The 127,558-nt window shown below is 35.1% G+C and overlaps 1 protein-coding gene across 1 annotated transcript; it reads right to left on the bottom strand.

Moving 5' to 3' along the window:
- Nucleotides 1-8,411: 8,411 nt before the first annotated feature.
- LOC149793090 (MYCBP-associated protein-like) lies at nucleotides 8,412-120,800 on the bottom strand. The gene is made up of 20 exons (XM_089968948.1): nucleotides 120,665-120,800; nucleotides 117,134-117,255; nucleotides 115,584-115,678; nucleotides 96,782-96,846; nucleotides 95,385-95,491; nucleotides 88,045-88,195; nucleotides 83,645-83,752; nucleotides 79,089-79,143; nucleotides 74,861-74,943; nucleotides 73,613-73,710; nucleotides 69,929-70,080; nucleotides 69,464-69,689; nucleotides 58,856-58,928; nucleotides 57,563-57,750; nucleotides 49,757-49,921; nucleotides 45,686-45,820; nucleotides 42,369-42,637; nucleotides 38,896-39,044; nucleotides 18,411-18,700; nucleotides 8,412-8,614 (listed from the first exon to the last, which is right to left on the bottom strand). Exons 1-20 carry the CDS (start codon nucleotides 120,789-120,791, stop codon nucleotides 8,507-8,509), a joined length of 2,766 nt encoding a protein of 921 aa, XP_089825074.1. The 5' UTR covers nucleotides 120,792-120,800; the 3' UTR covers nucleotides 8,412-8,506.
- Nucleotides 120,801-127,558: the final 6,758 nt, after the last annotated feature.

The raw sequence follows: 127,558 nt of genomic DNA, 5'->3' as shown, positions 1-127,558 counted from the left end.
CTAGAATAACAAGAGCTTACACATGTGAAAACAGTCCTCAAGTTGTCACCTGTCGGTAGTGTATAACATGCAGACATACTTGCTAGGATGTGCCAATCATAAAATTTGTGTACTTTTGAGAACAATGATGCACGAGAACTCCAGCAAATTAGTTTTAAAGTCGTGCAAATAAAACATTTATCTACACCGTATTCAATTTTTATGTAACTGTTGACACTGTTAAGTGCTCGTTGTGAAATATTTCATGCCGCTAGTAAAGGCATTCTAGCACATGTCATGTCATCTGCCTCCAGGTATTAAGCTGTTTACACTTCTTTTTTTTAGTTTGACATGAAGGATGGTTATTTGATTGGAATGTTGGTCCCTGGGAAAAGCATTGTCGTAGTTGAACCTTGCATCAAGGAAGTTTTACAAATATGTGTTTAAAATTGGGCTACCTAGAACACCAGAATGGCAGATTCCCAACATGGTTCATCTTTAGATGATAATTTTGTTAGTAGATAATTGCTGATGGTAATAAAGATGACAATGATTTTAAAGTTATGAGCTAAATCAGATTATTGGAGCTGGAATGTTTTGGAAGATACCAGTGAGTTATTGGACCTGGGAAAGTGTTAAGGAAGATACCAGTGAGTTCTGAACCTGACAATGATGAACACAAATCTGATGTACATGTACATGCTGGATGAACAAAAACATGTCAACCCTTCTTTCAGTAATATTTCTAAATGTACAAAAGGCCTAATCTGAAGCCTAATTAAATAAAATACAGAAGCTAAAAGCAGAGAAGAGAACAGTTTCCATTCTTTTCTCAAACAATTTAGTCCTGCAGCATCTTGTGCTACGAAATTATATAGCTGTATAAGGTTTAAGAGATACTGAATAAATAAGAACATAAAATAATATAAAAAAGTATGTATTTTATCAATCATGGAAAGGACATATGAGCATCAGTGGACTTGAATCTTTAATATAGCATTATAGAACAGATAGAAATAACAGCAAAGCACCAATATCAGAAAGTAAGCTTTTGCAGAGAATATATGTTAGTGAAAATCTTATTTTGGAGCAGAACCATCCAAAAGACTATACCAATGAGCTGTGGAGAATTGTATGTAACAACCATGATGAACAGTTTGCCCAAGTTAGATATATATATGCCCCTTCAGATAGCAGAATGTGAAAGGGGGACCTCTGCACAGAACAGTATTCATACAGATAAGGCACAGATTAAGCTCAAACAATCTACCAATTAATACTTTTACAACTAGAGGTGCTATCTTTAAAAGATTTTGATTTCAACAGACCACAGAGTGGAGCAGGAAGAAAGATGGATAATGAAGTACTTGGTAAATACTGAAGGAGGTCTGTTAATTCCTGGGAGCATCTCTAAACGTGTATGATGAAGTATCTGCCAGTCATGTCATCTGCACATCACCTGTGGTGTGCTGTACACATGCACATTTTGTCAGGCTTATCCATACATGTAGTGGATGTGCTGAAAACTGTAAAATGACCATTTTCTAATATGTAAGACACTGGAATCAAAATGCCAATAAATATCCTATGTATTCATTCATTATAATTTCCAGAATTGTTTAAGCACTCTAAATGACACAAATCCCATGCCCACTTTGTAAGTGGTGTAAAAACATGTTTCCTTAATTTGTTGAAGGAAAAAAAAAAGAAAGAAGACCTATAATTGATTCTAGGACCAAAGGTCTGTACTACTATTTAATGAAAATGTGTTACATGAATAAAAAAAATAGTGTTTTTCCCTCAAATAGGTCGTTGTATGAGGTACTTTAAACAGTATGAATAGGAAGTAAAAAATTTGCACCTGGAAGATAATTGGCTTAACGGCAACAATTGGTATATGGTTGTTGTTGTTGTGGGGTTTAACGCCATTTTTCAGCATATAACACTGGACAACAAATTTTTACAAAAGTCATGTTACTGAAATAAAATTAGTCAATTCTTATCAATTTTTATGTGCTGAACACGAATATGACAGTCAAATTGCAAAATTGGCTCTAGTTTTTTTGTAATCTGCAAGAAATTAATGTTTACATAACGAAATGCATTCCAATAGTAAAAGGTCAACTGTAATAGCCTACCTATAAAAAATCAAGTCATTGACTACATCTTAGATTTCTTCGCCTGTCTCTTGTACAGCTGTTCGGGAGCATCTCTGAGGAGTGTCCAGCAGTAGTCAGCCAGCATTGTAGTGGACCATTTTCCCTGGTATCTTTGTTCCATTGTTGCGATATCTTGATGAAAACGTTCGCCGTGTTCATCACTAACAATACCACAGTTGCTAGGAAAGAAATCCAAATGGGAATGAAGGAAGTGAATCTTTAGAGACATATTGCAGCCAAGTTTCTTATACTTCATCAACATGTCTTCTACTAGTTCCTTATAGTTTTCTGCCCTAACATTTCCGAGGAAGTTTGTAGAAACTAGGCGAAAAGCATTCCATGCTTGTTTCGCGTCACCTTCCAGCAAGTTGTTGAACCGGTCATCTTTGAAAAGCTCTCGAATCTGAGGACCCACAAAAACTCCCTCTTTAATCTTTGCTTCGCTGAGTCGAGGGAATTTTTCATGCAGGTATCGGAATGCTGGCAAAGTCCGGTCAATGGCTTTCACGAAGTTCTTCATCAAACCTAGTTTGATGTGAAGGGGTGGTAGCAAGATTTTCTGAGCCTCAACCAGAGCTGGGTGTTGGATATTCTTCTCTCCAATGGCTACATTCTGCCTGTGAGTCCATTCCTTCCTCATGTAGTGCATTTCCCTTGCTCGGCTATCCCACTCGCATAAGAAACACATGTATTTTGTATATCCTTGCTGCAGTCCCATTAAAAGGGCAACTACCTTCAAATCACCACAGAGGTGCCAGCTGTACTTGTTATACTCAATGGAATTCAGTAGCTGCCTTAAGTTATCGTATGTCTCTTTCATGTGGACAGCATACGCTACTGGAATAGATGGAAGAATGTTTCCATTGTGCAAAAGCACAGCCTTGAGACTCAGTTTCGAAGAGTCCACAAATAGTCTCCATTCTTGTGGGTCATGAGTGATTTTTAAAGCATTCATGAGGCCCTCAATATCGGAACAGAATATCAGATTACTTTCCTTTCTGAAGAAAGGCTCCAATTGCTGGTGGCGCTTTCGATATGCAGTAATTGTGACATCTTCTAGAAGATTCCATTGTTGGAGTCTTGATCCTAGCAATTCTGCCTTGTTCTTTGATAAGTCCAAATCACGAATCAGGTCATTTAGTTCTTCCTGTGTTATTCTGTGTGGGGTTGATGATGCACCACAGTGAAAATCTGGATCACTGCATGCTGATGGACCAGGAGAAGAACAGGTCGACTCACCTTTGTCTTCGTCAGATGAATCAAGAGAATATTCTGCTGGAGGTTCTGGAATAGGAAGTCCCTCACCATGTGGAACTGGTCTCAATGCAGACGGAATGTTTGGGTAGACTATTCTCGACTTCTTTCGCTTCGTTATTCCGCCGGAAAGAGGAGGAACCAAGCAGAAGTAACAGTCATTTAGGTGGTTGCTTGGCTCTCTCCACACCATTGGGACTGCAAACGGCATTGATGACCTTTTGCAATTCAACCACTGTGAAAGCTGTGTTGTACATGTAGCACAGCATATATGCGGAGCCCAAGGCTTGTCTTGGTCACCAACCTTGCATCCGAAGTAAAGATGATATGCCTTCTTCACTTGAGAATTGATACTTTTCTTCTGGTTGGCAAATGTCACTTCCCCACAAATATAGCAAAAATTGTCCGCGGTATTAACACACTTTCGAGGCATTACTGTTCTTTATTGTACGTAAATGGATAAAATAATAAGTTTTATGTAACAGTAGCTTGAACTGTCTCGCACAACGTCTAAAATATTTTAAATGCTGAACCTATCTGATTGGGCTTTATATAGTACACTGCTTACGTCAGCTTCAGCAGCCGCCTGGCATTAGTATAATAGGCCTACACATGTATAGTACACTGCTGACGTCAACTTACTTCAGCAGCCGCATGGCATTAGTATTGCATTGCATCAGAAAATGATGCAATCAACCGTGGATGATGTGAGCATGATGGTATTATGCAATGTTACATCATTATTCCGGATGTTGCTGCAGTCCTACTGGAGAAATTTACACAGTGAAACATAGAAAATGAGGTATATGAATATCTTCAAAACGAGAGCCAATACAAATTTTTCACGGTTATATTCGTGTTCGGCACACCAAAATACTACAGATTAGGGCCTTTTCAAGTCAGTAATGATTTCACTGTTGACCAGTGTAATAGGCTATACATGGCGGCCAGTATTAATGGTGAAGGAAGAACCCAGGAAAACCCCGGAAAGAACCACTGACCCATGAGAAGCTACTGGCAAGCTTTCTCACATACCCACATTGGCCAAATCTGAGAATCGAACCCACGCAGACAGAGGTGAGATGGCAGTGATCCGTAACGGAGAGCGCTTTAGGCCACTCAGCAACTCGGGGGCCTTTATTGGTATATGGTAAGAATAAGTGAGATCAGTCCCTAACACCATGTGTTTTGTTAAACTATATCGTGTTGAGGTGGTGGTGGTGGTGGCATATCTGACCGTTGGAATAAAAAGTGTCTATAAGGTGGGGATCTTGATAATTTCAAAGCTATGACCAAGGAAGAGTTCCCTGCCAGAGGACACAGCTTGGGATCTCTAAAGTATGTACAATTTTTGTTTCGTATCCTTTAAACCAATAAGCGGTTGAAGGCTAGGGGATCTAGTTTTAAGTAATGGTCTGTGGACAATATTCCTCTGCAATTGAAGAAAACCCAATGGGATGTATTTCTAAAACAGTTACATTCATGTCTGGAACTGACAATGACACGCATCACTTTTCATGTTTAACACTATGATACTTAAGAAATCAAGATTTTTAACAAGAGACCAAAGTTGGAATGAGATCTGGAGAAGTTGGCAAAGAAGTATGTGTCATTTGGATGCTCTCCTTATAAACTCATTTGGATGCTTTCTGTATAAACTCGGATGCTGTTCTACTAGTCATCTGTAACGTCTAAAATTTACTATGGCTCGAATGTGTACAGCCTGTAAATCATATCTTTTGGTTCCAATACACCATCATGGTCTTGGGCATGTCTGGGTGCATTTAGAACTTCCTCTTACGAAAACCCCAAAATCACCACCTTGATTGTCAACACCCCACCTCCCAATTATGTTTGATCTTTGACAATTGAATAAGTCCAACAAAATGTCCTGTTTCAGTGTAAGTTATTGAAATTGGGACCTCGTATCACAGCCATATATCTCTTTATATGGTTTGAAAGATGGAGAGAATGTTGGAGCTGGCATTGCAACACCACATGGAATCATGTCAAGCCGGTTACCAGATATACAGCAACTTTTACTGCAAGAATCTGCCATACTAAAACTACACTGAAACTGATCAAAGGGCACATCATCTTTTCAGACTCTTTTTGCAAAGTTTTAATCTGACAACACATTAATGTCTTTGCCGATAACAAGCTGCTAAAATTATTCTGTACTGTTGACTGCCTAGTCACATTGGTATTAAATGTAATGAATGGGCAGATCAAGCATCCAAAGCTACCCTGCATTCACCTATTTCTGAATGGAAGATTCCATATACTAATGTATTAATCAGCATGTTGGTCATATATTGCAAAGTGTGTGAAATGAAGTCTCAACAACTTGACATTCAGACCTACAATTGGAGTGGGTCGTCCTTCATATAGAACAAGTCGTACATGTGAGGTGGTATTTTGCCATCATAAATTGGTCACTCGTACCTAACTCATTCATACCTACTGAAGGGTGAACTTCAACCATAGTGCATACCATGTCAGTGTGCTCTGACAGCTGAAAACATTCTTGTCTAACGAATAAGCTGTGAGACAAGCATTCATATGCAAACTGCATGGAGAAACTATTATGTATTACCCAAGAAAATTTTAAATTTTTTAAGGGACTGCAGTTCATATTTACCTTATAAATTTGCAAATAAGCTGAAAAATTTAGGAAAAAAATAAAGGCATGGAAGAAGGTGGGGTGGTGGGTCGGCTTATCCGTGGGCCAATGTCTAAACTTGACAGTTTTATTGAACTAAAAATTGCCAGCCTCATGATACTGTACATGTGGCAACTATTTCCCCCTCTTTGTATATCTGACCATATTCCCTTATTGTCAACTCGTAAAGCATAAGCATTTAGTATTGTTTATTATAAAACATGTATTCTGAATTAGCTTTTTGAGGACACATTTGCTGCCTGGTATGTATTTTCATTCCTTCTTTTAATCATTTTTGTTGTGTTTGGATTTACACCTTTTCTCAGCATAAGATTAGTTATGTGGCCTGGTGGAGGAAGAGCCTTGGAAAACCCTAGTAAGAACTACCAGCCAATGAGAAGCTACTGGCAGCTTTCTCACATACCTACACTGGCTGAGTCTGAGACTCAAACCCATGCAGACAGTGGTGGGATGGCAGTAATCGGAAAAGGTAAGCACTTTAGACCACTAGCCTACCCATGGCTCCCAAGATGTTATTTTCAAGGATTTTTCAAGTTTTAGTAATTGGTAGCTGTATTTGATAGCAAATCAACATTATTTGGATAAAAGGGAAAGACCTCTATGGAAATAGGCTTTCTGTAAATTGGTTCAGTTGTTTTTGTGAAATTTTTACAAGGTTGTTTTGATGTTTAGTCATGGTAGCCATATTGGATGGCAGACTGGCATAATTTTATACAAAATAAATGACATTCATGCTAGGTTGCATTATGACATGTTTGGCTGAACTTGGTCCAGTGCTGTTTGAGAAGTTGAAATAGCTAATGTTGATGGATTCATTAGGATGACACTTGCTCAATACGGGGCCATACCTTACAGCCAAACAAGCTAAGAAACCACCCACCCCATAAAAGCTCATAATGGGGTCATATGAAAATTTCTGAACCAGTGTACACATTCATCAATCATCTCAAATCTCTGTTTCAGATCTATAATACTACTAACAGACCGATATAGGCACAGGATGACATAATCCCTGCCTACCTAGGATGAAGAGACAGACATGCACTGCATGACATAATCCCTGCCTATCTAGGATGAAGAGACAGACATATGCACTGGGTGACATAATCCCTGCCTATCTAGGATGAATAGACAGACATATGCACTGCATGACATAATCCCTGCCTATCTAGGATGAATAGACAGACACATGCATAATCTCTGCCTATCTAGGATGAATAGACAGACATATGCACTGGGTGACATAATCCCTGCCTATCTAGGATGAATAGACAGACATATGCACTGGGTGACATAATCCCTGCCTTCTAGGATGAAGAGACAGACGTGCACTGGATGACATAATCCCTGCCTATCTAGGATGAAGAGACAGACATGCACTGCATGACATAATCCCTGCCTATCTAGGATGAAGAGACAGACATATGCACTGCTTGACATAATCCCTGCCTATTTGGATGAACAGATGCATCGTCACAGGATGACATAATCCCTGCCTATTTTGTTTTCAAAAAGTGCTACCACTTCTATCATGCTGGTCATGGAGACCACATTGTTATAGCTAGATGCATGCTCACAAAAGACTTCTAATCAAATGAAAATCTGTATAGACAAGATATCAAAGATATGCTACCAGATCAAAACATCACTGTTTACACCATTGAATGTTTATGTAATTGATATATAAAAAGACCAGATTTGTTATTTTACAAGATGAAGTTTGAACTTTAGTAATCAAGTACCAGAAAATATGATGTTGTTGTTCTGGGTTTAAGATGAGTTTTCAGTGCAAAATTGGCTATATATGGCAGCCAGTATATCTCTGGTGGACGAAGAATCTGGGAAAATCCAAGTAAGAACCACTGATCTGTGTGAAGCAACTGGCAAACTTTCTCACATACCCACACTGGCTGAGCTGGAGACTCAACCCACATGGAATGAGGTAAGATGGCAGTGATCAGGTAGACCGCTCAGCCACATGCCTCCCCCACCCCTGAAAATGTTAACTTCATGTATTAATGCTAGTGTATTATATACCTGGATAACTATAAGCACTCACACAACAGTAAATTAAACTGAGGATTACTGTGTATGTATGGATACTGTGTGTTTATGTGCATGTATGTCAGTATGTGTAAATGTATATATGACGCTATGGGTATACATGTATGTATATATGTCACTATGGGTATACATGTATGTATAAATATCGCTATGGGTATACATGTATGTATATATGTCAGTATATATACAAGTGTTTATTAGTTTTGTGATATAAATCATGTAAAATTGAGATCTAAAACTTATTTTAAAATTGAAACTTCAAAACAGCCAAATTTTCCAGTAAATTTTTAATCCAGATACAAAACAAAACATCCATGAAAAGTGCCTAATCTATCTGATATTCAATTCTTTCACTGCTTTTAAGTGTTTATTCTCGATTCCTGAAGGTTGCAAATATATCAACTTCTTGTCCTTTATATGAATCTTCGAGCAGGTCCACAAGTTTCATCACTGTAGACTTCAATATTTTATAGACCTGAAAATAAAACACATAGCATGATTTAATTTTGATTAATTTTCTGATTAATTATATATCTGCCAACTTTTGACATGTGACAAAAGGGCCATTTAAAAAGGCTGGTATCTAGCTCTGATAATTTAAACACGTGTTAGCAGACATGTACATATACAAATAACTTTGTAAGCTGATGTTATATGTTGCATCAACTGTATGACATGTATGGTAAGGACACTTGCTTATAATGAACAAACACTTTGTAAGATTAATAATGAGGCTGGTCATTAAAGATAAACATGTGGTCCTTCCGATGTTTCTTCTTCAATCTTAGAATATCACTACTACATTGCAAATCCAGCCCTCTCAGGTTACAAGGTTTAACTATGAAAACCCAACAAATATCTGCCCAAACAGGTGGCAGGCAGAATGATCTACCCTTCATACAGGCAATGTCCATGCCAAATAGCATGCACTCTCCTGAGATATCACAAACCATGTTAAAATAGGCATGTTTTTGTACTTACCTGCATGGGTCTCAAGTGCATTGTCCCAAATTGGGACATTGGTAACATTTAATAGCTTTAGTTTGTTGTGTAGATAATTTTTGTTCTTCAGAAAACTTGGTTGCAGCAGTTATTGTAGTCAACACTGCACGAGTATTGTTGTATCATTTCCGCTTTGTTCAGATACAGGTAATTGTTGGTAAAGTTCATAGCATCCAGTTCAGTTATTAAAGCCTGTATAGCAATTTATTATATGCCCATTTCCCCCCCCCCCCCGTTAACTTTACATTGTCAGAATCGTTCAGTATTACCCGATACTGAACTTGCGTGACAATACACATATAGCATTCATGTGCATAAAGGAACTACTTTCTATTGTAAACAAGCAATGGACGCAGATGCCAGCAATTTTGATTTGTACACAAATCACTTACACTCACGTAAGAGGTTCTTTACCTTGTGTTTGTTTAAATTTGTTTCTGAATAAACTAAAACAGATATTTCGTGGACTGCCACATACCAGCTGCTTTGGCACAATCTGCGTTGATAACAATGTTACGGATTTAGGCTAGCTACATGATACATGATACGCAAGATACTAGGTCCTTACAAATAACATACAAGTGACAAGTCATATACTCTCTTTTTTAGCTGGCGATAAGAATGGCAAAATAAAATATACTTAGTTTTACATCCTAAATTTCCTCAAAATGTATTTTCTTAATTCTGCAAATCCGAATTACATGAGCCATGTCATAGGTTTTCAATCTGGATTACACATTTTGAAATTGTGCTGTAATTTCGATGAAAAGTGCAATTACATCCTCCTTACTGCACTCAAAATGAAATAAGCATTAAATTCCATAACGTCTTTTTGATAACTGCAATTGAAAGACTTATATTTTTCCCACATTATGATTTCAAACATTCAATGACAGAAACAGAAACACATTTGCAGATGTAAACACACTTCTCCCGCGCCGTTTCAATCCGATGTATTTGATGTATAATTTGCACAGATGAATCCAATCCAAAATCACAAACTTTCGTCGAATCGAAACAAAATACCAAAATCGATTCATTCCAGATCAAATGGAAAAGTTGCAATGTGCATTCATTCACAATATGACTGCAAATTTCAATTTTAACTAGACACGCCATTTTCTTTTGAAAGTTATGTCGAGCGTGCAACTAAGTTAAAATTGATCTGGCAAGAGTTATGTGCGCAGTAATAATGCTGATTTGTGTGATGGTGAATATGTGCTTGTGTATTTAGTTTGGAATGCGGCCTACATTCATTTACGTTGTTTATTGTAGTGTAATTTGTTTATATAATTAATTCTTAGGTAGAAGAAAAAAATGAGCATATAATAAAAAGGTTACTCGTTTTGTCAGAAGGATATACTGCACTCCCAAGGTCATGCAGTATTCCATCCCAAAACTCTTTCATAGTTTCCCATACAAATGCAGTAACCTATAAATCTTGTGCCACAAAAGACTTCCTGCATCATATGCCCAGTTCAGTGCCCTAGTACCCATGTGGATTCAATTCATTCAAAGGCCTATGCCACTCAAAGGGAGGACTTAATGATCATCTTGAATTTATCATATCCTAATCAGGATGTACTGCAAATATGGTTTAGCTGACACCTTAGACAGTCTCTCAGACTGTACAAGAGGTGTCAGCATCACCATATTCTTCAAGAAAAGAAAAAGTACATTCAAAAGCTTCATTGTCTATGCTGGACCTAACAATGACAGGAGAAATCTCTGCAATGAGCGAAGAAGTCTTTCACTTGTTACCATCAGAGTTTTGTCCATCTCCTCCTATTCCATCAACAGCTTGGTCCAGAGTTCCAGCAATGGCTGATATGCTAACCAAGAAAGATGAACTGGCTTTTAAAACTGCTACCATAGTCTGGTTGAGTGGTTGACCTATTGGGTTGCTTACAAAGATGATTGCAGCTCCCTAGTGTCAACAGACTTTTTGCAGTGATGCTTACCATTAAATTTTAGTAGATTAGATAAAACTTCATTAGTTTATCAAGCAGACACCCCAGCAGTAGACAGAGACATTGCAGGCATCAGAACCCTCAGTTCAGATGGATTGGAAATCCTTTAATGACACAACAGTTAGTCTGGCTCCATGTTGAGCTTAGCCTGAATGTTGGCCTTCCAAACACAATTTATCCTCTCCCATCACGACTCCCACTGGACATGCTTGGGAGTCGGTCTTTCAAATAGTGCCAGTACTAAACAGAGCTGCACAGCTCACACTGGCAAATACCTTAACAGCAGTAACAAATCTACAACTACCAGAAAGAGATGAAGTGCTCTCCACCTTTTTAACAGACCACCACAAAACCAAGCTAAGACTGCATCACTGAAAGAGTAATGCCTCACTTTTGGCCCTCTACATACATGACACCCAACCATGACATTCTTCAAGAACACTCGGGGAGCTATATTCCTTGTCACAGTCCTCCTCAGCTTTTGATTCCTTATCAACAAGAAAAAAATCTGATCCCACACAACCTCACCATTATTTTCACTTGAGTGTGGAATTCAAAACACATCTCTCCCTTATGAAAATCAGTACAAAAATAGTTTAAATTCTTACACAGAATAGTCTCTCAGCCCACAAATTCCCCTCCCTACTGAGTTTACTCAAAGCAGAAGTGGACCTCTATTTCCATACCAATTTACAAGATAGTGTATCATGTCCCAGTAGGTTGAGACTTTGCTTCTTGGAGCAAATAATACCAGTCTCCATGCATGTAGGGTCCCATCTCAGAAAACCAGATGCAAGCAAGCAGACTGAGATGATTATCTCCTTCCAGCATTCAGGAGGCCAGTGGATTATGACTGACTCAGGATCGGGTACAGTATCCAAAGTTGAAAGTTTGTACCACTGTGAGCACAGCAGACTGAGACAATCATCTTCCATGAAGCCAGTGGAGTATGACTGACTTGGGATTATCTATAGTATATCAATATCATAGAGCATTTCATTGTTGGCAGGAGCAGCTACATTGGAAAGAGCATTCTCATTCTGTCCAGTTATCTCAGAATTCAAGGGGGGGGGGGGAAACCAAATCCCCAGACCTCTGCATTCTTGTCTGATTTTCTAAGATGGTTTCATGAAAAAATATAAATATAAGTTCATCATATTTCAGGCAGACCAAACATGTTGGCAGACTCACTGTCCTGAAAGAATCAACTAATACAAACAGACTAGTTACTCTGTCCCTCAGTTTTCAGTCACATAAATACCCACTGTGATCAAGCACTGGTAGATCTTTTTGCAACAAGGTGGAATGCAAAACTCCCAAACTTTGCCTTGCCAGTCCCAGATCAGAAAATCCAGGCAGTATTTCCAAAAGGTTTTGATACATACACTTATCCTCAAACATCTCTGAATCCAAAGGTGCTACAAAAACCATGAGAATCAGAGTGTCACTTCATCTTGACTATTTCCTCGAGTAGTAAATATACTAAATAAATGACTTAATAAATCTGACAGTGGAAATCACAAGGAAAAAAATATATATCTCATCTTCTGCTCAAGCAACCAAGATGCCAAGCATATCATCTGAATCCAGAGTTACTGTTGAACCTGCTTACATCATATTAAGCAAGTCCTCAAGAACTAACAATTCTCAAAAGTCACGGAGAGAATTGCTTAAAGTGAGAAGGTCCTCCAGTTTGAAAGCGTATCTCACAATGGTATGCGCAGAACAAATTTCTCCACTTGGGGCACAGGTACCATAAATAGTCTAAATTTCCTCCCTTGGTTCTTCAAAGAGAAACAACTCCAATACCATTCCACAAGTAATGACTTGTGTCATCACGGAAGAGAGGATACAGGACAAAACAAAGACCACTCTGATCTTCTGGCAGATTTTTATTTCATAGGTCCAAAAGTGTTGGCTCTGAATCTGGCTGAATCACTGTTTGAACCACTCCTGAGAGCTTCACTGGATCACCTCTTGAATAGGACCTGTTTTCAATTTGTAATAATTCCAGTTTTTATCAATGAAACAGATTTTCCGCAATACGACTGGCTGTAAACGGCTACATGATACTGATCTGGATTTTTTTTACACACTGATAAATTCTGAGACTACTTTTGGTTTTTGTACTGTTTGCAATATAAATTAACATTGCAGGCACGTCATTGTGAAACGATTGTTTCATCTTTTAAATTTTTTATTCAGCAAAAAAATATAAATTATACCCTTTGTATACTTTTTCAAACATAATTGATTGAAATGCATTGTTTACAATTTGGCATTCATCTGCTACATAGCAAAATGGCCGATTACGGTGAATTTTCACTGCAATTTTCTGCTGAGTTTTTTTTAAAACAAATTCCTTCGGACTTTATTTACTTTGTGAGTGATTAGGTAACATTTACACATCGATAAATACCCAACCATGATCATTGAATCCTATAATAGCTACAGCTGACATAATCTGTGATATAAATGTTTTATCAGTTAACCAAAACCATCTACAAGCCTTACAGTATGGAATGAGTCATTGTGACTATGTGTGTGTGTGTGCACATGCATGTATGATTTGGATATTTAATGTAGCTTTAACAATTTGAGTCATATTGCTATAATGTCTGCAGTGTGGTAGATTATAGTAATGTCTAGCAGTGTTGCAGATTACTGTGATGTCTAGCACTGAAGCATCATGCTGAAGATATGTGACATCATGTCCCACCCAGTCATATTATCTGTTTGAACCTGTGACCTCCGACATCTGAGGTGCATGATCTAACCACTTAGGACACCAGAGCAGTCGATGGCTCAGTATTACTCATTGTCTAGAACAGGCTCCTGCTCATGGAATATCAATCTTCTGTAGTGAAACCTCTTTCTAGTCTGGAGCCTTTAACTTGGTCTACATGAGAACTTTGAAGTGTTACTTTTAAAGAGCCAAGCTGGTGGATATTTGAATTAGATTAGTTATTCATTCTGCATATGGAGAATTAACCAAAGATCAAACTTGTTACGTCTTTTGGCTCATTAAGTTAGGGCAGTTACAATAAATATTGCATTTCAGGAGCCACGCCATTCCATGACCATGTTATATCCAAATTTGTGTTATAGTGGGATCACACACACACACACACACACACACACACACACACACATATATATATATATTTATACATGTATGTATATATATATATATATACATGTATGTATATATATATGTGTGTATATACATATACATACATGTATGTACGTATATATATATATATATATATATATATATATATATATATATATATATATATATATATATATATATATATATACACACACACACACACACATATATACACATACATACATACACACACAATACTGCATCTTCCAATGAACCTATAGATACCTGTAAACAGTAAAATGTTAGGTAAAATGAAAATAAATGATGTATTCATTCCCTCAATTCCTTCAACAATTTTGGCTCAAACATCAACCATACACATTTATTTTCCACATGAGTTATTTGTATCTTTCTTTCTTCTTTGTATCTGATAAAAAAATGTCACCCAATAACAATCTTAAGCTTTTTGTTCAGTACATAGAGGATATTTGCTTTTCCTACATTATACATTTCATCATGTGGAACCAAAAACATGATATTTTAATAAGTTGTATGATATATTTATTACTTGATCATATAATACATGTGACTAAAGAAAGCGGTAGGATATGTTCGACAAAATCTGTCACAATAAATTACAGTTTTGTTAATTTGTAAACTATTTGACCCTATCTGACAATAAAAGCCCAATTTAGCAATTCATCACAATGGGCTTGTTATTGTTGTCAAGAAAGTAAGAAGAAATAACTTCATGGAGATGTGAATGATGTCTAATACAATTTCTTTATCAAAGATTAATTTCACTGTATGAAATGTAAGACAATTTCTATTTATTTGCTATAGCTCACAAAATAGTCATTTCTGTTGCTGCAGGTCCAACTTTTGTAGGCACACAAAATCAAGTGTCACATGACGTGTTAGGAAATCTTACATTTTCACAGGTGAAAATATAAAAATGAAAAAAGAATGAAAATGACTTTGCGAATAAGTCTGTATTTTACATTTAGATATATAATACATTTGCTTTTTGAGAGTGAGAAAATGTAATCTATGTATCAGTACTCTTCTCCTTCTTGTACAGACATAAGAAAATCTTGTTTACATTTGTTTCCATAAGATTTTGATTCTCTACATGTTCATCAATATAATTTGGAATGCAGAATTCTGCAAAATCTGAAAATAGTTGGCATCAATGTGAACAGCTTTTGAGAAGATGTTATTTAAGTTTTCCTTTTTTTAGAAATGGTGACCATATTTGCTGGCTGATCAGCACCATGAAATTGGATATGTCAAGATGCTTTCTGTCATACTTGGTAATTTTGTTTTGTGGTTTTTTAATAGTTATTTAAATGTTTTTGTTTATTTTAATGCCTGTCATACCTGCTGGTGGATTGGCGTCATATGGTACCAGTCTATATGGCCTTTATGCTAAGATGCTTTTTCTTAAATTTAAGCAGATTTTGCAATGTTCTTTTTTTTGGACTTTTTTCTTATTTATAGTAGTGGTAGATTAGCAGTATTTGAAAAACCTTGAAAGGACTTAATACCAATGCAACTGGGGCAGTACCACAAGTACCATGCATTATGGTAGTACCACAAGTACCATGCAACTGGGTTACAAAGTACCACAAGTACCATGCAACTGGGCAGGACCACAAGTACTATGCAACTGGGTAGTACCACAAGTACCATGCAAATGGGGCAGTACCACAAGTGCCATGAAACTGGGCAGTACCACAAGTACCATGCAACTGGGTAATACCACAAGCTCACTACAACAAAGTGAGTTAAACATGAGTGATAAATAGCAGATAAACCGATCTTAATTTCCATTAATGTTCATTAAATAGTTTCTGTTTACCATATATACTCACTTATAAGATACACATTTAAGGAAGGTGATGACTGATTGGATGTGGAGGTGTTCCGCCCAACTGCTAGGGTGTTCTAGTCACCTTCTGTCCCTGACCGGTTTTATTACTATTGTACTTCATAAGAGGGACTAATTTGGGTTGATTCATATATTCAAATGATCCTTTCTCTTTCTTTTTACCTCTTTGTCGCCAGTGTCTCTAGTGATGCCAGTGGAGCTGGTATTGCTACTGGTAAGGTCATGTGACCGTTGTTGTCACGATTTATTGTTGTAGCATCCAGGTTCTGAAATAAACCATTAACATGTAGCCGGGTTTTGGATACATACAGAAATTTGCAATATGTTGGTGTGAACTCCAAACAATTGTTGTGGTCAGGAGGTTTTCATTAACAACCCATTTTGAAGAACTGTTTTCTAGAAAAATCTGACTCAATAATCTTGCATGAGCTGATTGGGTTTGTTCATTTGGTGGTATAATCCAATCAAATGTTTGGCTCCATAGATACTCAGTAACAAACTCATCTTGCGAAATATCTTTAAAAACTCCTGTGGTATAAAAGCTCCAGTTAGTATTGGTAAGCGATGTTCATCGGTTATTCCAGTTCTTCCAGATGTTTCCTCTTTTATTTTAGTAGAGTTCGTAGACATAGGGCACTGCAGTTTTTCCTCTAGTGGTTAAAACGATCTTCTTTTCTTTTGAAGATTTTTCTCCAAACACTGCAAGGTCCTCTAATACCAATGTGTGTAATCTTGATATGTCACACTAAAGATTGGAGATGTTTCAATTTTGCTTCATAGTTAAATATTGGTAATATATTTTGCTATGTAACGGTTGTGTAGCAGAGAGATTGCATCATAGATTATGATGTATTCCAAAGCTGGGGAGCAGTAGAACATATGAATCAAACGGAATTATTCCCTCTGACGAGTTACAATAGTAACGACACCGGTCAGGGACTGGGGGTGACTAGAACACCCTAGCAGACCGGATGGAATGCCTCCACATCCAATCAGTCATCATCTTCCTTAAGTTTATATTCATTCAAAAGTGAAGGCGACCCTCTGCAGGAATATAATGTAACAGATCCCAAAATCAATGAGAGCCCAATGAGTCTATATAAGAGTGGATCAGTACTCTTACTCAGCTCTTCTAGTCTATATGAGAGTGGATCAGTACTCTTACCCAGCTCTTCTAGTCTATATGAGAGTGGATCAGTACTCTTACCCAGCTCTTCTAGTCTATATGAGAGTGGATCAGTACTCTTACCCAGCTCTTCTAGTTTATATGAGTGGATCAGTACTCTTACCCAGCTCTTCTAGTCTATACGAGTGGATCAGTACTCTTACCCAGCTCTTCTAGTCAATATGAGAGTGGATCAGTACTCTTACCCAGCTCTTCTAGTCTATATACGAGTGGATCAGTACTCTTACACAGCTTTTCTGCACATATAGTTGTCAGTAGAAATAAGATCCAAACAAAAAACGAAAACTGGAAGAACCAGTTACAAAATACTCAGCGTCTGCTACTACCATCCTATCAATTCCACTTAATAAAGAAACAAAAAAACAATTCTTTATAACTTTGTGAAATTAAAAAAGATAGATGACTACCTCCAAGAGTGTGGAAAAACATTTGCAAACAAAGTATCAAATTGCGAGACCAATTATTACAGTTTTTGCAAGAAAGTGAATAATTCTAAAATCTTTAGAAACACATTTACGCACCTCAAATATAAATCAAAATTAAGAAGGCACTGTACCACATGTAATGTCATCTATTTACTCCCCTGCACTAAGTTAAAAAATATGTGGGCAAGACTAAAAGGGAATTCCAAGTGAGAATAAAAGAACCTCCGAGGGATTCCCCGGTGTCGAAGCATTTTAATCCATCTCACCACAACATAGGTTGTGTTACATATCAGATAACAGAAATCATTAAATCTGATCCAGCTCTCTCCAGTAGCACTTTTTTATATATAGGAAAGATAGAGAACTTTTCTGGATATACCAGTTACAAACTCTACAGCTGTAAGGGATCAATATCTCTGTTTAAATGGGAATTCAGTCATTTTCAACTCACTTATAAGATAGTCTAATTGCCAAATGTATCGACCCATAATGCACTGCCAGATCTGGATCTTTACAGTTTGACTTGACTTAAAAGTGTGTATATACAGTGATAAATACATTTGTAGGATGAGGATTCCATATAACCTTCAAAGTATTGCCATGACGTAAATCACCTTCCCACAATATATGCAAAAAGATATTACAAATTTGGGTGAAATGAAATATTGGTATCAAACCATCTTACCATCATTTCTATCTTCTCATGGAACAGTTTGAATTCAGGAGTACCACGCATGAGGGCATGTATGCTTTTCTTGGCCTGACTCACTTGCACCACAGGTATCACAATTTGAGAGGAAAGCTCTGCTTTTTTCCTTTTTGGATCTTTTTTGGTGGAGGTGTGTTGCTCAGGCTGCTGTGTGTTTTTTACAAGAGTATCAACCTTCTGTCCCTTGTTGGCAGGCTTTGCTGGTAATGATGCCACTGGTGCAGATCTGGCATTCCTCTTTTGTGCAAATGGTCTGGGAGAAATAGCTGTAACAAAGTGTAGTTATAGAAATGTGTCCAAATACACCAATGCCATCACCTGTCGCAGTGTCAAAAACTAAGACTTGTCAATGAAATATGATACACATGTTTTTGTGACAATCTAGCTATATATATATATATATATTTATATATATAGCTAGATTGTCACAAAAACATTTTAAGTCACTCAAACATGAACAAATATAAAAGTTTAATGGCCAAGAATTTCAAGAACTGTTTTAATATTCATACATGCTTATGACATGAAATGTATAGTGCCCAACGACCATTGCTACAAAACCTGTGGAGTAATGTGTGATAGAGAGAGAGAGAGAGAGAGAGAGAGAGAGAGTGTGTGTGTGTGTGTGTGTGATTTGAATTTTTAACTTAGCCTAAAAAATTTCTGTTTTATTGCTATGATATATGCAGTGTGACAATTTATAGTGATGTCTAGCATTGGGGCATCATGCCGCAGACATGTAGCATCATGTCCCACTCAGTCACATTTTCCTGACACAAGACCGACCAATCGGTTAGGGACCAATCCTAACACTAACCTCTTAATGCTAGCACACGTTTTAAGGTGTGTAAAAGAATGACAAAATGTTTGTACAGCATTTGATTCTCTTACTCAGTCAAATACATAATTCAGTACAAATGCAGAGCATTTTAAATCCTGATAAGACATTTTAAAAAATTTGTATCTGATGAGTCTTGCCTGAAATTGTGTTTAGAAATAAGTTGCTCAGGCTTGTAAGGTGGCGCTATACAGTTTCGCATTTTGCATAGGGTTAGGAATTTAAAGAAAAAGAATGTCCCCGGCTTTCTTCACTGGTTATACTGGCTATTCAAAAAAGACCTTGTATATCTTAGGTATAATGCAAAGAACCTTTAATTCCCTTTATTTTGGTGTATGATTGATGGGTGTACTATGGGTTATAGAGTATACAGCTTGGCCTTACTTCAAATGTGCACCTTTCAAAAAAGTGCTAGCTCTACTTGGTCATTTTCACTTCCTGAACTTCAGAGGTCAATTGTATAAAAAAGAGCCGATAACTTTTTTTACATTTTATATATTTGGTAATTCATTCATTGCACTTTCAGAAGCTGGTATTGTCTAGTCTGGCAAAATTCATTTTCCCTATTTTAATAGCTGCTATGTATAGTGTACTTTAGACTAATTCAGACTGATTTTTTAACACAAGGGAGCAGTCATTTTAGTTAGCAGTGTGCTTAAATCATGTAAAATTTCCAAAAGTACAATATCCAAAAGAAATATCATCCACATTACATTAATGTAGCATAGAGGTATGCAAACGTTCTCTCCAATGTGCATGTTTTAAATGCGAACTACTTCACCTTACATACGTCACTCTCTCAAAAGTACATATTATCTGGTGAGCGCCACCTAATCCAAACCAGAAGCTGCACTACCAACATGGCATACATAATGTCTGTACTTAGTCACAGGTACTCGATGCAAGCTTGATGTTGAGGGGGAAAAAAAAAACAATAATCTAAAGGAAAAAATCATACAGAATGACAAAAATACCTTAGATTACCCCCATGACCCATTCTGACATTGGACCCTCTCTATCATAATATATATTATGATAGAGAGGGTGCTATTATATCAAAAGGGGAAAAAACCAATAATCTAAAGGAAAAAATCATACACTCAGTGACAAAAATACCTTAGATTACCCCAATGACCCGTTCTGACATAGGACCCTCTCTATCATGATATATATTATGATAGAGAGGGTGCTATATCAAAAGGGGAAAAAAACAATAAAGGAAAAAATCATACAGAGTGGCAAAAATACCTTAGATTACCCCCATGACCCGTTCTGACATAGGACCCTGTGTACTTAGTGACATTATTCTTAAGGCTCGAAAATATGTTACACTGCAAAGGTATGTCAACTTCTGGACCAAAATAGGAACACCATATCACAAAATTTCATAAATTTTCAATCACAACATATACAATTTTAATAGGTCTGATCACCAGCTTAAGTGGTATAAACTTCTGGACAGCTCCTTTGGGTATTGTTGATGGCAACGTATGGACACAAATAAACCCCTTTGGCATCTTGACTTTTAATTTACTACTATGTTTTCAGATACAAGAACACGCGAAACTGAAACAGTGAATAGTAACACAGTTCCATTCTTTGACTGCCCTGGATTATGTTTTTTGTGTGGAGTAAATCAAAAGAAAAATGAATCCATAATGTACAATTGTGGATGATTTATCCCAGATTACTTTACATAGGAAAAATGGTTGTAGGACAGAAAGACAGACAAAAAGTCAAAATGTCACAGACAAAAAGTAACAGGACAAAAAGTCACAATTTGAATTTTCCCTATTATGAGTTACATATAGAACAAAAATTAAAAGGACATAATGCCACACTTTGAATTTTGTAATGTTCTAGGTTTTTACATGAATGACACAACTAAGCTGCACCTTCCTCACTGAGATACTAACATAACAAAATATCAGTCGCATGATTTTTAACAAATATTTTCAAAATATTTTATAGCAGTTTGTAACAAAATAAGAGTATATACACAGTACTAACATCACTGTAAAACCAAGTGCTGCACTGATGTTATGAAATTTTTAAATCATCTGGATTCCAATCATATATCATAATACATGAAAACTGCTGATATCACAGTTTCTTGCATGAGGCATGAAGATGTGGATGGACTTAAATGGAAGGTGGCCAATTATACAAACCATTTGCAACTTACAATTCATGCATGTACACTATTTTGAAGAAGAAAAAAATCAACATGCATATATTGTTGTTTTCTGAATGAAATGGTGTGTTATGAGAGTCAATAAATAACAGAATTTAATAACTTATTTTCTTGTTGTTATTTTTTAGTGCATTAATTTGACTTTTATTGACACTTTTAACGAAGTTGTCATAGAAATATTGTCAACAAGAATCCTTCATAATAGGATGTCATCCACTTTGGAATGATTTCTTAGGCAACAACCTATGTTTTATGTTTATTTGAGGCCATGGGATGTAAAGCCATTTAGCACAAAAAAGTTTCATTTCATTAACATACTTTTTAAAAAATTAATCAAAGATTGAATCCAAAATGTTACCTGTATATACTTATCAAAGCTATCTTTCCTGTCTAAAAATAGGCCTCAAATAAAACTCAATGATATCAATGTTTAATGCTTGCTTTATACGTTGCCCTTAAGGCTTCAGTTACGAATTAATTACTGTTTTCTGAGAAGCCATCAGTTTCGTGATCATTAATAGTAAAAATTAAAAATAATAGAATGTTATGATTTTAATACATTTTGTGTGCGTATGTGATTTGGATGTTTAATGTAGCTTTAACAATTTTTCAGTCATATTGCTACGATGTCTGCAGTGTGGCAGTTTATAGTGATGTCTAGCACTGGGGCATCATGCTGCAGACATGTAGCATGATGTCCCACCCAGTAACATTATCCTGACACCAGGCCGACCAGTCCTAACACTAACCTCTTAATGCTGAGTGCCTAGGCAGGTAGCTGTTAGTACTATTTTTATAAGTCTTTGGTATGACTCGGCTTGGATCAAACCCGCAATCTCCCGCATCAGAGGCGGATGCTCTAACCACTAGACCACCAGAGTGGTCTACATTTTTTGGTAACTAAATTTTGAAAACTCAAAGTTTGGCTTACCTTATATACTCGCGTATAAACCCATTTGCATATAAGCTGACCCCCTCCAAATTGAATAGGTATAAACACTAAAGGGTGCATGATCCACATAAATTCTGCACAATCAAGATTGTGCTAATATTATTGTGAGTTAATCACAGTTGGCCTAATATATGACAGCTGTATATAAAATACCACAAAAGAAAGCAAGGAGACTTTCCACCACAAATTATTAAAATAAAAAAAAACTGTTGGGTTTCATTCTTGCAAAAGAAGTCCAAAACTGTATGGAATTTAAGCTCAACCAAATTATATCAAATATGGAATGCTCTCAAATACTGTGCAGCTGGAAAAACATCTGGCAAAATGATCTATGGCCTACAATTGATAGTATTCTGTCAGCAAAAACATATGGTGTTGACAGAAAATCTACAGTGCATGACTGATACCATTTGGTCAATAAATATATCCAGTATAAAAAAGCCATCGTCAGCCTAAAATTGATAGTATTCAGTCTTAGATTTGATAATCTGGAAGAAAAAATCTAATCGCTGGATACAACAATATAAAAAATGGAATTGAATCTTTTCGCCATTATATAAGCTCCTAATGGTTGCAATGCTTTTAGAGATAGCTGGACACTTGACCATAAAAATCATACAGCATATTATGCATTAACAATGGTCAACATATGGTTGACAAAAGACTTGCTAGGCGTAGTCCAGGATGAAATCTAGGAAAACTGGATTTGGGATAAACTAATTACTGTTTTTGAACCCTATATGGACTTGACAAGCAAAGCTTCCATGTGAATGCACATGTAAAATATTCCATTGAAAACAGTAATCAAGAACTAGAAGGGGGGTTCATGGGTTGGGAGACGTGATAGGTAAGTGTGGTCTCAGACACCTGATACGATAGTACTCTTACAGAAAAAGTTTCATGTCAGTATACAGATTCAGGATAATTATCTTGGTCAAGTACATTTTCACCTATGTCAGAAAGTTACAAAAGAAATGCGATATAATCCCATTAATTAGGCCCTGCTGAACCTATATTTTCTTCCTGTTGATCACTTTTTTGCAAATCATTTTTGGTTAACTTCCAGATATTGAATAACCTGAACTTCTAAAAAGAACACTTGATTTTGCCTCAATATAGGAGAGAATATATATATATATAAAAGGATCGAGTTTCTCTCAAAGCAAACCAAATGGTTTCTGATTTGGTGTTTTTTTTTAATAAAAAAATTCAATCGAGTTTCTCTCAAAGCAAACCAAATGGTTTCTGATTTGGTGTTTTTTTAATAAAAAAATTAAATCATGATATATCAAGGCTTACTTTACCAGTGACATTTTTTTTAATACAGAAAGTCAAATTTCAATATGCCATATTAGCACATATCAAATACTGAATGCTAAAAGCAAAAATGCTAATCCAAAGCAGGATGTTTTTCAGGTCTATGACACTTTTAAAATCAAACGTTTCCAGGTCTTTTTCAGGGTTTTTTTCTGGGTGAAATTGATTTCATTTAAGAATTACTTATGACCATTACTAAATGGAATAAAATAAAGTATTTTGGTTTAGAAAATGTGCATTTTTAAAATCAGATGCTGTTTCTCCTGTAACATCTGAATCAGACATATGACAATGTACTTACTGGCATCACTAAAAATAAGTATAACTACTGAAATTCAAATAAATTTGTATATAATATTTTTTAATTTACATAATTAAAATCTTTATTTACTCTGCTAAGATGCCAATGTGGGTATGAAGAAGGTCCAAAGGCAGTTGTTGTTTAAAATTTGGACAAAAAGCCCTTAAAAGTGATAATCTTGCGATAAAAAATGGAATGATTTGTATGGGTTCTTTTAAATTTCCACTTATTAGTTTGGTTGGCACAAAAACATCTGCTTTCAGTGTAAATTGATTATGGACAGTATCTGTAATACAGTTATTGAAAATTGACCCAGTAATGATTAGATTTCTAAATATAGGAATGCATCTGCTCTATTAACTGGGGACCACCTGGCAGCCAAAGAATTCATATTCTAAAATAGACCAATCAAATGGTAATAAATCTTGCTGGCCAAAACTTATACCTCTTTCCATTCAGCATGGCATTGCTATAAAGTGCATTTCATCATAATTAAAATCTAAGCTGGGCTCCAATATTTGGGAAAAATTACTTCTCTCTTTCCAGAATAGGTTGAAGTTGATGAAAATAGAGTTTATATGTCTTTGAAAGTACTGTTTTTCCATATCTGCATGTCAGATGAATAAAAAGCTAATGAAATACTATTAGACGTTTCTATAAATAAACCACTTTCTTACAGTGCTTCACTACACTTATTGTATAACATAAAATGTTAACCTCAAAAATAGTCCATAGTCAAAACAATGCCATACCAGAAGGCAAATGTTTATACATCTATATCATGAAATATTGGATACAATAAATATTTTTTTGTAGTGGATCGAGTCCAAATTCGCTTCAGAGTTTTAAAAGTGAATTTTCAGTAGCAATTCCATAAAATGTAATTCAGTGAAATTTGTCATCATCAAATTAACACCAAAAGACTTCTTTTATATTTCCACCTTCCTCTTTGAAGGGAAAATTTACAAAAAGGTGATGTATTACTATATCTTTTAATGCATTGTACTTAAACACAAGAGAGTGGGGTTTTGAAATCAATACAGGGCATTGTGAACATAGTTTTGGGGCCTGTTTAGGTGCAACGAGAGACTCTTAAAATGACTATTTTGCCTGAATCACCCCTTAGCATGGACTCTGTAAGAATTCAGATTCTCCAACATACGTGCATTGCTGAACAGTTGACAAGTGATATTGTAGCTCTTCCAATTTCATATCAAGAAATGTTACGTTCTTTAATTATAACTACTGTTTTCAACTGGCCGTTTTGATAGCTGTTGATACCTATTGACAATGATTGACACGTGCATTTTGTAAACCAAATTACTTTACTATATATTCTGCAAGCCCTGTGCTCTAGTGTGAAATGCTAAATTACTTTTTAACTATTTTACTTCTAATGAAGTTAATAATGCTTTTTATGACATTCTGTTTCATGCATTTTCCATGGTCAGTGGAATATATTCTAGTTTTGTTGACATGTGTCTGCTTTGTAAATATGCTAAAAGATTCCCATCCTTTACAATGGAACAGAACTTTGATTTTAATGTGAAACAGTGCCATAAGATTATATGATGCCTTTATTCCAGTCACTTGCACCTGTAAGTATCAAGCAAAATTATTTTAAGGCAACCTAAATTTATATCATGTTAAGTAAATAAACAGATACATTTGCTTCATATTAAATACTTATTATAAAAAAAGCATTTTTTCTGCTAAGAACACAAACAACATCATTTAACTTTTGCTACCACTGTTTTTTAAGAAGGCAGCTTCTCTACAAAATAAGAACAAAATTATATAACTAATTTTGGTTCACTCTATACACAAACCCTTATTATTTTCTTAATCTTCTATAGAGATATCTGAGAACAAATTGCAACAATAATTACAAATGATGAGGGATAGGAGATTAGAAACCATAAGACTGTCAGAACTTCCCCAAAATATTAAAAAAAGTCACCAAAATACTTGCTTCATTAAAGAAAAACAAATCCCTATTTTAGGGATGGGGTTCCCAAAGTCGAATCATCCCTAAAATATTAGCAAGGTCTGAGGTTACTAGGGATGAAAATACTTAACACCGTGTTCCCAGAGCCAATTACCAAGCAATAAGCAAAGATTTATTGTAATACGTTTTTGTTAACTATATATATATATATATATATATATATATATATATATATATATATAAAAAGGTGAATTGAGGAACAACCAATATTTCCTAGTAAAATATGTTTCTGTGAGAATACTTACCCATCCAAAATACCTTAGGAGAACTACTACTACCTCGCAAATCCAGCCCTCCCAGATACTACTGCAATTACCATGTAGTTTGGGAAACCATAAATTAACTTTTTAAGTAATTTCTTTGTGCACTGTATGTTCTGGGACACATCTTTTTTTCAAGTCATAAGTTGTGGGACACCTTTTAAATCATTCCAAACTTACGTGTTGGAAAATACACTCCAACTGAAATTTTATTTAAACAAAATATAAAACTGTACTTGAGATAAAACTCTTCTTTCAGTGCATGACTATTCTGAAGCTTTTTAATGCTGTGAGCAACATATCTGATAAAGCAGAAACTGCAAGGACTGTCAGATTTTCTTTTTTTAAATCTGCACCAATCATGCTAATTCTCACACTTTTAACCCACATCTAATGGACAGTCTGTCCAGGAATGAGATCAAAGTACACTGGAATTTCATCAATGTTAAAGATATCAGCGAAATCATCTTCTCTTCTGGCCTTCATGAATTCATCAAATGATTTTATTGTCTCCAAATCTTCTAGGTGACACCGGGTCATCAATGTCTGTGCATGAAGCACTACATTGTGTCAGTAGTAGTAATAACTGGGGTTTCTCAGCCAAAACCCTATTTTGTATTAGACAGCATGATTTTTACTCCACCAGACACCCCCATGTTAGTCTAAACAAAATATGAAAACAACTTTGTTGAGGCAACAGTGTCAATTTCATTATTAATTACCCAACTCGAGGGACCTGTCATTGAATCATCATTGTCGTCAGACAAAATAGGGTTGTCTGAGAAACACCCACTTATCACTACAACTGCAGTTTTTATTATAATTTTTTTACCCAAAACTTTACTATACCTAACATTGACACAAAATTTACTGTAATAACGAATCTACAAAATCCACCTTGCTAAAGTCAACATCAGACATTTTGTATCCTAACACAAATGTTTTGATCCTATCAGAGCAGGTCACACATCTTACTGCTAAATGAATGCGCTATTAATAACTCGCTGGAATTTACAGGTGATTGTAAAAAAAATCAATAACTGTACATTTCACAACACACACTCTAAAACAATCAGTACCTGTTGCACTAAATATGACAGATGCTTTTATAATGGTGGTAACCTGCGATGCATTTAAAAAAGACGAAATATACTTAAATGGGCAATTGAAAACTTGTATATATAAAAAATAATCGAGGTGCAACTTGCCTAGCTCCAAACCTCAAAAGGGGCATTCATTTTAAAGCACCAGGGGTTCACTTAGGGGGGTGTGCTTGATTACAAATTTACAAAACTAAAATTTAGCCTAGACAGCCCCCTGAATCTCTAAAATTTCGTTCCATACCTAGCAATTCACCGGGGGGTGGGGGGTGTTCATACACATTGTAAAAATAAAAATATTAATAAAACATTTACCCAAGATTTAAGAGATATCCAATGTCATTCAACCTGGCTGCAGGTACTTCCTTTTGCTATTTGTTTTACAGTATGATGGCTTTGTATAAATTTAAATCATTCACAATGGATTTTTATTATATTTTTTTTACACAGCCACTTGTCAAGATATTTTTTAAGTCTCAGCTTTTACCAGAAAGTAAGACTCATCGCCATGACAGAACAAGTACAAATTATTCTTACTGGTGATAAGGGAACCAGGTTCTAGCAGCTTGATAAAATTTCCATGTGAGACTATTGATTGATCGACATAAAACTTGTTAAGTTCGTCATCAACTGTGATGTTTGTGTATTTATTTTGAGATATTGGATTGTAAAGATTATCAACAGATTCAGAAAATGAGTCTGTAACCCAAGCAAGCTTACTAAAATAATCTGAATCCTCCTTGCAAACAGGAGACAATTTTATCTTATTTCTGCTGTGCTGTACTTTTCATTGTCAAGCATAATCGTCATGATCAGAAAAGAATTCTTTTCATCTTTAATGTGGTATCTTCCACTGTAATATTTTCCATATTTCATATTTCACACAAAATTTACTGAGTATCGTTTTCATGTTTCACAGTTCTGCTCAGTGTTATATCAACAAGCCAATCATCTTTGATAATGCAGTTCCTGTACTAGATCTAGCATATTAAACTTCTCACCATGCAGATAAGCTTGAAGCTGATTAAGAATTTTATTATAAGTCGCTATTGCTAGTTTACAAGACGTATTTTTATTCTCATATTCTTTTCATTTATTGCTGATAGAGCTACACCTACCCCTGACACTGGAAGGAGTAATGGAATTCCTAATCCTCCTGATGACGCGATTCCAGTTGTTGTTAGTAACATTGAAATGTAATTCAGCACGCTTACTATTTTATTGTAATATTTTTCGTAGCTTGTCTGACACAATCAAATTTTTTTGGGTAATATTTATAGTACTTGATGAACTCATCCCTGTCGTTGTCCAACAGACCTGATGAGATATGATTTAAGTCGATTATTTCTTTTCTCGTCATTATGAAACTGTTTCATTAATTATTTCAAATGATGTAGTAAAAGTATTTTCAGCAGAAGCCTTATCGATCAGAGCACTAAATTTGTTATTGACAGGTTTGGCAAGAAACTCTCTGTACTTACACACTTCATGTGAGATATCATTATATCTGTTAAGACTTTTCAATCTGAAAATGAAAATAGGGCATCAAAATTTGATGGTATTTCTGTGATATCAATAAATATTGTTTCATCAATATAACTAACAACATAACATGACTGTCCCAGCTTAAAATTTTTAATGTGAATTGCATACGCTGTTGCAAAACTCGAAAGACCACGAATATCAGCTTGCTCTATATTTATGTCATTGACGGGCAGGTTTAGGTATTTAGCAATCACCTCTTTGATATTTCTGTATTTTGCTTATGCCATTAATTTTCCAGCTTCTTTTTATAGTTTTCCAACGCAATTTTTTAGAGCTATTATATATTTTCATAATCTTCACCAGTACTAGGCTTTACAGTCAAAATATCATCAACGTCCTGACAAAATTCGACATCATCATATAACTCAATCCTGGTCTCAGTATCTGATACTGCATTAGTGCAAAATTAATGTGATATACGTTATACTTTTCTTTATCGCTGGTGAGAGTCTATTAGAAATAGATGTGATGTTGTTAGCAGGTTAGTATCAACACTATTATCTACTATTTCCAGCAGCGCCCATGCCTAGCACATGAAATACTCAACATTTAGCAAATGTATCTTTGAGCTTACAGAATTTTTAAAGGCTTGTGTTTCCTTGTTTCAGCTAGCTTGTCATGAATCTTTTTCAGTCGCTCTTGCTCTGGTTTCTTATCACCATGAAATTTAGTTTCTACAATGTTAGATCTGTCGATTGTCAAAACATTATCTTTATTTAGCTCAATCAGTGTATTTATAAAAAAAAACTTTTCAACCTTTAATTGCCACTCCTTGCGCTCACTTACAGGACAGCATTTGTTAATTATATCAAAGTCTCTGATCGTGTATCTCAGTTAAGGGCCTCTTGTTCCTGAAACTCTAGCAAAAGTTGTCACTATTCTCATTTAAACCTGATGAACTTAAAGTTAATTTTTCAGTTGAGCAATTATATTTACCTCTCTTGCTTCCTCCACACTTTCTGGGTCTAGTGAATCAAAAAACATCAGCTATTTTGATTTCCATTTTAGGGTTTAGTATAAAATGATAAACTTTTTTTGCGACTCTGATAAGGACCCTCAGCTCCGAAAACATGAATCCAGAAATACAGGTGCAGGATAAAGTGTAGTGAAGCACTAACATAAACATTCAATACTGCTTGCAGATTAGTAAATCTAAAATTATCATTCAATCTTTCTGATTGCCAGTAATAAATTCTTCAGACATTAGCATTTATTTGACTTCGTAGTTGATATTTCCATATTGCTACAGCCTATGGACACTGTATTTTGATCCAAAATTTTTCCGCTTGTGATCCACTCTAACCTGTCAGACAGAGGGCTGTTAAACGCAAACACATAACTTGGATTATTCTCTGAATAATAACTTGATGCATATGCAACAAAACCCCAACAATTATTAACAGCATCAGCAAGATGTAGAATATGACCGACACTATTTTTAACTTCTTTTATCATGCCACTAGCTGCAGCAATTGAGTCTACATACTGTTTATTTGCAAGATCAAATGCAGAAACAGGCACATACATGGAAGTTATCAGCTATATTGATGGCACCTGTAATTGTGCCTCTGGATTTTTTAAGATAATTAGCATCCGCAGCAGAAATACTTGCTGATGCTAAATTTATTTCAGAGTCAACATAAATATTATTTGTAAGATCTGATGCAGCAAATTGCTTTATAAGACGATGTAATTTTCCTAGCGCCCATATCCAATGTATCTGTTATCATATCACCGGAGTTTATCACAAAGTTATCTTTGACAAACTTGACATTTGTTACAGAATCATTAATGGTCAACTTTGTAATTCATTGAGTTGAGTATTAAATATTAATTTCCCACCCATATCTATATTTCCAGCTATTGTCCCACCAGTTATTGTTATTATCAACTGCGCTAAGCTGTGCAAAACTTAACGCTTGTGAGTTATTTACGTTAGTAGGGGGGTATTCAGTTTGCAGATTTACTATTTTTCATCCCTCAAGTTGATATTTCCAGTTATCATCTTTCCACCTGTCAGTGATAAGTTACTATTGCTGACCATGCTAAGTTGGGCAAAGCTTATGGCTTGTGAGTTATCTGCATTGATTGGTGGATATGTTATCTAAAGGTCTAGGACTCACTGAACCGACACACTTAAGTTACCTGCAAATGTATCTCCAGATTTTTTAAATGTATTTTGTTAAGTCTGCGCCAGCCACGGTGGTTGCAGTTGCTGTTTTATCTTCTGTTAAGCTGTCAATTATTGTACCAAATTTTGTGCATTTTGTGTAATAGCTCATTCTTATTCTTACTGCGTGATAAAATTTTGTGATACCTGGTATAGAATCAGCATAATCAACTCTGACAGAGCAATTAATAAAACACCAGCATAACCATGACCTACCGGACTACCATTATCTGGATGTAGGACAAACTGGATCAGGTAAAACTAATCTTCTTATGAATCTGTTACTTAACAACCTCTTCAACTATGATCTAATTTATATCTGTATGATCAATCCACAGCATGATAAATATGAGCTGATTAGCAAATAGAATGAAAAATTAAAAAAATGGACTTGGCGCTGGTGATATTTTTATCATAAAACAGCCTGAAGATTTCATTCCTGTTGCTGAGCTAGACTCTGACGAGCATAAAATTGTTGTGTTTGATGAAATTCCGCTAAGCAATGACAAGATGGATAAGACAAAATTTTATTTTTCACTATCTCGCGACAGAAAATGTAAAGCAGTCTATCTGGCACAAGGATTTTATAAAGTGGATCGATTTATTAGGTGAAATACAGGTTGTTTCATACTATTCACGGGACTTGACAATGTTGAAGTACAAAATATAGCCCAAGAACAGTGCAGAGGGTGTATTAAAAGATAGATTTGCTGAGCTTTATCATAACGCTACTGGCAATGGCAGACAACTTTTTCTTGTTTGATAAAATAGCACGAGAGATCAAAATCGTATGTTCAGATATGGAATAGAAATTTTTTTTCAAAATGGTAAACATCTAAAAATTAGTCTAACGGCCACAATCTGAAATTAGTCTAACAAAAATAAATAGAACAAAATATGGACGCAAAATGAATAGAAGTTCTAAAGAAATTTGTTGCAACAAGGGCCGCGTTCAAGAAAAAAATTGCAGAAGAAACTGCTAGACTATTTAGACCAGTAACTGAAACTGTACTTGGCAAACAGCCAGATATTTCTGTGGTATCACTTGAAGATATTGAAAAGCAGAAAGAAAAAGGACTACTTGGTCAAGTTAAAGATGGACAGAAGAAAGTTGCACAACAATTTGTTGAGCAAATAGGTAAACAAGCCGAAACCAAGAAAAAAATGATCCAGAAAATTGACAAGCAGAGAATATCAGATGAAGCTGACAATTTGTTGTTGTTGTTGTAGGGTTTAACGCCACTTTTCAGCACAAGATAGGCCATACATGGCGGCCAGTATTAATGGTGGAGGAAGAACCCGGAAAAACCCGAAATGAACCACCGACCCACGAGAAGCTACTGGCAAGCTTTCTCACATAACCACATTAGCCGAATCCGAGACTCGAACCGACGCGGACAGAGGTGAGATGGCAGTGATCCGTAACGGAGAGCGCTTTAGACCACTCGGCCACTCAGGGCCCCTGAAGCTGACAAAGGAACCTAAAGAAATATGTAAATTGCTGCTTGACAAACAGCGAAGTTGCAAACATTTTAGATGGCAGGTGATTCATATTAAAAGACAATCTTATGTCCTGTTCGTTTTGATGTGGCAGATTTAGTGATACCATCAGCGACATATTTTATTGATTTTGGACAAATATTAAAATATTTTGATGCTGCATAGATTGATAAAAAGGATATTGCTTCACTTGTAACAGTTAGTTGTTATAACAGATATAGCAGTTTTAAAGTTGCTACCATCAAATGCTTTACCTCACCTAGTCCAAGTTCTCATAAACAGTTATCAGTTAAAATGCCATTGATGTGGTCGATAACTAGGCCACTAGAAATAAAAACATGAAACACTTCGTAGATAAATCTGTGATATTTGTAACAAACTTGATTATTATTAGTTCCACAGATCATCAAGTTCAAGTAACCAACATTATTCATACTTCCAAACACTTTTCTTTCAATATATCTTATCATACCTCTGTCATTGGCCTCATACAGATCATAAACAGGATGTAATTGAAACTTGTCCTGCAATGATAAGTTGGCAATGTTATTGTCTGTTACACCCCCATTTACCTGATAGACTCACATCCCTTTTGGAATATCATCACAAAACAGCATATAAATCAAGTCCTTGATAAACATCTCTGTATATTTAGCATCATTCTCCGATTTCACTTTTATCCTATAACCAGCCAGAGTCCTAATCCCAAACAAAGCTTTAGTTTTAAGATTAATCACCACTCCAAGCATATTTCCAGCATAGCATTTGTAATTCTGATGAATATCTCCTGGTTTAAGTCCATAATTCTGTTAATCTAGTAATAGTAGCAGTACATTTTCATATCGTACTATAAGCGAAATATAAAACTGTAGATATAGCAATGCTGAAACTTGCCGATATCGCGAAGAAAAGTTTATTCCCGACAAAAGGATATCAACTTAAAAAACTGCAACTGCATTTGCTGGGTTCAGTAACAGCTGGAGATTTGATAATAAACGTTTGCTAGTAAATTTCTTTCACACAATTTTTTATCATCTGCTTCTGCCAACAATTAATCTGAGCATGCCATGCACAATGGTCTAAAGATTATAGATCAGTTTCAAGCTCAGCTTTCTAAGCTAAATATATCTCTGGGAACCCAGCAACAAGCCAAGGATAGGCTCATCGATTAGACACCTACATCTAAGCAGCTTGCTGCTCAGCAACGAAAGGAATTATCTAATCCTTATAACACATCAAAATCTTGTCATATTTTAACTGGAACAGATTAAATGTCATTGTTAGATAATATATTTGAGAAGATATGGAAGAAAATCGATGAATACACAGCATCAGGATCGGGCTGGAGATTTAATGAAATAACAGAAATACTATTTTACACTATGAAATATAATCCATGGTGAGGTAGCCCGTATGTCGAGCTGTCGACTAAAATAAAAAACTCAAAATGTTGTATTAATGTCAGAAACAGTGACAATAGCAAATGTTTTTGATGGGTTGTATTACCAGCAGTATTTACAACACATCATCCTTATTGGGTATCAAATTATATTAGTCATGTTAACAATCTAAACTTTAGAGGGATGGTCTTTCCTGTTTCTGAATATTAAATTACAAAATTTGATAAGCAAAACTCCTGTTATCAGGAGGTATTAATGTATTTGGTGTTGATGATGAACAAAATATATATCCCAGACATATCAGCAATCGAGCATCACAAATGACAGTAAATTTATTGTTTTATAAAATCATTATGCATGGATAAAAAATATTAACAGGCTATTCGGAGGGCAATATAACAAGCATAAGGAAAAGAAATATTCAAATGCTTGCATGGCTGTAAGTCGCAACAGGTACCTGATCGACATCTCAAGTATTGCTCTAATGTACAGCGGATATCTATGCCTGGCGAAAATGAAAAAATATTACAATTTACAAATTACAGACATAAGAGGCATAGTTAGAATCTATTTTACTTTCAGTGCTAGGAACAGAAAATAACCCTGATAAATCTTTGACAAGAAAAATGCAAGTGCATATTCCTTGTGGAGTAGCGTATAAAGTTGTCTGTGCTGCTGATAAAAGTTATCAAAATCAATAAAGATTTATCATGGGGCAAATCCTGTTTGGCTTCTGAAGAACCTTATTGATGAAGTTGATTTTATTCTGATGTTACTCATTAAGAAGAAGAGAAAAAAAACCGCAAAAATGCAAACAGTAAAACAAGAAAACTGAATATAATACAGTAGAAATATGTCATATTTGTGAATGTAAGCTTGGATCAAACTGTATAAAAGATCACTGTCATATAACTGGAAAGTAATGTGGTCCAGCACATGAGAAATGTAATTAAAAATAAATTGCACCGGATTTCATTGCTGTTGTCTTTCACAATTTCAGAGCACATGATTCTCATGTCATCGTTGAAGCATTCGGTAGTAAGGATATAATAAACTGCCTAAAAAGTTACAACAATGATAAAATAAAGTACATCCCAAAAAACACAGAAAAGTTCATGTCTATAACACTTGGCAAGATAAGATTTATTGATAGTCTGCAGTTTTTGGCTGCATTGCTAGACAAGCTAGTAAATGGCTGAAGTAAGTTTAATAATTTGACTGAACATTTCAGTGATAAATCAAGTTCATTGACATGAAAAGATATCTTTCCCTATGAATATCTTGATGAGTGGAGCAGATCTGATGAAACGTGTCTACCTGACAAAGATAAGTTTTATTCTCAGTTAAATCTTGAGTGTCAGTGATGATAATTATGCTTATGCTAAATCAATATGGGACACGTTTGGCTGTGAAAACTTGAGAGATTATCATGACTTATATCTTATCATAGATGTACTGTTGCTCGCAGATATATTTGAAAATTTCAGAGATGTCAGCACTGATAACCATGGACTCTACCCAACTTAGTATTATTCGGCACCCGGATTAAGCTGGGGCGCATTACTGAAACATAGCAAAATAAAACTAGAACTGTCAACTTTATAAAACGTAAGATCCAAAGCAGAATAGGCGTCATAACAAAGAATATGCTAAGGCTAATAATTAATATCTACCTGACTATAATAACATGGCACCATCAAGTTTTATAATCATCACTATAACAATAACCTGTATGGCTATGCCATGTCAGAATCTCTGCAATATGGTGGTTTCAGATGGCTTAGTGAAAAACAGTTTTTCAAAGAAACTAATAAAATAGTAACAGCGGGATGCGAGAATCCTGATGTTAATTATTTTGTTGAAGTTGATCTTGACTATCCTGTTATGATAAGATAAATGATTATCCATTTTGTCCAGAAACAATGCTGATCGATTACAGTTTATTATCTAATGAGCAGAGAAATTATTCACAGGGTAAATCTGTTGTCAAAAAAATGAGTTCCTAATCTCCTTCACAGAGATATGTTTTTGCATTACAAAAATCTTAAGCAAACAGTTGATCATGGACTTGTTCTAAGAAAAGTTCATAGTATGCTGAAATTTAATCACCATCAATGAAGGGCTATGTAGACAAAAAAATGCAGCACGGCAAGCAGCTGCCAAAACAGAATTTTAAAAAAGCCTTTTCAAGCTAATGAACAACAGCATCTTTGACAAGACTATGGAAAATATCAGTATGAAAATATTTAATGAAAATTTAGTAGCCATTCAGTGAATAAAGGCAAACTTGAAGTTAAACAAGCCAGTTTATGTCAGTACTTGAGACATCAAAGATGCTGATGTACCAATTTCATTATGATTTTGTTAAGGTTAAGTGGCCTGATGCAGAGCTGTTATTTACAGATACTGACTCGCTTATGTACAAGATAAAATCTAATGATATATATGAAAAGTTTTATGATAATCGAGAATTATTTGATCTCAGATTATCGAAAAAACAGTGGCTTTCACTGTGATGATTATAAAAAAGTAATAGGAAAATTTAAGGATGAGACAAATTTGTTTCCTTCTGTAGAGTTCATCAGACTGCGTAGTAAAATGTACTGTCTAAAATTAGCTGACAATAAAGTTAAAATACGAGCCAAAGGTGTCAAAAGAAATGTAGTAAGGTGATAGATTCGATAATTATAAAGCTGCGCATGATGGATTTTCTTGTTGAGATGACGGTAATAAGATCAAATTGTCATAAAATTGAAACTGATGTTATCATAAAATCTGGTCTGTGCAATTTTGATGATGGGATCAATACATTTACGTGAGGATATAAATGTCTAATGTTAACTTTAGCAAGGTGGATTTTTTAGATTGGTTATAACAGTAAATTTTGTGTTAATGTTAGGTATAGTAAAATTTTGTGTGACAAAAATATAATAAAAACTGCAGTTGTAGTGATAAGTGGGTGTTTCTCAGACAACCCTATTTTGTCTGATAATGATGATTATTTAATGACAGATCCCTCGAGTCAGGTCATCAATAATGAAATCGATGCTGTTGCCTCAACAAAGTTGTTTTCGTATTTGTTTAGACTAACACTGTGGGGTCTGGTAGGGTAAGAATCATGCTATCGTCCTAACACAAAATAGGGTTTTGGCTGAGAAACCCCACTTATCACTACTACTGTGTAACTTTAAAAACTGTTCCACTGTTTCAATTTATTTTCAAAATTCTCATTAATATTGGTGACAAGGAACCAAAGTTTGCTTCCCAATGTAGGCGAACTTTGTATATTCAAAACAACAAAAAAGACAATCAGCACACTTCAAAGGATCCAAAGTCAGTTTCCAAGGTTGGCTTACTTTGTAATAAAATAACCTTTGTATTGATATCCTTCTTTATGAAAAAATTGGCTTAAAAGTATCCAATGTTGGCTTCCAAGGTCAGCTGTCATTAAGTTCAAACTATGAATTTACTGCTTGCTGCCAGTTGTGTTTACTCACCACGCGGGCTTCTATTTGATTGGCATCTTTTGTCATAATTGATAAAAACGAGCATTGATGTTTGTGGGTAAATAGAATACACAGCAATAACTTGCTTTAGCAATACTTTTTGCAAATCATGCTATTGAAAAGACTGTCATTTGCACTGAATTTTCAAATAATGATTTTTATTTGCAAGATACTATCAAATAGTTGACCTGGATATAATTCAGTATTGGTTATTGTGCACCTAACACCATGGCAGATATCTGCGAGAAATCGTTTGATTATTTCCTTCTCATTTATGATTTTGTTGGATCCAGTTTTCAGTTGGATAACATATTCAAACCTTTGAGAACAACCAAACATTATTTGTTGTACATGTTCACGTCAATGAACAATGGTCGTGTGGTATCTGACATAAGCGATACATATTATGCTACATATACAGAGTTTGTAGATATATTTTATTCTTTAATACTCGTGATCAAAAATAAGAGGAATAAACGACAACAATACAAGGTTAGTTTCTTTCATCTTATTATCTATTAAGCCATTTTACTGCACCATGCAGTGGAGGGGGTGCAAATTCAACACAAATTTATGTCCTAGATAATAAAAAAATCTGCGTGATTTCTGGGACAAGATTTTCATATATTTTTACTTGTCCCATAATATACAGTAAATACGGTACTTTTTAGCTAAAGGGAGCTAACAGTTGTCTGCTGACCTATGTGGCTGTCAGGCAGATTGATCTCCCCTTACATATAAGACTTGGCAGCAAAGCTTAAGAATACATCAGTTACTACTGGAGCGGAAAGGCATGCTCTCTATGGATGTAACTGCGGGAAGGCCGGGAAGGTGTATGTGTATTATGATTGAGTACATATTCTCAAAGAAACATATTTTACAAGGAAAAATTGTTTTCTTCTTTAAATATGTTACCCAATCATAGGTAAGAGGTGGAGGTAAGTACAACCCCTTACCCTGGAGATACCATCTCCGATCCCCAAAGCTCTGGTAACCTAAGGTATGCGAGACAGCTTCTAGGTAATCTGGCTGGAGGGGACTCAATTTGTAGGGGCATGGCTTCCAATATGGAAAAAAATTTCTCCCTGCAAATCCAGCAGAAGCTGTGAAGCCACATCTTAGGAAGATGTTGATCAACCTGGATGGGTGACCTGGATAAATCTTGCAAATGAAATTGGTACTCTTTATTTTGAAAATGTACATTTGCCCACAACTAAATTCTTGTCACCAGGCACTTGTCTGGCAGAAAAATGGACTTGTCCCTCGAATTGGGCTATTGAATTAGTACAGCCTTGTGTTTTTCTGTATCTGTTTCAATAGGGTTTACCACTGCAACTCTCCCTCTCCCTCTCTCTCTCTGATATACTTACAATTTCTGGTAGTAAGAGTATTGGTTTCCTCAAGTTTTTGTTCTGGATGCACATCCCACACATCCCATATCAATGTCTGATTGAAGGTCTTAGCAATGTAAAGTACTTGTGTTGTCATCCTATCCAATGCCATTCTTATTAGCCCTTGCCTGGAGCAAGAATAAAAAGGGTTAATCAGAATAAGTCAAGGAAGACAACCTATGGTTTGTTGTTGGCAATACTGACTCATTGGGGTAGTATTCCATAATTTTTGGCAGCTCAGTGAGTGCATGTAAAATATTTAACTTCAAGTTAAAAATTAGCAAATTACAGAACTATTTTTCCATGTGTAATCTAATACTGCACACTGTGCCAGTCAATCAGGGTCCATTCTATTTGCTATTGGTTGTGCATTAAATACAAATAAATAAGGTAACAAAGTGGAACTAGTTTTTTAGTCTGATTGCTTGTTTAATGCTAAAATATTTAACTTTTATAAAAAATTATATTGCCTTAAAACAGATAAGGGTCCAAGCATACCAAAATCACTTCAACTGTAAAGCTTGGTATGTGATATTTTACACTACTCTTTGTTGAATATTTATATCCAAACAGATTCAAGCCCACTGATTATGGGAACAAGTATAAAGTCACTAAAAGCACATATAATAACAGCTGAGTAAGTATTTAAAAATTCATCAAATCTGCACAGGTTGAAGAAAGTCTGACTCCTCTCATACACAGAAAGGGTACATTGTCATTTATTATTTCAGTAGGACACAATAACTAAGAATACATCAGACATCTACACCAGAAAGCCTGCACAGAGTTTGTAGTAATTAGTGATGAATATACAGGTCCCCCAGGCTGTGTTATAACAGGGCTCATCATTATAAATGGTGAGTATACAGGTCCCCATGGCTTTGTTTAATAAACACTGAGCTTACAGGACTCCAGGGCATTGTTATAACAGAGCTCATCATAATAAACACTGAGCTTACAGGACTCCAGGGCTTTGTTATAACAGAGCTCATCATGATAAACATTGAGCTTACAGGACTCCAGAGCATTGTTATACCAGAGCTCATCATAATAAACATTGAGCTTACAGGACTCCAGGGCATTGTTATGATAGGGCTCATCATGATAAACATTGAGCTTACAGGACTCCAGGGAATTGTTATAACAGGGCTCATCATGATAAACATTGAGCTTACATGACTCCAGAGCACTGTTATAATAGGGCTCATCATGTTAATAGTAAACATGCTTGGCATTAATAACTTTTCAATGTAATCAATTAAAATGCAATTTTAATTACCTACTATTGGCAGAGTAATTAATTAAATTCAATAATCAATTACCTTTTGATTAATTTAGATCAACTGTATTCTCTTAATTGCATGTATTATTTTGTTTCATATTTTGAAATGATACTTACTCTGCAGGTTAAGTTGCTTTGACATAAACTTATAGTGAAGTAATTTGATTTCTATACAAAATACCCAAGCCCTTCAAACATATCTATGTGATTGTTTATCATTAAACTTAGAAAATTAGAAATCAAATCCTAAATTCAGTGTAAGTTGGCATGAAAATGTAATCATGTAACAATAAAAATTAGAGGGTATTATTTTACTATTATTAATTAAATTGTATAACTCAATAACAACCCCACACATGTAGCCCTTCTACTGGTATTCCCAAAATGCCTGATTACCAAATACTACTAATTATTTAAAATGTAAAATTAGCAATCCATTACAATCATTTATCATTCCGTCATGGTGAGAAGGTAACGATGTGGAACTTTTTCCTAAAGAACTTGCAGAAAATCATTTTCACTTTAATGCCTCTGCTTATGCAGGATGAGAGGGATTTATATTTCTTAGTAGGCCTGTGCTAACACTAAACAGGTCAGTTATCAACGGACACAGAGTAAATTTATTTGTAGGCCTGTGCTAGCGCTAAACAGGTCAGTTATCAATGGACACGGTAAATTTGTTTGTAGGCCTGTGCTAGCGCTAAACAGGTCAGTTATCAATGGACACAGGGTAAATTTGTTTGTAGGCCTGTGCTAGCGCTAAACAGGTCAGTTATCAATGGACACAGGGTAAATTTATTTGTAGGCCTGTGCTAGCGCTAAACAGATCAGTTATCAACCGACACAGAGTAAATTTATTTGAAGCCCTGTGCTAGCACTAAACAAATCAGTTATCAAAAACCACAGGGTAAATTTATTTGTAGGCCTGTGCTAGCACTAAAGAGGTCAGTTATCAATGGACATGGTAAATTTATCTGTAGGCATGTTCTAGCACTAAAAAGATCAGTTATTAATGGACACAGGGTAAATTAATTTATAGGCCTATTTTAGCACTAAACAGATCAGTTATCAGTGGGCATGGTAAATTTATTTGTAGGCCTCTTTTAGCACTAAACAGATCAGTTATCAATGGACACAGAGTAAATTTGTTTGTAGGCCTGTACTAGCACTAAACAGATCAGTTATCAATGGGTACAGTAAATGTATTTGTAGGCCTGTGCTAGCACTAAACAGATCAGTTATCAACAGACACATGGTAAATTTATTTGGAGGCCTGTTTTAGCAATAAACAGATCAGTATCCTCTTACACAGGGTAAATTTATTTGTAGTCAGTGCAAGCACTAAACAGATCAGTATCAATTGTCAGGGAAAATTTATTTGTAGTCAGTGCAAACACTAAACAGATCAGTATCAATTGACAGGGTAAATTTATTTGTAGTCAGTGCAAGCACTAAACAGATCAGTATCAACTGACATGGAGTGATTCTTTCTTGCAGAAGCATCCTTATTTTATCTTCGTTATTTACAGTGGTGTCAGGAATGCATGACTTCATGCTGCATGCACAAGGGAATGAATCACGTACAGACTGAAACACATTTGTCCTAGCCAGGTTTGAGATCAAGTTTTGAACACTGATGTGCAAAAGTACCTGCCTATTTCATCCCAGTTCTGTTCTAACTTGTTTTGGGGAAATTGTCACACAGTGGGACTTAGTGGGAAAGGAAATTTGATAGTAAATTCTGTTTCTATGAGAATACTGAATTACATCAAGAAATCAACCCTTGCTAGGAAGATGACACATTTCCAGATTACCATCTCTTGCTATACTGCTAAGTGACTACCCATATACTGGATGTTATCCAGCTTTACGTTTAAGCAAAACATCAATAAGGAATACAGCATCTCCCTTAATTGGAAGGTGGGTGGATTGAAACTTACAAATATATACAGATATGTTTCACCATGCATTATAACTCTTTGCATTTTTATGATCACCTCATAATTCATGAACTTGCTGAATAATTTCAATCTTCTGCTTGTGCAAATAAAGATTTCAAAATAGGATATAAATATTAAATAAAATAAACATCCATTTTAGATCATTTAATTAAACAATTCCATACCTGACAGACACAACAACAAAGAACTCAAATATTAGGCAATATTACCCAAAACAGTATTTCTGCCTCTTCTGAAAGTCAGTCATCGCTATAGGAGAAAAAGACAATTCCTTAACAAGGTTTGCAAGTCTTTCCAATAACTCTTCCTTCATGCTAAAGGTAGATTCTCCATCAGTTGCAGTAGAACTGGTTTGGCTTTCACATGATTTGGAGACTTTACTCCAAGTTACTGTTCGAGGCATGTTGCTAGAAATTGTGTCAGAACTAACAACCGGTCCATCAATCCATGTGAGATCATCAGGAAGTTCTGACATAACCTGAAACAGTAGAACATTATACAGTTGCCCAAATTTATTGAGGTAAACATGAAGTCCTATGAATCAGTTAATCTCCTATTAAGTAACACAAAATGAAGGTCAGTAGGTTTAGTGGTTCATTTTACTATTTCAAAAAAGTTAGCATTCATCGATCAAAAATTTAAAATGGTTTTATTTTATTTAAAATAATATTAGTTACATGATTTAGAGCAGAAAATTTATAATTATATCAAAATACTAACAATGAAAATATTTTCTGAAAAGAAATGCTTTGAAATCACATTAAAATCAATGACATCAAGAAAATGCAATATTATTAATTATCACAAATCACATGCCATCATGTCAGCTAATGACAACCTACACCTTACAGGAGTATGTGAATTAATATTAATCACATGACGTGTAAGCCAATTAATAAACATGTCTCACAGGAATATGATGAATTAACATCAATTACATGACATGTCAATTACATGACAGGGTTATATGTCACAGGAATATAATGAATGAAAACTAATCACAAGACATGTCAGCAAATGAAAATCTCTCACAGGAATATGAAGAATTATGACTAATCAGATGAATATTGTCAACCAGTAAACTATGCCTTAAAGGCATCATGAAAAAGGTATATCATTGTTAATTGCAATGTATCTTTAATGTTTATTTACATTTTAATCATTGAGTATAATTTCAAACAGAATATCAATATACCTGGCGCATGGAAAGTTTTCTTTTCCATTGCAGCAACTGCTGTATTTTTTACTTTTGTCTGCTATCAATTGATGTGACATAAGAAAAGCTCATGATCAACGTACAGTGTTACAGTCACTTTCCAAAGGAGATATTTTCTACCCAACCAAAATATAAAGATATTTTTCAACCAATATATCAATACTAACGTTTCCTATCTATAGAAATTTGACAGGTTATTTAGTTATCCTCATTTCCAACAAACACTGATTAATCTTTCATGGATTCCATGTTGGCTGTAAATTATTTAATTTATTTTCATTGGTATTAGTGCTCTCATTCTTTAAAATATAATTAAATTTTTATTTAATTTCATGGATTAGGAAATGGGTCCTAATGCTTCTGCAGAATTTTTATTTTATTTTGGGTCTTAAAATCTATGACTTAGGTTTGAAAAACAAAAATTTATAATTATTTAAACAGCGAAGTGTTACTTTGAAATAAATACAACAAGAACAGGCTAACCTAAGGACATAAAGAAAATGAGTTTGGTAATTATATAATTTGGATGGCTTAAACTCAAAAACCAAGTCTCATTTTCAAACAGGCTCAGTTTTTAAGCTTAAATGATCCCAATTTTGCTCATTAATATACCAAGATATATATGCAGCAAATGGTCACGTAACCCTGGAGACAACTGTTACGAACAAATATCATGGAGGTGTTCTGTTGGTGAGTACAGTCAAGATTTTAATGCATTTTGCTGGTTTACAGGACTGCATGCTGTGCAATTTTGCCTCTACAATTTAATACTTCAGATGACCATGTCATTTTGATCCACTTGATTGATGAGACAATGATTTTGCTGACCATTCGAGTATTTAATGCTGTGCCAGCCAAACTGCAGTTTTTGGTGCAATCTTGTCAGTTATAGACAATAGAATCATGAGATTAGAAAATTACATACCAGCATATCAACCATATTCCCATTTTTCTTTTTCACTTTCTTGCTTTTCACCAAAATGTGTGTGATTTTAACAAATGGGGACAGGGTGATCCAAACATTCTCAAAACATACTCCATAATGTAGTACATTTCCCCTATGTCAGATTTTATTATACAACTGAAAAAAAATTGGAAAACTGAGAGTCCAGGAATAGAAACTGGAGGTCCTAGAAGCAGGGATTTTCTTTACATTTCTTGAAAACGCTTACTAAGTACAGCCAATGCTAAGAGGAATTACCTCTGAAATCAGATGAGATAGAATAAATACAATTCATACCAAAGTGGGTTAATGAAACATAAACACCACACCACAGTGATATGAATACAAAACAAAGCCTGATGAACATTTGTACAAATGGAATAGACAGGTTGCATTATATCCCCCTTAATTTTATGGTGGAACACAAAAATGTTAATGCTTTATAATCACTACTGAAAAGCAACATTAAATTAAAAATTTTAACATTTAATCATAACATGCCTCTAAAGAATAATTTACATTAAGTTTTTTAAAAAAACACTTTGCTCTCTTAAGCTTTCAGCAGAAGATTCCACCTTCTTTAGGAACAAAGTTTCATTTTACTACATGATGACTAACTGTTCCTACATCTTTTTAATTCATATTAAACTGTTATTGTTTGTGATAATGCCATGACGACATCATACTCTTTGTGACAATGTCATGATGACATCACACTGTGACAATGTCATGATGACATCACACTGTGACAATGTCATGATGACATCACACTGTGACAATGTCATGATGACATCATACTCTGTGACAATGTCATGGTGACATCATACTCTTTGTGACAATGTCATAATGATATCATACTCTTTGTGACAATGTCACCATGACATCATACTCTTTTTGACAATATGATGATGACATCATGCTCTTTGTGACAATGCCAGAATGACATCCTCTTTGTGACAATGTAATGATGACATCATACTCTTTGTGACAATGCCAGAATGACATCCTCTTTGTGACAATGTAATGATGACATCATACTCTTTGTGACAATGCCACAATGAGATACTCTTTGTGACAATGTCATGATGACATCATACTCTTTGTGATGATGTAATGATGACATCATACTCTTTGTGACAATGCCACAATGAGATACTCTTTGTGACAGTGCCATGATGACATCATACTCTTTGTGATGATGTAATGATGACATCATACTCTTTGTGACTATGCCATGATGACATCATACTCTTTGTGACAATGTCATAATGACATCATACTCTTTGTGACAATGCCATGATGACATCTTCCTGTTGCATCATCCATGACTTACAAAATTTAAATTGAAAAGTTTTTACAAGCTTTACCTTTCTCAGAAAGGCAAGAGATAGACAATACTGTGGTTGGGTCAACAGATCTTTGGTTTGGGTGTCTTGAACATACTGTGCTGTTTCCTTGCTCAAAGTCAGTAACTGCTGAACCTCAGTAAACTTGTAATGATACTGAGAAGGAAAAAAATCAAAAAATACATCCAAAATTTACAATACAAATAAAATCTCTGGTGATTTATAATTTCAATGTTCTTTAGGGTTTAATCTGAAAAAAAGTATTACATTAATTATAATTAGAGTAGTTTCTCACTATCAATTATCTCTGTATTACATGGTTCCTTATTTAACAGTTCATGATATAACATGGTCATAGGTATAACACAATCCCTGATATAGTATGGCCTTTGGTATAACACAATCCTTAATATAACATGGTTCCTGATATAACATGATCCTTGGTATAACATAATCCCTGTTTTAACACACAATCCCCGATATAACATTTGTCAAGTACAGATCTCATTATACTGGATGAATTATATTTTTCCTTATAATGCCTCTCCGATATACTTGTATGGCAATTCCTGATATAACATGTGTCTAGTATGGATCCCATTATACTGGATGAATTATATTTTTCCTTATAATGCCTCTCCGATATACTTGTATGGCAATTCCTGATATAACATGTGTCTAGTATGGATCCCATTATACTGGATGAATTATATTTTTCCTTATAATGCCTCTCCGATATACTTGTATGGCAATTCCTGATATAACATGTGTCTAGTATGGATCCCATTATACTCAGTGAATTATATTTTTCCTTATAATGCAATAATACATCCTCCTGTATACTTGTATGGCTCCCCATAACATCATTATTCTGAGGGAAAAGTGTATTTATTAGCTTATTCTAAATAATATTCAAAATATACAAACCAAACATTAAATTTATTTCCAATATAATTAAAACACATCAGACAGGCTTACTGACAAAAGTATCTCTTTAAGCTTCATTAGATAAAATGATTCAAAAATGATTATTTATGTAAGGGTATGTGAGTGATTCAAAGACCATGAGAGTTTTTTCATGCCCTCACTGTGTATAAGTAATTTTCCTGAAATTGTTCATGATATACGATAGTTTGGTAATGACCACAGGGACAGTCTTATTAATCATTAAGATCAGCCTAGACAGACGTCACCAGTGTTGACAAAGTGAAGAAAGAGTAGGGATTCTCAAGTACATAGCTGTGTACCCAAAACAAAACAAATCATATGGATAAACTTATGGTTTGCTGCTACCACCTGTTAAGAGCTATAAAGGGATTGAAACAGTTTTCTAAAATTGTTTAAAATGATTATATATTTCAAACAGCAGATTCATGTGTGTCTATGAAGTCTATCAAACTGTCAGATTGCATTCACAAAAACTGAACGATCCCGATCGTGTGTGTGTGTGTGATATATATGGACCTGTGGGTTCTAAAGCTTTAATATGATTAATATGATGGGTTTGGAGGGTAGTTTTTCTCCTGTCATAAAATTAAACATATATTGCTGAAAGAGTGAATTTGAACATTACAAAGTGATTAGAAATGTAGAGATCATGATCTACCCTGAAATCTGTATGAAATCGTTCATGTTATGTGTCAAGTGTGATCGCTGGTCATGTGTAAGCAACTGTACTGTCATCAAGTTCAACATAGCACATCACTAAATACTCATAAAATCTTCTAGAATCTTATTTGAGATGAATTTGCCACACCCATAAATATGTTTATCACACATAAATTCCTGTCTAAATCAGCAATGAAATAGTACTAAGCACTTCATCAGCTGATACTTCGAAAATACATCTGCAGCCAAGATGGCTGATGCTAGATCACATGATCAGTTCCATACACTAAATTTGTCAAGTTTCACATTTTTATATTATTTTCACTCATTCAGTGCCTTCTCTTATACAAGTATGAGTATGCTCTGAAAACTTAATTTTTGTATTCTTCAATTTAATGTGACTCAACATTTTTTTCACGTTCATTAGTACACCACTCCCTCAATAACTCACGCCCGGATAACTCATGGACCCGCTTATAACACGGTGTCCGGTGTGGTTCCCAATTTTGTTCCAAACAAAATATCATTTAAATATCTTTAAAATATGCTGAACAAAAAATTATGATAAGAACTGGTAAATTAAACCTTGATACATCGCTCATTTTATCATCAAAAATGGTGATTAATGCCCGTAAAGATAAAAACCATATTGTGAAATTTGCAATTTCTAAATAAGATACCATATATTATGCAAGTGTTTTTATAATAAATAGTTGTCAATACACTGTAAAGACAGTCTGGTGAAATAATGATCAATGAAAGCTTTGGGTAAATGCTAACACTAAACAGGTGGCAACAGAGGAAGAAATAAACACCAGTTAAATGTTTTGCTATGTGAAAGTCACATTTTAATCCTTTAATTCTGTTTCAGTGTAAACATTATAATCTCAACATATTCTGTTCTATGAAAACATGAAAAGAATCAATCAACCGTCACATCGAAACCTGTGAGTACTTCTGGGGAAGTGTTTGTTGCATTAAAAAATCAACTAAAAGAGACCTGTGTTGTTTTATCACTTTGAATATGTTTTTTGTATCAAATCAAGCATGCGAGGTACAAAGAAAAAATTAAAAGTCATGCAAATCTGAGCATAAGTTTTTGTGATCACTACCATTATCAAAATTCATTTTATTTGACCATTCGGAAATGGATTCACATTTTTATGTACTTAGTATATTAAAGTATATATTACCAATCAGTAATGTGTCTTAATCATTTGTAAATGTGACCATGGAGATTAAAGGAATCAAGCAAAAGGCATACTCACAGACTGAAAAGCTGTGCATCATAGATGGGGTTTATAATGGTGAAGCGATAGCCAAAGTTTGCAATGAACTAAAACTTGCCGAGTTGACACTTTGAGGTTGGCTTAATGATGAGCAGAAACTTTGGGATTACTTATATGATGTTGATTCAGATAATGGGATCAAAAGAAAATGTGCACAGACTGCACAAGATACCAAATTAGATGATGCTGTGTATACATGGTTCACACAGCATCGTAAACTAGGTGTTCCCATCTCTGGAACAATTCTCAAGGCCCAAGCAGAGAAAATGGCAAAAATTATGGACAATGAATCTCATTTTAGGGCAAGCCAAGGATGGCTTTGGAGATTCCAGTGAGTCGACAAACGCAAGTCATTCTCTGCACCTTGCGCAGTGATTAGTATGGTAGTTTTCACATGTTTCTTTCAGTATTCACATAATCTGAAGTAAAAGTTATATGCATGCTGAAAGCATGTGTTGATTGTTAATTATTATTACTGTAGTTGTTCAAACGAATAGGCATACAAGCGTTAATTATTGGAAATTTAAAATGGATAAATGTACACGGAAACACATATGATAAAATTATGAAACTTGTACAGACACTGTTCACAGGCCCTGGAATGTAATGTTAATACTCTGTTCATACTATATATTAGGCATTGAATTCAAACACAATGATCTGGGACAAAATTATTGAATACTGTAAATCTGGGTGCAATTTTTCAATGGAATTACATGCATTATGGATGAATGCATGCCATAATGGCATGATAGTAAATGGTGTTGATACCCTATTCATCATATACATTAGACATGAATACACTTATATGTGCCAATGAGTTGTTCTCTGAAAAAAGGAAAATACTGTAAAACCCCGCATTAACGCAACCCTGCTATTAACGCGAATCAATTTTTTGGACCCCAATTATCTTGTTATAGCGGGGTTCCACTGTAACCCTTATTTGTCCTAAGGCCCCAACAACAAAAGGAAAATGCAGTCTCTCAATTTATCATAGGGTCACAACTACAAAACATTAAGGGAAATGTATCTCAATTTGTCATACGGTCACAACTACAAAACATTAAGGGAAATGCAGTATCTCAATTTGTCATACGGTCACAACCACAAAACATTAAGGGAAATGCAACATCTCAATTTGTCATACTGTTGGACAATACAAGTGAGATATAAAAAAATTTGCATGAAAAGTTACCTGTGGATTAGCTTCTGAAAATATTTCTTCCTCATTCAACGGGTCGTTCAAAGGACTTAGAAGAACTTGTTTTTCTTTTATCTCCAAACACCCCAAAATTCCTTTCAACCATATCTGGATAATATCTTTAGTGATCATCTGAGCTTCTCTGTGATGAAGCAAGTCCTGACAATAAAATATTGTAATTTTAAATTACTGATAAGAAAAACAAGGAAATATATGCGTGTTGCCAGAGCAAAATACTTACAAACACTAAGGCAGTGTAGCATTGTGGTTTAACACTTGGAATTAAAATCAACTGTAATAAATATTGAGGCAGTGTAGCAATGTAGTTTAGTAGTTTGCATTAAAGTATATGATAAACACTGAGACAGTGTAGGATTGTGGTTTAGCACTGTGCATTAAAGTCTAACTTATAAATTGAGGCAGTGTAGCATTGTGGGTTAGCACTGCATTTAAGTCTAACTAATAAACAGAGGCAGTACACAATTGTGGGTTAGCACTGTGCATTCAAGTCTAACTAATAAACAGAGGCAGTGTAGCATTGTGGGTTAGCACTGTGCATTCAAGTCTAACTAATAAACAGAGGCAGTACACAATTGTGGGTTAGCACTGTGTATTCAAGTCTATGATAAACAATGAGGCAGTGTAGGATTGTGTGTTAGCACAGTGCATTCAAGTCTAACTAATAAACAGAGGCAGTACACAATTGTGGGTTAGCACTGTGCATTCAAGTCTAACTAATAAACAGGCAGTACAGGATTGTGGGTTAGCACTGTGCATTCAAGCCTAACTAATGAACAGAGGCAGTAGACAATTGTGGGTTAGCACTGTGCATTCAAGTCTATGATAAACACTGAGGCAGTGTAGGATTGTGGGTTAGCACTGTGCATTCAAGTCTAACTAATAAACAGAGGCAGTATAGGATTGTGGGTTTAGCACTGTGCATTCAAGTCTAACTAATAAACAGAGGCAGTACAGGATTGTGGTTTAGCACTGTGCATTCAAGTCTATGATAAACACTGAGGCAGTGAATGATAGTGGGTTAGCACTGTGCATTCAAGTCTAACTAATAAACAGAGGCAGTACAGGACTGTGGTTTAGCACTGTGCATTAAAGTCTATGATAAACACTGAGGCAGTGTAGGATTGTGGTTTACCAATGTGCATTAAAGTCTAACTGTAATAAACACTCAAGTAGTGCAGGATTGTGATTTAGCACTGCAAGTTCAAGTCTAACTAATAAACACTGAGGCAGTGTAGGATTGTCATTTAGCACTGCAAGTTCAAGTCCAACTGTAACAAACAGCATTGTGATTTTATGCTGCAAGTTCCATTCTGTCATAAACACTGAGGCAGTGTAGCATTGTGGTTTAGCAGTGAGTTCACATCTAACTGTAATAAACACTGAGGCAGTGTTGTATTGTGGTTTAGCAATGTGAGTTCCAATCCAAGTGTAATAAACACTGTGGCAGTGTAGCATTGTAGTTTAACACTGCGAATTCTACCTATAATAATTGCAATGTGCTCATAAGAATTCTCTTCAGGTAATTATGGTCGCTAATTGAAAGTTTGATATTTTGTCTTAATCTTAACAAGATAGCTCTTTCAACTGATGATTTAAAACTGAATTATTTTAAAGCTTTTAAAAATGCAAGTATAATTAATCAGAGTTTGATAAAAATGTTTCTCCAAAGGTAAGAAAATCTTAAAATCTGAATTTCAAACAATAATTTTTTTTAAATATAGAAGATTTGAACATAAAGTTTCCACTGTCATCTAAAAACACACACAATGAAATTTGGGATTACAAAGTTATGTATATGTTCTAGTGACCAAAGACAGGGATTTTGGAGTAAACACTTTTGCTTTCACACTCTACCAAGTCAAGAATATCAAGAAATTTTAATTTTTTTGTAAACACCAGAAAATAAATTTTAAATTCTTGCAATTTCAAAGCCAAGCAATATTAAACAATCCTAAGTATGGTCCAATAATTTCTATATAGGTCTAAAACGTAATAAATTCTAAAGAAAGTTATGTTCAATAATATCCGAGATATAAAAATGTATTTTTTATTTAAAATTTCTTAAATTTTTTAAACTTGAATTAAAATAAAGTTTTTGTAAAGTGATTAATATTCTCTTTTGGGGCCCCGAGTGGCCGAGTGGTCTAAAGCGCTCTCCGTTACGGATCACTGCAATCTCATCTCTGTCTGCGTGGGTTCGAGTCTCAGATTCGGCTAAAGTGGGTATGTGAGAAAGCTTGCCAGTAGCTTCTCGTGGGTCGGTGGTTCCTTCCGGGGGTTTCCCGGGTTCTTCCTCCACCATTAATACTGGCCGCCATGTATAACCTATCGTGTGCTAAAAAATGGTGTTAAACCTTACAACAACAACATTCACTTTCCATGCTGAGACATTTTATGAAAGCAGGACTAATCCACCACTAGACAAAATCAGAGTGATAACCCTTAAGGTAATTGTTTCCATATTTTCTTTAGAGTTTTGATACAGAACATTTGATGGAAAACATGTAAGTTTTAAATAAATCCAGTGATGTTAAAAGCTTTCTTTTAATTACACATTGGGGTTGGCATGTATGCAGTAGTTACATGGAACCCAAGTCAACCTATTGGGCTTTGAAAAGATAACAAAACTTTAATTGTCTGGACCAAACAAGAAATCTTTCTTGACTTGGGTTCCATGTAACTACTGCATACATGCCAACCCCTGGCGAGGAAAAAGTGTAATCAAAGTGGACAAAAATAGTAATCCAAGCAGAAAAAGAGTAATCCACATATAACATGATAAAAATTCAATGAGCATATGTACAAAATGATTTATTTATCCTTCTGGACTTTTAACATCAATTACTTCTTCAAGTTTTCATACATAACACTTTGAACTTTAAAAAGCAATATACTCTCAAACTGCATTTCAAAACACTTTGTACCAGCTGAGACTATAAATAGTTTGCACACCAGCAGAGCACTAAGTACTGGGTTATTACAGAGCCTGGATCTAAATTCAGTTTTACTTTTGTTAACAATGCTGAACAATCTCTAACAGTCAACATTAGAATGGTAAAGAACCAATATTCCTTTCATAACCTGAAAAAGGAGAGGAAATTTATATCTTCCAGTTAATGGGTCTTTTAGATGGCAAATAAGATGAAAAATCAACTCTGTCTACATGAAGTATATTGTCAGGTAGAGTGCCAACTTGATACTTCAGGAGTTCTCCTTCTAATTTATCAGCAGCCTTTCCTGCAGCATCAACATCATATGACAGAGACAACCTGATATGAACAATGATGGAGACATTTTTCAAAATATAGTATGCAAGTCCTTTATGAATTCCAGTCATCACTGATGCAGCATCACCTGAAAACCCAATGCAGTTCTGTCAACTTATAGTTATTCAAAGCATTATCAAGCAAATAAAAAATTGTTTTCTCAAGTGGAATATACTGTCAATTCTGGTAATGAAAGAAGAGCACTCTGACTTTGCCCTTTTCATTGTCAAAGTCTCTTACACAGACTGGGTACAACTTTTTGTCATCATAATCACTACTCCTGTCTGTTGCAATACAAACGGCCCAATTTTCATGGCTTTTGCAGTTTTAAGTGGCATGTATCTTCTGCTAAACACCTAACAATATTAGATGATTTTGTCCTTGCACATGCATATTTTCTGCAACTTTGGAATCAGGAAACATTCGTTTGAACAAAGGCCTAATGTAGTCTTCTACCGCTAGGTGTAGTCCGTGTTCTTTCAAGAACTCGGTACATAATGCCTCTGCATTTATAAAATTTGTTTCCACAATTTAGTTTTGCTGTAAAAAAAGAAGTTACCTAAGTACTGGAGTTAGTAAAATGAGCTAATTCAAGGTTTCTTTGTTTTACCACCATGATCAATATTAAAATCCTTTCCACACAGCCTGCAAGGGGCGTGAAGCTGCCCTAAAATGGAACGCTGTATTATGTAATTCATGTATTCATCTCTCAATTGATTTTTCACATTTTCTAATCCATCTGTGAAATTATTTGAAAAACATTTTTGCTCTAACACATGCACTGACTAGAATAAATCTGACTTGATTTTTAGTGCTAAATACCTACAGACTGGTCCTTTACCAGATATCAATTTGAACAAAGAATCTGCGAGCAAAGATTACAAGTTAGGAAACCAGTCTGTTCTCTCCTAACTAAGCCATACAGCTGCTATAAATAGAAACCAAGGTCAAAAGGTTGAAAGTAGAACCAGCCTGTTTCTTGGAAATGCTATAAATAGAATAGAACATAACACTGTTAGGAAAGTGCATGCAAGTCTATGGACAAGCGTACTCTCATGTTGCATGTACATAGAAGCCATCTCTTCTAGAATAAAGTCTATGGGATTAATGTGATGTTAATAAAAATGAGAAAAAAAATTACTGATTAATTTTTGGAGGGGGATATACCAAAAACATGTAATCCGAATACCTTTATGCATAAGGCGTAATTTAGTGAAAAAAAAGCATAATAATTACACCAAAAGCTTAACGGTTGGCATGTATGCAACTGATACATACACATAATCTAGTGACACTCAGCAAGAAGTAAAGATGGCCAATATGCAGTTGGATGGAGTCTTTAGAACAAATTATTTTACCATTTATCTGTGTAATGCGTGCAATCTGTACATTATTACCTTTAATTAGGGGAATAAACAAGATGATAGTTTTTTGTTACACCTGTGGTTCTTTGTCCATTGAAATTATACTCTTCCAGGTAGTAAAATTCTCATATGCTTCTAATTACAGGTACCTTGGATTATAGGTAAAACCAATGGATTTCTTGTAAATACTTGGATTACAGGTAAATGCTTGGAATACAGGTTCCCTGGTTTTCAAGGGTGCATAAGCTTTTTTAAATTCTGTTTGACTGTTACTATAGCAACAGTGCATACATCAACATTTACATTTGGCCTAAGTCAGGAAAAATGTAATATATATATATATGTATATATATATATGTATGTATGTATGTATGTATGTATGTATATATATACATATATATATATATATATATATATATATATATATATATATATATATATATATATATATATGAATGAGGAAAGCCATACACAGAACATTAAGCTAATATTCTTTATATTCTTTTCCAGTTTTGTTATTGTGTACACAATAAAGTTTGCATGTAAAATCTGAATGGCATGGGATGCTATACAGCTAGTGTATGAGCATTTCAGTATCAAAACCTCATGAGACTTAACATGTTCCCTTGTCATTTCTGAAATTCACACCTGAGTCCAAGTTGAGAAGAAGAGGGGACCAACCATCTGTTTTCCTGTCTGACCTCAAAATAACTTCTAAGTAAGCTTTCTTACCATCACTAATAGAGCAACAGGAGGTCTGGTTTTGTTTGATCCATAAAGTACCTCTGTAAATCCTAAGAATTTTGAACACAGATTTGGGGAAAGGAGGTAGTAAACCTTGTTTACTGTCTTGTCAAAAGAACCACCCTTCCTCCTTATCCATCACTGATCTGTTGAATGGATAAGATGGTCATATCAGAGGAGGTGAAAGTCCTAACATGACAGGCTGTTATGAGAATTCATCTATGTCAACAAAACTGATCTTCAGTTATCCTGTTTTTGCTTGTAGGGCAAGACAATTTGATCTCATCTCCCTCTTTGGAGGAGGTTTTGTGATTGAAGATTTGTCATCCTGGATTGACCATTTCCTCTCTAGGTAGATGAGTAGTGGTCCCCTTTCCTTCTCTCAATAATAAAGCCTATGGAGCAATGACAGAGCCATCCATAGTGTGATGGTAGGCAAAATAAATAAGGCTGACTCACCACCAGGCAGTAGGAGTTCCTGAGCCATAGTAAAGTTGAAAGGAAACATGAAAAGAAGAGAAATGACATAAGCCTTTCCCTTATACGTACATGAAAACTTGGATCTCAATTGTCATTGGAACTGAGGGGAAACAAAGAAAGGCACAGTATATAACTGTGTCCAGGTCTGTGCCCCAATCCCAACAACCATACCAAGTGATCAGCACCCAAATGACCAGTACCTTGTGTCTGATGCTCAATGCCTGGTGACGACCACTTGGTGACTTTCACTTGAGACACTAGCCAGTGACTGGTGTTCAGTACTCAGTGCCTGGTGAATAGTAACAAAACTTCAATGACTGTCACTTGACTCATTACCTGGTGACCAGTGTCTGGTTACAGACCTTTGTGACTGTCTCCTGACACACAACCCAGTGTCAGGAGTGCAGTGTCCAGTGATTGTCACCTGACACACTACCTGGTAAATGGTACCTGGTGCCATGTGACATAGGCACCAAAAATGATCAGTCATTTAATGCAGATCTTACTGGGGTGTCTCTATCTGGTGAACTCAACACCAATGAACAAGATATTCCTTATATATATACAAACAGGTCTACTTTAGTTGGGAGACAGCTAAAAACTTCTTTCCATGTGTCACTGATTGATCTCACAATGAAGAAATGGTCAATTTCCATACCATGGAGAAAAGTTAGAACCTTATGGATCTATGTGACTTTCCTCATTTTGGAAGTGCTGTAGACATTTTCCTGGTAAAGGAGAGTCTTTCAGTGACAGAGGTAGAAACAGATTAATTCATCCTGACCCAATAGGTACAGCAACTTTCTACTAAGTATTGTTGTTGTTGTTGTTGTTGTGGGGGTTTAACGCCATTTTTCAGCACACGATAGGCCATATATGGCGGCCAGTATTAATGGTGGAGGAAGAAACCGGGAAAACCCCGGAAAGAACCACCGACCCACGAGAAGCTACTGGCATGCTTTCTCACATATCTACATTGGCTGAATCTGAGACTTGAACCGGCGCAGACAGAGGTGAGATGGCAGTGATCCGTAACGGCGAACGCTTTAGACCACTCGGCCACTCGGGGCCCCCTACTAAGTATTGTACTTCATTAGATCACAGGCAACAAACAGGACAACTGCATGCACACACACACACACACACAGAGAGCAAGTGGGGGGGGGGTCCAAGCAGTCTTTTTAAATGTGAATGTATCAATACTTTGAGGCATGCTGAATGCTGAAGGAGATACAACAAACAAACATAATGAACCAGAACATGAACTGAGTGATCAATAATTACCCTAACACCAATAATTACCCCTACACCAGTTACCAATAGATAAATAAACACAAAATTTCTAGTGAGGTACTCAAAACCTTCAGATTCAATGAAAAGAGACACAGATATATGAAAATTAGGCAAGGACTGGGGAGAAAATGACAAATACAAAACAAAAATGGATATTACTGACAGCAAAAATGCAAAAAGAGAATTTAGATGATGAAAAGATTGAGTGCAAGAACTGTATGAAGTCCACATAAAAGGATGATATTGGATCATGGTGTCTTTTATTCTAGACCTCCAATTACTAATTGGAGGAGGGAATAATCTCCTTAAACAAGGGACTAGTGCTTGGAAAAGATAAATCAATGCAATTATAGCAGGTAGTGTATTACCAATATTAAAAATGTTTTTAAAAGGAATGGGTATGTAAAGGGTTTAATGACACATAAGCACTATACTGGCTATATTGTGCTATTTGAAGGGAATATCTGGTCAAATGTATATGAAATGCTCATTCAGTTATTTTACCCCAATTTAAAATGTTTACAAAGTATGATCACAGTCTGTCCACTATTAGAATTTTTCTAATCTAAACATTATAGATGGCTCTCATACAGAATGAGCACTTGTTTAAAATTTTCCATAAATTACAGTACCTTGATTTCTTCAATAGATGAAGCATCCTCAGGCCTTGACATGATGGCGGCTTTCAAGGTGACCTGTGGGGTTCTGCCACCACAAAGTATGGGTTGTGTGAGGACACGCCATGTTTGTGAAAAATATCCTGGCTTCTTGGACTTGAAGATTACCCTAATCTTAACTGACTCACCTGGCAGCAACACACCTACATAGAAATAACAAGAATGCTATGTAGAAATCCCAGCTGCATGGTAACCTTAGCTGACACACCAGGCAGTAACACAACTAAAAGCATGTTATGTAGAAATCCCAGCTACATGATAAATCAGTTTTGTCAACATTGCTAGTGAAATCTAAGCATCTTTACATATAAAACAGAAGAGATCAAAAAGAGAATACTGATTTCCTTGAGTTTTGGGTAATATTTAAACTTACACATTTTATTCATACACAACACGAAACAGCAGGGAAAATTGCCAAGCTAAAGTTAACAATGCCTAATTATGCCTAGTGATTAGCACAGCATTTTCTGTATCAGTTATTTTCTTTTGAAAAAGTTTTACCACTTTACAAGTAACTTTTATTTCATAGTGAACCATGCAGCTTTATAGAGAAGCTCAGAATCCCTTCGGTTTTTCAACTGCATTTAAGAAATGCTATTTTCAGCTTTCGGTGCTCTAGTAAATTTTCTTTGTGAATCCTGTGGATTATTTTATGATGCAATCAGTACCGATAATGATTTAATATATATTATAAGACATAAAGCCCAATGCAAACAGAGAACAGACATTATGTAAAGATTTGACATGCATTTCAAGACTTTCTGGAATCTCAGAGGTTTGATGATTTGAAAAAAGAGTCTGTGGAGGGTACTGACATTCTACTGGTTGAAAGCAATTTCCAAGATTTCAAGATAAAAGCCTTTCTTCATTTTAATGTATGTACCACCACAAATGTATACTAACAGGCAGATGGATGACAGACAACAGACATATGGACGACAGACAACAGAAAACCCTAAAACTCTTCTGGTCTATGATCAGTAGAGCTAAACATGGAAGTTTCAGGAATTAAGAATGAAGGGGAAAAAAGATGATATTCATAAGGTTTAATTGAGATTTCAAAAATAATAAAGAGTTTTTATGTCTTTCTGCTGGGCATTAAAAGATACGATAAGGGTTGAATTGTAAAAAGAAAACATTTTCCTCCCCAATACATAGATTTAATGTGTTCAACCTGGAATTACCTCTAGTCTGGAAAATGAAATTATATTTACAAACTCAAGTATCAATTTTTAAATGCATCCTCACCTTCATTCCCAAAGAAGTAAAATGGAGTTGATTTGTGAGGATCTGGTAAATATGACTTTCTGGTAGGACATTTCTAGTGGCAGAAGCAGGAAGAAAAGGCAGAAAGAGAGAGTGAAAGACTGAATGAACAAGAAAACCAAGGAAATATAAATAAATATATAAACTTACGAAGAGCAATGCAAAACTCATTTCTCACTAGCCTGTCAGGCTTTCGACTCTAAATGAGTCTTTTTCAAAGGCAAACACAAAACAGATACAAAACAAACAATAAACTATAAACACAAAAAAGCACTGAAATTACAAAAGTTTACTATTTCTACTGGAATCAAAGCTTCATAATGTTTTATTGTTGTTGTTGTAGGGTTTAACGCATTTTTCAGCACACAATAGGCTAGACATGGCAGCCAGTATTAATGGTGGAGGAAGAAACCCTGAAAAACCCCGGAAAGAACTACCAACCCACGAGAAGCTACTGGCAAGCTTTCTCACATACCCACATTGGCTAAATCCGAGATTCGAACCCATGCAGACAGAGGTGAGATGGCAGTGATCCGTAACGGAGAGTGCTTTAGACCACTCGGCCACTCGGGGCCCCTATAATTTTTATGTTTCAACTAACTGACTTCAGCTTGACTGATGATGCAATGTATCTATTTATATCGACCTAAAAATGGATCAGCCATATCACCATCTGTTTTTTATGTAAATTCTTGTAAACATAAATTATATCCCATATATTTCATTGTTTTATTAGTAATTATAAACGAGTGACTAATGAGCAAAATGAAAAAAATATTTAAATGTAATTGTGCTGATTTTAAAATGATGATGATTTTATTTGTGCATGGTTGTCTTTTTCTAGTCTTCTTAATTTAGTCCACTTGGTTTCAATGTTCTAAGTGGGAATATCCAGTAAGATTCTTTTTCATTCCCAGTTTCAGATCTCTAGTTGGGGTTGTGAGCAACTGCAATCAGTGTTACATCCCTGAAAGAGTGGCCAAGGGGAGAAAAGTGTTCTGCAACTGGACTTCTGTCCAACTTCTTTATCATCCAGTCCCTGAGTGGCTGAGTGGTCTAAAGTGCTCAACATTACGGATCACTGCCATCTTACCTCTGTCTGCGTGGGTTCGAGTCTTGGGTTCGGCCAATGTGGGCATGTGAGAAAACTTGCCAGTAGCTTCTCATGGGTTGGTAGTTCTTCCCAGGTTCTTCCTCCACCATTTATACTGGCTGCCATGTATAGCTTATCTTGTGCTGAAAAATGGTGTTAAACCCTACAACAACAACAACAAAATCAACTATCATCCAGTCAATTCTGTGAAGACTGATCCTTTTGTTTAGCTTTTCAGTTTCTCCAACATTCTGAAGGCCAAAGATCTTACATGTGGTGAGATAAATTACATTCTGTTTTGAATGTTCTGTTCAGACCATGTAAATTTAGTTTTCTTGCTCATTGCTGTGCTTGAGAATTTGCTGGTCTCTATCATATGTTGATAGGTTTTGCACGTTTATCACCACAGGGACCAGACTTGCTAGGGTGGTCTTGGCTTGTGACTGGCGATAGCCTCTCTCTGACTAGGATATCTTGCAGGGTTTTTTGGTTTGCAGTAGGCTATACCTGGTTTGTTTGCGAGGATAAACTTTATTGTGTCACAAGATTCCATAATGTGCCAGTGTTTCTGGAAGATTTTACCTACTTTGGGGTTATCTGGATGGTAGGTCAGGATAAATGGTATACAATCAACCTTTTCTTTCTCTCTATATTTGAGTAGGTCATAGCGGTTTGTTTGTGGAGCCATTTTTGTTGTCTGTGCTGACAGGTCTTCATCGGTTCATCAAATGTTCAGATAACTCTCCAGATCGATTTTGGAATGCTTCATCGTTGGAGCAGATTTTGTGTATCCCCAGTGCCTGGTTATATGGGATGTTCCAAATGCAATGTTTAGGATGCAACTGGGTGGGAGAAGATATTGGTGTTTATCAGTTGGTTTTAAATATATGTTATATGGAAATTGTTTTCTACCAGTCTGGTTGTTTAGCTGAGGATAACTTGGTTTGAGTTGGAGAATTTTGTCGTGATTTTTATCTAAGGATGGAAGTTGTTTGCTTTTGCTATGAAATCATTCAGATTTTCTCTTCCATGTTGCCACTTCATTTCTTTATCATCGATTTAGCATACCCACAGGTATGATGTAAGTTCAACTGATGCTAAAAGTTGATCCTCCAGTCTTCCATAAAAATATGGAACAGCCTTTTCTTTTTACTGGCAAGACTACTTTCACTTACTGAATTTGTGACCTGGCAATTTCCAAACCAGCCATTCAATGAATTAATCAATCAGTCACTCTCTTTTGAATTGACACATGAATGCATACACACATACATTTTCCTAAGTCTTTTTATTGCTAATGTTATGCAATTTACCCAAAATGGATTGGCCTAGGGCTATATCAGATGAAGGTGTATAATTCGTCATTTCACCTTGACTGATGGGCATCAGGTTTTTCCATTTTGAATCTTTCTTATCTGCAGTTTGTAAACATTTTGTATTTGTAAAGGGTGCTTGTCATCAGCCTTTATAAATGCAAATATTGGTAATAAAAACTGAGGATTTCAAACTATTGAACATACTACATGTACTGAATAAAATAAAATATGGCATCATTCTGTTTTCCACATTTTTTTATACCAATGATACTTTGTGAATTTCTGATAAAGTCCATTATTCCTTTCTACATTCTATACATGATGCTAAGTGTTTTTCCATTAATAATTTTGTATACTATGGCTATTACTTTGTATATCATCTCTATTATTTTGTATATCATCTCTATTATTTTATACATCATGGCTGTTATTTTGTATATCATCTCTATTATTTTATACATCATGGCTGTTATTTTGTATATCATCTCTATTATTTTATACATCATGGATATTACATTGTATATCATCTCTATTATTTTATACATCATGGATATTACATTGTATATCATCTCTATTATTTTATACATCATGGCTGTTATTTTGTATATCATCTCTATTATTTTATACATCATGGATATTACATTGTATATCATCTCTATTATTTTATACATCATGGATATTACATTGTATATCATCTCTATTATTTTGTATATCATCTCTATTATTTTATACATCATGGCTGTTATTTTGTATATCATCTCTATTATTTTATACATCATGGCTGTTATTTTGTATATCATCTCTATTATTTTATACATCATGGATATTACATTGTATATCATCTCTATTATTTTATACATCATGGATATTACATTGTATATCATCTCTATTATTTTGTATATCATCTCTCTATTATTTTATACATCATGGCTGTTATTTTGTATATCATCTCTATTATTTTATACATCATGGATATTACATTGTATATCATCTCTATTATTTTGTATATCATCTCTATTATTTTATACATCATGGCTGTTATTTTGTATATCATCTCTATTATTTTATACATCATGGCTGTTATTTTGTATATCATCTCTATTATTTTATACATCATGGATATTACATTGTATATCATCTCTATTATTTTATACATCATGACTATTACTTTGTATTCATCTCTATTACTTTGTATTCATCTCTATTAATTTGTATATCATCTCTATTATTTTATACATCATGGATATTACATTGTATATCATCTCTATTATTTTATACATCATGGCTGTTATTTTGTATATCATCTCTATTATTTTATACATCATGACTATTACTTTGTATTCATCTCTATTACTTTGTATTCATCTCTATTAATTTGTATATCATCTCTATTATTTTATACATCATGGATATTACATTGTATATCATCTCTATTATTTTATACATCATGGATATTACATTGTATATCATCTCTATTATTTTATACATCATGACTATTACATTGTATATCATCTCTATTATTTTATACATCATGGCTGTTATTTTGTATATCATCTCTATTATTTTATACATCATGGATATTACATTGTATATCATCTCTATTATTTTATACATCATGGATATTACATTGTATATCATCTCTATTATTTTATACATCATGGCTGTTATTTTGTATATCATCTCTATTATTTTATACATCATGGATATTACATTGTATATCATCTCTATTATTTTATACATCATGACTATTACTTTGTATTCATCTCTATTAATTTGTATATCATCTCTATTATTTTATACATCATGGCTATTATTTTGAATACTATGTCTATTACTTTGTATATGATCTGTATTATTTTGAACATCATGGCCATTATTTTGTATATAATGGCTATTATTTTGTATACTATGGCTATTACTTTGCATACCATCTCTATTATTTTATATACATGGCCATTATTTTGCATAGCATGCTATTTAAAGAAAAGTGTGAACAGTAAAGTCGAATAATATTGAAAAACAATGAATAACCTTTAAGTTTTAAATTACATGTAGCCTATCACATTCAATCATACATGTGAACAAATAGTTTATTCTGCATTTATACTTATATATCCATGGACTTAACTAATAAGAACAATTCCACATCACTTACATATAGTTTCACTTTATAACAAAACAAAGAAAGAGGATCTCACAATGTGCACATTTCTTCAGCAAATGACTGAAACGATTTGGTAAGTTACATACATTCATCTGAAAGGAGAACAAATGTACAATTCTGAATATCATGTTAAGAAACACTCAATCTGTATGCTCAAACCACAACAGCAGGGGAATACAATGTTACCCTTGTCCCATCATCCAACCTTCAAACCATGGCCATGTTTGGTTTTTTGGTTTTGGGGCATCTGCGCTCCATTAACATTTCTAGTTTTAATAAATCTTATTAAAAGCAAATTTGTCAGAAATTATGCTTCTTCGAGAATACTTACCCAATCACACATTATGTTAGGAATATTAGCCTGCTACCTCGTGAATCTTATTTTTCTATATAGACAAAGGATAATAACTCTTGCCCATTACCTCCCTTTGCCACAAACAGGTATTGCTAGTTTTTAGCTGAGTGATATACTAATGAGAATGATCGCATGGTGGGGTGGTTGGGAGGGTTTTTAAGGAATGTGATTGGGTAAATATTCTTGGATAAACATAATTTAACGAAAAACTTGCTTTCTCTTCAAATACATTTGCAAATAACATTATGTTATGGAAAATAGGTAATAGGAGGAGGGAATGTTGAGCATCCAGTCTCTACCTTGGGTATCCTACTAGGGAAGGATGGCTGGATTCCACAAGAGAACAATAACCCATTCACTAATTACATAAGCAACACATCCTAGGGTAACTTGATCATGACCCTTACATATGGTTAAAAAGTTAAATATTTTAATCTTCTTACCTACAAAATGTCACTGGCAAATCCAGAGAAGATGATAGGCTGTGTTGATTGTTTTAATTGGGTCTGATGGCCGTCCTTGCTGCTGCCATCAGACCTACCAGATTCAAGGTCTGTATCTGCAGAGCTAAATCTCGGATACTTGAGAAGGTTGACTATGCATGCCAGCCATCAGCTTCTGGGACATCTCGGATTAAAATGTCAGGTTCCAAAATGAGGCTCACAGACATGGATAGAATCTCATGATTGGTAATCTTCAAGAGATCTTTTGAGACCTCAATGGCAAAAGGGTGCCACTGTGCTGGCAACTCATTTGCAAGGGGCACATAAAAAGACGGCTGAGCAGGATCAAGTCTGCTACTGCATTGAATAATCCAAGGAGTTGCAATAACTCTCTCACTGAAATCCAAGTCCTGTCAGAAATGGACTTTGATGATTTTGATTATGCAAATATGAGGAAGCTGCACCAGACTCAGGCTGGTTAAAAACTCAATGCCCATTTGGACAAAATTCAAGGATGGATGTAAATCAGACTTTTCCCAGTTCACTAGAAAGTCCAGATGATCTAAAAGATAGAGATCATTCCTGCCTTGGAGTAGGATAGAACTTACCATGTTTTCTGGAGCATGTCATCCGGGTATGTTGTTGTTGTTGTTGTGGGCTTTAACGCCATTTTTCAGCACACGATAGGCTATACATGGCAGCCAGTATTAATGGTGGAGGAAGTTGTTGTGGGATTTAACGCCATTTTTCAGCACATGATAGGCTATACATGGCAGCCAGTATTAATGGTGGAGGAAGAACCCGGGAATACCCCAGAAAGAACCACCGAGCCATGAGAAGCTACTGGCAAGCTTTCTCACATACCCACATTGGCCAAATCCAAGACTCGAACCGGCGCAGACAGAGGTGAGATGGCAGTGATCCATAACGGAGAGCGCTTTAGACCACTCGGCCACTCTGGGCCCTTTGTCATTCAGGGATGCTGCCATCATTGTAGATGATGTTGACTGAGACTGGGTGATGATGCAATCCATACCCTTGATAAAACCCAAGAGCTGATGTTGAGGCCCAAGGGTAGGACTTTGGTAAGCAAAACTCAGTGAGGTGGAGTGAAACCCAAAGCCCCTCCAAATTGACCAAATTGACCTTTATCACCCAATCATTCTGAGGAAAGAGGGAGATCCTTTGAGCCCAAAATTGCAGGAGTAGGCAGCCCAGGGGTAGGTTGTCAGGGAAAATAGGTCAATGTCAATGGTTAGGACATTTCAAGAAGAACTTTGATTTCTTGACTGTGCTCAATTGCTTCCTAGGTTTGCTAGACTCTTGTCTCCTGGTGTTGGGTTGGGATCAATATTGGAGAACATCTGACTGAAAAGGTTTCTTCTCCTAAGCCTGTTAAACATCCTTTTTGCACTGGCAGGGGATAAGTGGTTCCAAATGCCTGTGTGGGTTGAGCAGCCAGTTGTTTGGGCAGATCGTGAGCTTCCTCCAAAAAGCAATGGTGACCCATTTTGGGTCATCAGTGAAGCAAGGGTATAATGTGGTTTGAGTGACATGGACCACAGACATGCATCACATCGTATCAGGTCTAAGTTGGCCCAAACTGTCAAGGCATTGGCCATGGTAAAAAGTGAGCTGCCTGGTTACTGACCGACCCTAGCAATCCTGGCATTCACCTCTCAAGTGTGGCTATTGTCAGATTTCTCTGTGAGTCGGAAGATTGCTAATGAGGTCAGATGTAACGGTGAGGATGTCACAATGACATTCCAAACTAGCTTGGACATGGCATGGAATGCATTTTTTTTCACTTTATGATACAGTGGAGTGGACATGTTAACAGCTGCTAAATTCTTGTTAAGGGCCGGGAGATCAGTACTGACAGTGTACGAGAGAGTTTTACACCAGCGAGATGAGAATGTTGCTGGAACATGGCCTTCTGGGTAAAAAGCGCTAGAATATCCTAGGTCACCAATTCTTCCTGAAAGCCAGTCAATGATCTCCATGAGGAAGGAGTCAGAAGGATGATGTCTCTTCCCACTTGCCAAAATCTATCAACACCTTAACTTTATAGTGTTGGGTAGCAATAGTGGGTGGAAGGCATTCTGAAATAGCCAATACCTGAGAAATTTCGTCCACTGCCCCTTTCAAGCTTAATACAGTCTTTTCCATAGTCAGATCTGAATATAGTTGATTTGATGGAGCTTTATCACCTTCACTGTATGCTGAGTCCCATTTTGGGATGGCTTGCAGCTCTGCATAAGTCATGCCAGGTGACATCTATGACCGCAGCCGATCGTCTTTGAAGATCTCACTAACTCACTATTATGGATAAGCAGTGAACATTTTGAATGTCCAGAAGTGCCAACTGTTTTGCCCGCCACATGGTCAGCCTGGATAATGGCAGTATAGAAGATGGTCTGGCTATCACTGGTACTAGCTGCTCCAAAAGCCTGGCTGGATGGACAGATTCCTCACTGAAATCTCCTGCATAGTAATGGTAAGTTGCTGCCGGTGTGGCTAGGCAGATGAATCTGTCAATAAGATTCCCATTTCAACAAAAAGGTCCATGTACTGGGATGGCTCGACAGTCAGTGATGGATCAACGGCTGGGGATGACGGGATGGCCAGCAACGATGCGGTATTATGAACTGGATCTAATGGATCCAGCAAAAAACCATATGGGTCCTGACTTAAAGACCATGCTCAGATATGCAGAGGGAATTAAACCAATTGGGCCGCCTAAAATTGGGGGAATACTCCCACAATGAGTTGGAAAAGGGTGCTGAAGAGGGGGAAAAGGGATAAAATTTGCAATGATGTCAGGAGTTGCTTCGTCTCCTGGACCAGAAAATGCATCTGTCCTAAGGCAGACTGTTGTACCCTTTCCACATCTTCCTCCTCCAAAGCCAGTGATGTGACTGTAGCTAATGGTTGCAAACAATGAGTTTTCGGTGATGTTGGTGGGGAGGGGAGTCCAGCATCACCCACAAGACTCACAATTGAGAATGACTTGGGATGTGTCCTAACGATGTCAACGCTTTCCTTCCTCGACTTACTCCATTGTTCCTTCCCTTTAGCTGCCTTCTGAACCACTAAGGCCCAGACTGCCTCTGACCACATGTTGCCTGTGCTGCATGGCACTGACAATGTACATTTTGTCCATAAATTCAGGAGTTGTGGTTGTCCTCCCTAGCTTTGAACTTTTTGCACTTCATGTACCTAAAGATCTTTGTACTGAAAAAAGCATGAGAACACAAATAAAAAATTAGTGTAAGTGTTTTTGCATTTTTAACATAACCTTAACAATTTGAGTCATACTGCTATGATGTCTGAAGTGTGGCAGTTTATAGTGATGTCTCACACTGGGGCATCATGCCAAAGACATCATGTCCCATCCAGTTACATTATCCTGACTCCAGGTCAACCAGTCCTAATACAAATCTCTGAATGCTGAGCGCCAAGTGAAGCAGCTGCTAGAACCATTTTTATACAATTTTGCTATGACTTGACCAGGGTTCAAACCCATGACCTCCTGCATCCGAGGCAGCTGCTCTAACAACTTAGGCCACATAAATTAGTAGTGCAGTATGTTACTCAATAAATCACTCTCATTACTAACAGAAAAGTGAAAATAGTGTCATGTTAGATGCTTATAGTGTCGTGATAGATGCTTATAGTGTATGCTTTAACTCATGCATTATGCCTTTAGTTAACATTTCTATCTAAAAAACATGAAAAAAGAATACAAAGATAAATGATCAATGCAGCATATCATAAACTCACTAATACTATCACCGTTACTAATGGAGTAAATGAAAATAATCAAAGTCATGCTAAATCATAAATGACAACATGAGGTCAACAATAGCATTGGTGTAATGTAGTCTTAAATAGATTTAGTCCAAAAATGTGATAAAATCACTCAAACTTGGCAGAAATTGAAAAAAGAATGCATACAACCTGCAGCAGAATTATTCCACATACAAAAATAAAACAGTAATGGTGGGTGGTTCGATTTGCTCATATAAAAAGATAGGTTTATCTGAGGTAAACTGTATGATGTTATCAGTACAGCACCACAGTAAAAAACTGGCAACACCTGGCAGTTGCAAGGGGAAAATGGACAAGAGTTATTGCCCTTATCTATATGAGATAAGCAGATAAAGATATTCGAAGTAGCAGGCTAATATTCCTAATGTAATGTGATTGGGGAACATATTTGAAGGAGAAATTGCATTGGTTCAGCTAATAAATCAATTACTCATTACCAGTGACACATCTTTACCTATAGCAACATACTAATAAAATACAATTACCTATTATGACATTAATATATGCAACATTTTTTCCATTAAGAAATAAAAAATGTGCATTTGAAACAGGTCAAAGCAACACCATATGAATTACATCATTTAAAAGGGTCAAGGCAACACCACAACAATTACATCATTTGAAACAGGTCAAGGCAACACTATTAATTACATCATTTTAAACAGGTCAAAGCATTACCATGTCAATTACATCATTTAAACAGGTCAAAGAAACACCACACCAATTACATCTTTTGAATAGGTTTAAAGCAACACTGTATCAAATACATAATTTGAAACAGATCAATGGAACCACATATCAATTACATTATTTGAAACCAGTGAAAGCAACACCATGTTGCTTACATTATTTGAAACCAGCCAAAGCAACACCATGTTGCTTACATTATTTGAAACCAGCCAAAGCAACACCAATTTGATTACATTATTTGAAACCAGCCAAAGCAACACCATGTTGCTTACATTATTTGAAACCAGCCAAAGCAACACCAAGTTGCTTACATTATTTGAAACCAGCCAAAGCAAAACCATGCTGCTTACATTATTTGAAACCAGCCAAATCAACACCATATCAATTATATTAACTGAAACAAATCAAAGCAACACCATTTCAATTACATCATTTGAAACGGGTCAAAGAAACACCATTTTGATTACAACACTTCAACAAATGTACATATACATCATGAATATCCTTATGGTTAAAACAAATTAAAAGAAAGTTTTAAGAGCAAACGAGATTTACAAGACAGAGTAAAATACAAGACCCAAGTTGACGAATGTTTCAATCTACATTAAAAAGATCTCCAGCCCATATGTTGAAGTCATGAAGAAACTTGATATTTTCACCAACTGCAGTTGATAAAATTCTAAAACTAAGTAAATTACCCTGAAATAAAAGTGGACCACTGTTGATCCACTGTTGGACATTTCTAATCTTTGAGTGAGGAGATCTCCCACAAATCCATCAAAGGTCAAGGCTGTTACCATGGCAGCATCAGTATCCAATGAGGGATTACCAGGTCCCATCCATGGAAGGAGTGTACCCATGAAGACTAAAGCTGGAGCACTAGCTTTGTAATTTTTGTCTGTAGATGCTTCCTCACAACTTCCACTACAATTAGAAGGGAAACAGATACAGAAATAAAACATATGCTAATTATCTAAAGCTTACAACAGACCAAAGTCAGACCCACATGTATTTCAAAAATAATAAATCTTCGAATTTTTTCATATTCATGATGAAACATCAAAAATAAATCAATGATATATGACTTGCAAGTCAATTTTGTATGTAAAAGTTTTCTCATAAACTACATTCTTGGAGATAAATTATATACTGGTGCTACAAACCATGTGGCTCCCATATTTCCTGAAGACTTATCAAAATCAACCAAAGGCTTGCCAGCTGAGTCACACAGGTGCTTCTCAATCTGTATCATTTTTCCATTCTTGGATGAAATGTTCTTCATATGTCTGGTAAACACACCCAAATTTTCAAATTTCTGAAATGATAAAAGTCAGAAAGTTAACATAAAATGAGAATTTGTAAGTCATCAAGATACAAAGATGTGCTTTCTTACCGTATTCAATAAGAAAGTGTTAAAACTGGAAGGACTATCCTTTGTGTATTTTATTTGATCAAATTCTGGGTGTGAGTTACTTCCAAATCTTAAAAACTACTTTATCACATTAAATCATTTTTATGATGTTTTACAAACCTTTTTCTATGTCACGAATATCACAAATGTGTAATACCAATGTATGATATCACTCAATGTATAGGCATAAAGTCAAAAAGATATCCAAATTGTGTTATTCATATCATATCACAAATATATAATATCATGTATGTTCTACCATCTGACTTCAGAAATTCATTAGACCCTACCAAATACACAAAGCTGATTCTGCAGTCATTTTGCAGAAAGATATGAAATCACAATTAAAAGAAAAACAAACAAAAACAGGGTGAATATGTCATAATAACAGCTAATTACATGTGTTCTGACCGCCTAGGTGGCTGGTTTAGAACCTATGGCTGTCCAGTGGTTAATGTTCCTCATTTATGACCAGAAGGGTGTGAGTTCATATCCTGCCCAGAACAGACCCGACATAATGTGTCCCTGGACAAGGTACCTTTTTACCAACAGCCTTGCCATTATGTAACCGTTCATATTTTGATGTACCATTAAATACCAACCAACCAATCAATCAGCTTATGTGGTTGAGTCCTTGGCTAGATATACAGCTTATGTGGTTGAGTCCTTGGCTAAATATACAGCTTTCGTGGTTGAGTCCCTGGCTAAATATACAGCTTATGTGGTTGAGTCCTTGGCTAAATATACAACTTATGTGGTTGAATCCTTGGCTAGATATACAGCTTATGTGGTTGAGTCCTTGGCTAAATATACAACTTATGTGGTTGAATCCTTGGCTAGATATACAGCTTATGTGGTTGAGTCCCCGGCTAAATATACAGCTTATGTGGTTGAGTCCTTGGCTAAATATACAGCTTATGTGGTTGAGTCCTTGGCTAAATATACAACTTATGTGGTTGAATCCTTGGCTAGATATACAGCTTATGTGGTTGAGTCCCCGGCTAAATATACAGCTTATGTGGTTGAGTCCTTGGCTAAATATACAGCTTATGTGGTTGAATCCTTGGCTAGATATACAGCTTATGTAATTGAGTCCTTGGCTAAATATACAGCTTATGTGGTTGAGTCCCTGGCTAGATATACAGAAGTCAAGGATTTAAGTTAATCTACCATGTAAAATCAATGTTTAGTGTGCAACTCAAAATGATGTGATCATTTTGCTAAGACATCATCAACATGTAATCACCTTTAGCATGGGTGTATGGTAGAAATATGAACTCCAGGAGAGTGGGATGCAGAATTACATGGTTGTGACCAGTGTGCCTTATTTAATAACGCAAAAAGAAAAATTCTTATACAATTTTAATAAACACAAAATAGTCCTGTGAAACAAAAGATAAAGGCAAAACAAAGTATATGGGATCTCTAGAAATTTGTAGCAACTGACAACCTGCAGTAAACTGGATGTGACTGGGCTTTCTGTTGCAGAAAACTGATATTATCTCTTTAATCTTGTCATACTACAACAATTCACTCACAAACATGCATCTTACATTGTTCAACCTGTGCAAATTGTATGAATTTTTAAGTAATACATCAGATATTATCTTATGGACAGTTTTTCTCCACACATTTTTATTTAATGACTTATATATATATATATCCAAGAGTAGTGCAAAAATGTGGACCAACGCTATATATTTGTTATGATTTTGGATTACTTGGACCCTTAGCTAGGTATAAACATTAATTTTTAAAATATATTTATTTTAGTAGTCTGATTAATTGTGATTTAACTTTTATCTCAGACTGGTGCTCTAATTCTCCTCAACTCTTGGCCCAGCATAATGCATTATTCTTCTTTATAAGAGTCGGAATAATTGTGATTTAAACTTGCAATTCAGATTGGTGCTCTCATTCTCCTGTATGGCACCAAGCTATGTCTAATTTTATTTTTTATTAACTTAGGACAGAGTTTTGTATTTCTTAGAGTTTTCTTTTGTATTAATTTTGCTGGAAAAGAAATTCATATCTTTGCCTCAAGATAAATCAGTAAACAGGACCAACTTGAAAGCCTTAGAAAGTAAACTGTGCTGTTTACAGAGCAAAGAAGGAATTTGATAAAGATAAAAAAAATCCATGCAAAATAGTAAATAAATAGTAATTCACAATTCTCAAGAATAGACAATACTACATTTTCTCTTTTCTGCAACTGTGGTTTCAATTCAAGGTGGTAACAAGTTATGAAATTAGCATATCTGGTGACAGTTATGCTACCCTAAATTGTGGTGTTGAGACAGCAATAAGTAATAACCCATACAGCTCAAGTAGTGAAATGAAGCAATCTCTCATGGCAATGCATGTATTCAAGTCCAATGCAAAATCTGTTTCAGATATCATACATCCAGTTTCTCAGGATTTACTCTACACCATCATTTTGGCAGAAGTCAATCTACTGATCAATATTTGTACTGATTTCATTTTGGCAGAAGTCAATCTACTGATCAATGTTTGTACTGATTTCATTTTGGCAGAAATCAATCTACTGATCAATGTTTGTACTGATTTCATTTTGGCAGAAGTCAATCTACTGATCAATATTTGTACTGATTTCATTTTGGCAGAAGTCAATCTACTGATCAATGTTTGTACTGATTTCATTTTGGCAGAAGTCAATCTACTGATCAATATTTGTACTGATTTCATCTACTGGTTTCATAAATATTTGTACTGATTTCATCTACTGGTTTCATCAATATTTGTACTGATTTCATCTACTGGTTTCATCAATATTTGTACTGATTTCATCTACTGGTTTCATCAATATTTGTACTGATTTCATCTACTGGTTTCATCAATATTTGTACTGATTTCATGTACTGGTTTCATATCCTGCAACTGTCACATGTATGATATTGACATAATTTCATTGCAATATATTGCAAACAAAACATTTAATTGCAATGTAGAAGAAATCTATGTTGATGTTTAGGACTGCATTGTTATTTGGAATAAAAATAAATTATTCTTACCACAATTAAACATTGAGGTCAAAACTTGTTTTGTTTCATATGTTAACAAAAAAAAGATTTTGATTTGTATTTAAATAAATACACTTGAACATAATCCTTACATTTTAAAATATGAAGTTTCTATCTCACAAAATATGTCTGGTATCATGAAATACTGCAAAATCCATGAATCAACAAAAGAAAAGAAAATAAAAAACTTGATGCAGGTGTTACATTAAATGTACTGACATAAACATATATTTATGTGAATAAACATATGATTATGCAAACATTATGTTTGACAAATATACAAAGTTCAATAACGATATGAAAAACAAATAAAAAAATTATTTAGAAAGTTTGGGCAACTTATTAAAATTCTCATTCTAAATAAGAAGAGTAATATAAAAAAAGTTCATGCTTACAGCGATGTCCAAAATGTGTATTGTGCCCTGGGGTGTCCCTGATGCCTCCTTCTCAAGCTGGCTCCAAAACCGGGAGGTGTAGTTGGTTTGAATATTGCCTAGATTGATAAAATACTGATATAGAAACTAAAAAATACACAAAATGGAAATTTTCCAACACTTCTAAACCCAAACAAGTTACAAAAACACAAAACCCTAGTTTCATTCTTTTGACGCCAAAGAAGATGATAATCTGGAGTCTTTTTTATTCATCCTGGGTGGGTGGGTGTTTGTCTTGACTTTCAACCTAAGACTCGGGCAATGTAGCAATAATTACAATATAAAAGAATACAATAGGTACCAAGCTGGAACTATGTTATCATCAAATTGACAATGTTCCAAAACCTCCATTTACACACTACTCCTTCCACCCTAAGACTCAGGCAATGTATCAATTATTACAATACAAAAAAATACAATAGGTACCAAGCTGAAACAATAGGTCCTCAGTAATGTCTAAGGACTTTAGTTCATATGAATTATAATGCTGGAACAATACACCAATTAAGGGACTACAGTGCAAGTCTTAAGTTTAATGGTCTATCATAGACATGTGTGTGTGAAAGAGAGCATGTTACATAATCTATTCATTTAATATCAGGTGAAAGACTTCAATCCTTGTCATATGGCTGGGTTTATTCATGATTCTGGTTTATTGTGGTCCAAATTTTATCTACCACCAGTGTGTGGCAAGGTGGGGATTTGGAACAAACAACATATGATCTGTTGATATGACATCACAGTGTAGTAATGTTAATTTAAGGGGTGTGGGGAGCCTGGAAATTGTGATTTCTTAAGTGCAGGTGTCTTATTGCCATGACAGATCCCAATTTAATCACAAGTGTCACTTCAATGACCGTTCATTTTTTACATTACTTAAAAATTGTGGTTATTAATACAGAATCTCACCAAGAATCATGATAGATTCTGGAAGATATCCATAGGTTTCAAATATTAAACACAACATTGTTTATTCTGTAAAAAGAATAGCAGGTGCTAAATGCATTTTAAAAATTGCAACTTTAGAAAACAAAGAGTCAATACCACACTGGATACAACTCTCACAGAATTTCATGGAATCCTCTAATTGTCTAGGAATAAAGAACAAATATGTATTCACAACAAAAGGACTGGCTCTAAGGCTTATTATTTAACTTATATCAAAATATTTATTGAAACAAATGCAAAGTAAAGAGTTATTTAACCAACCTTTTTCTGCTTGAATGTATGCAGCATCTCCACTCACTGAAGGGAAAGTTGGGTAGCCATACTCACGCTTTGACAAGGTGTTTCTGTACCAAAAATACACGGGAGAAAAAGGACAGTGATGAAAATAAGTTTTCAGTTTTCTTTTCACCAACATGTTAATGCCACAGTGAATAATCAGTATATAATCAGTGCATCCAAACAATAGCTAGTGACAGTGATTTATTTGCATAGTGACAAGTCAGTATTATCTGTGTTAAAGAGTGACTTTACCCAGTGACAGGTCTGTGACAAGTCAAATACTACTTTATGTTATTTTATGCTGACTGATTAAATAAAAAAAAATTCTTGTTATTATGTATCCCACTCTGACCCATAAATCTTCAGTATGTATCCCACTCTGACCCAGGAATCTTCAGTATGTATCCCACTCTGATCCATGAATCTTCATTATGTATCCCACTCTGACCCATGAATCTTCAGTATATATCCCACTCTGACCCATGAATCTTCAGTATATATCCCACTCTGACCCATGAATCTTCAGTATATATCCCACTCCGACCCATAAATCTCCAGTATATATCCCACTCTGACCCATAAATCTTCAGTATATATATCCCACTCTGACCCATGAATCTTCAGTATATATCCCACTCTGACCCATGAATCTTCAGTATATATCCCACTCTGACCCATAAATCTTCAGTATATATCCCACTCTGACCCATAAATCTTCAGCATGTATCCCACTCGGACCCATGAATCTTCAGTATTTATCCCACTCTGACCCAGGAATCTTCAGTATGTACAACACTGTTACCAATCAATCTTCATTATATAACCCACTCTGACCCATGAATCTTCAGTATGTAGAACACTCTGACCCATGAATATTCAGTATGTAGAACACTCTGACCATTGAATCTTCATTATGTATCCCATTCTGACCCATGAACCTTCAGTATATATCCCACTCTGACCTATGAATCTTCAGAAATGAATGTTAAATGTCTTTCCATGTATCTCAAGGAAGTTGCTGAACAGCTGGATAATGATTGTATTGTTTGAATGTGTCAGACTTGCATGCTAGCAAAATTAACCTGGATCATCTTTAATCCCATTGCCCTGATACTATTTCCCCTTTCATGTGTTGATGTATCAATGAACACAAAACAAGCAAACCAAAACACCTGTATTTTTCATCTTTAAAGTATGTTTTATGCCAACAGCTATTCCTAGATTTGTCATCTGCTTCAAACTGCATAAAAAAACTCATTCAAACAGTTTACCAAACAAGATGGGCATCTGGTCCATCAAAACATCTTGTATAATGAGAAATTAAACAACTGTCTCATTGCAAAAACTAATACTTTTTTTGCCAGGTTAAATTTTAATTCATTGTATCTAAAACTTATTCTAATGTGAAGGGAAATTTTAAAAATGTGAAATTTTACATTCCAAAATAGTAATACCATTGTTTGTGTTTTTTTGATTTCCATCAATTTCTAAATTCCATAAAACAAACTAAAATAAAAAAAAGTTTATACATTTGAATCCCTAATGAAAATGTCTGATTCTACAGTTACTTTATCTCTCTAAGTTGAATTAACACGAAAGAAATATTCACTAACATGAGAAGATTTTCATAAGTATGTAAATGAACAATATACCAATTTTTATTTTCATCCCATTTTACTATCTCTGTGGGGGATAACAATTCTATTTTCATCCCATTTTACTATCTCTATGGGGATATCAAGTTAATTTTCATCCCATTTTGTACTATCTCTATGGGGATATCAAGTTAATTTTCAACCCATTTTACTATCTCTGTGGGGATATCAAGTTAATTTTCATCCAATTTTGTACTATCTCTAAGGGGGATATCAATTTTACATTCATTCCATATTACTATCTCTATGGGGGATATCAATTTTATTTTCATTCCATTTTACTATCTCTATGGGGTTATCAGTTTTATTTTCATTCCATTTTACTATCTCTGTGGGGGATAACAATTTTATTTTCATCCCATTTGACTATCTCTATGAGGGATATCAATTTTATTTTCATCCCATTTTACTATCTCTATGGGGGATATCAATTTTACATTCATTCCATTTTTCGCTATCTCTATGGGGGGGGGATATCAATTTTATTTTCATCCCATACTATCTCTATGGGGGATATCAATTTTACATTCATTCCATTTTTTGCTACCTCTATGGGGGATATCAATGTTATTTTCATTCCATTTTACTATCTCTATGGGGGATATCAATTTTATATTCATCCCATTTTTTACTATCTCTATGGGGGATAGCCTGATCACTGGCAATTATGACATAGAAATGATAGTTAATATATAAAAGGTCCATGAATGAATTGGTTAGATGCTGAACAGCAAAAAAAAGCACATTTTGCTCAAAGCCAGTTTTGCTTCTCTGAAATATCCATCACAGATTCGATGATGTCATAATTGTAAAATGACTTGAGTTGCATTAAATTTTGTGCTATCCAGACAAAAGTGGGAACACATTTATGCCACTGAATATGACTATAAATAAAGCAATTCAATCACTTAAGCAGTGTTCCTTCCAGAAATAAAAAAGTCTGGTCCAATGGCTACTACCAGGTCATAAAGTGGGGTCATTTAAAAACAAAATAATGGGGTCACAAATATCCTTACCTGATTTTTGTTTATTTAAGAAATTTAAACACATTATTATCAAAGGCACTTACACTGTGGATTTATTCATCTCTTTGATAGATATTAAGCTTTTCAGAATCATGTTCTATGAATTAGTCACTGTATAGTCCAACTACAGAATGCTTTCTACAATTTCCAGTAAAACAGTCATGTCCACTGTTCAGGACACAGTTGTTTTAGCAAACATGGAAATTGTAGATAACTATGCTATAGTCTGACTCAACTGATTAAGTATACACAAGGAATGATGATAAAGTGAATTTAAATTGCAGAAATGAATAAATCATGTGATCATTATCAACCTCCCATGTCATGAGTGTTCTGTACTGGTAACTGAATTCATCATGCTTGAGTAACCATTTCCCTTTTAAATTTATTCTGAACTTTGGAATTTGCATATTTTACTCCCCCATATGCTACTTTAGAAATAAATGCAGCAGTTGTTTTGGCTGAATATTTATTCTACTCTTCTTAACATTTTATACCACCGGTCGTTGATCAAATGGGAATAAAAAGTTTGTAATTTGAGAATCTGGAAAAAATACAAATAGTTTTAATGCATATGCAAATATTTACTACAATTCCACTGATGTACAGCCAAAATGTGGCTTGAGAAGGGTGATATTGTTGGTACTGTTGGTTTAATGCCATTTTTCAGCACACAATAGGCTATACATGGAGGCCAGTCTGACTGGTGAAGGAAGAACCAAGGAAAACCCCCAGTAAGAACCACTGACCCACAGTAAACTATTGGCAAGCTTTTTCACATACTCACATTGACTGAGTCAAAGACTCGAACACATGCAGACAGAGGTGAGATGGCAGTGATTGGTAAAGTCAAGCACTTTAGACCACTCTGTCACATGGGACCTTAATTTGCATCAGTGAACTACAATTAATGCCAGCATATCATCAGGTACAATGCAGGGTGATTCTGGGCTGTACCATAAATCCTTAGTTTAAATCATTTGTGCAATAACTTTGCTTCTATGACACCTGTTGGACACATAAACATTGTCCTCAGAAAATAATGATAAAAGATTGCTGTAGTTCAATTGACAACAAATTAAGTGCACCCCAAGCTTATTTACTGAATGGCGTGTAGTTCTTGACAAAGAAGCATAAGACAATTAATTGTGTTGGCTGACAGGCACTTTTTATTAGCTTGGGCACCAGTCAAAAGTAAACAAGTAATGATCATGGAGTGAAAACATAAAGAAAAGACAATCTTCAGCAAAACTTCTTCTGCATTTCCAGAAAAGCATTGAGTACAGGGAAGTAAAAATGTTTATTGTGTGTCCAAAATAAAATTATTGAAGGAGATAGTTACTTAAGCATGAGGAATTAATTCCTGGTAAACAGAGCCTATAGCTGTGAATCTGAATGTTTTAATTTTCTGTGCATAAACAAAGCAGCTAAGATACTTGTGGGCCCCATTATCTTTTTAAATGATTATGTTTTGACCTGGTGAGGGTTTCCTTTTTCTGTTAATTTTATTCATAGGATACTCTGTATTACCTGATACAATATTCCTTAGGTCCACACCATCTAGCCAATCTCCAAAATCCGGTATCTATAACATAAAATAAACAGATTGAACAAAGAAATAGTCTTCAGGCGTATGGCCAGTCAATTTGCCATTAAGCTACTAAATTTTATAATATCAATGATTTGCCATGGATTTCCCTGTTTTGGCATTTTTGTAAGGGATATTTATAATTTATGATGGAAATAAGAGAGACACTTTTTAAATGAAGAGTATGGATAGACTGCCTTAAAGGATGTTACATTATATAACAGAACTCCATGTAATATACGAGTTGATTGGACATTACATTATATAACAGAACTACATCACTCCCTCGATAACTTGAACCCTGATAACTCGCGAACCCGTTTATAGTGCAGGGTCAGGTGTGGATCCCATTTTTTAAACCAGAAAATACCCAAAAAATCAATCACTAATTCTTGAACTTGAAGAAAATTGCAATCAAAATTGGTAACGGACTCTTTGATGTATCGCTCATTTTATCGTCAAAAACAGTAGATAGGACCCAGATATTTTAATCAACACTATGAAATACCAAATTTCAAAATAAGTCATACAATTTTTAATATTTTCTTTCCAAATGACATTCCTAGTACACCACATATAATGATATGTGAGGAAATTTCGATCAATGAAAATGTCACACTGAGTAGAGGCAGCACTTTAATAAATAAATACAAATTAAATATAAAAAAATTGAAATTTGTGTTCTAGTTCTATCTTTTAGTTTCTTTTAAGTGTAATCGCCATAAATGTAATGTGTCCTCTTGTAATTAAACATAAAATACGCCAATCTACTGTAACAGCTATGTCAGCAAGCGTTTCTCTGAGAACCTAATTAAGTGCCAACCATGTTTTGATAATTGACTTCCAGAAGAATCTGTTGTACTGTTGCACTGAATTAAAAGCTGTCCTCCTTTGCATTATCACGTTAATTATGTCTTTTGAATCAAATAAAGGAGGTGGAATAAAAGAAAAGTTAAAAGGCACAAAAATCCTACAAACTTAAAATCTAGTGGCCCCGGTTGTATGTCAGGAGAACTCACTTCATTTGATCAATTGAACACTTACAAATGTTATTGTGTATATAACATAAACTACCTTAAATTAACTGACTCTTTCATAACTGTCATCAAAGATAACAAGGCAGCCAAGCGAAATGAATACTTCGTAAAATAAAGAGTTTGATTTCACAGATACGGACCATTGTGGGCAAGTGAGTTTCAGAGAAATCTTGAACTGGTACTTAGAGATATCCTCAAGGATGATAAGAAGTTTCATTATTAATTCCAATTAATTAATTCATGACATCAATATTGTACTAACTGAGAAATACAAAAATTGAGCTTCAATGTAGATGATTGTCTCACGAAATAAATGTTGTGTGTTTTTTAAAAAAAGGAATCTTGTTTGGTGGTATATCAACAGTTAATCTAGTTCCCTGCTCTATGGACTCCTGATTTGGCAGGATAATATTAAACACCATTACTGGAACCAGACTCGTCAAGAAAACAAAATGTAGTGACGTAATACACAGATTTTTTAAGCATACACGTGATGTTGTTGAAACCAGTTGGAACGATCTTTCATATGTTGGACATTTTGAAAATAAATGTTATTTAAACAGAATAATGAAGAACTTCATTAGAAAAAGCGCATTATTAAAAATTATTATCGACATGATTGTAAAATGAGGAGTCGGTCAATAAACAGCCCAGTTCCCTAATGCCGTCGCCCCACTCTCCAGGTTTTCTCGATGTCAAAGCAATTTTTTTTCAATTTTTTTAGGTCCCTCAGTAACTCACGCCTTGCTTATAGTGTGTTCTATGTTTGTGGACCCCATTGTGCGCAAGTTATCGAGGGAGAGGTGTACATGTAATATATAAGTTGATTGGACATTACATTATATAACAGAACTACATGTAATATATGAGTTGACTGGACATTACATTATATAACAGAACTACATGTAATATATGAGTTGATTGGACATTACATTATATAACAGAACTACATGTAATATATGAGTTGATTGGACATTACATCATATATCAGAACTACATGAAATAAACTACTCTACAGGATGTTGTTGTTGTAGGGTTTAACGCCATTTTTCAGCACAAGATAGGCTATACATGGTGGCTGGTATAAATGGTAGAAGGTGAACTCGGGACATCCCTGGAAAGATCCACTGACCCATGAGAAGCTAATGGCAAGCTTTCTCACATACCCACACTGGCCAAACACAACTTGAACCCACACAGACAGGGGTGAGATGGCAGTGATCCATAACGGTAAGCACTTTAGACCACTCAGCAACTCAGGGCCCCTTCTAAAGGATTTAATAGCTGAAGCATTATTACTAAATACCAAAACTAGATAGCTGCCATTTTACAATTTCACTAATTACTGCCAGTAGAATACTTTTAAAAGCTAGATAATCATATAATAGCTCAAGCATTATTGCTAAATACCAAAAAAAAAGATTGCTGCCATTTTACAATCTCACTAAATGCAGCTGAGAGAATACTTTTAAAGTTAGATAATCATGTAAATACATCTTATTACTAAATAATGTGAATTTAGCAAGTACTTGATTTTGGCATGTGATCTAGAAATGTTAATTTTAAATTTGTGTTTAGTGCATGTGCAAGTATACAGGAGTGTGTGCAACTTTGTATTACATAACTTGTTAATCCATTTAAGACCAAAACTTTGTATTACATAACTTGTTAATCCATTTAGGACCACAACTTTGTATTACATAACTTGTTAATCCATTTAAGACCACAACTTTGTATTACATAACTTGTTAATCCATTTAAGACAGATCAGATGGTGCTACATAACTAAATATGTAATCCTTTTTGAAAAAAAGATTATTATTATTATTATTATTATTATTATTATTATTATTATTAAATCAAGTGTTTACATGAGCAATATAAGCTATTTATTATTAATTTAGATTACAGGTTTTGTCAGGTCTGAATAGTCAGTGTGTAAGTTTCAAACAGGAAAGTAGGAAATCATTAGAATTTGCATGTATGTACACAATCACATGCCTTCAACAAAACTGAATATCTATAAATATCCCTTTTATGATGTAACTGAATCAGAATGTTCTTCTTGGTTGAAAAAAAAATCAACAAAATATTACGCATCAATTAATATGGTTGTTGTTGTTGCTATAGGGTTTTAACGCCATTTTTCAGCACAAGATAGGCTATACATGGCGGCCAGTATAAATGGTGGAGGAAGAACCCCGGAAAACCCAGGAAAGAACCACCAACCCACGAGAAGCTACTGGCAAGCTTTCTCACATACTCACAATGGCCGAGTTCGAGACTCAAATCCAAGCAGACAGAGGTGAGATGGCAGTTATTCGTATCGGTGAGTGCTTTAGACCACTCAGCCACTCGGGGCACCCAATTAATATGGACCAATTAATATATTGTTGCTGTAATGTTAGAAAAATTATCTGAGGGTCTAGTACATTTTCAAGCCTTTTGAAGTTAAAAATTCAACCCCCAAATTATTTCTTCCCATTTTACTTTAATGTTTGTGATTAACCATAACGCAATTAATAATAATAATGATGATGATGATGATGATGATGATGATGATGATAATAATAATAATAATAATAATAATAAAGTGTCTTTGATCTTACTATGACTTTCCTCTCCCGTGGAATCAACCCTAAGAAACATGATCGGACTGAAGTCAATAAATCTAAATTGTTTTAAATAAAGATAATAAATGCATTATACTTCTATCCAGATCCATATTATTGGTGTCAGTGTTCTGATTTGTTGTTGTTGTTATTGCTGTTGTTGTTGTTGTAGGTTTAATGCCATTTTCAGAACATGATAGGCTATACATGGCAGCTGATATAAGTGGGGGAGGAACAACCCAAGTAAATCTCAGTAAGAACCAACAACACACAGGAAGCTAATGGAAAGATTTATCACATACCCACACTGGCTGAACCCAAGACTCAAACCACTGCAGACAGAGATGAGATATCAATGACCAGAAAAGGCAAGTTCTTTAGACTACTTGGCCACCCAGGGTGCCATCAGTGTTTTGGAAACAGGTAGAAAAACAATTGGAAAAAAAACACAACAAGAATGATCACATTCAAACAAATCAAACAAGATTTCCAATGACTCTGCCTTCATTCAAGCTGCATATTTTAAATGTTGCTGGGGTCTTTACTGAGCACACTTGGAATGAAATCCTCAAAAGACCTTTGGTTTTTAGCTGTAAAAGTCTGTTGGTAATGTGAACTGCATTATTAAACTGCAAATCCTCAAGTCTTGCGTTAATTTACTATAAATGGCAAAACAAATATTAAAAATATTTTTTTAACTCTGACAAGATACCTGGCTATGCATCCTGGCTATATTGGAAATCAGACTAAAATATATCTGAGCATGCATCTTGATTATATTTGAAACAAAAGAAAAAAGATAGCTGGGTAATGCATCCTGGTCATATTGGAAATCAGACTAGAAAATACCTGGGTATGCATCTTGGTTATAACTGTTTAGTTCTTTTCTCTCCTGAATTGTGCGAGCATTTTCTGACCTTGTCATTATCATGTTTCCTGCATCCCTATTAATGCAACCTGTAAGAGAGTAAAGTAAAAGTTACTAGAACAAAAAAGTGGTTGTATATCTGAAGTGGTTTTAATACCAGGGGTCTGATTTCAGCATCCAGTATTCAGAGATATAAATGGATGTTTGTATTTACTGTGTCTGTATGCATGTACAGTATGACAGATATAATTTCATTAGTTATCAAGCCATGCATATAAACAAAAGAGATATATTAATAAGTCTAGGGAATCATAATAAATATCCTATTGTGTGAAAGATTTGACTAATTACAATGTATGTTGTACTTTAGTTGATTTCATAGAAATTACTTAATATTTCATATTGCATGTACAATTGTGCATTACATTAAATAACCTCTGCATGTTAATAATACAAATGACAATAGAAGCTTTAAGTTTTCAATTACAGATAAACAGGAATGGTGTAGTAATCATTTTTTCTATGTACTAATGTTGTAGACATAAGATATCTGTTACCGAATCAGTGACTTTGACAGTTGAGTTTGCAAGGTGGAAACTCCATTAAAATTTTTGGAACAGTTCTGCTTAGTGGTAATAACTAATAACGTAGTGGGGTGGTCTTACTTATGAGGGTATGAAAAATAAAAATACTGAAGCAAAAGTGTTAAAGTTCATTATGCTTGAGCAGGATAGGGTTGGGAGGGGATGGATGGGTTTTCAGATCTAGGGGGTTATTAGGCAAAGCTAATTTGTATTTAGAAAAATTTTTGGCAAAGGTTTATGAAAGGTAAACACTAGATTTGTGACTGCAAAGTTTTATACACCAAACATAGAATCATCAATGACAAAAAAGGCAACATTTAAATTAAAAAAGATAATAACCAAGAAAAATATGTGCTTAATTTGTGGAAAACCAGCAAGATGATTTTAACGAAGAAAGAAGTATTTCCAAAGTGTCTTGTCTCACAGTCTATTTATTTACTAAAGTTACAATGTAGTCCTAGTAAACTGAACGAGGCAACATTGAAGAAACAAAGACGTAATGTCCCATTTTATCCTAAAAAGACTGAACATTACCCTGTAAGTATGAAAACGGAGTAACGGCAGGGCTTTTTCCCAGCCATGTAGATATGACTGCATTCCAAACATAATTGACTTCAATACAAATGTGTCAGTTTTTGTGTCTGTTTTATCTCCCAATATTAGTGCAATTCCTGTTTTTTAAATAACTATCATTTCTTACATTACTATTTTACTTGTCTCTTTGTTAGATTAATGATGTGCTCAAATCATGCAACATAAAAAATAAAGTTTATGCTGCTTAATATCAGTATTCCCAAAAATGGCAAAGGACACCTAAACCTTGATAAAGATGCAAAAACTTTACCCCAAATTACTGGAACAGTTACTTAATAAAAAAATTTAACACCTAAAAAGCCTCTTTAATTCTCTTCTTATAATCTTGTTCAAAAAACCAACTTGTTAAGAAATGGTACATATTCCTAAAGGACTCAATTCTTTCATAAAACTTGAAAATTTCTGAGACAAAAGAATAGTTTGATATGCTGATCATCTGAAGAAAAATAACTGAATCAACCAAATAAAGATCTCTAGGACAGAGTCTATCACTAATTTAAATGAACCAATTGATTACAAACATGAATTCTGAAACAGGTGTAGGTGTGTGTGTTTGTGTGTGTGTGCATGTGTTTTGGATTTTTAATGTAGCTTTAACAATTTTTCAGTCATATCGCTACAATGTTTGCAGTGTGACAGTTTATAGTGATGTCTAGCACAACTGTATCATGCTGCAGACATGTAGTATGATATCCCACCCAGTCACATTATCCTCGCACCAGGCCGACCAGTCCTAACACTAACCTCTTAATGCTGAAAGCCAAGCAAGGCAGCTGTTAGTACCATTTTTATAAGTCTTTGGTATGACTCAGCTGGGGTTGTAAAGAGTGGCACGTTATTGGACCACACCATGCTTCACTGTCCTCTATCAAAAAACAAAATTTTGTTTTTCACTTTACTTGGAAATATACCTTTTTTCCGATCTGTACTACCTACAGTTTTGAAGCAATCTGACCCATGGCACATATCACTAATTACTGGCTGACTTAAAAGTTACTTAGGTGAAACATCTGTTCCAATCTCCATAAATAAAATCTCCATAAATAAATTCTTTTTCTACCAACATGTCAATGTTTGGAAAATCATATTTCAGCAAGCCATTTTGTCACATACCAAATGTCAATTATGGACTCCATGCTGATAGTAAAACAGAAGACTCAGACAATATAGATCTGGAAGAGGCCAGTACCAGGCATTACAAATGAACTCGCAACTTCTCTTTTGATTTTTTAAAATGTACACATGCCCAGGTCTAAACTACTGTTACAGTAGTTAGACCAATGTCTAACAGACATATGTAGTCACTGATGCAGGGCTATCCTGTTGAAACAGTGGTGTAAGATCACCAGAACAAAATTAGGTCATTGGAACCACTTAGGGCATCAGATTAACAACTAGGTCAGGTTTAGTCCCACAGTACTGGTGATATCTTGCTTACAACAATCAGGACCCCAAGTGGCAGAGTGGTCTAAAGCGCTCACCGTTACGGATCACTGCCATCTCACCTCTGTCTGCGTGGGTTCAAGTCTCAGATTGGGCAAATGTGGGTATGTGAGAAAGCTTGCCAGTAGATTCTAGAGGGTCGGTGGTTCTTTCCGGTGATTTCCCGGTTTCTTCCTCCACCATTAATACTGGCCGCCATGTATAGCCTATCATGTGCTGAAAAATGGCGTTAAACCCTACAGCAACAACAACTTATAACAATCAAACATCTTTTTCTAAGCACAGTATGTTGACCTGCAACCTTGAAAACTGGGTCAAAGTCACCAAAACCAAAACTGATCTTGGAAACATCACAAGGCATCTACATATCTAAGAATCAGCTCAGGTTCAACAGTTTCTAGATGTGTTTTCCAATATGGCTGCAATACTGAACGTCAAATTACTCCCAAATTTTTGTTCATAATGAGTTTTTATTTTAAAAATGGTCAATCACCTTGCATTATTTCAGCCCATTTCAACAAAAGTGGCCAAGTTGTAAAAAGTAGGTCAACTGTGTGATCAAAATGGAATAACTTAATAATAAAACAGTAGGACAATAATTTACTCATAATAGACCAGTCATAATAAAAAGACTTGATTGTAATGAACCAGCCTCAATAAAATGAGGTATGGAAAGTTTCACATTCTGTTTCACTTTCATCACGGCCCTGCAAGAGTAATCTATTATGTAGACATTTTGATCACTTCAGGTCTAACTACAGTAACCTTGGTTTCCAGTGCCACAACCTCCAAGTCAACAATGAGGAAGTAAAAAGTGCAGAATATTTCTGGCTTGTTCCACCAGACATGAGTACCATGTGGAACCCACATAACAAAGACCTAATAATAATATATAGATCATTCAGAGAGCTGCTAGATTCACCATAAACAGATACCGTAATATTAGCAGCATCGGTGCAATGTTGAATCATTGCTAGAGAGAATCACTTGAATCCAGGCGAACCAAGGCCAGGCTGACCATGTTGTACAAGACTGCAAACAATCTAGTGGACATACCAGCGGACAAATACTTGACCCTAGCATAAAGCCAAACTAGGGAAAACCATAGGAATATGTTTCATTTGAAGTCCAATCAACAAATTGTTTCAAGTTCAGCTGCTTTCCACATACATTAGGGATCTGGAACAAATTACCATCAATAATTACAAAAGCTCCCAACTGGGCATCTCACAAGCTGGAACTTTCCAAAATCACATTCTAATGTACTAGTTAGATACATGCCAGTTGAGGTTCATTATCGCACTGCCGCTACAGTAACTGGATTGGTCTGAGTATGAAGGGATGAAAACGTACACAGACACTCTTTTACTTACTTCTGCCTTTCCTATAATTTCTCTTCTGTCTGTCCTATCACTACCTTCCTGACTTTATTTTTGACCATGCACCGTCCATTGCTTAATAGTCAAGTATGACTGTGTCAACGTATTTATAGATAGATAGAACCATGATACTGGTGTAAAGAAATCAGTTATCTATCAATTCATAACTTTTCATCCTTTAATGCATTTGGTACGTTTTGACCTAAATGAATGGTGTCCTCTAAACCATGGCATTAAGATAGTAATGTTAGAACTACACAACAAGTTAACAGCTTTGTCTAAACATCATCCTGACCTGACACAAACTGAATGGTACATTGTTTTGTTAGATCAAATTATACTTTTTTAAGAACTGTGATTCCAAATTCTAAATGCATGTACCTTTCAGGTGTGAAAGCTGTTTTCTCCATTGTTCCATCTCTTTCTCCCAAGTCAGAAGACAGTTTTTACTGTTCAATACTCTCCGAATTCTTAACTTGGCTTTCTTTGGATGACTATTCACCTTTTTGACAGGTTTCTCTGGGAACAAGTCCTACAACATAATTTCATTATACTGACTATAATTTTCAGTCTATCTATAACACTTATCTTAAAGCCTTTTGAGGGAATGGACTTATTGCCTTTTACCTTAGTACATATACAACATGCAACTTTATTTAATATCCACACCAAACTAATTATTTTGTGTAAAGTCATTTTTTAAAGTACTGCATGACCACATGTAAGGACCCTGAATCAAGTATCCACATTCCATTTGCATTTTATATGCAATCATTCTGCATTTCATTTGTGTGTGAATGTGATTTGGATTTTTAATGTAGCTTTAACAATTTTTCAGTCATATCGCTACGATGTCTGCAGTGTGGCAGTTTATAGTGATGTCCAGCACTGGGGCATCATGATGCAGACATGTAGCACGATGTTCCATCCAGTCACATTAACCTGACACCAGGCCAACCAGTCCTAACACTAACTTCTTAATGCTGAGCGACAAGCGAAGCAGCTGTTAGTACCATTTTTGTAAGTCTTTGGTATGACTCGGCTAGGGATCAAACCCATGACCTCCCACATCCGAGGTGGACGATCTAACCACTAGGCTACCAAAGTGGTCCATTTGTGTCCTGTTTACATTGATTTTTATTTCATAAGCATTCATGCTGCTTTCCAGCAAATTTTATTTATTTATTTTATTAACTAAAATCTGTACAGTCAGATACAAAAATCGGTTATAATGTCGTCACATCACTGATGATTGTTAGAACAATTTTCATGACCCGTAAGTAGTGGACAATTCTGTCCGAGTAAAGAGGCTGATCCCAGATCAACATGCAAAAGAGTTTCTGACTGTGGATATTTAGTGGCAACCAGAAATACAGGTAAATAGATTTTAAAATTTATTCATGAAATGCAATGAGTTTAGTTATTTTGATTTATCATTGATCTTTCTGTGTACATTTGCATTCCGTTTCCTTTAAATTCATTTAATTCTGCATTTGGTTTTTATTTCACTAGTAAATTACTCATTATTGGGTCTATGCTGATTAAAGTACTTCCATGAAAAACAAAACTATTTACTTACTAGTCTGATGTTTCTGATGCCGAAGCTAAAACAGGAACCTAACAATACTCTAAATTGTCGAAAGCTTCAACTAAAATATTTCCATAACCATCAGTTTTTCAAAACATAAGCTAAACTGTCTGTATTTGTCAAGTTTAACATCTAACAAATAATACTGAGCAAGAATGGACTTTCTCTTTAATGATCATATGATAATGTAGGACCAGTTTATCATAAATTCTGATATAAACAGTAGCTGGATAAAAAAAAAATCCTATTTCAATCAAACAATATACAGATAATGTAGGACTACTTTATCATAAATTCTGATTTAGACAGTATCTGGATACAAATAAATTCCAATTTCAATCAAATAATATCACATACTTTTAAATTTTATTTTTGGGCATTAATTTACATTGATGTGAGGGTTGCTAAAAATAAATATCTAAAGACATGAAAATTTCCTTTTAAAACAAGAGGCCCAGGTGGCCTGCCATCACTCACCCAACAATGGTTCAACACACAACATAGCAGCAATAATCATGTTCTTTGGGCTGGACAACACCCACATAAGAAGAATTTCCAGCTATCTTTTTCCAAAGGGTGGTATCTGACATGTTGTTTAAGTGTTTCTATTCTAGGTAAGATCAGCATTACTAGATGGTGTATTGGCACCTCCTTTATGAATCTAAAAAGTGTTCATGCTAGGACATTACTATCAAATTTGGTCAGAAACAGTTGGACAGTTTTGGAAAGTTGTTAAGTGATAGATTTTTTAAAATTAATAATAACAGCCATACTTGCTTAGATACGAGTTTTATCGGTTTCCACTTGAATGCATTGGTAGCCAGACTGTTGTTAGAGGAATATCTCCATAGTCACTTCTGCCACAGCATATCCTTAAAAACATTCCAACAAGATTTCAACAAAACTGGATGAGCTATGCTGACTGAACCAAAGACTCAAACACATGTGGACAGAGGTGAGATGTCAGTGATATGTAAAGGTGAATGCCTTCTACCACTAGGCCAAATGGGACACCTTGTCATGAGCTAAAACCAAACAACATAACCAAATCCAGTAAATGTAAGTCACATTGACCTTTTATTGTAAAGTGTGGTACTTGAGATTGAATCAAAGTTAGTAAAGTATGAAATATGGGTTCCAGTAAGCTACTTTTGTAACAAAGCTTACCTTCCTTACCAAATTTCATGAATCTGGATATACATATGATGCTTAAAGCTTATTTGCTTATGAGCTAAATGCAAATCTTGACCTAAAACAGTAAAATATGAAATGTAGGTTAGTAACATTCTTTTTGTTGCAACACAGATGCATATGATCATCTAGTCTTGCTAATTCTAACATGAACAAAGAAATAAACACAAATTTACCAGTCAGTGAAGCATGAAATATAGGTCGCAATGATGATTATATAAAATGTCTCAAAATACATACTCTCACGAACTCTCATGAGCCTAGTTAGAACAGCATAAAAAACCTACCAGTTATGAGCTGAATGAAAAACCAAACCTAAGGTAGTAAATGTGAAATGAAGGTCAGAGACATTCTTTTGTGGTAAGGGTGTGGTACAAACAGAAATGTATACGTTCATCAAGTTTGATGATTCTAAGGCGAACAAAGCTTGAACTTAAAACACAAAATTTAAGAAAAGTCAGCAAAACTTGAAATACTGGACACAGTGACCTACTTTTATGATGAGAGTGCAGTTCTTACCAAGATGTATCCACCTATCAAGTTTCATAAATCTAGGTATAACATTATATATACAGGTGCAAAAATCCTAGTTGGTTAACACACAAAATTTACTGGAGTCATCAAAATGTGTAATTTAGGTCAAATCATGAAATCTTATGCCAGTAAAATGTGAACTTAACTTTTTATTAGTAAAGGTCTGGTACTAACTGAGGTGAGCTTAAAAAATGGGAGAATTTTATGAATATTGGAAAAATTTAATGTAGAAATGAAAATAGGACTTAAAAATATAATGCACGATTTTCATGCATTTAGTTGAGGTTTTTATTGTCTTAAAAATTAGCACAAGTCACACAACCATGTGTCCTAAAATAGTCTTCCTGATAGGGTCTTGAATATGACCTTGGACTGAGAGGTTACAGGAAGTGGTTTTAAGACATGTGATTGGCTGCTGATGAGTAGGAGTCTTTTAAAGGCAAGAAAAACAAGTACAGTCATGTAAGATGGAATTACGATGGATTGGGTTGACTTATAGGGCATTGTAGCTGGAGCCAAGGCAAGCAGAAAGCAGGTTTTATATAACAGGTGAGTCACTGAAGTTATAGACACATCAGAACACACAGTTACATCAATACGTACCAAAGGTCAAAACTTCAGTCTCAAGGTAACAAAGACGAGAATCTCAGAGAGGTCCTTATTTTGTCCACATCCTAACTTCTAAGACCACCTTTTTCTATGATGCAAAAAACATGCCAGAGATCATGGCATACTAACCCATGATTATGACAGTGTTTCAGCCAGTTTTAACAAATATGGGTCCAATTGATGCCCTTCATTTGACAAAATGTGCAAATGGTGTGATTATAACAGGCCAAACTCATAATAAAATGAAATATCATTTACACAGTCTATTTTACATGTTATCTGCATTAAAAAAAAAAAAATAAATAACAATCATTCTTCTCTGACCATACTCTAACAGCTCAGGGGAAGTCAAAGAATACAATTTTCAACATAATAATCATTAGGTACAGGAGAAACAAAGGTCAGGCTCTTGGCATCTCCACCTTGTTACAAACAAGTCTACCAGAGGGGGAATGGTCTAAGTGGTATGAAATGGATGATTCCAGAAGAAGAAAAAGTCTGCATGGACAGTAAGTCTGCCTGCAATGTGGTAGACTTGAAGAAGGATTTGTTGACAATGACACCACTCTTATAAAAACTGAAGGCAGGGGTCTGTATCATTAGTTCCTCCATGCCACTAGATGTAGGTGACCTAGTGATTTAGAAGAATGTTAATCACAAAGTTTTTGATATCAGGAATGTGAAGGAGGTTTTGAAGTACATTACACCTCTGTCTCCACAAACCTATTGATTTCCAAGTAGATCTGTAAATGAGAAAGTAAAGGACTACGTCTCAGAAGTCAAGACTGACTTCAACAAAGTCCTCATGAACAGTGTTGCTAATCCACAGTAATATCTCCAACTTGAATGTTGTGTGCGAATAATGTGGATGAGAAAGTCAGACCCATGAGCAGAAGCTTGTCACTGAATCAGGAACCAGGGAATAGGTCTGGAGTTAAATCAATAAAGAAAGTGTTCATTCTTGCTATTGAACATTAACTTGAATGGGTATCTTGGAATATCCGTGATGATGGGGGGAGGGTACTAAATGAAGTCTGGTGGACCTCTCTAAAACACCCTGAAACACCAATAGGGAAAAGGGGGAAATGTTGCTTCCATTGTGTGAAAAGTATCAAACACCTAGCACCAGAAGTCAGAAAGAGCAATGAAAGCATGGTATCATTCTCACTGAGAGCTGATGCATGGAAGCTGCAACATAAATGGCCCTTTGTCATTTTTTGTCATCGTTGGACAGTGAAAACTGGGTCCTCATTTTCAGAAGAAAGTGCTTTGAGTTGTTGGGCCTCTGTGAGTTTGGCAACTTTGGTAGTTTGTTGCAAACTAAACTACAAATGGCTTTTTGATGGTTTTTCATGATTGTGTGTGTGTGGAAGGAAAAGCAGTTCCTTCCATAGCTGAAACTTAACAGATGCAGCAATGGTAATGAAAGTGAGTGCTGAACTGCTCTGTTAGCAAATGAGTCATATGAAAAACTGGCCCCAAAAGATGAGGCAGTGGGGTTCTCAATGGAACAGTAAAGCTACGTTCAGGATACTGAAAATAGATATGGAAACCAGTTCAAACCTGGATCCTGTCAGCACAAGCAGTTTCCAAGCAGTTGAAGGGCCTCCAGTCCATACACAAAGGTCTTGCTGTCCCAGGCCTGCAATGTCTCTATTCACAACCAAGCTAAAATTACATGGAATTCACCGGTGCAAAATGACATGCTGACACTCATGTTTTGAAGGGTATTTTAGCTCAACAAATCATGTATATGACTTAACTTGACTTTAGTAGTTGCTTGACTGATGACTGGTCTTTCTCAACTAAGAGGTCAATGGATTTAGGGAAGGTGAGTGGTTATTTGTAGCTAGTAGGCAGAGATAAAATTAAAAAAAAACATGTCTATGATTTGTGGATGTCTGAGCATTTTATGGACATTGTCAGATCAAAAAGGAAGATGGCATGCATGCACATGAATCTCTGCAAACAGACAAGTAGGGCAATATGAAGCATTCCTATGAAGGGTACAGTAGATAAAATAGGTTGTGTATTATGGTGAATAAAGCCGGGGAACATATCAGTGTTGCAACATGGTTATCTGCAGATGTTCAACACCTATTTTCTAGGACCGGTTCCAGGTGTCGGGTACTGTGATGGAACTCTCTGGTGCTAGACCTTTATACTTCAACAGGACTGGTACAAGGTCTCATCAAATGCATTGGGTCTGGTAGAACATGTCCTTGAAGCAGCCTGAGTACAATATGGAATACAATTATCACCAGACATTCTTTCAATTATCCTCCATCATCCTGGACTGGTACCAGGCATCTAGAACTGGGCTGTCTCCATAGCCTGTATAATAAGGTTGTGGTGAAGCCTGGACCAGTAATGGATTTGTCTGTCATCATTCAATGAAAGAATCATGAATCAGTGGGTACTGGCATAATTGCTGGGGAGGCACTGCATATGGGGTTGAGCTTGCACTGATGTTGCAACTGCCAGGTGCTGTTGATATCTAGAAGCCTTGACTGGGTAGAAGTGAATAATGTATCCAATTCAGGAAGTTGATGCCACCTTGCCTGGACCAGTAATGGATTTGTCTGTCATCATTCAATGAAAGAATCATGAATCAGTGGGCACTGGCATAATTGCTGGGGAGGCACTGCATATGGGGTAGAGCTTGCACTGATGTTGCAACTGCCAGGTGCTGTTGATATCTAGAAGCCTTGACTGGGTAGAAGTGAATAATGTATCCAATTCAGGAAGTTGATGCCACCTTGCAAGCTGTACTGGTATGCTGGGGCTAAATATGATCTGCAGTTAAGGGCTGGTATTAGCAAAGTCACTATAACTAGTGCCATCATTGTAGATGGTGATCATATCTGAGCAATCCATGGCCACATGACATCCTGGGACAAAGTCCAGTACTGGCTAAGATCACACGGGAAAGATCACAGTAGCCAGTACTGGGAGGATCAGTGTGTGTGTATTTTTAACACAGCTTTAACAACTTGAGTCAAATCACTACAATGTCTGCAGTGTAGAAGTTTATAGTGATATCCAGCAGACTTTTATCATCACGTCTCACCCAGTCACATTATCCTGACACCAGTCCTAATATTAACCTCTTAATGCTGAGCACCAAGTGAGGCAACTGCTAATACCATTTTTATAAGTCTTTGGTACAACTCTGCCGGAGTTTGAATCCACGACCTCCTATTTTCAAGGCATATGCTCTAACCACTTAGACCACTGGAGAAGATGGAATATATGAGTCTGGTCCACCAGGTCTTTTGTACCATGTCACAACTGGTCCAACATGCTGTGCTGTGAGATACAAGTTCAGCTGCTGTGTCTGGGATCTGGCTAGCTGGTTTGCCTATCTATTTTCCATCCATTTGTGTACAAACAACCTTCTTGTCTCAAACTGCAAGTGGGGCAATTATCTGATGCCAGCTTGAAACTCTTTTAATCACTACACTTAAACCTGCCCATCGAACCTGTCACCTGTAATTAGAAAGAGCAAAACAATGGCATATACAGGTGAAAATCAATCATGTGTTGCATAAACTAGCTATGAGTAGAAATGCTAACAACAAATTTATAATTCAGGAAAATTATTAAAATTGTCCCAAACTATAGAGGTACCACACTATGAATAAAGGGCACTTTACTTACATGGCTAACAAAAACAAGCCAAGAACTAAACTGATCTGTAAGTACTGTTCACCATGCAGGCAATTTTGATGAAGTTAACAAATAAGATGATAAATATAAAAATGATAAATAAAGACAAATTTCTTGTCTCTTTTTCTACCGAAAACTCTCCTCTCTTAAGGGCCTCCCTCTTGAAGTCCTCCACTTCTCCCAGAATGCTGTGAGGATTTATTCTTCCATATTTGTCTAATTTTGGACCTCTGTATCCTGAAAAATAAAATTATTAGATCTTAGTTAAATTTTATAGTTTAACCATAAAAAAATCTGATACTTTTTTCAATGTAGAAAGTAAAAGCCAAACATGCACTGAAAAATTATCCTTGATATGTATAAATAACCTGAGACCTCTCACCATAGTGTGATAGAAAATTTCAAAAGTCACTGAAAAATTAGCTATGAAGTGTACACATAACCTGAGACCTCTCACCATAGTGTGATAGAAAATGTCAAAATTCACTGAAAAATTAGCTATGACATTTACACATAACCTGAGACCTATCACCATAGGGACAGTAAAATTTTCACGTCACTGAAAAATTAGCAATAATGTGAACACATAGCCTGAGATCTCTCACTACTGGGTGGGGGTCAAAAGACTCTGTGCAGAGTTAAATCCCTCATTCCCTCACATGGTTTCCCTTTAAAATCTTACTATGAACATTCATGTTGATATCTAGTAAATAACAATAAGCCTTATGTAGCAAAATGTCAGCTTTACCAGTCTTATCTACATGTGATGCTACCTCACCTAGGCTGCATGTGCCATTTTTCTAATATTTTTGTATACAACCCCTCACTTTGAGTGACCACCTGAATTAAAAACATTGCTGCTGTTCTAAAATTAATGTATCAATAAACATGGAATGTACTTGTGTCATGTGATATGTATATACATGTCACATGAAAAGTGAGATTAGCATTTTTTAAGACAAGATACCTCAATGCCTTAGAGAAATATATCATTATCTTTTCACATTACTGATAAAAAAACTGATTTCTGTTATCACTTTCTTGTCTGAGAAAGCCGCCTTATCTTTTTGGCCTGCTACAACAATGCAAGAACACATTTAAAAGGAATTCTTTTGTTTCTTAACAGTTAAGTAAACATTTATAGCTTTCTGCAAATATGACAGCCCTATGGTTGATTAAATAATTTTTTTTCGTTGTTGTACCGACAAAGGAAATATATAATTTGATCAGACCTTTGGCAAAAAGTCTCATTTACTGCTGAATAATCATTTCCAACAGAATTGTAAAATGGAATTTTAATTGGACAACCACAAAATTTTGGTGGGCAAATAGATTTTGCTATCAGGTTTGTCACATGGGCAACCACATTTTCTGAAAATGTTTACACTCCTATACAATTATTCCTGTCGACAGATCATTATTAGTATTTGAGCATGCAATACCATAAATAAGAATAGCAAACATTTAGGAACTGGTGAAAAAAACAAGATGCATTATTAGAACAAAAAGAACAGCAAAAATGCATACTGGAGATATTAATAACTCTCAATTCTGCATCTTCTGGGGCAGGTCTCAAAACTTGAACTCTTTGTCTGCAAAAAGACAAGATGAATAACAATTGAAAATCGTAGACTGACATTGATTGAAAATTTGTTAGCTGAAACATCTTACATAACTGTCATCAGAGATTTTCCTTCTGCTTAAAATAAAGATGGAATACTTGCTATATGTAATGGTACATTAAGATTATGTACCCATGAGGTGGCAAATAGTATTTTAATTATATTTTATCCATGCTTTAGTTTAGTAATGATAGACAGTGGAGATCTACAGTTATTTTGCAGGAAAAAAATAGGGAATAGACACACAGTTGTACAGGCAGATAGAGGTGCTGGTATACTGGTTTAGCACAGTATTTTTTTGTGATATGTTTTACTGTACATTTTAAGTTTCCTTTATTAAGTTAAGCAATTATGTTATGAATTTAACAGTATTACAAGCATGTTTTCATTTTCCATGACTGTTAAGACTCTGTGTTTTTTGTTGTTGTTGTTGTTGTTGTAGGGTTTAACGCCATTTTTCAGCACATGATAGGCTATACATGACAGCCAGTATTAATGGTGGAGGAAGAACCCAGGAAAACCCCGGAAAGAACCACCAACCCACGAGAAGCTTCTGGCAAGCCTTCTCACATACCCACATTGGCCAAATCCGAGATTCGAACCCATGCAGACAGAGGTGAGAAGGCAGTGATCCGTAATGGAGAGCACTTTAGACCACTCGGCCACTCGGGGCCCCGACTCTACGGTTTTAAACTAAATAACAGAAAAAAGTAAAACCAACAAGTTTAATAAATTTCAACAAATAATTCATTTCCCAAGAATAAAAAGTGAAATTTAAAAGGAACCCGCAGTACTGTGAATTAAATCCCAAATAATTCTAAAAGTTCTTTCACAAGCCCAAGTACAGAGTGTTCTGAACAAATTCCAATTGTGTTCCACATGAATCCCAGGTCTTGAATGTGTTTATGTGCCAACAGTCTTGGTGTATCACAATGATATAATCTAGAATATCTTTGATGAATTCACAAAGCAACATTTTAGTCAGAAAAGTCAATAAACACTTTGTAATTCTAATGAAAAATGAAACAATTCCTCTGATATTATAACTGAAAAACTAAAAGACTGATTCTACAAGACAGTGGTTAAAATAGGAATATATAATTCTGTTGATTATAACCTTTAAAACCTAAGACACAATAAGAGGACCAGGATATGGGTCATTTTCCCATTAAATCCATAGCTAAGGTCAGGTCTGCATACTTAGATCTTGGCAAATAACATGACAATCATCAGGTAGTACCATTTTGTAAGTCTTTGGTATGACTCGACCGGGGATGTAACCCACGACCTCCCGCATCCATGGTGGATGCTCTAACCACTAGAATCATGGACAAATACTAGCTATTTATTGTTGTTCACAAATGATTGTTACCTTCTACAAAGCAGGGACACAAGTTAAACACACAATATAGATACAAAAAACACTGACAAAATAATTCCAAAAGATTTTTTTCCAAAATAGCTGAATTTGTCACACCTCAATTTAAAATATTACAAACATACTGATGAACCTTTAATCACGTGTTTGACACGTGTTATGTATGCTGACATGGTGGCCAAATGAGATGCTATGAAAGATATTTGGAAGAAACCCAACATTTGAAAACTTTTCAGACTATTTACTAGTGCACGTTCATGTGTTAGGTATGTGTATTATTTTGTAGGACAGAGAATCATCTTAAGATTTTCAGGAATGATGTTTTTTTTTCTGTCTGAATTTTACATAATTTTTCTAGTCTGCTAAATATTTTCTCTTTTGTTGAGTCATTGTGTTTTATGTTGACTGGCTGTGTCTGATATACATCTTGCCAGTGTTGGCATCCCATTTAAAGTATCCCTGCCAATAGTGTAGCTAGTAAATTGTTGGCTTCAATGTCAACACTTTCTATTTCTATCAACACGCTATATAATGTCAGCACTATGCCTTTTGTACGTTGTCAGCTATAGTTTAAGTTTAATCATCCCACATTAGTTAAGGTTTCTAGATGACAACTTATGCAACAATTAACAAACACATAACAAATATTTTATACTATTAGGTGCTAACCATTTAATTTTCAGGGGTGGGGTGGGGTGGGGGCTGTGATTTTCTTTTGAGCCCAATTATTTTGTTTTCTAAATCTCAAGATAATTAATTTGTTTCAAACAATATAATGGATATAATATGGATTATTTTGCTATCAAATGGAACAAGACATTTTTCCAACTTTATTCAAGAGCTGGAAATGAAAAACAAAGATCAAAGACCCCTGCCTCAGAAAACTAAAATTGTTGGTCCCCAATATAATTGCAGCATACCATGTTACATATCACACTATGTACAGAAATACCCCAGTATAATACAGTACACTTTATATGTGGTACCCAGCTCTACAGACAGATGAACAAAATCGTAACACGTTTTCATAATAATAGTTCTACAAGGGTCATTTAGTTAATGTCATTTTTAATGCTAAAAATCCATTGATCGTAGTTTGTATAAGAGTCATGTATAGTGTGTATGATGTTTCATTTGCAAAATCAAAGACAGTCCAAGTAGAAATGACAGCAAAATGGCATATCAACTGGTGAAAGATCTGGTATTTACACAAGAGCATTTAATGGCACCTCGGCACAATAACATTGATACGGTGCTAAATGAAAGTAAAGTTCTAAAAAAAGGATTGACATTTTAATATTAATGAGAGAGAAATGTTTCTATCCTTTTATTGGAGTCTTTGATACTCTTTTTGCTATACTGAAATATTTCACCCAAGTCATACATTTTCTTTTTGTTTCCACAGAGGCGTTTGAAGCACCAGAAAACTTCCATATATCATGTAATCATGAAACATCAGCGACTTGTAATCTACAATGGGAGCCTCCCTTGGATATTCCCATGGAAATGATTCATGTAAGTCATCTTACATGCGCAGCACAAGAGTCAAATCTGTGTAAAGCAGCTTTCCTTTTAGAAGGGAGCTGAATTTCATTAAATAACACTACAGTTTTTTGCTAAAATTCAGGATTAGAGCACACAGTCTCATAGTAGTCTTAACACTTATGTCAGCTCACAATTTCACTTGAAAATATTCTGACCAATCAGAAGGCTGCATTGGAAAATCTCCAGTTAACCCTATTAAAACATGTGCTCTGCTTAACATTTATTTGCATACAAAGCAATCAGTAATTTTGATTTTTTAATTAGAATTAGTTCAAGTAAACATCACATTATCTAACGTGTTGTGAATAGAGGTCATGAGAATTTCTAAAAAGGCCAAGCTGACTGAGTTTCATATTAGTTAGAAAAAACCACATGACTCTTGCTGATGGCAATCAATTTTTGAAATTACAGAATGATTCATTTATAACTCCAGTACTGATTACTCTTTACTGCATATTAGCTTAGTATATAAAAGGATTTGTATACAGAATTTGTTATTTTTGATATTACTATACTGGTCATGGAAGAAATATAATGAGTTGACAATTTCATTTATTTAATATAACTATTCATTGGAAATGCGGTGCTGTAACATTCATTTAAAGACTATTTCAATAATAGTTGTATGGAATTACAGTGAAACATTCAAGGACATTTAGATTTATAGCTCTATAGGATTTATTGTGAATTCATTTATAAGATATCTGGATTTAAAACAGTGATTCATTTGTTGTGTTGGTACATCAGTACATTACAGTTATCATTCGGAATACCTTTGGAACATATTTGGATTACTTGGAACTATTGGAATTGATAAAACTTCTAGGACTTTAGGAATTCTCACCAAAGTTACTTTTTATTATTTCACTTTGCATTTTAGGAAAATTAATTGATATTCTAAATTATACAACACTTGCTGGCTTTGCTCTTTCATGTTACATGTACTTAGTTAAAGCCCCTAACACTGTAAATCAAGAAATGAAATCCTCAAACTGTTACAGTAAAATAAAACACTCTGTAATTGCTTACCATTGAAAATCCCCCTACATATTCCAACCCCAAATCCTCCATTTTTGTATTCCCCTTGACACTGACCCAAGGGTCATATTATAAACTCTGACAAATATATATTGCATCTTCCTGCTATGACCGTAAGTCTAGAAAGTTTGGTAAGAAAATAGTTTAAAATGTCATTGTAATTAAAATATTTGTACATCTGACCTTTGACATCCTCCCAGGCAATCCATGGGTGGGAGCATAGGATGACACCTATAGTGCAGATTGATACCAACATAATGACAAAGTTTCATGAATTTCCACCAAGCTGTTTTACCTGAGATGTCATAACAAACAGAAAGATGGATGGATGAAGATTATAACAATATACCTAGCTAAAGTGCAGGATAAAAAAAAAAATCAAAATTTTATACATGGTAAAAGTTCATTTCCATCTGTTAAAATAATGTTATTATCGATTAATGTGGATGAGTCTTCTCTTAATACAACTCTTTTATGAACAAAGATATCTGGAAGACTAGTGTAAAAATGCAAGTCTTGAAAAGTATATTCAAAGGTGATCTCCATTTTTTATTTTTCTTTAAAAGATTTCCATCCTATTGTGGCCTCTGTTCACAGACTCCAAATTAATGAAGTGGTTTCCTGGAATATGACATTTCCATCCTATTATAGCCTCCACTCACAGCAGAGTCTCCAAATTAATGAAATGGTGTGCTGTAATGACATTTCCATCATATCATGGCCCCTGTTTATTACAAAAGACTCCAAATTAATGAAGTGGTGTGCTGGATATGATGTTTCCATCATAGCATGGCCTCTGTTCACTAAACAGACTCCAAATTAATGAATGGGGTCCTGGAATATGACATTTGCTACATAGAGTGGCCTCTGTTCACTACACAGACTCCAGATTAACAAAATAGTTTGCTGGATATGACATTTCCATCATAGTATGGCCTCCATTCACTATAAAGAATCCAAATTAATGAAGTGGTGTGCAGGATATGATATTTCCATCATAGCATGGCCACTGATCACTATAAAGACTCCAAATTAATGAAGTAGTGTGCTGGATATGACATTTCCATCTTAGCATGGCCAACGTTCACTACAAAGAATACAAATTAATGAAGTGTGCTGGATATGATATTTTAGCATGGCCTCTGTTCACTACATACACTCCAAAATTAATGAAGTGGTGTGATGGATATGACATTTCCATCGTAGCATGGCCTCTGTTCACTACATACACACCAAATTACTGAAGTGATGTGCTGGAATATGATATCTGCTACATAGCTGTGCTTAAAGAAGTCTTTTTCAGACACATGCAATGGGTAAATGTCTTTTAAAAAAATCACTTGCTCTGACTTATAATCCACTTGCCTGACAATATCATATTTTTATTTTACTATTATTTGAAAAACAACCCCTAAAAAGTGAAACTGCCAGTACCTTATACTTATGATATAATTGTTCATGAGACTGAACCCTCTTCATATTCTGCTGAAAAGGGGAGGGGGGGCACAACTAACAAGATTTCCAACAATTTCACAATATCTGCATGCATGAGTTGGAATTCTGAATAATTGTAGGGTATGCCACTGCTCTTTTGATCTTTGTATGCCTTCAGCTTTACCTTCAGTCAATGTACAATCACCACAATCCCTAGAGCTTTCATGGCTGCTGGAAAAGCATGAAAAAGGCAAAGGAATCCTGGGTAGAAAGAAAATGCTGCAAAATCGAAGACAGTCCGAGTAGAAATGACAGCAAAATGGCATATCAAATGGTGAAAGATCTCACAACCCATAAACAAGGGAAAACTTCCACCATCAAGACAAATCAGGAAAATGCCTCACAGAAGACTGAGAGATCCTCAAGCAATGGATAGAATATTCTCAGACAATCATAAGGTCCAAAGAGATCCAGCAGTACTAAATTGTCCACAGGCAGAAGAAATTGATGACAACTTGCAGTTAGGTCATTAAAGAAAGGAAACATGTTGACAACATACCAGCAGAGCTCATTCAAGCTAGAGGAGAAGAGATAGTCAGTCCTTACAACAATCTGCAACAAGATATGGCAGAGAGGAGAAAGGCCCACCACATGGACTCAATCCTTGGTCATCGTGCTCCCCAAGAAAGGAAACCTATAGCTATGTTAAATATACAGAACCATCAGTCTGATCAGTCACCCGAGCAAAGTCATGCTGAAGATAATTCTCAACAGACTAAAGCCTCAAGCTGAGAAAATTATTGCTGAAGAGCAGGCAGGCTTCCGAACAGGAAGGAGCACCACAGAACAAATCTTCAATCTCAGACACTTTTGCAAGAAATATCGTCAACATCAGCAGAATCTATACCACATCTTTATAGAGTTCAAAATGGCCTTTGATAGGGTATGACATATGGCCTTATGGGCAACTATGAGGAAGTACAACATCAGCTCAAACCTGGTTCAGGTTGTTGAACATCTCTATGACAAAAAGCCACCAGTGCTCCTCATCAATGACAGCAGAGGAGATTGGTTTTGAACAAAAATTGGGAGTCAGACAGGGATGTATAATGTCACCTACACTCTTCAACATTTTCATGGAAAAGACCTTTTGACCACTGTAAAAAAAAGTGAAAACTGAAGTGGTACGGTCATGTCTCAAGATCATCTTGATAGACAAAAAGAACCTTGCAAATCACAGTGTGAGGATGCAGAAGAAGAGGCAGACAGAAAAAGAGGTCGGAAAGCAACATTAAGGAGTCGACAGGCATGGGATTTGGAGATTCACAAAGAGCAGTAGAGAACAGGGAAAGATGGAGAGAATTGGATGTAAGGTCAACTGTGGTGCCCCAACAACCACTTGAGCTAAGGGATTGATTGATTGATTGATGATGATGATGATGATGATGATGACAACAATGATGATGATGATGTGTATTATGTGGTTATAAATTTCAGTAGTTTCCTAGCTATGACTCAGGTTGCTGTCTTTGGTGGGATAGGGACAGACCCTAGAATCAATGTCAGCTGCATGTCTTAATTTGTTTTTTCATGAAAGTAAGTATATATGTGGTTACTGGGTGCAGATCTCAATAGTTTATACGCAATGACCCTGGGAATAAGTCTCTGGGGATAGGAAAAGACCCAAGTGCATCCCTCAGTGGTCCCATTTTGTTATGTATTTACACTTGGGTCACTGATCACAAATGCCAATTCTATGACATATAGGGCATTCAAATCATAAGTTTTTTTTAAATCTTGTAAAACTGTCCTAAATCCCAGTCAACCCTTTGTGGAAAAATCTAAATTTTTGAAAAATGTTGGCACAATCATGGACTATCATGTTTCATGATCTAGCTTCAATGATGTAGGAATAAAGGACATTACACATGTATGAATACCCATATATATACTATATCCCCATATTTCTTTGAAAGCACTGTGATAGTAAGTCAACCATGTTTATAAACTTACATTAGCCCTTTGAACCATCAGTTTGGGTCAAATAAAAAAGTTATGCATGGTTGCAGTTACCCTACCGACACTATTTTTTCTGACCCTACATTTGAAGGCAGAGGGGATTTGGGAAAAAGGTAAGCAAAATTTCAGGAGAAAAAATAAAAAAAGGATGTACTTGTGATCAAAGTTAAATTCAGGATGCAAATATTGCTTATTTTCTACTTTATGCTTAATTTAAACCCACCTGAATCAAAGAAAACAACAAAATTGTTTGTACCGACCTATCTACCCTAATCTTCTTCTCAATGTAACTAGAACCACACATATTTGTTGTTTGGCCTTAACATCATTATCACATTACAAGGTATTATCTACATTCAAGACATAAGACAGGAAGTATATTGATCACCATGTATGGTTGGGACCTAAATATATGTCACTGTGTGGAAAATTATAGTGCTGATATAGCAGTGTTTCCCCATGGGGTGTAAGACATATATCTATGTGCTACTCAGTACAAATGAAACGAAAGGGAAATACTGGATATATATATATATCTCTGTGCTACTCAGTTCCATTTAAAGAAATATGTTGATGCCTAAAAAACTTCAAATCCTGAATTACGTTATAATTACACATAAACTAATTTATTGCTTTCCTTTTCAAAGATTCTACACCTGTTATTTCAATCTGAGAGACCATTTACCAAATATGAATGTGTGGTACTTACATGAACAGATAGATATACACGATAATTAAACAAGTATAGGCTGGTCACAATGAGGTTTGTGTGTGTATGTTGGTATAGGCTGGTTACAATGAGGTTTGTGTGTGTATGTTGGTATAGGCTGGTCATAATGAGGTTTGTGTGTGTATGTTGGTATAGGCTGGTCACAATGAGGTTTGTGTGTGTATGTTGATAAAGGATGGTCACGGTGAGGTTTGTGTGTGCATGTAGCTACAGACTGGTCACAATTAAGTTTGTGTGTGCATGTAGGTATAGGCTAGTCACTGTGAGGATTATGTGTGTATGAGGCATAGGCCGTTTACTTCAGTTTGAGTTAAAGATACAGTCTCGATTCTGACCTTAGAAAGTTCTAGAAAATATATTTTCCATTAAGTTGACAGTATTTTGAGAAAGTGGTAATTGTGAGCTAGGTCATCTTGAGGGTTAAGTTGACACAATATTTTGCTAAAGTGGTGATTGTGAGCTAGGTCATGTTGAGGGTTAGGTTGACACAGTATTTTGAGAAATGGTAATTGTGAGCTAGGTCATGTTGAGGGTTAGGTTGACACAGTATTTTGAGAAATGGTAATTGTGAGCTAGGTCATCTTGAGGGTTAAGTTGACACAATATTTTGCTAAAGTGGTGATTGTGAGCTAGGTCATGTTGAGGGTTAGGTTGACACAGTATTTTGAGAAAGTGGTAATGGTGAGCTAGGTCATGTTGAGGGTTAGGTTGACACAGTATTTTGAGAAATGGTAATTGTGAGCTAGGTCATGTTGAGGGTTAAGTTGACACAGTATTTTGAGAAATGGTAATTGTGAGCTAGGTCATGTTGAGGGTTAGGTTGACAGTATTTTGAGAAAGTGGTAATGGTGAGCTAGGTCATGTTGAGGGTTAGGTTGACACAGTATTTTGAGAAAGTGGTAATGGTGAGCTAGGTCATGTTGAGGGTTAGGTTGACACAGTATTTTGAGAAATGGTAATTGTGAGCTAGGTCATGTTGAGGGTTAGGTTGACACAGTATTTTGAGAAATGGTAATTGTGAGCTAGGTCATGTTGAGGGTTAGGTTGACACAGTATTTTGAGAAAGTGGTAATGGTGAGCTAGGTCATGTTGAGGGTTAGGTTGACACAGTATTTTGAGAAATGGTAATTGTGAGCTAGGTCATGTTGAGGGTTAGGTTGACACAGTATTTTGAGAAATGGTAATTGTGAGTTAGGTCATATTGAGGGTTAGGTTGACACAGTATTTTGAGAAATGGTAATTGTGAGCTAGGTCATATTGAGGGTTAGGTTGACACAGTATTTTGAGAAATGGTAATTGTGAGCTAGGTCATATTGAGGGTTAGGTTGACACAGTATTTTGAGAAATGGTAATTGTGAGCTAGGTCATGTTGAGGGTTAGGTTGACACAGTATTTTGAGAAATGGTAATTGTGAGCTAGGTCATATTGAGGGTTAGGTTGACACAGTATTTTGAGAAATGGTAATTGTGAGCTAGGTCATGTTGAGGGTTAGGTTGACACAGTATTTTGAGAAATGGTAATTGTGAGCTAGGTCATGTTGAGGGTTAGGTTGACACAGTATTTTGAGAAATGGTAATTGTGAGCTAGGTCATGTTGAGGGTTAGGTTGACACAGTATTTTGAGAAATGGTAATTGTGAGCTAGGTCATGTTGAGGGTTAGGTTGACACAGTATTTTGAGAAATGGTAATTGTGAGCTAGGTCATGTTGAGGGTTAGGTTGACACAGTATTTTGAGAAATGGTAATTGTGAGCTAGGTCATGTTGAGGGTTAGGTTGACACAATATTTTGAGAAAGTGGTAATGGTGAGCTAGGTCATGTTGAGGGTTAGGTTGACACAGTATTTTGAGAAATGGTAATTGTGAGCTAGGTCATGTTGAATATTAAGTTGACACAGTATTTTGAGAGGAAAACAACATTCTAACAATTTAAAAATAAAAAAAATTGAATAAATTCGGCTTCCATTGGTTGAAGGACTGGTATTATGATGACCTTATTACGGTCAAGCAGGACAATCCCAAGTGCTATATATAGCTACATAACAGAAAAACCCCAAACATGTATTACTACACTCAGTTAAGATTTCTGTTTTTTAATGATGCCAAAAAAAAAATAACATAACAAATAATTGAAATTTCAATTATAAGAGTTTAGCATTGTTTTTTCTGTGCCGCTTGGGTGTTATTTGCTATGTGAGTAGGCAACTGACAGTTTATACCACAATAAACTCAGAAAAAAACGTTAAACTCTTAATTCACTGGAATTACAAAGTGCTCAATAATATTCTTGGACTAAAACAACTTGCAATTATAGTGAATTCAGTCAATTACATTTTGGAAAATAGTATTGTTATACATCAAAAGACTGTTACAACAATGGCACATTCCAGAATATTGGCAAATTAACATGTACAAGACTACAGGCACATTGACACATTCAATATTGGAATTCGTTTGGAACACCACTGGAATTCAATTGGAACTTTATACATTTGGACTTGAGATAGAACTTTTAGGACTGTTTGTGAAAACTCACAAGATTGTAAGTTCTTTTCAAATTTTTACTTTTTATTTTAGGGATATAAATTATTTGTTGAATTCTACAAAACTTGTTGGTTTTCACTCTTTTCTGTTACTTAGGTTAGGACCATAAATTTGTAGTAGTATAGGCTGGTCACATTGAAGTTTGTGTGTATGCATGGGGATAGGCTGGTTATAGTGAAATTTGTGTGTGTATGTAGGTACAGGCTGGTCAGTAAGGTCTGTGTGTATGTAGGTATAGGCTGGTCAATGTGAGGTTTGAGTGTGTATGTAGGTACATTTACATAAGCTGTGGTAAAACAAGAATGGAGTTATTTTGATGGCAAGTACAGTTTGTCACAGTGCACAATGAACTACCATGTTTTGCATAACATGCCACAATGCCCCATATACAACATGACACTGTACACAATGAACAACCATGGTATATAGAATATGCCACAGTACACCTTGAACTACTATGTTATATTCAAAATGATACAATGTATCATGAACTATCATCATATATACAATAGGTCACAGCGCACCATGATATATCATGACATATATAATATGCTAGAGTGCACCATGAACTACAATCATAATCACAATATGCCACAGTGCATAGTAAACTACCATCACATACACAATATGCCACAGTGCACCATAAACTACTATAATATACACAATATGCCACAGTGCATAACTAACTACCATCATATACACAATATGCCACAGCGGAGAATAAACTACCATCATAAACACAATATGCCACAGTGCACCATAAACTAATATAATATACACAATATGCCACAGTGCATAATAAACTTCCATCATATACATGATATGCCACAGTGCACCATAAACTACCATCATATACACAATATGCCACAGTGCAGAATAAACTACCATCATATACACAATATGCCACAGCAGAGAATAAACTACCATCATCTATACAATATGCCACGGTGCACTATTAACTACCATCATATACACAATATGCCACAGTGCACTATTAACTACTATCATATATACAATATGTCACAGTACACCATGAACTATCATGGCATATATAATATGCTATAGCACACCATGAAATACCATCATAAACACAATATGCCACAGTGGATAATAAACTACCATCATATACACAATATGCCACAGTGCACTATTAACTACTATCATATATATAATATGTCACAGTACACCATGAACTATCATGGCATATATAATATGCTATAGCACACCATGAAATACCATCATAAACACAATATGCCACAGTGGATAATAAACTACCATCATACACAATATGCCACAGTGCACCATAAACTACCATCATATACACAATATGCCCCAGTGCATAATAAACTACTATAATATACACAATATGCCACAGTGCATAATAAACTACCATCATACACAATATGCCACAGTGCACCATAAACTACCATCATATACACAATATGCCCCAGTGCATAATAAACTACTATCATATACACAATATGCCACAGTGCAGAATAAACTACCATCATATACCAGACCTGTCAATCCTGACAAGTCTGTCTCAGTAAGGAAGTTTATTTTTTTTCTGTAAGATTGATCAGTTTTCAGTAAGGTGTAACAAGATATGAATAACTGCTATTGTAAAGCTGGAAAAAGTAATTAAAAGTTTGACACATCGATGATAAACATTATGTTCAACTGAAACGTTTGTAAAGTACAAGCAGACTTTATTTACCACTAGTACAGTTGCACAAACTCTAGTTCAAAACCCCTATGCAGCTCAGTCGCTTGTTGCTATCTCTCAACTTGACATAGTTCTTGGAAATTCTTTTCCATTTCACATGACAACAACAATCATATCTCCTGCCAAAAGACATACTCAAATTGGCACATGATGTCCAATAAATGTAATTGTGACCTTTCCAGCTTTTATTCACAAGAATCTGAATACTGAGTTTTATTCTTCTGTGTTGATTATAAACAATTTTCAAGAAGCTACTTTCCCTTTTGTCTTAAACATGCATCAATTTCTGGATGCCATTTTTAAAAATTCTATAAACAGCAGTTTGACCAAGCAGATGCTTCTCATGAATAAACATGTACAGTTTAAAGCATCTGGGGTGCTGCTGTAAAGTTAGTCTGGTTCCCTGTCTAATTTCACTAATTTTAAAACGAAACCAGGATCCAAATAAAACATGGATGAACCAATTATCCGGATTTTTTGGCAGCCATCATTTTTCTGCAGTTTTTCCCAGCATGCCGTAAGTTCGTATTTTAAGGGTAATTTTCCTAAGACTTACAGCAAAATTGTAAGAGTTGGCAGGTCTCATATACACAGTATGCCACAGTGCAGAATAAACTACCATCATGTACACAATATGCTACAGTGCAGAATAAACTACCAACATATACACAATATACCAGGTGCATAATAAACTACTATCATATACACAATATGCCACAGTGCACTATTAAGTACCATCATATACACAATATGACACAGTGCACCATAAACTACTATCATATACACAATATGCCACAGTGCATAATAAACTACCATCATAGACACAATATGCCACAGTGCACCATAAACTGCCATCATATACACAGTATGCCACAGTGCACTGTTAACTACCATCATATACACATTATGCCACAGTGCATAATAAACTACCATAATATACACAATATGCCATAGTGCACTATAAACTACCATCATATACTTTATGCCACAGTGCAGAATAAACTACCATCATATACACAATATGCCACAGAGCACTGTTAACTACCATCATATACACATTATGAAACAGTGCATAATAAACTACCATAATATATACAATATGCTACAGTGCACTATAAACTACCATCATATACTTTATGCCACAGTGCAGAATAAACTACCATCATATACACAATATGCCACAGTGCACCATAAACTGCCACCATATACACAATATGCCACAGTGCACCATAAACTACCATCATATACACAATATGCCACAGTGCAGAATAATCTACCATCATATACACATTATGCACAGTGCACCAAAAACTGCCATCATATACACAATATGCCACAGTGAACTGTTAACTACCATCATATACACATTATGCACAGTGCACCATAAACTGCCATCATATACACAATATGCCACAGTGCATTGTTAACTACCATCATATACACATTATGCACAGTGCACCATAAACGGCCATCATGTATACAATATGCCACAGTGCACTGTTAACTACCATCATATACATATTATGCACAGTACACCATAAACTGCCATCATGTATACAATACACCACAGTGCACCATAAACTGCCATGATATACACAATATGCCACAGTACAGAATAAACTACCATCATATACACATTATGCCACAGTGCAGAATAAACTACCATCATATACACATTATGCCACAGTGCAGAATAAACTGCCAAGATATACACAATATGCCACAGTACAGAATAAACTACCATCATATACACATTATGCCACAGTGCAGAATAAACTACCATCACATACACAATATGCCACAGTGCACCATAAACTGCCATCATATACACAATATGCCACAGTGCAGAATAATCTACCATCATATACACATTATGCACAGTGCACCAAAAACTGCCATCATATACACAATATGCCACAGTGAACTGTTAACTACCATCATATACACATTATGCACAGTGCACCATAAACTGCCATCATATACACAATATGCCACAGTGCACCATAAACTGCCATCATATACACAATATGCCACCGTGCACCATAAACTGCCATCATATATACAATATGCCACAGTGCAGAATAAACTGCCATCATATACACAATATGCCACAGTGCACCATAAACTACCATCATATACACAATATGCCACAGTGCACCATAAACTACCATCATATACACAATATGCCACAGTACACCATAAACTACCATCATATACACAATATGCCACAGTGCACCATAAACTGCCATCATATATACAATATGCCACAGTGCAGAATAAACTACCATCATATACACATTATGCCACAGTACAGAAAAAAATACCATAATATACACAATATGCCACAATGCAGAATAAACTACCATCATATACACAATATGCCAGTGCAGAATAAACTACGATCATCTTTATTATTATGCCTCAGTGCATAATAAACTGTCATCATATGCACAATATGCCACAGTGCATAATAAACAACCATCATATATACAATAAGCCAAAGTGCATAATAAACTACCATTATATACACATTCTGCCACAGTGCACCATAAACTATCATCATAAACAAAATAAGCTGCAGTGTACAAAAACCATGTACAAAGGTCATACTTAAAAAAGAATTGAGTTATTTCATGGTGTACAGAATTTGACCCATATCTGAATTATATCAATAATTTGTACTTAAAAATTATAATTTAGATAAAGTTCAGGAGCTGAAATATCAATAAAAAAAGCACATCAAATGTGTCGAAAACCTCTTTCACATCTCATGTAAGTGCAATCAAATCTTAGCTCCCTTTGTCTCAGTACAATAAGAAGACACCAAATGAGTCATAAACAATGCCCAATTCACATGTAAGTGTATCCTACAAGACTTAGCTCCCACTGTCTCTATTGGAAACTCCACTCTGCATGTACATTCTCTCTCCAAGCATGGTCACAGCCAACAAAAAAAACCAAAAGACCCAGTTTTGACTCAGACTATGCCTATACAATTAGGTGAAAATGATATTCCAGGCATGCACATTGGCAGGATCTGGGCAATTAATTATGTTCTAGATTAATTTTAGCTGCCAACTCCCACCCACAAAGCATGCTAAGATCAAGGCATGTTCAATTAGAAATGGTTATATATATGGACTTTTTGACTAAAAAACATGTGTTCAGTTAGAAGTGACTGTATTTATGGACATTTTGGCTAAAAATGGTATGTTCAGGGATCATGCTGGGCTTCACCAATGTCACAAATTGCAATTTTTTTTTCCTTATTGGCAATAAAATATATCATCTGCTAATGTTTTTCCAGACAACATATTTAGCTGTTAAAACTTACATATACAATCTCCAGTTTGGAGTGGAGAAATTCAAAGGCACCATGAAAGGCAGCCACAAACTTGGATATAAAATGCACTATAATCTATAAATTCTTATGCAAACAAATCCTTTGTTCATACCATCTTACCAGTTCATTGTTATATCATAATCTGTTTATGCTGGCATCTGGCCAGAGTATGTATTCTATGATACACTCAAATATTCTTGCTACCGGTCTATAGTAAAAGTCACTCAGGTCAAGTAGGCATTCAACACCAACTATTTCAGTAACGGGTGTCATTTTTTAGAATTTGATTCTACATACCTTTAAGTGGCAAGTATTCACTTCATTTGGATTCTTAAATGTCCACATTCCTTTGGAAGGTCATTATTTTGATGCCCCGAGAAGTGCATAAGGCAAAATCAATGTTAAAGTATGTAGACATATTTTAATGAAATGAACCTAAAGGCATGAACCTGTACAATTCTGAATGAATGTCACATGCTCACTATGATGTCACAATGAAAGCTATGCTAACTGATAAACAAATTCGTACTACCCTATATTGTGACAATTCCACTCGAAGTTCCGTTTTCTTGACCTATGTTTAGCACATGGCCACCATTGTGAAAGACCATAGAGATTGATCATTTTCGTCTGTAAGTTTCTTGATGACAGTTAAGGTACAAAGTATTCAATAATCTGGATTGAGCAGACTTTGGTTAAAGAAAATTAGTGTTCAAATGTAAAAGAACAATTTTTTTCAAACTTAAAATGAGTAAATGTGCGAGAGCATGAACAGCTAAAATTGACCAAATGACTGCTAATCTTTTTTTTAAAAAGATTGCCAGAAAAAATAGTTTTGCTCAAACATCAAAGAAAACTGATTACCTTTGAAGCACCAGTCGTGCTGTTTACATACTACGGACAATGAAAAAAAAAAATGCCATAATAAGAAATAGACATTTGTTTGATCCTCCAAAGTTGGCCTTTAGTAATGACTTCAATAATACATGCACCCTTCATCAAAGCAAGCCGACTACGAACGTGAATAAAATCAAAGCATCTTTGATCAAAGAAAGTCAGTACCAAACTTATATAAAAACAATGGAATCTGATTGATTGTTGCATTTTCCAAAGTGATTAGAGCACATTTATTGTGCCATGAAAGTTTCCATTTGCAGGAAAAAAAGTTCATGCCTATGATGACTATCAATGGCAAAGTAAAACGCAAATTAAAAAAATTATTCCAATCTTTTGAAACTATAGATATCTGGCCATCAAGTTAATTGAAGGTGGAACATCTCACAAAGATGTTTATTAAACTTTTTAATTTGTTCACATGCTTTCATTTCCATACGAATAGCCTCATCCACTTGGTAGCTTTAGCAAGATGATGTTTGTCTCAGGCTGACCAAAATCTAGGCCAGTAGAAGTACATGTACATGTAGCATGTAAACAAGAACTATACAGCCACTTGCTGAAGTGAATTATTAAGTGATGTGTTTGTTAATAATGGGATATAGATTGAATGAGGACTATTATTCATGTTATAGACATGTTATATGTGTTTTCTAACTGGATGTGACTGATACATAAAATTTCTAACATGTGATCTAAACTAAAAATCATATATATGAAAAGTACTTAACTCATTAAAGATTGTACCACGCAAATGTAAGTTGTCAATACACAAGTGCATTTCAGTGTAGTTCTGTCTTTATTTAATCTAACTTCCATTGTTTATTTTCTCTCAGTGTAAATCCTACTCACTAATGACAGGTCATCTCATACAAATTTCACTTGTATGCAAAAAATTGTTTTTATCCCCCCACCCCATTATGAAAATGGCAACATGTTTTAGAAATTGGTTACAAAGTATTGAGGTTGGTGACTTTTTAAAGTCAGTGTCATCCCTGTGCATTCAATTTGAAGTGCCTACATTTATGGGCATTTCGACTAAAAAAAGGGGATGTACACTTAAGAACATATGTGAAGATACTACACTGAATATGGTACAAACTGTTGCCAATGTAAACTGCTGTTAAAATTTTGAAACAAGTAATATATATATAAGAAAAAGCATGGGGTAAGATACAAAAAATCTTGATCCAAAAGTGTTGTTTGTTACAACTTTGGAACAAGCGCAACATTTACAGTATATGTATATAAAAAATGGAACAGCATGATCTGAGATACAAAAATATTGATTCACAAGCAATTACTATAAAAGAAAACAAATTACAAACATGTACATTATATGACCATGTTTTGTTGATGATTCTTATTGTAACTGTACATGACTTGTTTCTGGTCCAAAAAAATACATCATATCAAAGGCAACATTATAAGTTAGTAAGTCTTAGCTGGGGTTAAAGGTAGTAACAACGTATAAAAATATTAAAGTAAAAATAAAATACAAGTTCAAAAATATACAAAATAACAATTATGTTCACCCTATAGTAAACATGTCATACAACTACACATGTGCAACAGTCATGTACCATCCTAAGTAAAGATTTTGTATTTAATATATTTACATGTAACAGAATAAACTTCATCCAAAAGTTGCAAGAATAATTTCACAAATAAAATATCTACTTAATATTTCTTCCTTCAATTAGCCAACATTTTTATTCCAACACTTTGTGAGACCCTCCAACAGTCTGTCCATCCATCTATCCATAGCCATATCTACTCCTAAACCAAATGAAGCACTGGATGGAAATTCACCAAACTTGGTATATATGTTGCCCATGCAATAGTCATCTGGCTGATCTGTTATACCTGTAGGGACTTAAAGGTCAAATATGAAAAATACTTTAACATGCATCACAATATGAGTGAACAGTTTTGGGGTTAGGACCACCATTCAAGGTTGGGAACGGGGAAATATGTAATAAAATGTCATGGAAACCATCAAGGCAACTCATGAATGTAGGTCTTGTATCAATTATGCAAATAATTTTATGAGATATACCTTTTTGCATTATCCTTTACTTTCTTTCTTACGGTGATGTACTGTGTCTCCTTTATAGTATTAAACTTCCTTCTATTATCCAATTCCTCTCGCAACTGGAAACAAAAAATTGCAGATTCAGTCTTTTACAGTATTCATTCCATAATAGGCCAAGAATGGCCTGCCATAATGTTTGAAATTTTGGAGCTGGGAAGTTCGAGACTTAAGACTAGTAAAAGCTTTCATAAATATAAAATTTTCGGGCCACAATTTCTTTAAAGCCAACTTATTAGATCTTTATTGTGATGAAAGAATTTGTATTAATAACTACTGTGTTATTTAGTTTAATATACATGTACCCATGACTTTTTCTATATGTAACATGTATAAATAACACTTCATAAACTTTATATTATATTGATTTTACCTATTTTACTATATCATTGTTCACACTTAAAATTATCCATGATTCTTGAATATATGAATAGATTTACTAAGTGTAAAAGATGCTGGATGTCCTTAGGGCTAGAGAGGTACCAAGCTCAGCAAATCAGATGCAACATACCTCATTATTATGCACAGCTCCCACTTATTATGCAGCCTCTCTATGACGATGATCATATAAATGTTTTAAACATGGTGAAGATCTGATTAGAATTCAGTCTTCATATTAATCAAATTCATTCAGCATCTTGATGATACAAGACTATTTAACAAGTCTGATCAAAATCCTATCAGAAGCAATTAGATGCAAGGTCACATTAAATTGTGTTAATTTTATTCACAGTCCTATTCAACAGAGATCTTGATGACAGACCTATTTACCAAGTTTGATCACAATCCTATTGTTGTTGTTGTTCTAGGGTTTAACGCCATTTTTCAGCACAAGATAGGCTATACATGGCAGCCAGTATAACTGGTGGAGGAAGAACATTGGAAAACCCAGGGAAGAACCACTGACCCATGAGAAGCTACCAGCAGGCTTTCCCATGTACCAATGTTAGCCGAGCCTTGGACCCGAACCCACGCATACAGAGGCGAGATGGCAGTGATCCGTAATGGAGAGCGCTTTAGACCACTTGGCCACTCGGGACCCCGATCACAATCCTATTAAACAGTCTCTAGAATAGTAAAAATTCATCAATCGATCAAAAGCAAGATTACCTCATAAATATTCATAAGGTCTCACTCATAATAAAAATCATTTAACATCAAATGTAGAACTGTTCTTACAGACTCCATCACCCACAAACAGAATGTTTATAGCATGAGCGAGTAATTTCTAGAAAATCAATGACCAGAACCTGGCTCTAATATAAACATTTTTCTGTAAAATTTAACAATTCCAACCAGATGTACTACTGATTATGGCAAAATATACAATAAGGAAGTTACCTGAAAAATAGTCTAAAAAGAGTAAAGATGGAAGTTATCATTAATAAGGTTAAATTGACCATCTTAATAAAACAAATGGTGAACAATATTTCCTAAGTTGAAAAGCCCCTCAAAGTTAATTACCAGGATTAAAAAAATTGCAATTAAATTTATCAACAAAACCATACAAAACTCACACTCATAAGGCTAATATGTGAAATTCTCATCTTGGAAATTTGTTCATCACAGATTGGAAGGTTCAGCAATTTCTGGGGTTTTTGGTTGTATCCTGCAGATTGGCTCAAACACCCTCGCTTTTCTAAAAAGACCAAACATTTTAAAACATAACATTTTCAGGGCAAAACAAATTTGTCATCCACATGCATAGGTCAAGTAGTTTCACTTACAATTTCACTTGTCCCAAAATTTCAATCTCTTGCAGATATTTAGTGAGAAATATGCACTATAATCCACTGAAGGAACAAAAGAAATAATGTACAACATATTTATTTTTTTCAAAGGGAATAATTTTTTAAAAGTACAGGATTATATGATACTTTTTGTAACTTTACTTAATAGGTTTTAGCCACTAGATTTGAAAGGATGTCCATGTACATGTCTGCCACACAGTATCATCAGGACTTCCATCAGCAAGAACGGAAAGGAATTTATTGGAATTCAGACCTTCCTTAACTTCTCTCAAGATCTAATCACTTGACAGAGGAAAGTCTCATGCCCTGAGTCAGTTCTTATAATTACATGTAGTACCATGTTCAACACTGCTCTTCTCCTAGAGTGCAAACAGCATTTCCAGATCAGATAATGGTGAAGCTGTGTTAAAGAAAGCCCTCATTTTCATTTCATTATCATTTAGTTTTAAAATGACTCTTACTAATGTAGTGTCAGTAACTCTAACTTCAGGAATTTTCTGCACATGCTGGTTAGTGTCTTGCATTCTGCACAGGCCTTATGAGGTCACATGCTGGTTAGTGTCATGCATGCTGTACAGGCCTTGTGAGGTCATGTGCTGGTTAGTGTCATGCATGCTGCACAGGCCTTATGAGGTCACATGCTGGTTAGTGTCATGCATGCTGCACAGGCCTTATGAGGTCCAGAACTGTCACTAAATTTGACTAGGTCAATCCTGAATTTGTCAGTTCCACTGACCACTGGTTGAGTTTCCAACTTGTACCACAATGGGATTTTGTTTGCAATAACTGCAAAACATCTTTCCTCAGTCTGTGAATTCAAACCATGGATAATTATTGACCTAATGTGGCTGAAATTTTTTATCTCTCTTCTTAGTGTCATGTTTGACATTTCTGTTGCCACAGAGTCTAATGGCACCTGGAGAAATAGCTACCTCAGAGGCTGTGGATACTTTACATTTTATCCCTCCATGATTAAATGACTTCCTTTTCTGAATCTTCCCCATTACCTTCCTGGCAAAAACCATTTATGAAACTCATTTTATCCACAAAGTCAGAACTTTATATCTTTTAAAAAGCAGCTTGCCCTAAGCTGACTGGAAAAGTGAACTTGCCCTAGGGAGGTATGAGCTTGCTAGACACAACATAATATGATCACAACCAAAATTAAACATTAGGTATAATAAAATACTGGATCTTTTAGGAAACTGCACTTTACTTTACAAATAAATATCCTTTGTTTTCTTTTTAACTTTGTTTGCATCTTAAAATTATATGCAATAATTAAAGTTAAAAAAGATAATGTAAATAGTACATGTAGATATATATATAGTAAATAGCACATGTAGATAGATAGATAGATATATACCACATAGATGAGAAAAGGAATGGATAGAATAGTCACAAAATCAAAGGCAGCCAACACATGCATGTTGATGATAATCTGATAGATAGATAAGGGTTTTAGAAATACATGTGACACAAGAGAGAAAGAGATAGAGATAATGGTAGAGATAATGACAGCAAGGCCTTTTTCAACTACATCAACAATAATGACAGCAAGGCCTTTTTCATCAACAATAACAACAGCAAGGCCTTTTTCAACTACATAAACAATAACGACAGCAAGGCCTTTTTCAACTACATCAACAATAATGACAGCAAGACCTTTTTCAACTACATCAACAATAATGACAGCAAGGCCTTTTTCAACTACATCAACAATAATGACAGCAAGGCCTTTTTCAACTACATCAACAATAATGACAGCAAGGCCTTTTTCAACTACATCAATAATAATGACAGCAAAAACTTATTTATACTTACTACACAATGATTTGAGAAAACATATTTTCAAACATTTACTTGATAATTATCACCTAGTCACCTTGAAATTGATGACAGGCACCAAAACAATCTTCAAAAAGCCAACTTTTTAGAAGGATCTGAGATTACTTAATTTTTATTTTTATCCATTTGTCTTATTGGCTAAACAGCATGCATTGGTCTCCTGTAATTATCATCCAAACAACAGATGATAAACACCAATTGGGGATGCTAGATTTTCAGTACAACTGAATGCTGACAAATATCACATATATACAAATATTACAATTTAAATGTATATGAAAAACCAAAAATGAATATTACATTTCCTAGTTGTCAAAACTTCCTTGTCAAAACTTCCTCCAAATAGCAAATATTCATTATTATGTCTGCACATCTACATGTGAATATGCAAGACTGACCTTGACACTGGCTACAAAAGGGAAATAATGGACTTTGACAACATGTGATGCAGTTCAGTTGGTCGAGCACCAGACTAAAAAGTCAAGGTCTGCGGGTTCAATACTCATCCAGGCCACCTCAGCATGTCCTAAAGAAAGGCTCTTGGCTCCCATTTCCTCAGCATTATACAGCCATTAATGTGTTAAGAGTACTAAGCAAACCAACAACAAACCAGATATACATGTGTGTACTAGATAAACATGCTCCATGTTATACCTGTGTATACTAGATAAACATGCTCCATGTTATACATGTGTGTACTAGATAAACATGCTCCATGTTATACATGTGTGTACTAGATAAACATGCTCCATGTTATACATATGTGTACTAGATAAACATGCTCCATGATATACAAGTGTGTACTAGAAAATGAACCTGTTAACAAATTCAGTGTAATTTTCTGACTGGATGCTTGAGTATTGCAACACAAGTCAGGTGGGTTGTAGTTCAACAAAGAGTCATAATAGAGTAGTGGAGATATATATAAAGAGAACTGAAAAATTATTCTTAGTCCTATTTCTTAGTATTGTTCTTGTTTTAATATCAGTTTGCAGATGTATTTAATGTTGTGTTTAGGTTCAATTTGAGAGGAATCCTTTATTTAAATTATATAATGAAATTACAAAGTGCTCATATTACTGTTTGGACTAAACATGATTCTGGGATTACTGTGAATTCATTCAAACAAGTTTTGGACAATGCCATTGTGATACATCAAGACTGTTGGTATTTATGTACTTTCAAGGCTATTGGTACATCAGCACATTCAATACCTGGACTTCATTTGGAGCAATCTGTTCTTTTGGACTTGTGATAACATTTTAAGGATTTTTTTAAAAAAATTTAATTTGTAAGTTCCTCTTAAATATTCATTTTATAAATCTGCAAATTAAACTATTTCTTAAGTTTTACAAAACTCTTTATGCTCCTTAGTTTAAGACCTCCAAGCCTAACACTTTTTAAAACAGAAACTTAAAACAAAATAAATTAACTGCCTTGAAAACCTACCATCTTCAACTACTGCCAATGAATTTAATTTGTCCCCTACTTTCGTTGAAGATTTCTTATCACTTTTAGAGTTGACCTTCTGTGAAGTTGTTGACTTGGATAATCTGGAGTTTTTCTTCACAGACATAGCAGCGTCATTTATCTAAAAAGAATTTATATACAGTAGATACATGAATAATAAAGTATAAGAACAATGCAACAAGTCTGTCATATATTTAAAGGTGAACATGCAACCTATATTATATAACCTATATTATATGAATTTCCTGTACAGTAAATATGTATTTTTTTCATATGACTGAATAGTTCCAACTGATAAATAACCTTCTGAAAATACAACTTTGTCATATTAAATGATACTGGATCACTTTTTAACATATTCTATGCTTTCAATGAACTGAGGTATATGTTTTTATATCTCAAGTCAATGACAGAAAGGCCGTCTCAAAATATATTCCACTGTGCATCTGATGAACAATACAACTTTGTTGTTGTTGTTGTTGTTGTAGGGTTTAATGCCATTTTTCAGCACATGATAGACTATGCATGGCGGCCAGTATTAATGGTGGAGGAAGAACCCGGAAAAAACCCAGTAAGAACCACCGACCCAAGAGAAGCTATTGGCAAGCTTTTCCACGTAACCACATTGGCTGAATCCTAGACTCGAACCCACTCAGACAGAGGTGAGATGGCAGTGATCCGTAACAGAGAGTGCTTTAGACCACTCGGCCACTCAGGGCCCCACATTACAACTTCTAAAGGACAATTACAAAAATTGGCATCTCCATTACGCCACTTATATTTTGTAACAACGTTTGAAGAGATACTTTGTCAGTACAGAGGCCATAAATATCACCAGACTTTCACAGAGAATAATGAACTTCATGTTAATCCCTTTTGAGAAATAAAATAAAAGAATTTGTTAAGAAATTTAGTGCCCTTCTAAAAGTTTTCAACTATCACCCACTGAATGCATCATTCTATAAAGTGGTTCTCATCTGGAGAAAGAGAACAACTTTTATACAAACTTCTGTGCCCTTTCCCTAATGACAAATAAGACACAGCTGATTAGGAGAAACATTATGGGGGGAGGAGTCAGGCATTTATGCATAATTATTTTTCAAAAATTCTGCTTTGTGATTCGATGATTCTCTAATTATCTAGGCATATATTTTCACACATTTTTTAAAAGTTTTTTTCCAAGAAGGAAGTAAATTGCCTGCCTTTTTTAGAAACTAAAGTCAAGGCTGTCCAGGACTAACAAATATGTATTCTATCTACAAACAGCATTTGTAGAAAAAACTTCTGTGTTCAAACTGCTGTGTTCAATTTCTCAAACTTCTCCTCAGTACTAAATGGATTATTCATATGTAACATTTCTTTTCCAGTGCTGAATTGTGCATTACCAATTGCTCTTAAAGGCCTAAATATTGGACCAAAACAATGAACTTAATGTAACAAACTTTGCAGCTTAAATGAGAGTAAACAGTACATTCTTTATGCAGTTTACTGTTGCCCAGGTCTACAATATGATTTAAACAAATGATGTGTTGTTAGCCCATTTTAAGACTATATAAACAACTCATTACTAATAAAGTTACAATCAATATGGTACTGCAGTACAGTACAACTTGTGGCTCACAATAAACTAATAAATAACTAATGTCCAAGGTCCCCTAACTTTAACTTTCATGCTGTAGACTAGTGCTATAATGTAAAACACTGCTGGTGATCTAAAAAAGACAAAAATAAGTGATACATCTTACATTATGGAGACATCACTGAGGATATAAAGAGGAAATAAAAGCGCTAAGAATTTCATGAAAACTTAAGGAAACTGAAAAGTTATTTACTAAAGCACAGTATATCTGCAATGCTGTATTATCGCGGTACTTAATGTTGTGATCAATACATATTAAAACCATTTTGTATTATCGCATAATTATAATTTGTAACGTTTCTATGACTTTCCCTCTTTTTTTCTTCTATTCCTATAAAACAATCTTTGTCAACTTAACATGTAAATGTAAATAAAACAGTATATGGTGGTTGACCCAAATTAACCTACCATTGGGGAACAACTCTATATTATCATTGTATTTGCCTAACTTAGGTATGGTAGCATGCACATATTATAATAAACATAAACTGAAAGTTACCTATGAGAAGGAATGTCCACCCTTGCACTGGCAGAATATTTACATGAAAGGATCCATCGATTAAACACAAATGTAATTAAAGTTGAAATTCATGAATAACATTACAAATAAAAACATATCTTAATTAACTTTAAATTAATTTTAACTGCAATATGGGCAAAGAAATATAAATATGAAAACATTATTATTAATGTTGTTATTATTATTATTATTATTTAAATATTATTGATTTCAAGAAAGTTTAACTGTTATTGTAGAGTGGAACGTTGTTTTATGTTACAAACTGTAAAGTTTCTCTGATTTTCCCTCTATCTATTCCTATCAAAAAATCTCAGTCTGTCCAATCACATTAATGTACCGGTAAATAAAACTGCATATGGCAGCTGACCCATATTACCATACCATGGGGGAAAAACTTATTTACCTAAATTTCCCTCAATTATGTACGGTAGCATGCACATATTATAATAAACACAAATTTCAACTTAGTGATAAGATAGAATGCACTGGCTGAATCTTTATACCAAAATAAAGGATCCAAGGACAAAACTGAATACACTAATGTCAGTTAAGTTGAAGTACATAATAACAAAAATAGACATTAAAAATAACAACTTTGTCTGAATAAAATGCAATGTGGACAGCAAATCTATATATGCAAATGAATCTTTTATTAATATTAGTATTAATACTGAAATATTACTGATTTTAAAAATTAGTTTATTATTGATTTCCTATTTATGTAGGATAAGTAGGATCATCAGCAATGTTTTGTAAATTTTGTCCATATTGGCTACCATGGAATCAAATTCCAAGCATGACCTTGTAAGGACATGCATGTCACTATCAGCATATGACTTACAATCATCATAGATGATACACAAAATATGTTTCATAATCAAAGCCAATGCAGGTATAACAAGTTTGACTGGAGTTTTGTATATGATGATCAACGTAATTGCATGCATTTAAAAAAAAAAAGTGATGTTCTTTCTTTTTAATTGTAAACTTATAAAAATATTGACATTTTAGAGGAAATTGCTATAAGATATTTGCGTCATTAATAGCTACAGCATTACATTAAAAAAAAACGCTATACAAAACATATCTGAAATTAATTGGAAAATCCTGTTTGCCACGATAATATATAGCCTGCGATAATAAAGCATTGGATTATATTCCTATTTATGTATGATGTTTATGATCATAAGCAACACTGTATCAATTCTGGTCCATATCGACTATCATAGAATGAAATGCCAAGTTTAACATTGTAAGGACATGTAGATCACCATGCAGGTGTAGCGCTTTTGGCAGGAGTTTCGTATATGATGATCAAAGGAATTGCATGCACTCTACAAAAAGTGATGTTCATTGTTATTCAATGTAAACCTGTGAAATATTTTTGACATTAGAGGAAATTGTGCAATAAGATATTTGGGTCCTTAATGTCTAACATCTGTAAGCAGTCACGTATCCAAAATTAAACGGAAAGTCCCGTTTTGCCGCGATAATACAGTATAGAGCCCGCTATAATACAGCTTTGGAGTATACTGTATCGAAAATAGGTTGAATTGAACGGGTTCAGTCACAAATTTGTTCCCAATGCTATAGAATTTACACGAAGACGCAATTCTCACATTCAGAAACATAAATGATTTAGGAAAACCTATACAGTTCGTATCGATGAAGTTGCCCTTGTCAGGAAAGCTATGATATGGAAAAAGACATTACATCTCCACGTTCACAATCGTGTTGCTGCCATAGATACCATGCGTTTCACGACTTTAAATATCGCGCGCATACTAGAATGGTTTACAATACAGTTTTGTTATGAACGACCAAATGCAGAACTAGGGAAAACATATGAACCAAGTTGGTGTTATGTTATGCAGACTTAACTATATGAATATTTTAGTGATAGTGAACAATACTTAAAATCACAATTCGAACAATTCTCGCAGCCAGACTTATGAACAAACCAACAGAGGATCCAAAGAAAGCTGAATACAGATACTATTATTGTAGAACATAAGGGGGGAGGGGTATTGCCGTTGGGCATTTACTCGACATTTTACATACAAAATTTGGACAAGAAAAAAGTGAAAGTTCGAGGTGAATGTTTGTTTGGATTGAATATTTAACACTGCACGTCGACAGGCCTCATCTGATATAAGGAAGCTCCTGTAATTATTTGCCTGAATGAGTGAAACATAAAAAGAATTGTTTGACATGATATATACGGATGACACGTTTCTTTTTCACTACTGGATCCATTTTAAATGCACATATCAGCCTAATGTTCCTATAGTTAGACTATCGGAATATAGTTCGGTTAAATACAGTAATTGGTAAGACTTATGCCATAAACCAATGTGTTGTGTATACCTTTATTATGTGTATTACCATCGTAATTGTAGTTCGTATGGGTTAGTTAGTTAATATTTTACATACTAATTTACCTCACAGATCGTAATTTTGCTCTTTAAAGATGGGTCATTCATATATAGTGCATAAATTCATTCATCAAGCTCCAAAGTTGAATCCAGGTAAATATAGTGTGATGTGAATGTAGGTCATGAGTTTCTTAAAAGGATAAGCAGCAGAGAGGGTGAAAAGACCACTTAGGGGAATGGTCACCCTTGTGTTTAGACAAAAAAAAAATAGTGACCATTCATAGAGGTCAATACCACGTCTACGATTATTGTTTGTCCCAAACAGAATTGTAGACAAGACCCTCTCTGCTGCTATGTTATTCTGAATAATCATGGGAATCTTCATCTGAATCCTGGGAATTTGTTCTATGCTTCAAGTAATATTCAAGTTCTGATGGTGGTTTTTCTATTTTTGGATTTATGTTTTTTCTTTTTCTGTAATATATCATCAAACTTCTGTATCGATCTCCACCGCAATTTTTGCAAATCTGATATAATCCTCTAACGCCGTTGTTACAACCAACACAACTTCGTGGACCAGCATGAGGGTTTTTCTTTATAAGATAATTATGTTTTTTGCAATATTCTCCACGACATTTTTTATCACATTTGTTAGTGGTTCCTTGACGCAGCCACGCACAGTTGTTCATTATATTAATGATATCTGTTTAATTAAATTTAATTTTATCATCACCCCTACTATCTAAATATTTTATCAAGACCTACACGATATCTTGTTCTAGGATCGTGCAAATTTATTGTTATAAATCCATGCGGAGCAGCTTGCGCTCGTGAGAAGAAATTTCTGAATTTAATTATATCCATGTCACCGCTGCACCAGGTTTGATGAATATTTATAAGTGTGTGTGTGTGTCTACGCCATTAAACACAACCAAAATATTACAATTGTCCCTGATCACTTTTGGTATTTGTGTATATCGTTGAGTAACATAGATCACATATGGATTTTTATGTCTGCCCCGAGTAAATATTCTGGCTGGATTTGATTGTTTATCTAGCATCACATCATCATACACAAATAAATTATTAATAAATCCGTCTAAAACATCAACGGACGGTGCTTCATCAATATCTGTTATAAACTCTATAACATCATTATCTTCGTCCATTAATCTTGCATTTTCGTTAAAATCTTTTAATACTTCATAACATCGTTGATCATCAGCGGATGGTGCTACCAAATACAACTTATCCCATTTCAACCATCTCATTATCAGATTAAGTAATAACTGCGTCTTACCCAATCCAGATGGTCCTATGATAATCATTCTGATGGAATTCGGTAGCGCAGGATGGTGTTTAACTGGCTGTCGCTGCCGAGTTGCTGAGAAATCAATTATATCCATATATCTTATAACATGAATTTATATTGTTTAGCTGTAAAGTTAAAACTCCAACTACTGATTTAGCTACGGTTATAACAAAAAAAAAAAATAGCGTGTGGTGGAAAATGTTCTGTGTGCGGTAGAAGGAAATTTTCATTTTTATCTAATAAACGCGGTGGTGATATTGCTAATTTGATGTCAAACTTTCCAGGTACTCCATGGGCTAAATACTCAGGAGAAAAACATCTACCAGGATATAATTATTGCGGTCCTGGTACTCGACTTGATATCAGACTTGATAATCAAGATCAACCAAAACCAGGCGAGGAACCAGTAAACGCTATTGATAAAGCTTGTCATGTTCATGATGTTGCGTATAAGAGTAAAAATCTACAAGACAGGCATATTGCAGATGTGAAATTAATTCATGCATTCAATTCTATAAAAAATAAAAATATTAGAGAATCATTACTAATTGGTTAGTAAGATCCGCGATGAAAGGTAAATTAGCGTTTGGGTCTGGTAATATATAATGGAATTAATTTATTATTCACCAAGAGGATATTTTAGAGGCAAAGCAGCAATTGGTAAACTTGCTGATGCAACAGCGGTTAAACATTCTACTGCTAAAGCGTGGTTGTCTAAATAGGCAATATGGTAAATTTATCTACCACCACCGAAACGAATTCAGTATGCGTATTTCGATGTTAGTGTTCCTAATGAAGTTCATCAAGCAGATATTCTGTTTTTACCACATGATACTGTACGTAGAAAAACGTACAAGTACGCGTTAACTGTAGTTGATGTTGCAAACAGCATCTGAAGTAGCCGATGCGTTTGAACGAATTTATCAACGAGGACCCGGACCACAAGGTGGTCTGCGATGGCCACAGCTACTACAGGTTGATCCTGGTAAGGAATTTCTTGGTCCAGTATCATCGTTGATGAAACGAC

Source organism: Sinohyriopsis cumingii, chromosome 8 (assembly GCF_028554795.1).
Source record: "Sinohyriopsis cumingii isolate HCF-2022 chromosome 8, ASM2855479v2, whole genome shotgun sequence".
Lineage (NCBI taxonomy): Eukaryota > Metazoa > Mollusca > Bivalvia > Unionida > Unionidae > Sinohyriopsis > Sinohyriopsis cumingii.
This window is presented reverse-complemented; position numbering and strand designations above follow the sequence as displayed.

Excerpts from the sequence above, each read along its gene's own strand:
- LOC149793090 (XM_089968948.1), bottom strand. The coding sequence starts at position 120,791 with ATGTCTGTGAAGAAAAACTCCAGATTATCCAAGTCAACAACTTCACAG. Across the intron at positions 69,690-69,928 it reads GGAAATATGGGAGCCACATG|TGGAAGTTGTGAGGAAGCAT; the intron begins GTTTGTAGCACC and ends TTCTAATTGTAG. Across the intron at positions 45,821-49,756 it reads TTTCAGAAGCTAATCCACAG|TATCATTACAAGTTTACTGA; the intron begins GTAACTTTTCAT and ends TTTCCTTCTCAG.